This window comes from Spermophilus citellus, assembly GCF_964194105.1.
Source record: "Spermophilus citellus genome assembly, chromosome: 2".
Classification (NCBI taxonomy): domain Eukaryota; kingdom Metazoa; phylum Chordata; class Mammalia; order Rodentia; family Sciuridae; genus Spermophilus; species Spermophilus citellus.
Genome location: NC_138183.1, coordinates 499,121 through 638,103, shown reverse-complemented (window position 1 = coordinate 638,103; position 138,983 = coordinate 499,121). Strand labels below are relative to the sequence as shown.

Below are 138,983 nucleotides of genomic sequence, written 5' to 3'. Positions count from 1 at the left end.
GGAGGTGTCACAGTCAGGGAGGGAGTGAGACAGACCCACTGTGGGGAGGGACCTGTCACAGTCAGGGAGGGAGTGAGACAGACCCACTGTGGGGAGGGAGGTGTCACAGTCAGGGAGGGAGTGAGACTGACCCACTGTGGGGAGGGAGGTGTCACAGTCAGGGAGGGAGTGAGACTGACCCACTGTGGGGAGGGAGGTGTCACAGTCAGGGAGGGAGTGAGACAGACCCACTGTGGGGAGGGACCTGTCACAGTCAGGGAGGGAGTGAGACAGACCCACTGTGGGGAGGGAGGTGTACAGTCAGGGAGGGAGTGAGACTGACCCACTGTGGGGAGGGAGGTGTCACAGTCAGGGAGGGAGTGAGACAGACCCACTGTGGGGAGGGAGGTGTCACAGTCAGGGAGGGAGTGAGACAGACCCACTGTGGGGAGGGAGGTGCCACAGTCAGGGAGGGAGTGAGACTGACCCACTGTGGGGAGGGATCTGTCACAGTCAGGGAGGGAGTGAGACTGACCCACTGTGGGGAGGGAGGTGCCACAGTCAGGGAGGGAGTGAGACAGACCCACTGTGGGGAGGGAGGTGTCACAGTCAGGGAGGGAGTGAGACAGACCCACTGTGGGGAGGGACCTGTCACAGTCAGGGAGGGAGTGAGACAGACCCACTGTGGGGAGGGACCTGTCACAGTCAGGGAGGGAGTGAGACAGACCCACTGTGGGGAGGGAGGTGTCACAGTCAGGGAGGGAGTGAGACTGACCCACTGTGGGGAGGGAGGTGTCACAGTAAGGGAGGGAGTGAGACAGACCCACTGTGGGGAGGGAGGTGTCACAGTCAGGGAGGGAGTGAGACAGACCCACTGTGGGGAGGGAGGTGTCACAGTCAGGGAGGGAGTGAGACAGACCCACTGTGGGGAGGGAGGTGTCACAGTCAGGGAGGGAGTGAGACAGACCCACTGTGGGGAGGGAGGTGTCACAGTCAGGGAGGGAGTGAGACAGACCCACTGTGGGGAGGGACCTGTCACAGTCAGGGAGGGAGTGAGACAGACCCACTGTGGGGAGGGAGGTGTCACAGTCAGGGAGGGAGTGAGACAGACCCACTGTGGGGAGGGACCTGTCACAGTCAGGGAGGGAGTGAGACAGACCCACTGTGGGGAGGGAGGTGTCACAGTCAGGGAGGGAGTGAGACAGACCCACTGTGGGGAGGGAGGTGTCACAGTCAGGGAGGGAGTGAGACAGACCCACTGTGGGGAGGGACCTGTCACAGTCAGGGAGGGAGTGAGACAGACCCACTGTGGGGAGGGAGGTGTCACAGTCAGGGAGGGAGTGAGACAGACCCACTGTGGGGAGGGACCTGTCACAGTCAGGGAGGGAGTGAGACAGACCCACTGTGGGGAGGGAGGTGTCACAGTCAGGGAGGGAGTGAGACAGACCTACTGTGGGGAGGGAGGTGTCACAGTCAGGGAGGGAGTGAGACTGACCCACTGTGGGGAGGGAGGTGTCACAGTCAGGGAGGGAGTGAGACTGACCCACTGTGGGGAGGGACCTGTCACAGTCAGGGAGGGAGTGACACAGACCCACTGTGGGGAGGGAGGTGTCACAGTCAGGGAGGGAGTGAGACAGACCCACTGTGGGGAGGGAGGTGTCACAGTCAGGGAGGGAGTGAGACAGACCCACTGTGGGGAGGGACCTGTCACAGTCAGGGAGGGAGTGAGACAGACCCACTGTGGGGAGGGACCTGTCACAGTCAGGGAGGGAGTGAGACAGACCCACTGTGGGGAGGGACCTGTCACAGTCAGGGAGGGAGTGAGACAGACCCACTGTGGGGAGGGAGGTGTCACAGTCAGGGAGGGAGTGAGACAGACCCACTGTGGGGAGGGACCTGTCACAGTCAGGGAGGGAGTGAGACTGACCCACTGTGGGGAGGGACCTGTCACAGTCAGGGAGGGAGTGACACAGACCCACTGTGGGGAGGGAGGTGTCACAGTCAGGGAGGGAGTGAGACAGACCTACTGTGGGGAGGGAGGTGTCACAGTCAGGGAGGGAGTGAGACTGACCCACTGTGGGGAGGGAGGTGTCACAGTCAGGGAGGGAGTGAGACAGACCCACTGTGGGGAGGGAGGTGTCACAGCCAGGGAGGGAGTGAGACAGACCCACTGTGGGGAGGGAGGTGTCACAGTCAGGGAGGGAGTGAGACTGACCCACTGTGGGGAGGGAGGTGCCACAGTCAGGGAGGGAGTGAGACAGACCCACTGTGGGGAGGGAGGTGTCACAGTCAGGGAGGGAGTGAGACAGACCCACTGTGAGGAGGGACCTGTCACAGTCAGGGAGGGAGTGAGACTGACCCACTGTGGGGAGGGAGGTGTCACAGCCAGGGAGGGAGTGAGACTGACCCACTGTGGGGAGGGAGGTGTCACAGTCAGGGAGGGAGTGAGACAGACCCACTGTGGGGAGGGAGGTGTCACAGCCAGGGAGGGAGTGAGACAGACCCACTGTGGGGAGGGAGGTGTCACAGTCAGGGAGGGATTGAGACAGACCCACTGTGGGGAGGGAGGTGTCACAGTCAGGGAGGGAGTGAGACTGACCCACTGTGGGGAGGGAGGTGTCACAGTCAGGGAGGGAGTGAGACAGACCCACTGTGGGGAGGGAGGTGTCACAGTCAGGGAGGGAGTGACACAGACCCACTGTGGGGAGGGAGGTGTCACAGTCAGGGAGGGAGTGAGACAGACCCACTGTGGGGAGGGAGGTGTCACAGTCAGGGAGGGAGTGAGACAGACCCACTGTGGGGAGGGAGGTGTCACAGTCAGGGAGGGAGTGAGACTGACCCACTGTGGGGAGGGAGGTGTCACAGTCAGGGAGGGAGTGAGACTGACCCACTGTGGGGAGGGAGGTGTCACAGTCAGGGAGGGAGTGAGACTGACCCACTGTGGGGAGGGATCTGTCACAGTCAGGGAGGGAGTGAGACTGACCCACTGTGGGGAGGGAGGTGTCACAGTCAGGGAGGGAGTGAGACAGACCCACTGTGGGGAGGGAGGTGTCACAGTCAGGGAGGGAGTGAGACAGACCCACTGTGGGGAGGGAGGTGTCACAGTCAGGGAGGGAGTGAGACAGACCCACTGTGGGGAGGGAGGTGTCACAGTCAGGGAGGGAGTGAGACAGACCCACTGTGGGGAAGGAGGTGTCACAGTCAGGGAGGGAGTGAGACTGACCCACTGTGGGGAGGGAGGTGTCACAGTCAGGGAGGGAGTAAGACAGACCCACTGTGGGGAGGGAGGTGTCACAGTCAGGGAGGGAGTGAGACTGACCCACTGTGGGGAGGGAGGTGTCACAGTCAGGGAGGGAGTAAGACAGACCCACTGTGGGGAGGGACCTGTCACAGTCAGGGAGGGACTGAGACAGACCCACTGTGGGGAGGGACCTGTCACCATCAGGGAGGGAGTGAGACTGACCCACTGTGGGGAGGGAGGTGTCACAGTCAGGGAGGGAGTGAGACAGACCCACTGTGGGGAGGGAGGTGTCACAGTCAGGGAGGGAGTGAGACAGACCCACTGTGGGGAGGGACCTGTCACAGTCAGGGAGGGAGTGAGACAGACCCACTGTGGGGAGGGACCTGTCACAGTCAGGGAGGGAGTGAGACAGACCCACTGTGGGGAGGGAGGTGTCACAGTCAGGGAGGGAGTGAGACAGACCCACTGTGGGGAGGGAGGTGTCACAGCCAGGGAGGGAGTGAGACTGACCCACTGTGGGGAGGGAGGTGTCACAGTCAGGGAGGGAGTGAGACAGACCCACTGTGGGGAGGGAGGTGTCACAGCCAGGGAGGGAGTGAGACAGACCCACTGTGGGGAGGGACCTGTCACAGTCAGGGAGGGAGTGAGACAGACCCACTGTGGGGAGGGACCTGTCACAGTCAGGGAGGGAGTGAGACACACCTACTGTGGGGAGGGACCTGTCACAGTCAGGGAGGGAGTGAGACAGACCCACTGTGGGGAGGGAGGTGTCACAGTCAGGGAGGGAGTGAGACAGACCCACTGTGGGGAGGGACCTGTCACAGTCAGGGAGGGAGTGAGACAGACCCACTGTGGGGAGGGACCTGTCACAGTCAGGGAGGGAGTGAGACACACCCACTGTGGGGAGGGACCTGTCACAGTCAGGGAGGGAGTGAGACAGACCCACTGTGGGGAGGGAGGTGTCACAGTCAGGGAGGGAGTGAGACAGACCCACTGTGGGGAGGGAGGTGTCACAGCCAGGGAGGGAGTGAGACAGACCCACTGTGGGGAGGGACCTGTCACAGTCAGGGAGGGAGTGAGACAGACCCACTGTGGGGAGGGAGGTGTCACAGCCAGGGAGGGAGTGAGACTGACCCACTGTGGGGAGGGAGGTGTCACAGTCAGGGAGGGAGTGAGACAGACCCACTGTGGGGAGGGAGGTGTCACAGCCAGGGAGGGAGTGAGACAGACCCACTGTGGGGAGGGACCTGTCACAGTCAGGGAGGGAGTGAGACAGACCCACTGTGGGGAGGGAGGTGTCACAGCCAGGGAGGGAGTGAGACTGACCCACTGTGGGGAGGGAGGTGTCACAGTCAGGGAGGGAGTGAGACAGACCCACTGTGGGGAGGGACCTGTCACAGTCAGGGAGGGAGTGAGACAGACCCACTGTGGGGAGGGAGGTGTCACAGTCAGGGAGGGAGTGAGACAGACCCACTGTGGGGAGGGAGGTGTCACAGTCAGGGAGGGAGTGAGACAGACCCACTGTGGGGAGGTAGGTGCCACAGTCAGGGAGGGAGTGAGACTGACCCACTGTGGGGAGGGAGGTGTCACAGTCAGGGAGGGAGTGAGACAGACCCACTGTGGGGAGGGAGGTGTCACAGTCAGGGAGGGAGTGAGACAGACCCACTGTGGGGAGGGAGGTGTCACAGTCAGGGAGGGAGTGAGACAGACCCACTGTGGGGAGGGACCTGTCACAGTCAGGGAGGGAGTGAGACAGACCCACTGTGGGGAGGGACCTGTCACAGTCAGGGAGGGAGTGAGACAGACCCACTGTGGGGAGGGAGGTGTCACAGTCAGGGAGGGAGTGAGACAGACCCACTGTGGGGAGGGAGGTGTCACAGTCAGGGAGGGAGTGACACAGACCCACTGTGGGGAGGGAGGTGTCACAGTCAGGGAGGGAGTGAGACAGACCCACTGTGGGGAGGGAGGTGTCACAGTCAGGGAGGGAGTGAGACAGACCCACTGTGGGGAGGGAGGTGTCACAGTCAGGGAGGGAGTGACACAGACCCACTGTGGGGAGGGAGGTGTCACAGTCAGGGAGGGAGTGAGACAGACCCACTGTGGGGAGGGAGGTGTCACAGTCAGGGAGGGAGTGAGACAGACCCACTGTGGGGAGGGAGGTGTCACAGTCAGGGAGGGAGTGACACAGACCCACTGTGGGGAGGGACCTGTCACAGTCAGGGAGGGAGTGAGACTGACCCACTGTGGGGAGGGAGGTGTCACAGTCAGGGAGGGAGTGACACAGACCCACTGTGGGGAGGGAGGTGTCACAGTCAGGGAGGGAGTGAGACAGACCCACTGTGGGGAGGGAGGTGTCACAGTCAGGGAGGGAGTGAGACAGACCCACTGTGGGGAGGGAGGTGTCACAGTCAGGGAGGGAGTGACACAGACCCACTGTGGGGAGGGACCTGTCACAGTCAGGGAGGGAGTGAGACTGACCCACTGTGGGGAGGGAGGTGTCACAGTCAGGGAGGGAGTGACACAGACCCACTGTGGGGAGGGAGGTGCCACAGTCAGGGAGGGAGTGAGACTGACCCACTGTGGGGAGGGAGGTGTCACAGTCAGGGAGGGAGTGAGACAGACCCACTGTGGGGAGGGAGGTGTCACAGTCAGGGAGGGAGTGAGACAGACCCACTGTGGGGAGGGACCTGTCACAGTCAGGGAGGGAGTGAGACAGACCCACTGTGGGGAGGGACCTGTCACAGTCAGGGAGGGAGTGAGACAGACCCACTGTGGGGAGGGACCTGTCACAGTCAGGGAGGGAGTGAGACAGACCCACTGTGGGGAGGGAGGTGTCACAGTCAGGGAGGGAGTGAGACAGACCCACTGTGGGGAGGGAGGTGTCACAGCCAGGGAGGGAGTGAGACTGACCCACTGTGGGGAGGGAGGTGTCACAGTCAGGGAGGGAGTGAGACAGACCCACTGTGGGGAGGGAGGTGTCACAGCCAGGGAGGGAGTGAGACAGACCCACTGTGGGGAGGGACCTGTCACAGTCAGGGAGGGAGTGAGACAGACCCACTGTGGGGAGGGACCTGTCACAGTCAGGGAGGGAGTGAGACACACCTACTGTGGGGAGGGACCTGTCACAGTCAGGGAGGGAGTGAGACAGACCCACTGTGGGGAGGGAGGTGTCACAGTCAGGGAGGGAGTGAGACAGACCCACTGTGGGGAGGGACCTGTCACAGTCAGGGAGGGAGTGAGACAGACCCACTGTGGGGAGGGACCTGTCACAGTCAGGGAGGGAGTGAGACACACCCACTGTGGGGAGGGACCTGTCACAGTCAGGGAGGGAGTGAGACAGACCCACTGTGGGGAGGGAGGTGTCACAGTCAGGGAGGGAGTGAGACAGACCCACTGTGGGGAGGGAGGTGTCACAGCCAGGGAGGGAGTGAGACAGACCCACTGTGGGGAGGGACCTGTCACAGTCAGGGAGGGAGTGAGACAGACCCACTGTGGGGAGGGAGGTGTCACAGCCAGGGAGGGAGTGAGACTGACCCACTGTGGGGAGGGAGGTGTCACAGTCAGGGAGGGAGTGAGACAGACCCACTGTGGGGAGGGAGGTGTCACAGCCAGGGAGGGAGTGAGACAGACCCACTGTGGGGAGGGACCTGTCACAGTCAGGGAGGGAGTGAGACAGACCCACTGTGGGGAGGGAGGTGTCACAGCCAGGGAGGGAGTGAGACTGACCCACTGTGGGGAGGGAGGTGTCACAGTCAGGGAGGGAGTGAGACAGACCCACTGTGGGGAGGGACCTGTCACAGTCAGGGAGGGAGTGAGACAGACCCACTGTGGGGAGGGAGGTGTCACAGTCAGGGAGGGAGTGAGACAGACCCACTGTGGGGAGGGAGGTGTCACAGTCAGGGAGGGAGTGAGACAGACCCACTGTGGGGAGGTAGGTGCCACAGTCAGGGAGGGAGTGAGACTGACCCACTGTGGGGAGGGAGGTGTCACAGTCAGGGAGGGAGTGAGACAGACCCACTGTGGGGAGGGAGGTGTCACAGTCAGGGAGGGAGTGAGACAGACCCACTGTGGGGAGGGAGGTGTCACAGTCAGGGAGGGAGTGAGACAGACCCACTGTGGGGAGGGACCTGTCACAGTCAGGGAGGGAGTGAGACAGACCCACTGTGGGGAGGGACCTGTCACAGTCAGGGAGGGAGTGAGACAGACCCACTGTGGGGAGGGAGGTGTCACAGTCAGGGAGGGAGTGAGACAGACCCACTGTGGGGAGGGAGGTGTCACAGTCAGGGAGGGAGTGACACAGACCCACTGTGGGGAGGGAGGTGTCACAGTCAGGGAGGGAGTGAGACAGACCCACTGTGGGGAGGGAGGTGTCACAGTCAGGGAGGGAGTGAGACAGACCCACTGTGGGGAGGGAGGTGTCACAGTCAGGGAGGGAGTGACACAGACCCACTGTGGGGAGGGAGGTGTCACAGTCAGGGAGGGAGTGAGACAGACCCACTGTGGGGAGGGAGGTGTCACAGTCAGGGAGGGAGTGAGACAGACCCACTGTGGGGAGGGAGGTGTCACAGTCAGGGAGGGAGTGACACAGACCCACTGTGGGGAGGGACCTGTCACAGTCAGGGAGGGAGTGAGACTGACCCACTGTGGGGAGGGAGGTGTCACAGTCAGGGAGGGAGTGACACAGACCCACTGTGGGGAGGGAGGTGTCACAGTCAGGGAGGGAGTGAGACAGACCCACTGTGGGGAGGGAGGTGTCACAGTCAGGGAGGGAGTGAGACAGACCCACTGTGGGGAGGGAGGTGTCACAGTCAGGGAGGGAGTGACACAGACCCACTGTGGGGAGGGACCTGTCACAGTCAGGGAGGGAGTGAGACTGACCCACTGTGGGGAGGGAGGTGTCACAGTCAGGGAGGGAGTGACACAGACCCACTGTGGGGAGGGAGGTGCCACAGTCAGGGAGGGAGTGAGACTGACCCACTGTGGGGAGGGAGGTGTCACAGTCAGGGAGGGAGTGAGACAGACCCACTGTGGGGAGGGAGGTGTCACAGTCAGGGAGGGAGTGAGACAGACCCACTGTGGGGAGGGACCTGTCACAGTCAGGGAGGGAGTGAGACAGACCCACTGTGGGGAGGGACCTGTCACAGTCAGGGAGGGAGTGAGACAGACCCACTGTGGGGAGGGAGGTGTCACAGTCAGGGAGGGAGTGACACAGACCCACTGTGGGGAGGGAGGTGTCACAGTCAGGGAGGGAGTGAGACAGACCCACTGTGGGGAGGGAGGTGTCACAGTCAGGGAGGGAGTGAGACTGACCCACTGTGGGGAGGGAGGTGTCACAGTCAGGGAGGGAGTGAGACAGACCCACTGTGGGGAGGGAGGTGTCACAGTCAGGGAGGGAGTGAGACAGACCCACTGTGGGGAGGGAGGTGTCACAGTCAGGGAGGGAGTGAGACTGACCCACTGTGGGGAGGGAGGTGTCACAGTCAGGGAGGGAGTGAGACAGACCCACTGTGGGGAGGGAGGTGTCACAGTCAGGGAGGGAGTGAGACAGACCCACTGTGGGGAGGGAGGTGTCACAGTCAGGGAGGGAGTGAGACTGACCCACTGTGGGGAGGGAGGTGTCACAGACAGGGAGGGAGTGAGACTGACCCACTGTGGGGAGGGAGGTGTCACAGTCAGGGAGGGAGTGAGACAGACCCACTGTGGGGAGGGAGGTGTCACAGTCAGGGAGGGAGTGAGACAGACCCACTGTGGGGAGGGAGGTGTCACAGTCAGGGAGGGAGTGAGACAGACCCACTGTGGGGAGGGAGGTGTCACAGTCAGGGAGGGAGTGAGACTGACCCACTGTGGGGAGGGAGGTGTCACAGACAGGGAGGGAGTGAGACTGACCCACTGTGGGGAGGGAGGTGTCACAGTCAGGGAGGGAGTGAGACAGACCCACTGTGGGGAGGGAGGTGTCACATCAGGGAGGGAGTGAGACTGACCCACTGTGGGGAGGGAGGTGTCACAGTCAGGGAGGGAGTGAGACAGACCCACTGTGGGGAGGGAGGTGTCACAGCCAGGGAGGGAGTGAGACAGACCCACTGTGGGGAGGGACCTGTCACAGTCAGGGAGGGAGTGAGACAGACCCACTGTGGGGAGGGAGGTGCCACAGCCAGGGAGGGAGTGAGACAGACCCACTGTGGGGAGGGAGGTGTCACAGCCAGGGAGGGAGTGAGACTGACCCACTGTGGGGAGGGAGGTGCCACAGTCAGGGAGGGAGTGACACAGACCCACTGTGGGGAGGGAGGTGTCACAGTCAGGGAGGGAGTGACACTGACCCACTGTGGGGAGGGAGGTGTCACAGTCAGGGAGGGAGTGACACAGACCCTCTGTGGGGAGGGACCTGTCACAGCCAGGGAGGGAGTGAGACAGACCCACTGTGTGCATGGTCCTTGCACATCCAGACAGGCAGGGAGACAGACCTGTTTCTGGAAGCAGCTGATCCACCTGTGTGGGACTGCCCTGCATTGTGGGTGTCTTTTGTCACAGGAGATGCCAACACAAGTCAATACACAGAGAGGTGGAGGTGAGGAAGCACACTACGTGCCCTCTCTGTTGGCTCTGAGGATGGCGGCCATTCAACTACAGACCTGGTCTTAGATCTTGGGTGAGTTGGAGGCACCAGGTGACCGAGACCCAGAGATGTTGAAGCCACTGTGCTGACCACACAGTCCTGTGTCTCTCCCAATTCAGGATTCATGGAGTAGCAGGCTCCCTCTCAGCAGTGCCAGGTCACCGAATCCTTGTGAGTCACCTGGATGCAGTGAGCCAGGGTCACAAGCTCTTTTTTCTCTAACCCATGTCCCACATGACGCATCACACGGTCACCTGCCCATGGCTGTGTCTCCAGGCAGCAGGGTCCGCACACACCAGAAGGGCTCTTAGGGATGCAGCCTCAGCGGGGCCTTCAAGAATGGGGCTGGGTGTGGGGACAAGGTGAAGGCCATGGGGGTCACACAGGGCTTGCTCCTTCCCAGGCTCTTCTGGCCCCTGGTGGGAGCTGCCCCCGAACACACCACCCCGCCCCACAGAGGCATGGCACCCGCAGCACCCCAGCACCCACGGCCCATCCTGTAGGTTCTGTCTGGAGCTGGAGACCGTGCCTTCCCAAGTCCTGGGCTGGCTGTCCGGCAGAGCCAGATCTCCTGTGCTGACCGGGCCCCTCTCGGCCACTGGGCTCCACCTGCTCTGGCCAGGCCTTGCTTCCAGACACGGAGGAGGCTCCCTGCCATCCTCCTCACCCCCCAGGTCTGTGAGTCTCTTCAGCTGATTCTACAGGAGGGGACCTCAGGATGACCCCCGCCCCTGGACCCTCCTCACTGTACAGACTCCACCACAAGTCCTGAGTGCCAGTGCCTTCCTCAAACCCTTGCCCTTTCCAGCAGGGGTGAGAAGCTATGGCAGCCAGACCCAGAGGGGACGTCCAGAAAAGACCCCCCCCATGGAGTGTCCTGGAGCTGGGAGACCACTGCACGTACAGGTGGGCAGGCAGGGACTCCTCAGGCTAGGGCCAGGGCCCAGGAGCTGGAGGCTTCATAGCCAGCTCAGCTGAGGGCCATGAGGACAGGGCACTGGGTCTCTGGGGGCAGGATGGGGGAGGCACCAGCCCTCCCCTGAGGTGCAGGAGCTGGCCAGGCCTGGGGAGCAGCCCACTGCAGGGTGGCGGCAGGGGCCAGGGAGACACAGCTGCGTGGGGCGGGGGTGTCATTCCAGAAGGCCAGGCCAAGTTAGGAGGTGGAGCCCACCATGAACCCAGCCCCCAGGTGGTCGGGTAGACAGCCCGTGGCCTCGGGGCGGGCGGCACAGCAGCCCAGAGACCACTGCTGCTGGTGACACGGGGAGGAACTCTACCAGCCAGGGACAGAGGGCCCCTGGGCTGGATAAAGGGGCCTCCAGAAACCCTTAGCCAGGCAGAGCCCAAGGCCGGCAGACAGGAAAACCAGGCCTCCAGCTAGGAGGGAAAGGACCGACATCAAGAGTCACCGAGAGTGTGACCAAGAGGGGAAAGCTGAGAAGAACCAGGGCGGAGGGAGAATCGAGGCGTCCAGAGCAGGTGCTCGACCGAGGCCAGTCCTGAAAACCACCGTTCCCCACCACAACACAAGAGCAGAGCGGAAACCTTCACTTACACCAACAACACCCTCAGTGTGCTTGGGATAAACCCATGTGCCAGAACCATACAGCTTCCAAGTGGAGGAAGGCCAGACCACATGGCCCATGAAGTTGTCAACTCTGAGCGAGGGGACGGAGCCCTCATGGTTTCCGTCAGCAGGACCACAGCCATGTGAGCGTGTGCAGGTCTGTGTGCGTCTGGTAGGTGACTGAATGCAGACAGGAGGGCACACAGTCACACAGAGCCACAGTGGTGGGCGGGGGGCACAGGCTCCGCAGCAGAGCAGGACGTGCAGCCCAGGCCGCCCACCAGAGCCCCGGGCCTGACCTGGTGGTCTGCAGCACGTGGGGAACTGCATCCTTAGGAAACCTGGCTGCCCCCACCCTGCGCAGCTGCCAGGCGGACCATGATGGCCTTGCAGATAGACCCCTAGGACCAGAAAGAAGCTGCCACCAGGACCCTGGGCAAGGGTGGGCAGCCACAGGACCCAGGAGTGACCAAGGCCAGGGCACACTCTGCAGACTCAAGGCTGCAGGGCTGAGTCTGGTGAGTACGGGTGCCCGGCCCCCACGTGGGGGGCAGGGGCGAGACCGCAGGACCCTGTAGAGTGCCAGGCCCTCCCTGGACGAGGCTGTCCTGGCACAGCTCACGAGGGTGCTCAGAGGTGCCTGGTGGCCTGTGGGGGGACTGCCAAGTGGGCAGCCACCCTGGTGGGGGAGCGCATCGGAGGCACTCCTGACCACCCGTGGGAGGTGGCCTTCCGGTGTCCTGGAGGAGCTGGCAGTCTCTGCTCCCCCCACTCACCCTCCACCCACAGGCCCACCATGCTCTGCCCATCTGCCGTCCCTGCCTGTCCTCACCCAACCTTGGTCTCTGCAGCTCTCCCAGGGCCCACAGGAAACCCAGCAGCAAGGTCGTCCAGGTTAGCTCCCACGGCCCGGCCTCCAGAGTCAAAGCCAAGCCCACCACTGCCCAGCCACACCGTCCGTCACGGGCACCCCAGCTTCACGGGCTGAGGGCAGCCTCCCAAGCACGCTGACCAGGCACCTCCCTCACGGCGACCGCTCCCTGCCTGGCCACCAGTTTTGTCTCCCTCCCAGCCTTTCCCTGGGGGTCTCTCCTGCTGCTGTGAGCTCCTGGGGGGTGACCACCTGGCCATGATGTGTGACCACCAGTAGTCACTGGGCTCTGTGGACGTGATGGCAGAGACCCCAGGGACCTCCAGTCACCAAGGGCAAGGCTGGAGGGTGAGCAGCAGCAGGTGGCAGGGGTGGGCTCTGTGCTGGACACCACGAGGCACACCACTGCTGGCCATGTTGATGCACAGGGAAACGCTGCCTGGCTTCCTGCCTGCGACCGAGAGGCAGGACGCTGTGGCACCATCTGAACCAGAGAGATAAGCCTGCCACGCGGCAGAGCCCCAGGCTTGGCACAGGCTGGGGACGCCAAGGGACAGAGACATCATGCAGGAGGCCTCAGTGGAGGGGAGCAGGCAGACTGGCTTTGGGGGCTTTGTCCAGGCTCTGTTATGGCCGCTGGCCCTTTGCCTCCATCCGGGTGGGGGCCAGGCATGAATTCACAGCTAATGCTGCGAGGAAGCCAGATGGCAGGACTGGGAGAGCAAGACAGATGGCCTCTGGCCAGAGCCTGACCACTGACCACAGGCCCCACTCCCCAGGAGCTGCTGAGGAGAGGAGGGGCAGCGGCCATCCAGAGGACACGGAACTGAAGCTTGACAATGGGTCCGGGACTGCAGAACACCGTCCAAGGTTCCCTCGCCCATCCAGGGAGAACCCAGCACAGGGCCCCAGGACAGCTTCCCCAACATAGCTTAGAGGGGACCTGGGACTAGGGACGGCCCAGGGGCACCTGGGGTGGGCCTGCCACGGAGCTGCCCCAGCAGGACTCAGGCTTTACCAAAAGGCATCACAGAATGGGGAGGCATGGCACGATACTGAGATGGCCAGTGGACGACTTGGTCACAGGATGCTGGGCAGAACCGGGGAATCAGATATAGCCACACAGTGTGGCTGAGGCCTGCTGGACCAGGCACAGCATGTCCGGAGACTCCGCCCACTCCGGCTGCACTGCACCACACCTGCTCTCTGTGTGCCAACCGTCCTCGGGACAGACACCGCTCACGGCTGCCAGAAAGATGGCGGCCTGGCAGGGGGCACTGACGGCCCCTCAGGGGTCGGCACCCCAGGCGTCTGTGGACCCAGGGCTGTCCCTCGCCTCCTGTCCTCTCATCCTGGGCCTCTGTGGACCTGGCACTTCTATCTCTCCTGGGTCTCCCTGCTGTGGGCAGCCCTGCAGGCAGTGGACAGGCCTGAGGACGGTGTGCAGGAGTCTCTGAGCCCTCAGCTCCTTGGGCCACAGCAGGTCTCCTCCCTACGGGAGCCAGTTCTGTCCTGGCCTCGCCCAGCCTCCTCCCTGGGCAGGGGATGCTGGTTTCTCTGCAGGCCGGGGCTGCCCATCTGGTCCATGTGCTGTCCCATGTCCAACTTGCGCAGACCACAGGGCTCCGTCCTTCCTGTTCGGAGGTGGCAGAGCAGGGCAGAGGCAGGGGAAGGTGTCCATGACACCAAGTGCAGTGGGTAGCGCCCGTCCCTCCTGCGCTGGCCTGCGCTTGGCCCCTCTGCTGGCTCTTGCCCTGCTTGCTGACGGGCTTTGTCCCTTAGCCAAGCCTGTCAGGGCTGCCTGTGCCCGCTGAGCCTGCGCCAGCACCAGGGTTGGTGGGTGGCACCCTGCTCGCTGCACACACGGCTAAGGAAGGAAAAGGGGCATGGACGCCCGAGAGGAGGGTCGTTCCCTGAGAGACGCCGGAGTGGCTTGGTCCCACCCTACAGGGAACCCCTAGGAGGCCTGCAGAGCACCGAAGAGGGGGGGCTACAGAGGGCCTCAGAGAGGCCAGGTCCCTTCAGAGTGGCACACTCCACCAAGGTGACAGGCAACGTCCTCGTCTGCATCACTGTCACCAAAACACACTGTCCACTGATGACACTTGGGGTGGTGGTGTCCCCCATGAGAGGGGCTCAGGAACACTGAAGGCTGGACTGGCCACCTATAGGACACTGGCTGGTTTGGGCTCCTCCTGTCATGGTGCCTTGTCCCCAAGCAGTGGCCATAGGGAGAGGTAGGCGGGACCTCATGCCCTTTCTGGCCTTGGCCAGTACCTGCAGCATCCCTTGAAGGCACTGCCCATGAGAAGAGTAAGGAGGCCACGGAGCCCAGGCTCAGCTGCAAAGAGCCAAATCCAGGGAGGACGACGGAGGTCCCAGGGCCCTGCCACACTGGTTCTGTGCTCACTGGGGAGAAACCAGCCGAGACCAACGAGAGACAGTGAAGCATTCCAAGGTGCAGGTGCTGAGACGCCACAGGCCAGCCCGTAAAGCAGCGTGGTTCCGTGGACAGAGCCACAGGGCCAGCCTGTAAAGCATAGTGATCCTGTGGACAGAGCCACTGGGCACCCCGTAAAGCAGTGTGGTCCCGTGGACAGAGCTATAGTGCCAGCCTGTAAAGCAGCGTGGTTCCGTGGACAGAGCTACAGGGCCAGCCTGTAAAGCAGCGTGGTCCCGTGGACAGAGCCACAGGGCCAGCCCGTAAAGCATAGTGATCCTATGGACAGAGCCACTGGGCACCCCGTAAAGCAGTGTGGTCCCGTGGACAGAGCCACAGGGCCATCCCGTAAAGCAGCGTGGTCCCGTGGACAGAGCTATAGTGCTAGCCTTAAAGCAGCGTGGTCCTGTGGACAGAGCCACGAGGCCAGCCTGTAAAGCATAGTGATCCTGTGGACAGAGCCACAGGGCCAGCCCGTAAAGCATAGTGATCCTGTGGACAGAGCCACTGGGCACCCTGTAAAGCAGTGTGGTCCCGTGGACAGAGCTATAGTGCCAGCCTGTAAAGCAGCGTGGTCCTGTGGACAGAGCCACAGGGCCAGCCCGTAAAGCAGCGTGGTTCCGTGGACAGAGCCACAGGGCCAGCCTGTAAAGCAGCGTGGTCCCGTGGACAGAGCCACAGGGCCAGCCTGTAAAGCATAGTGATCCTGTGGACAGAGCCACTGGGCACCCCGTAAAGCAGTGTGGTCCCGTGGACAGAGCCACAGGGCCATCCCGTAAAGCAGTGTGGTCCCGTGGACAGAGCTATAGTGCCAGCCTGTAAAGCATAGTGATCCTGTGGACAGAGCCACGAGGCCAGCCTGTAAAGCATAGTGATCCTGTGGACAGAGCCACAGGGCCAGCCTGTAAAGCATAGTGATCCTGTGGACAGAGCCACTGGGCACCCCGTAAAGCAGTGTGGTCCCGTGGACAGAGCTATAGTGCCAGCCTGTAAAGCAGCATGGTCCTGTGGACAGAGCCACAGGGCCAGCCCGTAAAGCAGCGTGGTCCCGTGGACAGAGCCACAGGGCCAGCCTGTAAAGCAGCGTGGTCCCGTGGACAGAGCCACAGGGCCATCCCGTAAAGCAGTGTGATCCTGTGGACAGAGCCACTGGGCACCCCGTAAAGCAGTGTGGTCCCGTGGACAGAGCTATAGTGCCAGCCTGTAAAGCAGCGTGGTCCTGTGGACAGAGCCACAAGGCCAGCCTGTAAAGCAGCGTGGTCCCGTGGACAGAGCCACAGGGCCAGCCCGTAAAGCAGCGTGGTCCTGTGGACAGAGCCACTGGGCACCCCGTAAAGCAGTGTGGTCCCGTGGACAGAGCCACAGGGCCAGCCTGTAAAGCAGTGTGGTCCCATGGACAGAGCCACAGGGCCAGCCTTAAAGCAGCGTGGTCCTGTGGACAGACAGAGCCACCGGGACTTGCGGGGATGGAGAGTCTTGTGGCTCACTGGGACGCTGCATTTGTCCTCGAGGGGAAAAGCACCTGGACCCTCAGAGTGCAGAAGAATCCCATCTGCACTGCGGCTCAGGACAGCGCCGAGTGCTGGGCAGCTCTACACAGACGACTGTCCACTGCTCACAGAGACTCTGAGCCCAGTCCTGGTATAACAACCAGTGTCAGAGAGGTCAGGTCACCTGCCCTAGGCTACACAGCAGGCCCAGGAGCCCCCTTCCCTAGCAGGGCCGTGTGACTGGGTCAGAGTTTGATGAAGGCCCAACCCCCACCAGCAGGGCCTGGGCAGGAGCTGGCCAGGCAAACCTGGTCCTCACGTGTGACCACCAAAAGAGAGGGAGGCTGGGGAGCCCCGAGGTTAGCATGGGGCAGTGGAGTCCAGAGGAGCTGGGGTGCAGGGAGGGGTCCCGTCAGCACGGGGTGGGTCTGGAAGTGGCGCACCAGAAACTCCCGGAGGCACGGGTGTCCTCATTCCCTGGGACCCAAACCACCCCCCCTGGACAAACCGTCCCCAGGTTCCCAAGGCAGATCTGCCCCAACCTCCAGGATAAGTGGGGTGCAGGGTGCAGGACAGTGGGAGAAGGCAGGGCCCCGCAGACTGCTGCTCCTCCAACATCCCACACCTGTCCAGGGGCCTCCAGGAGGTGTCCAGGTACCCCTCGCCTGTGGCGCTCCCCAGCTTCCCGAGGAAGGTCCCCTGTGGCCTGGAGCCAGCGTGGGGGGCTCCGCCTGCCCCGGACGTCAGCCTCAGGCGCTCAGTGAAGGCCAAATTTTCAGGAGGAAAACCGTCCTGAGCCCTCCTGGCCTTGGGGGAAGGTCTGCTTGGCCGAGGGAGGGGAGGTCAGTCCTCGCTGCCCACTGCTGGTCCCTGGCTGCTCTCCTGCCAGGAGTGAAGACGCCTTTCCCGAGAGTCAGAGATGGCTGAGTGGACACTCCTTGGGGGCTGAGGAGACACTGCCTGGAAAGTCCAGCACATGCTGGCCTGGCATCAGGAGCAGGGTCCTGCTCAGTGACCAGGGGAAGCAGGCAGGTGTCCACCCCAGGCTGATTAGCAGAAGGGCTGGGGTGCATCAGGAAAGGACTGACCAGCCCCTGATATGGAGGTGCCCAATGGGGACGGTCGACTTGGCCTGGACCTCTCAGCTGGGCCAAACCCCACGTGCAAGGGTGGCAAGCCCACTGGCCAGGGTGGGCTTGGAGATGGGGGCTGAAGTGCCCTTGTCTTCCAGGAGCACCTCCCGGCCTCTCTGCCGCTGGGCCCTGGGTCTCCTTTCCTGTCTCTGGCCTAGCCTGATGGCCAGAGCCAGTTCCCCAAAAGCAGGGAGCGAGCCTAGAGGCCACCTTGGGAACATCTGGAGACCGTGGCTACCAGAAAAGAGGAGGCACACTGGGGTTCCCCGGCCAGTTCCCAAGGGGACACCAGAGAACAGCTCTCACACCCAGAGCGAAAGTGACCCCTGGCAGAGTCCTTTGGCTGGGGCAGGACCCAGGGCCAGGTGCAGTGCAAGGACAGGGGCACCGAGGGCAGGAGACAGCCCCTCGGGGCCTGGGCAGTCTTGTTTTCTGGGGAGAGGAGGGTACCGGGGATTGGACTCAGGGGCGCTCTCCCACGTCCCCAGCCTGTTTTGTACTTTATTTAGAGACAGGTCTCTCTGAGGTGCTTGGTGCCTTGCCGAAGCTGAGGTGGCTCTGAACTCGCCATCCTCCTGCCCCCGGCCACCGCGCCCAGCTGGGCAGTGTTGTTTTCAGACAGGCCCCATCCCTCCTCTCCCCTCCTTGCAGGACGACGGATTAAACAGGCTGCGTCTGCCCAGAGCCGCGGGAGGACACCTCCTGCCTCAGCCCCCTGAGTGCTACCCACCTGGCCTCCCGGGTTTGTCACGAGCCTTTCATTGAGCCCATCTTTTCTAGTGTCCGGCTCTCAGCCACAGCCAAGGGCCCCGTCCCTGAGGCCCTCAGCAGCCTCTCTGGGTGCCTCCTCCCCCTCCCCACGACCTCCAGCTGAGGCTGGCTGCATCAAGGCCACTCTCAGGAGCTCTTCTCAGTGTCTGGGGCCGCTGTCCTCACCTGAGAGGGCATAGGTCAGTGCTGGACCCCACACAGGACTTCCATGGGCAGTCCCCATGGGGACAGGGTGGCCCCATCCAGGAAGACCACTGTGTCCTTGCCACAGTGCAGCCAGGACCAGGCCACCTCCCCCCTCAGCCCCAGCCCCACTGTGCCCCGCCCATTGCCCAGGGTCCCCAGCAGGCTGGGGACTGCCCGGAGGCCTCCCAGCCTCCCTGCCTCCAGTTCGCCACCCATCCACACTGGACTGAAGCCGGGGTTCCTGCCACGTGGCCCCTTGCCTCCCAAAGCCCCCGAGGCCCGGCTCTGATCTCCAGGGACTGACCTCAGCTCTGCTCTGAGGCCAAGGCTCAGCCTCCTCCCATCTCTCCCCTGTGCTCTGGCCCCTCCCCCGTCTCCTCACAGGGCTTCAAGTAAGATGGGGTCCGTGGCCACGTGTGGCTGGGCAGGCCTGTCCCACCATCCTCAGTACTGAGGGTCCTCCCATCACCACCGGCCTAGACCCTCCACCAGGACATGGAGCGAGTGACAGACCTGCAGATGGCAGGTGTTCCTAAGGAGCACTTATGTCCCCACCCCATCCGTCCTGCCCGGTGAGCGGTGAGCCAGGGGTCTGCTCAGAGGCCCTCAGAGCCGCAGGTGGGCAGCTCACACCGCCCACTCCTTGAAGCCCTCTCCATGCGCCTGGTTCTGGCCTCCAATCAGGGCTCTCAAACTCATTGGCCCTGATGGCCTCTTTACATGCCCTCGCCTGGGGGGACAGGATCCAGCCATGTCAGACACTCACAGGACTTTCTCCTTCCTGGCAGAGGCTCCCACACCCTGTGGGCAGACCTGAGTGCCCCCGGGATCAGAGCTGGGCAAACACTGCCCATCACGGCAAGAGAGCGAGGGCGCGCAGCCAGCGACTGTTCTGGAGCTTTCCAAGACGCCACCGGCTCTCGCTCGCTTCTGGAGTAGTTCCTATCGACAAATGCAGCCGGGCCCCTGTGGCCCGGGGCCCCGCCGGCTCTGCCACCCACCTCTTGGCCTGTCCATCTCTCTGTGAGCTTGTGGTCCACCTCGCGCCTTCGCTGGCCCAGTGCTGGGGAGGGGTGTGTGCTCCCAGAGCCCCACTGAGCCTGCTGCACCCGCCACGCAGCACCTGCCCAGGGTCCAGCACCCAGGCCCGGCCAGCTTCTGCGGGGAGGCGGCAGGCACCTGGGTGAGGGGAAAAGCCAGAGACCCCTGAACTGCCTGCCGTGCTCCAGTGACTGCACCCATGAGGGCTGGCCCAGCGCCCCTGTTGCGAGCTCCCAGGATGCACCTTCCACCCCAGAACAGCCGCCTCAGGGCTGCTGAGGGGTGGGCGGACAGGAGGTGGTGAAGATCTGGGCAGGCAGCAGGGGGTGGCCAGGGCAGCCACCACCCCACAGCACTCCTGCTGCTGCCGGAAACTTCCCAGCTCCCCAGCCCCCCACGGCCTGCCCACCTGTCCACAAACCAGGCAGAGAGCACAGTCCCGCCAGCAGGATGGTGCCCATCGCGGGATGCACCGAGGCTGGGGGACACGGAGGCCCCCAGAGCCACCCCTGCCAGTGGCCCACAGCAGGCAGGCTCTGGGCTCACACCCACCAGGGCCTGGCCGCCAGGAGCTGGTCTCTGGGGCCCTCCGCTGGCCGAACCTGGCAGCACCCCCGGAGCTCAGCACCCTGCGAGGGTGGCACTTGTGGTCCAGGGGCTTGTCGGTCCGAAGGCTGCACTCCCACTGCCCGAGCAGGGGCCTGGTCCACCTGCCTGTCTGTCCAAAGGCCCCCCGGGGTCCCCTAGGCTGACCCCATGCTGAGGGCACGAGGGGCAGGTGTGACCCCATGGGGCCACCCCAGCTGTGCCCACCAGTGTCCCTGCCTTTCTCCAGGCCTGTGGCTGCAGGAGGGAGGTGAGTTCCTGGCAGGGAGGCCTCCCCCTTCCCTGGAGGGCGGGGTCCTCGCCAGGCAGCCAGGCAGGGAAGGGGGAGGCCTGTGGAGACCCCGCCCAGTCCTCCCCAGGGCCCTTGCTTCACTGCTGCTGGAGCTCCAGCTGGGGAAGGGTCCACACTACCCGGCCAGAGGCAGGGTGGGGACAGCCTCAAGTCCATGCCACCAACACTTGCTTTGCACACTGACCTCTGCCGGAAGCCAGGTGCCCACGCTCCTGCCCCCTGCCAGGGGGTGTCTACCAGCCACGGCCAGCACAGGCAGCATCACAGAGTTTCCTGACCGCCTTCGGCCTGGTGAGCCTCCACCCCACTAGGACCTCTGGCTCGGGAGGCACTTGGCCACACCTGGCCCCGCAGCGGGCCCCCTCGGCAACAGCAGCAGCCCCCAGGCCCTGGCCCCCCACAGCGGGCCCCCTCGGCAACAGCAGCAGCCCCCAGGCCCTGGCCCCCCACAGTGGGCCCCCTCGGCAACAGCAGCAGCCCCCAGGCCCTGGCCCCCCACAGCGGGCCCCCTCGGCAACAGCAGCAGCCCCCAGGCCCTGGCCCCCCACAGTGGGCAGGGCTGCACAGTGGGCCTACAGGGCTGCAGCTGTGCCCGGTGGCAGGGAGGGAGCCTGCAAAGGTGGTTGCAGGGCAGGGTAGGGGCCGCCTGCCCACCCTGGGCCTGTGGGGCCCCTACCTCTGAGGCCTTGCTCCTGGTCTTGAGTCTGTGCCAGGGTGGCCCTTGCTGCCCTCCGGTGGGTGCTGGGCATGGCCTGCTTGGGTCTACTTCAGGAGATTCTGGAGTGGGATCCTGGCCCCCAGCCAGTGTGTGGCCCTGGGCAGTGTCCAGCAACCTCAGGACAACCGAGGGGTGGGCAGCAGAGGTAGCTCTCAGGCACCTTTCCTGGCCACCTACCCTGCCAAGGTGGGAAACCTTGAGGGCTCCCTCCTTCATGGGAGGGAGCGTCAAGAAGCCACAGACCCCACACGCCGGGCCAGCTGGCTCAGGGGGCTGAGGGTGCCTCGGCACTGGCCTCTCAGACACCTGGCCCCAAACACAGAGGACCCTACTCCTGGCCTGAGCAGAGCAGCCTCCCCAGGGAGACTCCCAGGGCCCAGGATGTGGAAGCCTCCTGGAGTGTCTCCCTCAATCTGGGAGGATGCTAGCAAGCTCGGATGCCTCCTGACCCAGGGCCACCTTCAAATGACCCCCATCAGGTATTGCTTACAGGGCCTCCAAGAGACCAAGCACACTGCTGGCCAAGGGTCAGGAGTGGCCAGTGGCACCAGGTGCCAGCATCTGTCCTCCATCTGCACCTCCCAGGGCCAGCTCCCTGTGCTCCTGAGGCTGCACAGAGGACAGGCTGGGGATTCTCGAGGCCACAGGACACAGAGGCCCTGTTCTACGCTGCAGTGAACAGCCAAACGAAGACTCCCAAGCCCCTCCCAGGGGGAAGGGCCAGCGGACCTTCAGGTGCACCCTGCTCTCTGGGGGTGTCACCTGGAGGGGTGCAGGAGGCAGGGTGGAATGCCTCAGGACCCTTCAAGATGGCCCCCGAATTGGTAGGAGGGACAAAGGGCCAGAGTCTCCATTCCTGTTAGTATTTACGATTTTGTAGAGGGCCAGAGCCGGGGGCTGGGTGTGAGTGGAGCGGTTGGAGCCCGGCGTGGGCAGACCCAGGAGGTCCTGGGTGCTCTGTGCGTCTCAGTTGTTCAGAGATATTTCTCTCCTTACGCCCAAATTCCTATCTCAGCCCCAAGTCCCAAGCCAAGTGGGCAGACCTGCCAGAGACCCCATCCCTGGACCCCAGAGAGGCAGGTGCAGCCAGGAGAAGGGGGCAGGGGCCAGCCAGCACACTGCTGGGTCCTGGCAGGGACGCAGGCCCTGGACACAAGCCCTGACTCACACTCCTCGCACATGTGCGGCTGGCTGCCCAGAGAGCCCACGTGTGCCACCATTGCCACCGTCTAACCACAGAACCTCCCTGTCCCCCGTTAGGGTTTGGATGTGAGCCGTCCCCCAAAAGCTCATGTGAGAGACAGTGCAAGGACGTCCAGAGGAGAAACAGCAGCCTGCGGGAGCCCCGGCCTGTCAGGAGCTGCCCTTCTGCCGATGCCTTTAAGTCCTGATGCACTGGGGTTCTGAACAACGCCTGCCCCCCAGTAGCTTGGGCTTTACCTCCGCCTGGATGATGAGGCCTGCCAGGAGAGGGCGTCACCCGGTGGCTGGCCCTTTGCCCTTTGGGGGACAGGATGTCCATGGACAGCCTCCCCCAGTGAGGCCCCGGGCCGAGGCGCGCTCTTTCTTGCCGCCTGGCTTCCTTTGTGGGAGCTGGGACAAGGAGCCATCCAGAGCCCACTTCTCTGTCTCTGTGGGAGGACTTTGTGCAGCCCAGTTCCCCTAAGTGACCCTGACTGGTCTGGTCCTGCGTTCTGACACTGCCCTAATCAACCCGTCAGTCCACTTGAATGCACTGTGTGGTAGCCGTGTGCAGGTGGCCACGGGTCACCTGGGTGTGCCTTTGGGGTTTATTCTTTGTCCCTGGTGAGTCAAGCTTAGCGTCTGCTTCCTGGTGGCCATGTCCTGAGCTGCTTTCTCCTGGCATACCCTTGTGCCTTGATGTTCTGCCGCACCTGGGCCCGGAGCAACAGCGACCTCGGAAACATGAGCCAAATTAACCTTTCCTCCTCTAAAGTTGTCCTTGTCAGGTCTTTTGGTCACAGCGGCAAAAAATCTGACCAAAACATCACCCAAAAAGTGATGAGCCCCACTCCAAGCAGCAGTCGCTTATCCTTGATGCCAGACACTGGGGTTTTTTGAGCTGCCGAGGACGGAGGGAAATGAAGTCAGGGTGAGCACAGGCTAGGTGGATGTGTGGTGATGCCTTCAGGCACAGCTGGCTCAAGCGCATCCCTGTACTGAGGACAAGGCACATGGCCTGCAAAGAACACACGACCCTGAGCTGACCCTGGTTCGGGGGCAGCACACATCAAGCCCTGGGGCTGCTGTCCACTGTGAGCGGAGGCCAAGGGGTATTCTTGTCCTTTGTGGTGCTAGCCCCTGACTTACAAGGTGAGCACCCACGGAACATGGGCGAGGGAGGACTCCCTCCAGGAAGGGGAGGTGGCATGCAGTTCAGGTATACACCCACAGTTGGCATGATTTCCTTGAATTCTCCAAAGTCCATTTTGCAAGTGAAGACGCAGGCTCAGAGAGGTTAAGTAGCAGCCCTTAGGTCACACAAGTGGGAGTATCAGCCATAAATCTAAGTAAAGTGGCCTCAGATCACAGGTCCAATGGTCCCACAGGGCCCAGCCCAGCCCAGGAAGGAAGGCAGCCTGGCAGGAAGGTGAGTCAGCCTCTGTTACAACTAAATCTGGCTCCTTGAGTTGGGTGCTGTGATGGTTAATCTCATGTGTCACCTTGGCTAGGTCTGATGCCCAGAGATGTGGCCTGTCACATGTCTCAGTGAAGTTTTTTTTTTTTTTAATTGTTGATGGACACAATACTTTTATTTATTTTTATGTGGCGCTGAGGCTGGAACCCAGCATGGCACACGTGGCAGGCAGCCCCGGCCTCGACAGTGAAGGTCAATATTTCAATCAGTAGCTGTGCAGTAAAGCCAAAGATCCCCCACGTGGGTGGGTCTCATCCAATCTGTTGAAGCCCCCCCCCAAGAGAAAGGCAGAGGCGGGGACTGGGGTGGGATTCCACCTGCAGAGGCCCTGGGAGTCAAGTGCAGTCCTCCGCAAGTGCCCCTGTCGGCTGGCCTGCAGGGTGCACACTGGCCAGGCCCATGGCCTCATGCCGGCTCCTGAAAATCCTCCCCGGTCTGTAGGCACAGAGGCCTGTTGGGTCGGGAGAGGAAGCCCAGCCTCCTGGGCGCCACCCGCGGGCCTCACGGAAAGCACCCGCGGGCCGGAGGGGCGTGGCCGGGGCTGCGGGAGGGCGTGGCCGGGGCTGCGGGAGGGCGTGGCCGGGGCTGCGGGAGGGCGTGGCCGGGGCTGCGGGAGGGCGTGGCCGGGGCTGCGGGAGGGCGTGGCCGGGGCTGCGGGAGGGCGTGGCCGGGGCTGCGGGAGGGCGTGGCCGGGGCTGTGGACGGGCGTGGGGCGTGGTCAGGCCTCCCGGACTAGGAGACGGGCCCTGGTCAGACCCAGCCCAGTCACCGCAGAGCCCGACCCCACCAGCGCCGCGCGGCCAGCCCGGTGTCCTCGCCGCCATGCGTTCGCTTGGGGACCAGGTGCGCGACTGGCACCTGGGCGCACAGGCTGTGGCGCGCGGGGACTGGAGCAGTGCGCTGCGCCTCTTCTCGGGCATCTCAGAGCAGCCCGCTAGGATTCGCTTCAACGTGGGCTGCGTGCATCTGCTGGCCGGGGACCCCGAGGCCGCGCTGCGGGTGAGCGCCCCAGGACTGGTGACAGAGACCTGTCCCTGGGGAGGTCCAGGAGGGGTGGTCCCCTGGGGGTTCCCTACCCTTCCTCCCTGAGGCTAACAGGGGGTTCTCCCTCCCAGTGCTCCTCCTGAGGGAATGCCTAAGGCAGCAGGGAGCTGGGTGTTCCACGGACCGGTCAAGACCAGATGGGGTGCCTGTCCTGCCCCAGGCCAGCCACGGCAGTCATCCTGAAAAGCCAGGGCCAGCACTGGCTCCGGGCTCAGGCCCAGGGTGGGACGTGGGGACTGCCTGCCGCCCGTGGAGGGAACCCCGAGCTCAGGGTGTCATAGCTCACACCCGCCCCAGGAGGCTGCAGGCTCCCTGGCTCCTTCTACTTTGTAAATGCTTCATGTTGGTCACTGTCACAGTGGGGCCTGCTCTTGGATGTGTGACAAAGGCCAGCCGCACTCTGCCCACCACTCAGACGACAGGTTTCCACAGTTGTTGGGATGAGCAGTGGCACCTGCCTGGATGCACTGCAGGCAGGAAGCAGGAAGAACCAGACTGGGTGGGTGAGGGCGCCCACTGTCCCCACAGAGCACCTGCCCAGACGCAGGGCCAAGAGTAGAATCCCCGTTACTTCCTCCACCTGCATCTGCACTCCTGGCTGTCCCAGTAACAAACAGTCCCATTTCCAAGTGCCATTCAAGCAAGGGAATTTAGCCCTGGCTACTGGTGGGAGGGCCTCGAGTGAGGTTGGGCTAAGCCAGGCGTCCTTCATGAACAGGTGGAGGGCGTCAGGCTGTAAGTCCTCCACCGTGAGAGGACAGGGTCCTGTCTAAAGCCAGCAAAATAGGATGCAACAGCACAGGCATACTAGTTAGAGGTGTGAAAAAAAGTAGAAGGAGCCTCCACTGTGAGTAAAACCTTCTGGGAGGGGGATAGTTGACCAGGGTGTAGCTGAACTGCTGCCCGTTGGTGTGGAACTTGCACAATGTTTGCTTTGACTGCTGGGTGTGGTGGGATAGCAAACATGAGCAGCCACCCCACCTGCAAACCCAGGTCAAACCCAGTGAAACAACAGGCTCTTCTCTGGTACAGATTGCTGGAGTGAGAAACAACCCTTTTACTGCCTGTATTTAACTGATGGCTGCTGTCCCCTTGGGAACGTAGGGTTATTTCCCAGGCTGGTTTGAGGAAGAGCTGTGCTTCCCACATGATCAGCCTCTCATGCTGACACTTCATTGTTCTGACTGTGATTGATATCTAGTATGACCTTGTTTGTGAACTACCAAAAAAGCGTTTTAACAAGACAAGATTCTCATGCCCCCCCCCCACCCGAGGCAGCTGTTACTGGCACTGGAGCGTTCCTCCTAGCTTCTCTCTGTGCTCATGGTGGGCTTTCAACATACCTGGGGGGCCCTGCCCTGTCTCAGTCTGGTGTTGGGTGGCAGCAACCCTGAAGGCATGGGCAGGTGGGAGGGGCCTGCTGACGGCTCTGGGGCCAGTGGAATCCCACGTCCGTCGGAAGCACTGGGTTCTGGGCCTTGGCATTCTTGTACATTTTGATTCCAGGCATTTGACCAAGCAGTGACGAAGGACCCCTGCATGGCTGTTGGGTTTCTTCAGCGAGGAGTGGCCAACTTCCAGCTGGAGAGGTGAGCACAGGCCCCTTGAGTAAGCCAAGTCTGTTCTTCCTCCTCTGTCCCCTGGTCCCCCAGCCTGGGGAGGGACTCTGTGGTCTTGCGGAGATGCACAGCAGGCCCACACGGCCCTTCTCTGCCGTGACTCACAGGCACTTTCCCAACCCCTTTGGTTCTCTCCTCATCACATCTGTAGAAGCAGGACCTTCTGATTGTGCCCATTTCTCAGAGGTGGAAAATGAGGGCTTGATCCAGGATATTTGTGGCCACACGACTTTGTACCATGTCCTTCCTAGAGGAGAAACCAGGGAGGGCGGCCTTCAGGCTGCAGGCTCTGATCAGCCTGGAAAGCTGGCCGGGGGGAGGTGGGATGTCTGGTGGGGTTGGGGGATCTCCCAGCAGGAGCTGGAAATCCGAAATTTGGAGGGGGAAGGCCCCAGGGTGTATGCCTGGGCACTGTGCATGGTAGCGACCCACAGGCCTGCAGAAAGGTGAGCAGAGCCGGGCAGCAAAGTCAGGCTGCAGCCCCACCTCATCTGCCTGGCACCTTGGTGCACCCATCCCTTGAGCTGTTTGCCTGGCCCCGAGTGCCCAAGGCGTGAGGTCTTCCCAAGCCACAGCAGGGCCAGTGCCCCCAGACGTCCCTCACAGGCTTAACCTTGCAGCTGCTGAGGGGCCCTGCTCCCCCCAGGTTCCAGGGGGCCCTGTCCGACTTCCAGCTGGCCCTGGCACAGCTGAGGGGCAACACTGTCATCGACTACACACAGCTGGGCCTGCGCTTCAGGCTGCAGGCTTGGGAGGTGAGCAGGCACAGGGTTGTGTGGGGTGTGGCTGCCCAGGCTGCCATCTTGGGCTCTGCAGGTGCTGTCTGTGGGCCTGGGCTGCTGCGGGTGGTGCTCCTGTCTTGGTAGGCCGTGGACGGTGAGCCCCGAGGCCTAAGGCCCTGAGGAGGGCTGGTGGCGATGTGGACGGACCACTCCAGGCCTTGGGCACACACAGCAAGGCAGGGAAGGGCTGGGGACAGGCACAAGCTCGGAGGCCGGGTGTGAATTGGGGCAGGGTGTCCCAGAGCCAAGGCTCTGCTTGATCCTGCTCCTGGTTGCCAGGATCAGGGCTGGCACAGGGAAGGGCACTTAGCAGAGCCCCATGGTTCCTGGGAGTCCCTGCTTGGAGGTCTGTGGGGACAACGTGAGTCATGAAAAAGTCATCATGGGGCAGCCCAGCCGGTGTGGGTTCAGAAGCCAGGGTCCAAAGCCCAGAGCACTACGTGGTGCTGGGTGGTGGTCCTCCTGGGCCCAGAGGACAGACACCAGCTGCAGGAACTCAGGTTCTACCAGGCAGTCTTGGGGACAGAAGACCACTGGAAGGGCCAGTGGATTTCCCCGTTGAAGCAGCCAGGTTGACTAGGCACTCTGCTGTGGAGGCCAGGGGCAAAGGGCCCAGAGTACCACGGAACTTGGTGTGTCCCTGATGCTGTGGGCAGCCTGACCCAACCCATCCTGTCCATTGCAAAATGGGTTCTGAGAGTCCCCTTGGCCCCTGCAGGACCTTCGTCAGACTTGCAGGTACAGGGAACAGGGCATGGGAGGGTGTGCAGGCCGGGCACAGTCCAGGGAGAGAAGCTCTAATGTCCAAAGCAGAAGATGATGCCCCAGAGCAAAGTAGGGTATTGCCAGAGGCTGAGCTGGGTACAGGGCAGGGCCACCTGACTGCCCATGACTGGGCTGGGTGGCCACAGGCAGCCTAGTCCCTGGCCACAGTCCCCATGTCAGCTGGGCACCAGAAGCACCCTCAGCTGCTGTGGCTGGGGAGCCCATGTGGGGGAGTGGGTGGGCCAGAGGGTTCAGGGGTAGGATCTGGCCCCTGCCATCCCTCACCCTCACTCCTAGGTGTTGTTCAATGTGGCATCTGCACAGTGCCAACTAGGGCTGTGGACCCAGGCTGCTGACACCCTGGTGGAGGCCATCTCCAAGTGGCCAGAGAGGGCCCAGGACGGCCTGGACACTGCTTTGAACCAAGTGCAGGTGAGGAGGTCAGGTGTGGAAGACAGGTGAGGGTGCTGGTCCTGGACAGGCCACCTGTGGCCTACAGCTGGGGCTGGTGTTGACAGCTCAGCCCCTTGAGGGCCACTGTGTGACAAGAAGAAGCTCTTCAGGGAGGTGGCTGTGGGACAGGCAGGGTCTAAGTGGCTCCTGCCCCTGCTGCTGGCCAGCCACGGAGGTCTGCAATGACTCTATCCCAGAAACAGGCTACCCTACAGCCCCGGCAGGTTCCCAGGGGCGAGGTGTTCCGGCCCCCCCGGCGGCACCTGGAGCATCTGCAGCCAGTGGACTTCCTTGGCACGGCTAAGGTAGAGTGTGTGCAGGCCCCTCCCCAGCCCAAGCGTGGGCCAGGGCCCGCTGAGCTCTAGTGCGGCTGTGCTCCTGCACTGAGCCGCAGCTGTGTGCCTGGGGACACCTGGGGTCCAGCCAAGGCCACTGGAAGGCCCTCAAACTGACTTGAATGTTAGGGGATGGCATCCCCAGTGGGGCTGTGGGCCTGGAGGCAGGACCCAGGAAGCCCGCTGTGGAGGAGGCCGGCAGTGGCCACGCCTTGCCCCTGCCTCTCTCTGCCATACACAGGAGGGTAGGGTGGGACCCAGATGGCTGTCCTGGGCTGTACCGTACCCCCTCCCTGGGTCGGGGGCCAGCAGCGACTCCAGATCACAGAGTACTGGGAGAAGTTCCCCTTTGAAGGCAGGAAGAGGGATTTGGGGCAATGGCATTTCCCAGCATCACAAAGAAGAGCACCTTGCTTTTGCACTGGTGGCCCTTAGACTGGCAGTGTACCTGTGGTCACTTACAGCAGCACTCAGCCAGTACACTACTGTGCAGCTGCACATGGCATGTGCCACCCACAGACGTCCCTGGGGCAGGCCAGGGCAGGGAGAAGGGGCTGTGTCCAAGCAGCCATTTGCAGTCCTCCTCCCACAATACAAGACTGTCACCAGAAACAAAAAATATTTTGAAACTTGTACTAAAAATATTAAAATTATCAGCATGGATGCTGGACATGGTGGCACATGCCCGTAACCCCAGCACCATGGGAGGCTGAGGCAGGAGGATCATAAGTTCAAGGCCTTGGGGCTGGAGGGCATGGGCTCCTGCCCTCCCCTGGACAGGCATCACTCCGGCTTGCTCCCTGGCTCCCAGGCTCCCAGCCCCAGGCCTGGGTGGGGTGGGTGGAGGAAGGCACAGCAGCCGGAAGCCAGGAGCAAGGCCTTGGGGCTGGGATTGTGGCTCAGTGGCAGGGTGCTCACCTAGCACGTGCGAGGCCCTGGGTTCGATCCTCAGCACCACATAAAAATAAATAAAATAAAGATTGTGTCCAACCAAAACTAAAAACTAAATATAAAAAAAAATAAGTTCAAGGCCAGCCTCAGCAACTTAGCAAGACCCTATCTCAAAATAAAAAGAGCTGGGGTGTAGCTCAGTGGTAGAGCACCACTGGGTTCAATCCCCAGCACCATAAAGAAATCATCAGCACAGAAATGTCTCTTTTTTTCCCGCGGTAGTGGTCCAGCAGTCTAAAGCCAGGCCTGGGCAGTCCCCAGCCTGTGTATCAGAGGCTGGGAGGTGCTGGAGGTGCAGACCCACTGGGTCTGAGTGTGCCTCTGTCGCCCCCAGGTGGTAGTGTCTGCCATCCCCGGTGACCAGCACTCAGGTCTCCAGCCTCAGCAGGTGAGTGACCATCCAGCAGGCCAGGCCTGCATTTGCCTGGCTTTTGGTAAGGAGAGAACACTGCGGGACCACGGTTCTGCTCTGTCCCCCTGCCCGGGCCCCCAGCCTCCCCTAGTGGGAGGTGGGAGTGGCTGTCCCACTGGCATGAGAACCTGTAAGGACATGCAGTCTTGAGGTTTGGGGCAGAGGAGCCACCTGTTTGTCTCCCATTCTTGGCCAGGCCAGGTGAGGATGTCCCTTTGTGCCCACAGGGATGGAGAGCTGACAGCAAAGCTGGTCTGGAGACTGCACCATGGTAGGAAGGGGCTGGGTGTGGCCATTCCTGCCCAGGGACAGGACTGTCCCCACCTGTTTATAGATTGAAACTGGCTAGATGCCTGGGTGCCAGAAAAGGGGCCCTGGCCTCCCTCAGCCTACCCTGTCTCCTGCCACAAAACTCCCCCTTGGAGAGGTGGGCACATGGGGGGAGGCTGAGACTCACTGAGTCACTGTGACTCCAGGCGCAGCAAGGGAGGCGGGATGAGGGTCAGGACTGAGCTGTCCAGGGAGGGGACTCAGTGACATGACTTGCCTGGCGCAGGGCTTGTACTGCATTTGACAGAAGGGGCTGCTGAGATGATGACAGAAAGGTCCTGGGCTCTGGGAGGGCAGGGCTGTAAGCCCGCACCAGCTAGGCCTGAGTTGTGGCCCCCTGCCCAGGGCCCGAGGCTTAGACCACCAGAGAGCTGGCACCCACCGCAGTCCTGAGCCTGCAGAGACGGAGGTGGCTTTAGACCGGGCGCTGCAGGCTGAGCTCTTCGTTCCAGGCATCAGCCGCGAGCCAGCGCGTGAGCCCGGGGTGCGTGGGGCAGCCTCCTCACTGGCTGGGCCAGGGATGTGGTAGGAATCTCCCTGTGGGCCCCCAGGAGTGCAGCCTGGGCGCAGTCGGAGGCAGGCAGCCTGGAGGGCACGGGCTCCTGCCCTCCCCTGGACAGGCATCACTCCGGCTCGCTCCCTGGCTCCCAGGCTCCCAGCCCCAGGCCAGGTGGGGTGGGTGGAGGAAGGCACACACACCCAGAAGCCAGGAGCAGGGCCTTGTGGAGCCTGTGCCTGGGTGTCCTGAGAGCGGCCACCCTCGCTTTCTCGTCAGTGTCCTGTTCATTCAGCCTCGGCTCAGTGTCCCTCTTAACAGCTGCACTGAGCCGCTTCAGTGCTTAGAACTGCACCTAAGTTCACTCACTGGGCCTCATGCCCGATGCCCTGACCTGGCCCTTCCTAGTGGCTTGGTGGGTCTGAAGCCTCAGGAGGTCCCAGAGCTGGTGGTCAGTGCCCTGAATTCATCCCCGAGGGTTTGACTTGTGGCCTGCTGCCAGCAGCCCTGCTCTCAGGCCACACTGTCACACTGGCTGTCCAGGACAGAGCCCAGGGCCCTGACAAGCCCCAGGCAGGGAGAGCCACCTCAAGGCCAGGGCCCCCCAGCCCAGAACCCCAGCCTGTAACTTCCCTTGCAGGGGCACCAGGTGGAGCCAAGTGGCAAGAAGACACCTGCGCCCACAGGTAAGGGTCCTGAGTGCAAGGCGCTCAGTGGACAGAGCCGGGCCTGGCCTTTGTCCTGCAAGGCAAGCTGCCCACATGCCCACTAGCCAGTCCTCTACCCCAAGATGTCTCCATTGTGAATAGATGGCCACACGAGCCCTGCTTTATTCCACAGGGCCACCAGTATCTGGGGGGCCTGGTCCCAGCGCCTATGAGGACCCCTTGGGTGCTGGGGTAAGAGATAAAGCTGCCTGCCCCTCCCAGGCCTCACCCAGCCCCCAGTCTTTGCCCTCACCCTTGGGCCTGAAGGCCACCCTGGACAGGCCTGATGCCACTTCTCCTGGCCTCAGGGAGCAGATGCAGAAGGCCCCGAGTCCTCTGTGACTGTCACTGTGCAGTGTGCCTTCACAGTGGCCCTGAAGGCCCCAAGAGGAGCTGATCTGTCCCACCTGCGGGCACTGCTGGCTCAGGCCCTCCCGCACCAGGCCCAGCAGGGGCAGTTCAGGTCAGCCAGAAAGGCCCCATGATGCGAACTGGAAGGGACAGGATGGGTGTGGGGTGGGTCCTGAGCTGAGGAGTAGGTGGGGCACCCTCCGGTCAAGGCAGGGACCAAACTGGCTTCCCCAGTCCAGGTCTTGGGTCCTGGCAGGTAGAGAGGGAACTGGCCGCAGGGGTCAGCTCCCCAGGGCATATCTAGGCCCTGCCCAGGGTCACCCTCTTGGCCCACCCTGGGGACATTTTGCAGTTACCGAGCCCCCAACGATGCTGGACCCTGGACCCCCCTCCCTGGGGAAGAGCAGCTGCAGAGTGCCTGGAGGGATGCGGCCCTGGGGCCCCGAGGGCTGCAGCTCCAGTGCCGGGTGAGGCGGGGCAGAGTGTGGGTGGCCGCGGGCAGCATGGGGCACCCTCCTCCTTAGCCACCCCTAGCCCACTCTCCTGCCACAGGGGGCTGGGGGCCGTCCGGTCCTCCGCCAGGTGGTGGCCCAGCATGACTACCTGGCCCAGGGGCCAGAGGACCTGGACCTCCGTCGCGGGGATGTGGTGGACGTCCTGTGTGAAGGTAGTCGGGCACAGCCCTTCCCTGGCACTGTGGGGGCTGCCCAGGCACAGGGTGCTGCTGGGCTGAGTGTCACCCATGTGTCTCACAGTGGACAAGGCGTGGCTGGAGGGCCACCTGGACGGCCGCATTGGCATTTTCCCCAAGTGCTTTGTGGTTGCAGACAGCGCCTGTGAGGAGCCCCCACCCGGCACCGGACCCCAGGCCTAAGCCATCCAGGAAAGACTTTAATAAACTGTCCCTACCACGTGGTCTGTGTTTTGGATAGGCCAGCAGAGGGTGTGGGGGATGGGAACTGGCCCCTCTTTGGATCACAGTGGGCAGCCACAGCCCCCTCCCTCCCCAGGCAAATGGGGACCCAGGGAGTCCAGCCTCCCTCCCATGACCACTCCCACACAGCCTGGGTGCTGCCGGGCACCACCTGGCTCTATGCAGAGAGGCCCGCTGTCTGGGGAGCCACACACCGGCCAGCACAACTGGGTGACACGAGGTGGGGGACGGGAGGCCTGGCTTCCGGGAGGCAGTGGCTGTGCCGGACTTGGCCACCCAGTCCTGGGTGGAGTCGGGCTTGCTGTCCAAGGGACGGCTCCTGGACATCAAGGACCTGGCGACGGCTCCCAGCTGAGCCCCAAGGGCATCCTGTTGGACACCTGGCTCTCTGGGCCCCGCCTAGTCCTGCACCCAGAGGAGCTGCACTGCAGCAGCCCCGAGGATGGCTGTGAGGGTCAGCGCCACAAACACCACGCCGGCCACCCAGACGCCATAGCTCTGTGCCCGCCACTGGGCTGGCGCCTCGGCCGGGATCCTGCCCGTCAAGTTCAGCATGTAGCCCAGTGTCCAGCCGATGTCAGTGCCACCAGCCTGCAGGGTACAAGGCAGCTGAGGGCTGTGGGGCGGCCGAGTAGCTGCCCCAGAGTCCCCAATCCCTGGGGCAGATGGGCCGCAGCTGGGGGGTGGTCACCTGCTTCTGAAACTCGATGTTGGCCCAGGTCTCCTCACTGAACCCGAAGGCCTCCAGCAGCGTGAGGATGTACAGGCTGGAAGCACAGTAGTCCCGCAGCCAGCGCTCCTGCCCCGGGTAGCTGTCTTCCACCTGGGCCCAGGGCCAGGGGCTGTGAGGCCCAGGGCCTCCCATGCTCCCAGCCTGGGGGGCCAGCCCACCCAGCTGGGTGAGCCTCTGACCCTGGCAGGTCCTGCCAAAGCCCTTCCCTTGCCCCCTGGGCCATACACCTCGTAACAACCAGAGGCTTGTCACCCTGGGACCCCGGGCCCGGCCTCCACCAGGAGCAGGACGGCCCAGGGGCGCCCTCCCTTCCCACGCCCGCCAGCCTGCTGCCCGCTGCCCAGAGGGCTCCACTGACAGCTCCTGTCTGAAGGAGTTTCAGAGACCCTGAGGCCCTGCATGCCCACAGGCTCCTACCCACCAGCCTCCAGGGCCTCTGGCAGAACTCCCAGATGGTGGCGTTGGCGGTGCGGAGTGGCTGCCTGGAGGTGAGGTTCAGGAAGTGGAAGGTGTAGTAGAAGTTGGAGAAGGCCTGGGGGCAGAGGGAGAGGCCATGACCAGCCCGGCCGTCCCAGGGACCCACTCCCCAGAGCCAGCCATGGCTCTTTCTTCCCACTGCCCCCAGCCCAGGGTGCTCCTGTTCCTTCTGGGGCCAGGCAGCCTCCTGGGGCTCTGAGGGAGGCCATCCTGGGTGGGGGCAGCGAGCGGAACTCACGTAGAACTGGCCCTGCACAGGGGGCTGGTAGACCCCGTTGAAGGCACAGTCTCCTGGGCCCTCGCAGCTGGAGAAGTTGAAGAGCTCCCGGATGGCGGCCAGGCAGGCCCCAGGGTTGCCTGTGCCCTCAACAGTGAGGTTCTGGGTGAGGTCCAGCTGGGCTGCCATGTGGACACAGGGCGACTCATAGAGGGAGGCCAAGGGCAGTGTGGTCTGGAAACCGCTGAGGTAGCATGGGTGACGGAGGAGGGCCCCAGGGCTGCTCTGCAGGATCACAGGGGGCTTGAGCTGCAGCCTGCCTGGCCTCCCGCCCTCCCTGGGCCAGCCTGACCTGCACCAGCGCAGCCAGCAGCCTGTTCAGCATCTGGTCCCGCCCAAAGCAGAGGTAGCTGTGAGTGTAGATGCTGTAGTCCGTGCCGTACAGACGGAAGGTCGCCCGGGTGCTCTCGTCCAGGATGGGGCCGCGGGGCAGGAAGCTGATCTGGGTGGAAGCTCCCCCCATGTCCAGGGCACCCACCAGCGTCCCCTCTGCAGGCTGGATCCACTCTCCAGAGGAGTACTAGCCACAGACAGGGCCACTCAGCCCTGGCCAGCCACACCCCGCCCGGGCCCTGGCCAGCCAGCCCCACCCTTGGGCTGCCCACAGCACCTTGACCAGCCTGCCCAGGACATAGTTGATGGTGATCCAAGCCAAAGCACCTTCATCCTGGCCAGCCAGGACCTCAGCACCCCAGAAGTCCAGAGGAGACTGGCCCAGGACCCCAGACACCGCTGCAAGGATGTCCCCTGCCTGCGAGCTGTTCTTCTGGCTGGGCAGTGGAAACCAGGGGCCAGGTGGCAGGAAGCCTGGCCCAGCCCCTGCCCACCCTGCCCCAGGGCTCTGAGCCCTGGCTTCTGAGCCTGGTTTACCTAAGCAGCCTCATGCCAGCCGTGGCCCCCAGGAACAGGGGTGTTCCCCGGTACTGGTTCTCTGGGATTAGTACCAGCGCCTCCTCCAGGCAGCCCTTCAGGCTCTCGCCAGCCTGTGTGGGGTCAGAGGTGTAGGAGGAGATTCCAGGCCCTGAAACACAGCACCCCAAGACAAGCTGAAGCCCCGAAGGTGGGTGGGATGTGTGGTGGCCCCCAAGGTCTGACCACATGTGACAGAGCTGGAGCCCGTGGAGGCCCTTCTGAGGTTCTGAGTGACATGCCCTGAGCTTTCTGGCCTCTCACTTGGGGAAGTAGCTTTTCCCTTGCAGGGTCCTGGAGGGCAGGCCCCAGCTGGTGGCCGTGGTGACACTGGGAGCTCGAGAGGGCTAGAGCTGGAGAGTGGAGGCCGGGATGGGAGCCCCTTGCAGCATCTAGGCTGCGTCAGAACAGGCCCTGCTGGGCCGGCCAGGCTGGCATGGGGGGCGGGGCAGCAGGGCTGTGCGGGTCCCTCCCGTCCCACTGCCCATCTGTGGGACCTTGTGTCAGCCACTTCCTTTCTGAGTCCCTCTCCTCGGGCGGATCAGCTCAGGCCTGTGCCTCCCCCCAACTGAGAGTCCCAGCCAGTCAGCCCCAGCAAGTCCAACACCAGGTAGTGACCCCACCGACCTTCCACCTGGCAAGCCAGGGCCTGGCTGACCAAACCCGTGTCCTTCTCCTTGTCTGCTGGCCACTGGTACACAAAGAGAGAGGTGTGGGAAGAGCCGGCGTCGAACACAATCCCAAACTGCAGGCAAGACTCGGGTCAGCAGGGTGGGGCAGGCTGGTGGCCTTGCCCTCCAGCCTCCTCCTCCCCGCCCAGTCCAGGCACCTTTGTGTCTGCGGGCAGCAGGATGTTGGTGGCCTCCACCAGGATGAGGACCAGCACCGTGAGGCCCGAGGCTGTTGCGGTCCCCAGCAGGGCCATGAAAACTCGCTCCTTCCAGGACAGCGCCATGGCAGCTATGGGGCTGGCGTCTGCAGGGCAGGAGCATCAGTGGACACCTGGACTCTGCCTGCTGCCCTCACCCTGGCCTCCAGAGGCAGGGCCTTCACTCTCCCAATCTCCCTCCAGAGGCTGCCATCCTGGACTCTTCCTGAGCCTCAGATAGCCTACCTCGGCCGCAGCAGCGGCTGGGGCACCATGAGCAGGGCCACCGCCACGCACCGAGCCGGGGGAGGCCACCACTCAGAGGGCCTGTGGCCAGCAGCAGTTGGCTTTGTCTGATGGCACCCTCAGGGCCAAGGCAGGCGCTGTGGGCCCACAGATGGGACTGGCAGAGCCCCCTCCAGATCGGGCAGCCCACTCTTCCCACCTCAGGACCCTTGTCCCTTGTCACCACAGGAGGAGCCCAGCTCTGGACTAAACTCGGCCCCAGGCAGAGTCTCTCCTGGAACTGAGGTTAGGCCTGAGCAGGTGAGGGCTGGTGGCCCTGCTGACCCTGGTGAGGCCAGGTGTTATCCTGGGTGGCTTAACAGACATCTTTCTTTTTGGAAACCCAGCCTTGGAATGTGAATCTGAGACTTTTTGGTTGGCCCCAGAGGGCCTCTAGGCAACTGACCAAGAGTGACTATGAGGCCTGGACATTCACATCCCTCCTCTGCCCTCAGGGCAAATAGGGTCTCAGTCCCCAAGCTACACAATGCAACCCTGTGCACAGGGCTTACAGGCTGCCCTGGCCAGGCCTGCTTCTGGTGCCAGCAGCACAGTGGGCACCGCTGCCCTCGAACTAGCTACAGCCAGAAATGCACCTTGAGTCTTGGGTAGGTCAGGACCCGACACCCTGAAACCTATCCTGGTCCCTCGGGAAGACCAATGTCCCAGGTGCTTCATCAAGAGGAGTGGCAGGCAGGGCTGGCTGTGTGTTCTGACCCGAGGCAAGAGAGGACAGGTAACCAGTCCAGGTCCAGCGTCCAAAACCAGCACCCCCAGCCACCTCACAGGCCTAAAGAGGCCACAGGCAAGGGCCAAGGACACAGAGACTCCACCTCCAGAAATGTAGAAGCTTAGGTTCTAAGTCTGAGCCCAGTGAGGAGGAAGCAACGACGGTGCATGTTCCCACAGTCAGGACAGGACAGTCTCCCCTGGACGGCCCCTGCCCAAGCCAGCCCCTGCCCAGGATGGCCCCTGCCCAGGACACACCCCATAACCAGGACAGCCCCTGCCCAGGACAGCCCCCATAACCAGCACAGCCCCCATAACCAGCACAGCCCCCATAACCAGCACAGCCCCCATAACCAGCACAGCCCCCACCCAGGACAGCCCCCATAACCAGCACAGCCCCCACCCAGGACAGCCCATGGGAGCCTCACCTGGGCTGGCAGCCACCTTGCAGAAGCAGGTGAAGGAAGCAGTGTACCTGGGTGCAACTGGCCGTCCTCTTGCACACCTGCTGTCCTCCACCCCTTGTCTACACCGGCCTGGCCCTGGGGTGGTAATGGGGTGGGGCATGCAAAGAATGGACTGCAGCTAGGGGCCCTCCAGCTATGCTGGGCGCTGGCTGGCAGTGCCCACCTGGGCCTTGGGCCCAAGGGCAGGGAGGAAGGGCAACACCCCAGTCTTAGAAGGACTTGAGAGCTGCCCTAGGGACAGGTGGGAGGGCAGGTCTGGGGGAAAACCCCACGCCCCGAGGCAGTGGACTTTGCTCTCCGCCCCGCCTCTAGGGACCAGGCCAGGGCCGAGTCAGGTGACCAGGAGGCCAGAGGCAGGGAGCCCCAGAAGGCCTTCCCCTGGCCTGTGCTGGCTGTTTTCAGTCGCTCTTACAGTTGCCTCTTTCCTACAAGTGGAGCCTGGGGCACCCTCCAGCGTCTTCCCCTTCCCTATAGCCAGCCCCTGGCCTCTGGCCTGTGGACAAGGCCTAGAGGGGCTGGTGGATGGCCTTGGCCTGCACTTCCTGGCTGCCTGCCGCAGCTGCTCTTGCGGGACTCTCCCCTGCACACCCACCTGCGCCTCTTGGGTGAACACCAGGAAAGGGATTTGGGTATGTGAGGTGACGTGTGTCTGACCTGACACAAACTGCGACCCGTGTCCCCTGGGGGGTCTAAGCTGGCTGCACCCTAGCCAGTGCCTGGTGCCAGTTCTTACTTCTGGCCAGTGGGCTCCTCTGGCCTTGCTGCGGAGCATTCCCCAGGACCGAGGCTGCTGGCTGCCAGCCTGCATGTGCCCACAGCACCTGCTGGAGAGCCCTCAGCTGGGCACCTGCCCTGACATTCAGCTTAGTGGGCCCTTACGTAGCATACTGGCCAGGGCTGGAGGACAGCTTCTCCCCATCTGTTGCTCAGCTGCTCCTTGCTCTAACTGTGAGTTTCACAGCACACATTTTGAAGTTCCTGGCGAAATCTGATTTACCGTCTGTTATTTATCGATGTCCTTTCCACTTTGTGGCAGGCCTCTGCTTCCTGCAGGTCCTGATTTCTTTCCCGGGGGTTTGTGCTGTTGTGTTGCACTGTTGAATCTGTCTCTGGGAGGTCTGGACCACGTCCATCCCTCTGCCCTGGGCCACCTGCTCTGCCGCTCCTCCACAGACCCCTCAGCAGCCCTGCAGGAGATGGAGCATCCGGACTGTGTGGGTCTGTCTCCTCCACAGTCACGGCACAGTCCTCCGCCTCCATCCTGTGGATCACTTCTCTATTGCAGCTGCTGCCCTTCCGCCAGCCTGAGTGTCTGAAGAGCACGGTCCTGAGGGCTTTATGGTGCTGAGTAGATGCTCCCAAGGAGAACTGTCTTCCAATCATGGGCACAGTCTTTGTCTCTCTGCTCCTTCAGGGCTCAGGCCTTCAGCACTCTGCCCTCATCCTCCGGCTCTCAGCAGATCCAATGCACGTCCCCGTAGACGGACACCTGACCAGAGTGCTTCGCTTGGGGAAGACGCTGCAGCAGCCCTGCCCCTCACTCCGTGCTGGCTGCTCCTCAGAGGTGCACAGCAAGGCTGGTTTCTGTGCTGCCTGTACCCTGAGGCCTCCCTGAACTCACAACTAGTTCTAGGAGTCGGGTGTGTGGCCTGAGCTTCTGACATAGACACCACATTTTCTAGAAATAGGAAGGGCTCCTTTGCCCCTCTGTAACCTGCCTGCCTTGGTTTCTACCCCTGCTTCCTGCCCTGGTGAGGGCTCCTGGCACTCTGGGTGGACGCAGAAGGAATGGGCGTCTCTGCTACCTCGTGTCAGAGCAGTCTTTCAGGCCATCGCTGGGTGAGGCACTGGCCTCCGGGGGTGAAGTTCTGCTCCTGGTACGCCGAGGAGTAGCCATCCTGAGTCGGCTGTGTCTCTAACACACTTTTCATTCTTCAGTTGAAACAGTGGTCTCTTGTCGTGGTTTCTCTGGACTCTCAGCTGAAGGACTGATGGGTGCTGGGCCAGCCTACTTCCTGGATCTGAACTGTGCTGTCTCCTCGTGGTCTGACCCACATCCGTGGAGGCCTTCCAGCCCACACTTCAGTACCTTCTAGTCCCCCAGGGACTTGTCTAGAGCAGGAACGTCTGAGTGGCCAATGCGCATATTCCCAGTGCTCGCCATCCATCCCAATCTACTCAGACTCAGACGGGTGACCTTCTGGCCTGTGCAGGGTCTGTTTCACGTGTTGTGCTTCTTCTCGGTGACTGCCCTGTGTGCAACACCCAAGCCTCTGCCAGAAGTGAGGTCATGCCGTCCATGGAGGACAGGTGAGCTGGAGGACTTCACTGGCATGAGTTAGGTGCCGGGAGCTCAGGATCAGTCCACAGTGTGCTCTGACATGGATACACAGTGCAAGGTTTTGCACTGACCCCCGACAAGGCTCAGTGCCAGAGGTTTGCAGGCACCTACCTCGTGCCCTAGGTATTATGAGGCAAGGCTCAGAACTCCCTCCAAGGCGTGCCATGGAGACTCTAAATTGCCTGGCCTTCAGTGTAGGAGCTGGCTGTAAAGCACTTCTCCACCCTACTCTACCTGGCACTGGATCACATGGCCCTCACTCCAGAAGGATCCTGCCCCATGCCTGGAGGAAGGAGTGCTACACAGACGCTTGCTGGGTTCCCTCAGTCCACAGCAGCAAGCCTTTGGTGTCCAACCTGGTTGCCCATGCTCCAGTCACCTGTTCAATGAAGTCTCCATGAAAACCTAAGAAGATAAGCTTCACAAAGATGTGACCCAGGTGCAGTGGTGCATGCCTGTAATCCCAGAGGCCCAGTGGCTCAGAAGGCTGAGACAGGAGGATCACGAATTCAAAACCAGGTTTGGCAACTTAGCAAGGCCCTAAGCAACTCAGTGAGACCCTGACTCTAAATAAAACATTAAAAGAGCTGGGAATGTTGCTCAGTGGTTAAGCACCCCTGAGTTCAGTCCCTGAGAAAGAAAGAAAGAAAGAAAGAAAGAAAGAAAGAAAGAAAGAAAGAAAGAAAGGAAGCAAGCAAGCTCGCTCCTAGATGGCTGAGCATGTGGAAGCAGCCCCTGCCCACACTCACTCTGCAGCTCTTTATCTGCATCCTGTGTGAAAAGAACAGAAGATGCCAGTGATGGCCGGACTTCCCTGAGTCCTTGAAGCACTCCGTAACACCAACAACCCCAACCAGAGGTCGTGAGGACAGACTTACAGCTGGGGGGTCAGAGCACAGGTAGGTCAACCTGGGATTGTGCTGGTACCTGGGGCAGTTTTGGTGACGCCGTCCTCCACTTGCAGAGCTGCGCTGGAGCAGAGGCCCCCGCTGGTGTCGGCTGCAGCATCCCGTTGCTTCCTGGTGGGGAGCAACTCCTACCTCTGGGGCCACAGAGTCTGCTTGTGCTGTGAGTGTCTGAGCTGATGTTTCCTTCTGTATCTTCAGATTTGGGGTCAGGGAAGTGGGAGGTGTGGAGAACATGGCTCCCAGGACGTGTGGCACAGGAAGAGGAAGGATGATAGGCTAGGGGACAGGAACTTTGATTTGGAGCCTCATGGGCCGTGGTCACAGGCTTCAGTGAGCTACCAGTGGGCTCTAGAGCTGGTGAGCCTGGGGCTGCTCCACCAGGCACAAGGTACTGCAAGACGACGAGAAACAGGGAAGCACTGTCCCTCGGTTTCTGCCATCTGTGACACTAAAATGAGACAGGAGTGAGTTCTGGGTGGGGCTCTGGGGCTGGGCCAAACCCAATTGGTGGTGTGAACCAGCCACCAGCCTCGAGGCCACCCCAGAGGAGAGGCTACACCAGGAGGACAGACATTGCCTGAAGGGCAGGACTTGGTCACAGAAGACCTACCAGCTTCCGGAGCCTTGGCTGATATGGATGCAGAGTTGGGCTGGGTGGTGTGTTGGTGTCCACACAGCCCAGAGAAGCCTGATGGCTGAGCCCTGTCAGCACTGCAGGAGACTGCTCCCAGGAGCATCTGGGGAGATGATGAGTAGGAGCCACCACTAGGCCTGTTTGCCACCTACAGAGGCCATGAGCAGCACCCAGCAGACTCACCCCACGTTAGGAAAATTCCCATGCTTCCTAAATTTAATTACAAAGGCCAAAGGGCAAGGGAAAACCCTCTCAAATCCTGAGAAACAAACCTTTTTGCTAACCAGGTTCTGCTCAGACTAGACACCAACCTAGCCAGCCTCGGGGACAGTGGGACACGGCTGATGCTATGAAACATTACAGAACAGGGAAAAACCAGTTCCAGCCACAGAGGAGCCCCCTGGGCCACAGTTCACCTGGACTCGTGACCACCCTGTTGTAGTCCCTAGGGAAACCCTCACCTGCCGGTACCGTCTGGCCTGACCCATTCCAGCCCTGGCCACAACCAGCTCACATAAGACTTGAAGGAAGGTGGTCCTATCTTCAGGAGGGACCCAGCACTTCCTGGGAAGATCCCCGGTACTCCTCCTCCTCACTCACCAGAGCCCAGTTCTCCCCACCCCCAGGAGGACCCCCACCCGCTGTTCCCATGGGAAGCTGACCCGCCGTCATTTCTCCCAGCTTCTCCTCATTCTGGGGCCAAGAACAAACCCCCTCACTGCTCAGTCAGCTCTTGGTTTATAATTGGAATCCACAAACCCAGTTTGGGGTCAGAAATCGCTAATGGGGGACGAGGCAAGGGAAGTCAAGCCACCACCACCACCAACCCTGGAAGCCTCACCTCAGAGGCGGAGCAACAGCTCATAACAGCCCTCCTGTCCCCATCTACAGCCATGAGGGTGGCAGGTACACACCTCACATCTTCCTTCCCAAGTCTCCATCAGAGCACGCTTGGCCCAGGCCCAGCAGACCACCCGCTGCCACTGGGGACGTCGTGGGACCTTTTGGCCAGGCCTGGACTTCTCTGACCAATGGCAGCAGCAGCTGAATAAACACTTTAGTCCAGACTATTTGGCCTCAAAGTTTGGTCAACTGTGAGCAACTCTGTGGGCTGGCTTCCCATGACCAGGACCCAGGTCACAGGGAGCCCTTTGATTTACGGCTGCACCCTCAGGGACAGTTCCAGGAGCCATGTGGAACCTGGGCCTCAGGCAGCTCCTGGAGTTTGCAGATGCTGACAGAACATTAGGTCAGTAGCAAGAGAATGAGAAGGCGGGAGAGAGTGGGACTCGGAGGAGGAGGAGGAGGAGGGAATGTGCATGGTTGCTGAGAAACTGACTAAAGGAAACACAGGGTATCAGCAGGAGGGACCTGTAATCCCAGCGACTCACGAGTTCCAGGCCAACCTGGGCAGCCTGGCAATACCCTGTCCCAAAATAAAATGAAAAGGGCTGGGGACATAGCTCAGCAGTGGAGTGTTTGCCTGGCCTGCAGGAGGCCCTGGGTTCTACCTCCAGCACTACACCACAAAGAAGTCAGGTGCCTAAATGAACATCGATGGAGCAGAGTCCTAGCCAGGCCCTATCGGGAGGGTGGAGCTGGTGGAATCAAGGCAGAGCTTACAGCAGAGCTGGTGTACTTGAACCTGCTTCCCGTGGAGTGACTATCATGGCAGTTATCGAATCTCACTGGAGTGGAAAGTGGGAGGCATGTGGACCTACCCATCCAGCAATGTTCATGGGACTTCTAATAGAACCAGGGAGGTGATGGGAGACACAGGGCAGAGCATGAGCTGCAGTGCTGGCCTGGACAGGTCTCCACTGGACAGCCCTTGGTGGAGGGCCATTGGGGCTCCAGCCAAGGCTTGGGTGCATCTCCCGACAGACAGACGAGGAGGCTGGATTAGAGAACTCCCCACAAAGGCACCAGCTGCCCTGCTGTGGGGCATTGAAACTGCCTCAGAGAAGAAGGGCTAATCTTGCAACCTGAGGCACCACGGGGTCTTGGGGGACATCAGGGAAACACGTTAATGGGGCAGCACTGCACAGAAGAGCTCCATGATGAAGTGGAAATATTTTATACAGGATCCGCTGCCAGGACTCAGGAGCAGGGAGCCCCTTCCCTCTGGGACTGACTCTGGGGCAGTATGAGGCTGTGCGTTCTACCCACCTGGAAAGTGCACCATAAACAGCCCTCGACTGACCCACCTAGAATGCCGGGTTGTGGATGGTGTTCTGTGCACGTGGCGGGAGGCAACTCTCACTGAAGGTCTAAACACAACAGTGCAGGGAACAGGGTAAATGCCAGCTGAGCTTTTCAGACTCCTGGACCTGGTCGGGCAGACTCCTGGTGGGGCAGAAGGACCATGGAAGCTGGCCTAGAGAAGGGACGCCATGGGGAACCAGCCCCGAGGCAGGGAGGGGCACATGGTACAGAATCCACATATGCCTCTGAAGGGCTCCCTTTCAGGCTTGGGGGTGCCTGGTGTCCCCACCGTGCTCAGTTCAGGTGGCTATGTGGGTGATGGGGTGGGTGGGCATGGGAGACTGCACCAAGATGGCTGGGTCTAGACCTGCTCCTCCTGGCCCTCGCAGCACAGCTGTCTGCCTGTGGCAGAAACCCAGGCTGCAGAGAGCTGGGAGGCAGAGTCCCCAGGGGAAGGCCCTGCACAGAGCCAGCCAGTATGACAGAAGCTAGAGGCCCTGGGGACATGACTGCCTCATCTCCGGGCTTGGCTTGCCCATGGAAAATGAAGGTGCTTGCAGTGCTACAGAGAAGCCAGGCAGGAGCTACCACATGGATTCGGATGGTTGAGTGTCATTTGGACACACTTCCCCTGGAGAGGCTCAACGACAAGGAGCTGGCGGCACAGCCAACTGTGAGCCGGCCTGGGAGAAAAGCGAGGGTGCAGTTCCCGGTCTGTGAGCAGAGAAATCATTCATGGAGTCTCACTGGGGGAGAAGCGGACCTGGCATGGAAAGGGGAGGAGACTGACCGGGACAGAAGACAGAGGAACACGGAAGGGAGGGAAGAGGAACTTCCATGATTCAGAAGATCCATGCGCACCCTCTCCTTCTCTCCCAGGCCTGCTTTCCTTCAGGCCTGAATTCCTTGAAAGAGCAGGTATCAGACCTTTGTGAATCCAGGTGACCAAGGCCCAGGTATGCTGCTAGCATAGTGTGTTTTTTAGACTAAGAAAAGCCCAGGGGAACACACTCCAGAGACTGATGGTAGGGTTGTGTGCACTCCAGTGAAGAGCAGACCACAAGGGGCCAGTGAAAGGGTGGGGCTCACCAGCTGCTCTGCTCACCACCGGCAAAGTCCCTTTGAAAAGAACCGAAGCCTCCCAAGCGCTCATCACGCAAGACAGCCTACATGTACTCCTGAGCTTCTCTGCCACACAGGTGGAGCACCTGCCCAGCTGGAGGTCCTTCTTTCCTCTGGAAAGCGAGGCAAGTGCTTACCTTCCCACCAGGTTCTCCTGCTGGGTCTGGGGAGCTGCAAGGGAAGGTGCCCCATGGCCCTGCCACCTTGCAGGGCAGCAACACGCTGGAACTGTGCTAACACTCCCCTTCTTCCCCTTCTGCTGCAGCCATCTTGGAACCCAGGTCTTTGAGCTGAAAGTGGAGACAGACAGATGAGGTCTCCAACTTGCACAGCTCCCTCTGGACCCCTGGGGTGGGTGCCTGCACCACCCTCTGGCACCACAATGTGGCTGGAGCTGGAAACCCTGGCAGCAGACACAGCCTTGGGCTCTGCACCTGTGTGCCTCACCTGTTGGAGTGGGAATGGAAGAAGGGGGCACCTGCTAAACTAGCAGACCAGCACAGTAGCCAAACCTACCACCACCTTCAAGGTGGAAAAGTTTGCTATTTGTAGAGAGAATGATGATAGTTACTAGGAGTAAAGAAATGGGTAAACAAGTTATGAATGAAGGAAAGTCCAACACTACATTAGTACCTGGGAAGAGGCCCCAAGACAGATGCCATTGCTGCTTTGCTTAGTTATGCCAGATACCTGGAAGGGGTGTGGCTGTGTTTGCTGAGAACATTTGTGCTTTTAGACTTAGCAAGATCAAACGGAGGGCAGCAAACCCGAGAGGCCTCACCTGGGAGCATATTCATCCAGTATAATGATAGATGTGACTAATTATTAGTGAGTGATGGGATTCTAGTAATGCTTCAGTGTTTTGAATTGGATATCATGTTGCTGTGAGGAACCTGTGCTCAGAAGCCAGGGGTGCTCTATGATATTATGAGATATATATATATATATATATATATATATATATATATATATATATAATCTCACATCATTTTGCTTATGGTTCCTGGCTCATAACTTCCTCCCCAACTCAGGACATGGAAACTGGACTTTCTCCCTAAAACCCAAAGGACAGGATTCAGAAAGCTTAGGATAGCCAAACAGGTGGCAGCTCCTCAGGGGTAGGTGCCCAGAGAGGACCTGGATGCTGTGCACCCTTCCCCCACCGTACCTTCTGTCTTCTCTTTGTAAAGCCTTTATAATAAGGATATCATTGCCCTGGAGCACAAGTAAGAACTTCCCTGAGCTCTGTGCCTCCAGCAGGCTAACCAAACCTGAAAGGGACCGCAGGGCCCCTGATTTGTAGCTGACTGTCAAAGGCACAGGAAACTTATCTGGGCTTGAGGCTGGCGCCTGAAATTGAGGAGGACAGCCTTGGGAACCAGGCCCTCCACCTGTGGGCCAATGTGACAAGAGACCCTCTAAGGGGAAAAGAGGACACACACACAGGGATGGCCACAAGAAGACACAGGAGGAGAGAGGTCTTGGAGGAGCCAGCACAGGACTGTTCTGGGCAGGAAGGACTGCTTTCCCCAGCAGCCCTGCGGCTTCTCCTTTATCCTTGTCTTGGACAGCTCTGTGCTGGAGCGAGGGTTCACTTAGCGTCTTGAATCTGGAGGTTCATAGCATTCACTGAACTTGGGATATTTCAGTCTCATTTCTTCAAATACCATCCTCCTTACCCCACATCCCCACCTCCGTGCCCCGCCTCCTCACCTCCGTGCCCCGCCTCCCCACCTCCGTGCCCTGCCTCCTCACCTCCTTACCCCACATCCCCACCTCCGTGCCCCGCCTCCTCACCTCCGTGCCCCGCCTCCCCACCTCCGTGCCCTGCCTCCTCACCTCCGTGCCCCGCCTCCCCACCTCCGTGCCCCGCCTCCTCACCTCCGTGCCCCGCCTCCTCACCTCCGTGCCCCGCCTCCCCACCTCCGTGCCCCGCCTCCTCACCTCCTTACCCCACAACCCCACCTCCGTGCCCCGCCTCCTCACCTCCGTGCCCCGCCTCTCCACCTCCGTGCCCCGCCTCCTCACCTCCTTACTCCACATCCCCACCTCCGTGCCCCGCCTCCCCACCTCCGTGCCCCGCCTCCCCACCTCCGTGCCCCGCCTCTCCACCTCCGTGCCCCGCCTCCTCACCTCCGTGCCCCGCCTCCTCACCTCCTTACTCCACATCCCCACCTCCGTGCCCCGCCTCCCCACCTCCGTGCCCCGCCTCTCCACCTCCGTGCCCTGCCTCCTCACCTCCTTACTCCACATCCCCACCTCCGTGCCCCGCCTCCCCACCTCCGTGCCCCGCCTCTCCACCTCCGTGCCCCGCCTCCCCACCTCCGTGCCCCGCCTCTCCACCTCCGTGCCCTGCCTCCTCACCTCCTTACTCCACATCCCCACCTCCGTGCCCCGCCTCCCCACCTCCGTGCCCCGCCTCTCCACCTCCGTGCCCTGCCTCCTCACCTCCGTGCCCCGCCTCCCCACCTCCGTGCCCCGCCTCTCCACCTCCGTGCCCTGCCTCCTCACCTCCGTGCCCCGCCTCCTCACCTCCTTACTCCACATCCCCACCTCCGTGCCCCGCCTCCCCACCTCCGTGCCCCGCCTCTCCACCTCCGTGCCCCGCCTCCTCACCTCCGTGCCCCGCCTCCTCACCTCCTTACTCCACATCCCCACCTCCGTGCCCCGCCTCCCCACCTCCGTGCCCCGCCTCTCCACCTCCGTGCCCCGCCTCCTCACCTCCTTACTCCACATCCCCACCTCCGTGCCCCGCCTCCCCACCTCCGTGCCCCGCCTCTCCACCTCCGTGCCCTGCCTCCTCACCTCCGTGCCCCGCCTCCTCACCTCCTTACTCCACATGCCCACCTCCGTGCCCCGCCTCCCCACCTCCGTGCCCCGCCTCTCCACCTCCGTGCCCTGCCTCCTCACCTCCGTGCCCCGCCTCCTCACCTCCTTACTCCACATCCCCACCTCCGTGCCCCGCCTCCCCACCTCCGTGCCCCGCCTCTCCACCTCCGTGCCCCGCCTCCTCACCTCCGTGCCCCGCCTCCTCACCTCCTTACTCCACATCCCCACCTCCGTGCCCCGCCTCCCCACCTCCTTACCCCACATCCCCACCTCCGTGCCCCGTCTCCTCACCTCCGTGCCCCGCCTCTCCACCTCCGTGCCCTGCCTCCTCACCTCCGTGCCCCGCCTCCTCACCTCCTTACTCCACATCCCCACCTCCGTGCCCCGCCTCCTCACCTCCTTACACCACATCCCCACCTCCGTGCCCCGCCTCTCCACCTCCGTGCCCCGCCTCTCCACCTCCGTGCCCCGCCTCCTCACCTCCTTACTCCACATCCCCACCTCCGTGCCCCGCCTCCCCACCTCCGTGCCCCGCCTCTCCACCTCCGTGCCCCGCCTCCACCTCCGTGCCCCGCCTCCTCACCTCCTTACTCCACATCCCCACCTCCGTGCCCCGCCTCCTCACCTCCTTACTCCACATCCCCACCTCCGTGCCCCGCCTCTCCACCTCCGTGCCCCGCCTCCTCACCTCCTTACTCCACATCCCCACCTCCGTGCCCCGCCTCCCCACCTCCGTGCCCCGCCTCTCCACCTCCGTGCCCCGCCTCCACCTCCGTGCCCCGCCTCCCCACCTCCGTGCCCCGCCTCTCCACCTCCGTGCCCTGCCTCCTCACCTCCGTGCCCCGCCTCCTCACCTCCTTACTCCACATCCCCACCTCCGTGCCCCGCCTCCCCACCTCCTTACCCCACATCCCCACCTCCGTGCCCCGCCTCCTCACCTCCGTGCCCCACATCCCCACCTCCGTGCCCCGCCTCCACCTCCGTGCCCCGCCTCCCCACCTCCGTGCCCCGCCTCCCCACCTCCGTGCCCCGCCTCCCCACCTCCGTGCCCCGCCCCCCCACCTCCTTACCCCACATCCCCACCTCCGTGCCCCGCCTCCCCACCTCCGTGCCCCGCCTCCCCACCTCCGTGCCCCGCCCCCACCTCCGTGCCCCGCCCCCAACTCCGTGCCCCGCCTCCCCACCTCCGAGCCCCGCCTCCACCTCCGTGCCCCGCCTCCCCACCTCCGTGCCACGCCTCCTCACCTCCTTACTCCACATCCCCACCTCCGTGCCCCGCCCCCCCACCTCCGTGCCCCGCCTCCCCACCTCCGTGCCCCGCCTCCACCTCCGTGCCCCGCCTCCCCACCTCCTTACTCCACATCCCCACCTCCGTGCCCCGCCTCCCCACCTCCGTGCCCCGCCTCCACCTCCGTGCCCCGCCTCCACCTCCGTGCCCCGCCTCCCCACCTCCGTGCCACGCCTCCCCACCTCCGTGCCCCGCCTCCCCACCTCCGTGCCCCGCCTCCACCTCCGTGCCCCGCCTCCCCACCTCCTTACTCCACATCCCCACCTCCGTGCCCCGCCACTCCACCTCCGTGACCCGCCTCCCCACCTCCGTGCCCCGCCTCCCCACCTCCGTGCCCCGCCTCCACCTCCGTGCCCCGCCTCCCCACCTCCGTGCCCCGCCTCCCCACCTCCGTGCCACGCCTCCCCACCTCCGTGCCCCGCCTCCCCACCTCCGTGCCCCGCCTCCACCTCCGTGCCCCGCCTCCCCACCTCCTTACTCCACATCCCCACCTCCGTGCCCCGCCTCCTCACCTCCTTACTCCACATCCCCACCTCCGTGCCCCGCCTCCCCACCTCCGTGCCCCGCCTCTCCACCTCCGTGCCCTGCCTCCTCACCTCCTTACTCCACATCCCCACCTCCGTGCCCCGCCTCCCCACCTCCGTGCCCCGCCTCCCCACCTCCGTGCCCCGCCTCTCCACCTCCGTGCCCCGCCTCCTCACCTCCGTGCCCCGCCTCCTCACCTCCTTACTCCACATCCCCACCTCCGTGCCCCGCCTCCCCACCTCCGTGCCCCGCCTCTCCACCTCCGTGCCCCGCCTCCTCACCTCCGTGCCCCGCCTCCTCACCTCCTTACTCCACATCCCCACCTCCGTGCCCCGCCTCCCCACCTCCTTACCCCACATCCCCACCTCCGTGCCCCGTCTCCTCACCTCCGTGCCCCGCCTCTCCACCTCCGTGCCCCGCCTCCTCACCTCCGTGCCCCGCCTCCTCACCTCCTTACTCCACATCCCCACCTCCGTGCCCCGCCTCCACACCTCCGTGCCCCGCCTCTCCACCTCCGTGCCCCGCCTCCTCACCTCCGTGCCCCGCCTCCTCACCTCCTTACTCCACATCCCCACCTCCGTGCCCCGCCTCCCCACCTCCGTGCCCCGCCTCCCCACCTCCGTGCCCCGCCTCCTCACCTCCGTGCCCCGCCTCCTCACCTCCTTACTCCACATCCCCACCTCCGTGCCCCGCCTCCCCACCTCCGTGCCCCGCCTCCCCACCTCCGTGCCCCGCCTCCTCACCTCCGTGCCCCGCCTCCTCACCTCCTTACTCCACATCCCCACCTCCGTGCCCCGCCTCCCCACCTCCGTGCCCCGCCTCTCCACCTCCGTGCCCTGCCTCCTCACCTCCGTGCCCCGCCTCCTCACCTCCTTACTCCACATCCCCACCTCCGTGCCCCGCCTCCCCACCTCCTTACCCCACATCCCCACCTCCGTGCCCCGCCTCCTCACCTCCGTGCCCCACATCCCCACCTCCGTGCCCCGCCTCCACCTCCGTGCCCCGCCTCCCCACCTCCGTGCCCTGCCTCCTCACCTCCGTGCCCCGCCTCCTCACCTCCTTACTCCACATCCCCACCTCCGTGCCCCGCCTCCCCACCTCCGTGCCCCGCCTCTCCACCTCCGTGCCCCGCCTCCCCACCTCCGTGCCCCGCCCCCCCACCTCCTTACCCCACATCCCCACCTCCGTGCCCCGCCTCCCCACCTCCGTGCCCCGCCTCCCCACCTCCGTGCCCCGCCCCCACCTCCGTGCCCCGCCCCCACCTCCGTGCCCCGCCTCCCCACCTCCGTGCCACGCCTCCTCACCTCCTTACTCCACATCCCCACCTCCGTGCCCCGCCTCCCCACCTCCGTGCCCCGCCTCCCCACCTCCGTGCCCTGCCTCCTCACCTCCGTGCCCCGCCTCCTCACCTCCTTACTCCACATCCCCACCTCCGTGCCCCGCCTCCCCACCTCCGTGCCCTGCCTCCTCACCTCCGTGCCCCGCCTCCTCACCTCCTTACTCCACATCCCCACCTCCGTGCCCCGCCTCCCCACCTCCGTGCCCCGCCTCCCCACCTCCGTGCCCCGCCCCCACCTCCGTGCCCCGCCTCCCCACCTCCGTGCCACGCCTCCTCACCTCCTTACTCCACATCCCCACCTCCGTGCCCCGCCTCCCCACCTCCGTGCCCCGCCTCCCCACCTCCGTGCCCCGCCCCCACCTCCGTGCCCCGCCTCCCCACCTCCGTGCCCCGCCTCCCCACCTCCGTGCCCTGCCTCCTCACCTCCGTGCCCCGCCTCCTCACCTCCTTACTCCACATCCCCACCTCCGTGCCCCGCCTCCCCACCTCCGTGCCCTGCCTCCTCACCTCCGTGCCCCGCCTCCTCACCTCCTTACTCCACATCCCCACCTCCGTGCCCCGCCTCCCCACCTCCGTGCCCCGCCTCCCCACCTCCGTGCCCCGCCCCCACCTCCGTGCCCCGCCCCCACCTCCGTGCCCCGCCTCCCCACCTCCGTGCCCCGCCTCCACCTCCGTGCCCCGCCTCCCCACCTCCGTGCCACGCCTCCTCACCTCCTTACTCCACATCCCCACCTCCGTGCCCCGCCCCCCCACCTCCGTGCCCCGCCTCCCCACCTCCGTGCCCCGCCTCCACCTCCGTGCCCCGCCTCCCCACCTCCGTGCCCCGCCTCCCCACCTCCGTGCCCCGCCTCCACCTCCGTGCCCCGCCTCCCCACCTCCGTGCCCCGCCCCCCACCTCCGTGCCCCGCCTCCCCACCTCCGTGCCCCGCCTCCACCTCCGTGCCCCGCCTCCCCACCTCCGTGCCACGCCTCCTCACCTCCTTACTCCACATCCCCACCTCCGTGCCCCGCCCCCCCACCTCCGTGCCCCGCCTCCCCACCTCCGTGCCCCGCCTCTCCACCTCCGTGCCCCGCCTCCCCACCTCCGTGCCCCGCCTCCCCACCTCCGTGCCCCGCCTCTCCACCTCCGTGCCCCGCCTCTCCACCTCCGTGCCCCGCCTCCCCACCTCCGTGCCCCGCCTCTCCACCTCCGTGCCCCGCCTCCTCACCTCCTTACTCCACATCCCCACCTCCGTGCCCCGCCTCCCCACCTCCGTGCCCCGCCTCCCCACCTCCGTGCCCCGCCTCTCCACCTCCGTGCCCCGCCTCCCCACCTCCGTGCCCCGCCTCTCCACCTCCGTGCCCCGCCTCCTCACCTCCGTGCCCCGCCTCCCCACCTCCGTGCCCCGCCTCTCCACCTCCGTGCCCCGCCTCCCCACCTCCGTGCCCCGCCCCCCCACCTCCTTACCCCACATCCCCACCTCCGTGCCCCGCCTCCCCACCTCCGTGCCCCGCCTCCCCACCTCCGTGCCCCGCCCCCACCTCCGTGCCCCGCCCCCACCTCCGTGCCCCGCCTCCCCACCTCCGTGCCACGCCTCCTCACCTCCTTACTCCACATCCCCACCTCCGTGCCCCGCCTCCCCACCTCCGTGCCCCGCCTCCCCACCTCCGTGCCCCGCCTCCCCACCTCCGTGCCCTGCCTCCTCACCTCCGTGCCCCGCCTCCTCACCTCCTTACTCCACATCCCCACCTCCGTGCCCCGCCTCCCCACCTCCGTGCCCTGCCTCCTCACCTCCGTGCCCCGCCTCCTCACCTCCTTACTCCACATCCCCACCTCCGTGCCCCGCCTCCCCACCTCCGTGCCCCGCCTCCCCACCTCCGTGCCCCGCCCCCACCTCCGTGCCCCGCCCCCACCTCCGTGCCCCGCCTCCCCACCTCCGTGCCCCGCCTCCACCTCCGTGCCCCGCCTCCCCACCTCCGTGCCACGCCTCCTCACCTCCTTACTCCACATCCCCACCTCCGTGCCCCGCCCCCCCACCTCCGTGCCCCGCCTCCCCACCTCCGTGCCCCGCCTCCACCTCCGTGCCCCGCCTCCCCACCTCCGTGCCCCGCCTCCCCACCTCCGTGCCCCGCCTCCACCTCCGTGCCCCGCCTCCCCACCTCCGTGCCCCGCCCCCCACCTCCGTGCCCCGCCTCCCCACCTCCGTGCCCCGCCTCCACCTCCGTGCCCCGCCTCCCCACCTCCGTGCCACGCCTCCTCACCTCCTTACTCCACATCCCCACCTCCGTGCCCCGCCCCCCCACCTCCGTGCCCCGCCTCCCCACCTCCGTGCCCCGCCTCTCCACCTCCGTGCCCCGCCTCCCCACCTCCGTGCCCCGCCTCCCCACCTCCGTGCCCCGCCTCTCCACCTCCGTGCCCCGCCTCTCCACCTCCGTGCCCCGCCTCCCCACCTCCGTGCCCCGCCTCTCCACCTCCGTGCCCCGCCTCCTCACCTCCTTACTCCACATCCCCACCTCCGTGCCCCGCCTCCCCACCTCCGTGCCCCGCCTCCCCACCTCCGTGCCCCGCCTCTCCACCTCCGTGCCCCGCCTCCCCACCTCCGTGCCCCGCCTCTCCACCTCCGTGCCCCGCCTCCTCACCTCCTTACTCCACATCCCCACCTCCGTGCCCCGCCTCCCCACCTCCGTGCCCCGCCTCTCCACCTCCGTGCCCCGCCTCCTCACCTCCTTACTCCACATCCCCACCTCCGTGCCCCGCCTCCCCACCTCCGTGCCCCGCCTCTCCACCTCCGTGCCCTGCCTCCTCACCTCCTTACTCCACATCCCCACCTCCGTGCCCCGCCTCCACCTCCGTGCCCCGCCTCCACCTTTGTGCCCCGCCTCCCCACCTCCGTGCCACGCCTCCCCACCTCCGTGCCCCGCCTCCCCACCTCCGTGCCCCGCCTCCACCTCCGTGCCCCGCCTCCACCTCCGTGCCCCCGCCTCCACCTCCGTGCCCCGCCTCCTCACCTCCGTGCCCCGCCTCCCCACCTCCGTGCCCCGCCTCCACCTCCGTGCCCCGCCTCCACCTCCGTGCCCCGCCTCCACCTCCGTGCCCCGCCTCCTCACCTCCGTGCCCCGCCTCCTCACCTCCGTGCCCCGCCTCCCCACCTCCGTGCCCCGCCTCCCCACCTCCGTGCCACGCCTCCCCACCGCTTCGGGGGCTCCGGGGGCACTGTCGTCGCATCGCTGCCTTCACGATGTACTTGGTCTAGCTCTGGCTTCTCCCTCTCCACGGGCACCATCGAGACTGTCCAGTGAGGTTTTTGGTTTTGTTTGTTTTTTCAATTTTGGCTATTGTGCTTTTTAGTTCTGGAATTCTTGCTGGTACTTTCTAATGGCTCGTTTTGAGTTTTTTGTTTTAATTTTTCCCCTTTTGTGGTGCTGCGGATAAACCCAGTGACTGGTATTAAGGAGGCGGCCCAGGCCCCTTAGTCTCTCCCCTAGGTGTGCATGTGCATGGGTGTGTGTATTCCAGAGAGGGCTGCTTTATTTTTATTACTTTGTGGTGCTGGGGATGGAACCCAGGGCCTCATGCATGCTAGGCAAAGCCTCTGTTTTGAGTCAGGGTCTTGCTAAGTTGCCAAGGCTGACCTGGGATATGCCATCCTTTCTGCCTCAGTCTTTGATTGGCTGGGATTATAGGTGTGCACCACTGTGCCTGGAGGAAGGATTTTTTTTTTATTATTTTTGGCACTGGGGATTGAACCCAGAAAGTTGTACCACTGAGTTACACACATCCCCAGTCTTTATTTGTACTGGGGATTGAACCCCCAGGGGCACTTTATGACTGAGCTACATCCTCAGCCTTTTTCTTGTGAGACATGGTCTTAACTAGGGCTAAATTGCTGAGGCTGGCCTTGAACTTGCAATCCTCTTGCCTAAGCCTCCCAATTTGCTCTGATTCCAAGTGTGCATCACCACACCTGGCTCTTTTTTTTAAATTTATTTTTTAAGACAGAATCTGATAAGTTGCTGAGGCTGGCCTTGAATTTGCCATCCTCAGGTATGTTTCATGCCTGTCTTTTCACCCTTGGGGTCTGCAGTTGACTTTTCCCATCAGTCAAGATTTTCATGGTTCTTTAGGTGCCAAGCAATTCTGATCTGTAGTAGTATTCTGAATATTATGTAGGAGATTGGGTCTTCTATGCTGTGAGAGCACTGGTATCTCAGCTTTTCAGCCTCAGTGGTCATGTTCAGGGTCATGGGCTCAGGGTCAGTTCCTTTCCTTGTCTTTGGGGCACAGTGCTCTGGACACACGTGTACACCACAGGGTGGACCTGGGAATGGCTCAGACCCACTGCTCAGGCCAAGGTAGGCTGACACACACAAGCCTGTGGTGAATGGGTGCTCATACAGCTTTGTAGGTAGTCCTCTGGCACCTTGCAGTTTCTTCCCACTCCTCAAGTCAGGAAGTAGTGGTAGCAGAAAGCACAGTGGTGGGAGAGGAGCCCACCCACCTGCCAATAGCTGCTGGGATGGGACTGGGCCCCTAGGCCCTGCTGCCACATGCGGAAGCAGCTGTCACGCCTGCTCTTTGCCTCCAGCTGCTGGTGAGCTGGGGCAGCACCTCCACCATCTACCATCATCACATCCACAGGCTCTTCACTTATAGGACAGGAATCACGCTTCAGCAAGCCCTCGATGATCTAGCCACCAGCTGACCCCAGACCACCCAGGCTTGCCCTCTCCAGGGTGCATGCTCTGCTGGGGCACACATCAGGCCAAGGGGCCACCCAGGGGTTCCTCTGGGCTCATGCCTAAGCCTGGACATGCAGCCAGGGGGTCTGCACCCAGGAGTGATGCTTGCCTGGAGCAGCACTGTGCAGGGGAGGCAAGGTGGCCTCTACCCTGCTGTCCCAAGGAGACAGGCAGTTGGGAACAGTTCATTGGCTGTAGCCTGACCAAATGGCTTCAGACTGTGGCATCCAGGCTGCTGGCAGGCTCAACTGTGCTGAGTGATAGACCTTTTGGATGCCGTCTGGAGGACCTGGCCACAGAGCGAACAGCAGGGCTGTGGCTTCTCACAGAAGGGGACATGGGGAGGTTGTTGCTGGAGGGGACCTGAACCATCAGCTACGAACATGGGCAGCACTGTTGCCAGGTCATTCTCCAGAGGCACACCCAGCACAGCTAACGCCTTCTAAACATTTGCCAAACCAACAGGTGAGGACTGCTCCCTGCTGGTGGCTCCTTCTGGATTCCTAATGAGGCTGACTTTCTTCCTGTCTTTACTGGCCTCTGGTTTCCTCCTCTGCATTCTCTTCCCAGCTCGTCTCTTCTCAATCTATAAAAGCTCTTTACATATTAAAATAATTAGGAAATTATCCTTAATCTCATGTATGTTGCAAATGTTTCTTACCCAACTGTTTTTGGAGGCTGTTTGGACTCAGGCTGTGGGGTAAGGGATACTGGAGTGGCTGGGAACACCCTGGGCACTTGTCCTGTCTCGGCCGTCTCTCCTCCTGCACTTAGGTTCACGCTGATTTGTTCCTGAGTGCTTCTGGGCTTTGGTGTCTCTTCCTGTTGCACTTCTTGGTGGGCAGGAGAGGGAGGTGTGGGAACGAGAACCCTGAGAGCCCCGAGGATGATGGGTGGTAGCCCTGCTAAGACAGCCCAGGTCCTGCAGAGGGTCTGTCGAAGGCACAGGAGGTACTGGACGTGGCTGAGCTCAGGACTGCACAAGGCCATGACATGACACTGCCTGCTTTGGAGAGGATCACCCCCAGGGCTGCAAAGGCAGCATGGAGCTCGTTCCAGGAGGCAGGGACTCTGTGAGCTGCACAGCTGCAACCTGCTCACCTGCACTTCACCATGTGGCATGGGCAACTTAACAGGTGAAGGTATACAGACATCAGGCACTTTACCTATGCCTTTGGAAGCCTACACACTCAAGTTGGCCTAGGCCCTGACTGGACTGCTCTGGAGGCAATGCCCCCAGGAAGGGGCTATGCTGTAATAATTTAACTTCAAGCCTGCCAGACTTTGCCCATGCTGCCTACTCATCCCAGCTCCTGTGGGCCCTGCACAGGACCAGCTGGCACCAGCTGCTCTGGCCCCTGCCACTGAAAAGGACCTGTCTGGCTGCAGTGTGGACACTGGGGACATATGGCAACAACTGAGGTTGAGGGCATGGTCAGCAGGTCCTGCAGTCATTCCCTGGCTTCCTACTGTGGCCATATGCACAGGGTGGCCTGAGGGTATAAGCAACTTGGTGTCCAGAGGTGGGAACAGAGGTGGCTAGAGGTCACTCCTGACCCTGCATGGTCTTTACCAGGACCATGTTCTCCCAGAACCCCAAAGGTCTCCATTCCCTCCCTGTGCCTGATGCCTTGCCCCATGTATGTGCCCTCAAGGAGGTCAAATGGCCTCACCCCACCCGCCCAGTCAATATGTGCAAGCCACAGTAGCTGTGACCTCACCAGCACATGTACGGAGAGGAGGCTGATGGCGGCCGCAGCAAAGGGTCAGTTTTAATTGTCACTCCAAGGGATATCGCACATTATTTGGAAACCAACTCCCCCCTCCCTTGGCCAGGGACACAGCCAGGTGCCCTCAGACCCCAGGCTCTGCAAAAGGGGGGCCTGCCCCCAAGCTCTGACTATATACAAGAGGGCTCACGCTGCTGGGTGCTGGCAAGGCTGTGAGGGGAGTCAGGGAACCCCACAGTCCACCAGCTACCCTGCTCCTAGGCCCAGGGTGCTGGGTCCAATACCAACTGCAGAGCCCAGCAAGGATCTCGCCATTCAGGGCCCAGACTCAGCCAGGCCTCTGCTGCGACAGGGCCTCCAGACAGAGGCCAGCAAAAGCTGAACTCAACAGCAGCGAGAGCTGGGTAGGCTGGAGTGGGCAGGGCGGGAGCCAGCCCAGCGCCTCCTCCCAGAGGAGGGAAGGCTGGGTCCTTCCCTCGGGCTGCCCAGGCTGCCCTTGCAGGGCTCAGTGCTGGCTGAGGTCAGAGTGAGCAGGGGTAGTGAGGGGGTGAAAGCTGACAGACTGGGCCAGTGCAGACAGGGCAGGCTGGACAGCCTGGCAGCACCGGCCACCAACAGAGGGGCCACCCTGGTGCTGGTGATCAAATACGGCAGGGCTGAGGGCTGGGAGACAGTGGGTCCCAAACACACACTGGGCCAGGTTGTCTACGCTGTAACTAGTAGCATAGTGCTTAACTAGTTAACTAGTTATGATGCTTCCCTTCAGGTTGTTTCAGGGGTGTAGAAAATTGCACTTATTTCTATGAACCCTGCGGAAGGACTTCCCAACGCTGCAGCCTCCAGTCGAGGCATGGCAGGGCAGCGTCTAGCCACCAGGTGTCCACTTGCTGCGGGACAAGGCTTCTCCCAGGCCCTTAGGACCGTGGCCTCTGTGGCCCCACGGTGCAGTGAGGACCAGACCCCACAAGAACCTGAGCAAAGTCTGAAGGTCCCTGAAGTGACTCTGGGCAAGAGCAGGGCCACTCGATCCTGGGTGCACGAGGTAGCCCAGCCCGGGGTCTCCTGGGCCAGAGGAAGTGGCCTGGTGGTGCTGGGCAGGCCTGTGTCCTCACAGGACATCTTCGAAGTCCAGCAGCTTGGAGTGCTGGCGGCTCTTCCACAGGCGGTACAGCCGGAAGTCAAAGTAGGTCTCAATCATCTGCTTCCCTGGTGTGGTTGAGGAGGGGAGGGCAGGAGGCTCAGGCCTGGCAGGCTCCTGCACCCACCTGGGCCCTGTGCCCTCATTGACCCTGCCAGGCCAACTTACCTTGGGCAGATAGCTCCAGGGGCGACTCAAAGGTGACCCTGTAGGGAGTCATGAGGGTCCTGAGGTTCTGGAACAGCTGCAAGAAGGGGCAGGGCCATGAGTAGGGGGCCAGAGACAGGACCCCCAGGATTGACTTAGGCATGGGGTTCTCCAGGAAGGTCAAGGGGGAAGAGAGGGCAGTAAAAGACAGGTGAAGGGCACTGCCCCATATTTTCCTGGGTTTGGCCTCATACCTTCTCCCCATTGGGGTTCCCCAGAATGTAGCAGCCCATAATGTGCACGACGTTTGGCTCCGGGTTTACTTTGCTCATCAGGCGACTCAGTCGCTTCCAGAAGCTACAGAGGACAGCAGGGATGATGGTTATGGGTGCTGGACCAGGTTCCCAGGGCCCAGGACTGCCTCGAGCCCTCAACCCAGGCGCCCCCAATCCAGCTCTCTCACTGGATCATGTCCTCTTCCTTCTCCACTTTGGCAAAGGTGGCCACCTTGTTCTTGAGCAAATAGAGGTGTCCGGGGCCTCCCTGCAAGAGGCTGCGGTCAGGCCTTGGGGCCAGAGGGAGACTGGCGTGGCAGTGCTCTGTGCCTGCTCCACACATGCACCCACGCATGTGCAGGCTGGCAGCACCCCCAATGGCCCCTGCCTGACCACACAGGCCTTCTCTCTTGGCAGGAAGCGGGGCTGGGCCTACCTGGCAAAAAATCAGCATCTTCCAGATCTTGGCCCCCTTGTGGTAGATGTTCAGCTTCTTCTCTATCTCCTCTGGGGAGAGGGAGGTGTGAGCACTGCCCAGGCTGGCCAGGCCACCCTCCCCCACCAGTCACCAGAGATCACGTCATCAAAATGCGTACCTAGGATGTCCTCGAAGGTTGCATGCTCATGGTCCTGGGGACAGACAGGCCATATGTCAGAGTGCTGGGGAACCCCACTTCAGGCACATTGGTTGGACATGGCCCAGAATGGAGAGGGCAGGAGGACCAGCAGGGGGTGGGGAGATGGAGTGTCTGGGGGACAGAAGGCTGGGGCACTTACGTAGAGGATGGGGATGATGGAGGGGTCATCCCTGCGGATGATGGTGGGGATGTACTCAGCTTTGGGCACCTTGGAGGAGATGAGCTGAAGGAACAGGGGAACTGCTCAGCGCCCATCCCAGTGCTAAGGTACAGTGGGAGCCCCTGAGGTCCTCAGCCCAGGTGGACCCCCCATCAGTTCCCCAAGCAGCCCATGGAGGCTGGGCATGCTGAAGGCTCAGCAAGGGCTGGGTTCCACCCAGGGGGCACAGAGGTGCTGGGAGTGTGCCTCACCATGACCTTAGGTGGCAAGAAGCCCTCTGTATCACAGGCCACAGCCTCCAGGCCCTTCTCTGTCTCCCAGTCCAGGTCTTCACAGGCCTCGTCCAGTGTGCAGTGGGAGCTCTGCAGGTCACTGCCTGGGAGGCAGCAGGGGTCACCGGGACAGTGGCCCTGCCACCCAGAGTGACCACAAACTGTATCCTGGAGGGTCTTCAGGGTGGGTGGGAGGGCCTTGTGAGTCACTGCCAGTCCAGCAGGACTGAGCTAGCGGCAATAGTGGTCTAGGCAGTCTCATGGGGTAAGGGGAAACTCGGATCTGAGGCCCAGGAATGGTGTGCCTGTGTGAGCTGAGGCCAGTGAGTTGCAGCCAGGGCCCCCTGGAGTGGCAGTAAGCTCAGCCCTACACAGCCTGGCCCTGCAATGTTGGCACAAGTTAATCCCACCTAAGAGACTGGAGATGCTAGGCACCCCTACCTCACAGATGGGCAACCTGAGGCTCAGAGCAAAAGCGCAGAAGCCTAGCAGTGCGGGCACAGGACCCCTGGCGGGGTCTGGGGTCTAGGGGAGCCTCTGGGGAAGGTGGGCTGGCCTGTGCCAGGACACCTACTGTCTCGGGAGTCGTGGGAAGTGTCGGCTTTCATGGGGGTGGGGTCGCTCCAGGACCGGCTGAAGCTCCGCTCGCGCCGCTCAGCGAACGCTGCAGTGAGAGCAAAACCCCCATTAGCCAGCGGGGGTGGGGACAGAGAATACACAGGTCCTAGGATAGGAGGGCCAGGGGGACTGGGGAGAGGTAAAAAGTGACACATGGGTAGGGTCTGACATCGTACAAGGCAGACAGGCCTGGGGTAGGAGCATCCACCATGACTCAGGCTGGGAAAGAACCTGGGAAACACTAGGGTAGGGGTTGGCCAGGCCCTGCTACCAGACAGAGTGGGAACAGAGTGGGAACAGAGTGGGAATAGAGGACTATGGGGCGGGGCCTCAAGGGGCGGAGAGGACTACTGGGAGGGGCCTCAGGGGGCAGAGAGGACTTCTGGGGCGGGGCCTCAGGGGGCGGAGTCTGGAAGCGGAATACAGGAGTGGGGCCTGGGAAGCAAGCAACTGGAGTCTGAGGGCAGAGGTGGGAGTGGAGCCTGGGAGGGACAGAGCCCAGAAGGGATTCAGCTGCACGCAAAGCCCCAGCCAGCCAAGCGCAATGCTGCCCACTGCCCTAGCCCGGGATCTTACTCTGGGCCTTCACCCTCCGACTGCCGACCATGCGCAGGTGTTTGCGGAAATTCCTGGGGGAGATAAGGAAGCAGGGGGCGCTTAGGGCCATAAGTCGGGTGGGCAATGGCCCTGACCCACCCAGCCCTGAGGTCAGCCCACCCAGCTGAGTTCACTGGGACTCCACTTTTGCCCGGACCAAATGCCCTCCTTGCAGCCTTGAGCTCTCCCTGGTTCCAGCCTCTCACACAGACTGCTCATGCAAAGATAAATCCCACATGGCCTCCTCCTGAGACCTTCCTAGGGTACCCCTTTGCCCCAGAAGAAGGGTGCCTGCATCCGGAGCAAGCACCCACCTTTTTTTGTGCCAGTTCTGCTGGCTCCCAGGCTCCCCCTCTACTATTGACTATTCCTGACATCCTCTCCCTGGACCCATGCCCACCTGAACCCTACTAGGCTGCCTTTCCCAGGGGGTGGAGAGGCCTAGCCTCCTGCACAGCAACCAGGTGATCCTGTCTGTACCATCTCCAAGTCAGTCTGGGGTCTGCAGGTGCCCTCCCCGCTTGGAGGAGGGTGGTCCTCTCTTCCCCCAAACACAGTGTTCAGATGGACAGACAAGCTAACATCTCTGATGCTGGTTTAACAGGGGGTAGGCCTTGCCACTGGACCCTCGGTTCTGGCTTTGGAACCAGACAGATGGACGCAGGCCAACGGTCAATGTACCCTCAAAATGGAGATCCAGCGGCTGAAACACAACCCAGGCCCTGAGGCCCCTCCTGCCTGCCACGTTCCCAGAGCAGGGCCAGGCCAGTGGTCGCCACCACCCTTCCCCCATCAGGTCTGCCAGGGCGGGGAGGGCCCAGGCCAGGTCAGTGTGACCAGAGACAGACCCTGGTGGCGAGTGGCTGGCAGGCCCTACCTCTGGATTACAGACGCGGAATCATTCTCCCGTTTCCGGCGCTTCCTCTCCGCGTAGCCCCTGAACACCCTGGGAAACCACCGCGAGTCAGCACTGCCCTTGGCCAGAGGCAGGAGGGACACAGACGTGGGGACAGAGGCGCAAGCAGAGGGCCCAGCAGGGGCATCCAAGGCCCAGTTCCCAGTAGGCCCTGCGGTGGCCCTGGAGACCACTGGAAGCTGGGCCCACGGGGCTCAGCACTCTCACTGTCATGGCTCAGGTCCCTGGCCTGTACAAACCTACTTGAGGGTGGGAGGGTCCCCCCAGGACAACCAGTGTGCCCTTAGGTACAAGTTGTATGGGGGTACTTACGAGATGCTGAAGCCACAGCAGGAAGGGGCAGCATGAGAGAGAAGACACGGTGAGCCTGGACCTGGCTTCCCTCAGCCCCAGGGCCCCTGAAGTTTGTTCCCTTCCTGTCACCAATTGGGAAGGTCCCTCACAAGCACCAGCAGGATACCAGCTGGGCTGTGGGCCAGCCTGAAAAGGCAGTGGAAGCTGAGGCCACTGGGCCTACACCACCAGGCACTAAGCCCCAGTCAGGCTAGGTTGGGGGTGGGTCTTGCAGAGGACTGACGGTGCCCTGCCTTGGACAATAGCTGGAGGGTGGAGATGGGGTGGGGACCCCTGTAGCAAAGGGACCCATAGGAAGGGAAACCCAGATGTATGTCAGGTAAAGAAGAGCAGACCCCTGGGTGACAATCACCTGTGTCTCACTGGAGACAGAGGAGGCTGCCATCTGGGTGCGTGGGGGCCAAGAGAACCACCCCACCCACACCTGAGACTGCAGCAGCAGTGTAGCCCTGGGCCAGGTCCCAAGAGGACAGACTACAGGGTTGGTGGGGGGTCCTGAGGGAGTGGGGGCAAGGAATGGGCAGGGCGGGTGGGAGTTGGACATGAGCTATGGAGTTGGGGGAGCAGCCACCCTGCACCCTGGGCCAGGCTTGCTGGCAGACCTTGCACAGCATGGTGCAGCTGTTCAGTAGCAGCCCTCCAGCTGGGCCCAGAGGCTAGCAAAGGGGATCAGTATTTCCTGAGCACCAAGGAGAGGTGACCTGGCCCTCGACTCTTGCACCACACATACAACTCACGCTTGCATAGTTGTGGTTGCTGTCTGGAAGCTGAAAAGGTTTTCCTTGGGGAACCAGGTACGGATGGGGACATCATCTGGAAGAGGGAGAAGGAGCTGTGCTGGCACAAGCAGGCCTGCAGCCTGGCCCCACACTGGCCAACGGGCACCCAGCTCTCTCCCAGATGGGAATAATCCCCACACTAGGTTCTGCCCAGCTGTTCACACTCAGAAATTCAGTGGCTTGAGGCTTTCTCTGCGTACTCTCCTTCTGGCTGCCCCAGGTTTGAGAGGCATTCCTCTGAAAGCAGTCTGACTCCAACGGTGCTCAGAGAAAGAATCTCCCAGGGCCTTCTCGGATATCAATCTGGTCAGACTTGCCCCTTAGAGAGTGAGCAGGAGGCCCTTACAGCCCTTCCTTGAAGCCCAGGCATGTCCCACAGAGGCTACTCTGTGGTGTAGAGAGCTTCTACATGTAGTAAGCCTCTGGGGTTCCCCAGCCCCCACAAAGGTTGACAGTCCTGGGCACCAGACACTTTCCCAGGACTTCCTGAAGACAGCCTGACCTTGCAATTAAGTCATGCTTTCTGCCTGCTCATTCCTCAATCTCCTCATCCTCAATATCCTCCCGGGTGCCCTCCTCCAGGAAGCACTTCTTGACTGACCCAGTCCTGGGAGGGCAAAGTCTACCATGGGCCTAAAAGAGCTTTGCAGAGGAAGTGAGGCAGGCCACAGCCCACAGGGCATGCAGGTGGTGCCATGAGCCCAAGGGCTTCATTCTGAGTCTGCCTGCAGGATGTGACCCAGGCAGCCTCCACCTGTTACCAGCCTCACAGAGCATGCCATCTACATCTGCAGGTGCTGAGGAGCCCCTCACCAGATACTCGATCCACGCTGTACATCCTCTCCAGTTTCTTGCGACGGCCAGAAGCCTCAGGCAGAGGCGGCTGGTCTAGCCCAAAGGCTTGAGGGGAGGGCCCAGGGGCAGGTTGGGCACATCCAGGACACTCTTTGGAGCCCTGTCGGCTGCCTGCCCAGCTCTGGCAGGGCCTGCTGAGGTCCTCACGGCTGCTGCCAGGGCTGGCACGGAGGGGCTGGCTATGGTGGTGAGGGTGCCGCTGCCGCCGCCCCTTCACCACTGCCAGCTCGATGGCCTCGGCCTCAGGGCCAGGCAGCAGGGCTGGCTCCCCAGAGATGGTGTACACTCGGGGCTGGGGGCCCTCAACAGCTGGCTTCCCACCACCAGCATCATCTGAGAGGCTACCCTCAAAGCGGCCATTGGAGACCAGGGAGAGGCGGCGCTTGTTCTGGGGGGCTGGCTGCATCTCGGGGGATCCGTCGTGGCCAGAGTAGGCATCAGCCAGCAGGTGATCTAGGGGAGAGGCAACGAGTGAGCACGCAGCCTGCTCTAGTCTCCCGGCATGCCAAAGGCAAGGAACACCCAGCAGGCACCTGACCTGATGTAGGGGGCTCTGGCTGCTGGAACCTGGTCCCTGCTGCCTTCAGAATAGGTGTTTACAAGCCTCCCTCTCCTCCTATCTAGGTCTGAAGCTTTTGTGTGTGTGTGTGGGGGGGGGGGGGTGGTGGTGACAGGCCTTGCTACCTGTGCCTGATCCTGGGGGATAGGAACAAGCATCCCCCCCTCCTGCCTGCAGTAGTTTGCAGGGTGCCAACTTCTCCCCTCCCCCCCACCAGCTGGCCCCAGGAGACAGTGGTGCCAACCCTGGGGGTGCCAGGAGGCCTGTTGCCATGCCAACGGCCCAGGCTGGGTGGGTGTCATGGTGATGAGTGATCAGAGCTCCTCCTGGGGCTCTGGGCCAGGGAGGGCAGGGGATGTGAGGAAGCCAGCCCAGCAAGGCAACTGGGCCCCCTCACACTTCATCCAGTGGAGCAGGGCTTGGCCTAGGCAGGGGACCTCGGGCTCTCTGCTGGCACTGCCTCACACCCTACCTGCACCGTTGCGGTTCTCAGGGTGACTCTGGGACAGGTACTCTCCGAATGCTCGGGCTGCTCTGCAGGGTGGGCAGAGTGGGCAAGGTCAGTGCCCATAGGCCCATTCTCAACTCTGGCAGTTCGCAAGACCCTCTCAAGCAAACACGATGCTCCCACCCCCCCCACTTAGGCCCTCCATCGCCAAGGGGGCGGGCGCTCGGCTCCGCCACCGAGGGTCACTGCCACGCATCTGCATGCTGTCAGTCGTGAACCCGAGGCCCACCCGGAACCTGGGCGCACCGGCCCGCGCGGCCCAAGAGACCGCGTGGGAGGGGCTGAACCTCTGGGGACCGGCCTGGCCGGCGCACTCACCGCACTTTGGCCGCCACCGAGGACATGGCCTCGCTCCTCAGCGCCCTCCTCCTGGAGGCGGCGGCGCCCATGGTCGCGGCGGCGGCGCATCCCCCGGGCCTCAGAGCGCGCCCCGCGCCCGCCGCCTCCGCCGGGGGAGCCGCGCCGCGCCGGGGGTCGCGCTTGCGCCTGGGGTCGGGCTCAGGGTCGCACAGGCGCTTGGGCCCGGGCCCCGCATGGCCGCGCCGGACACTCCGCGCGTCCTGCCGACCCGGAGAGAGAGCTGCGGAATCGGGGCGGGGGCTCCGCCCAGTGACGTCAGGCGGGGCGGGACCAGGCCCGGCTCCGCCCCGATGCGTCACGAGACCTGGGCGGGGTCTTCGTAGCCTGGAAGCCAGGCGCCTGGAGTCCTACTCTGGTCCTCTGTAGGGCCTGGTGGTCCTCTCCCCGCCCCGACTTGGCCACCGTGTGTTCTAGGGGCGAACAAGGCCTAAAGGGCCTGAGGGACTTCACTTTCGTTTTGGGGGACCCCAGTTCCATTCAAACCCTGAGCGACCTGCCTGCCTGGCCAGCCTGGAAACTGCTGTCCTTTGACCACGGCTCATCCTCCCCTACCGCCCCCTCCTGATGGAATCAGGCCCATCTTGGTGTTTCTCTGCCACAGGGACTTTGGCACCTAGAGACAAATCCACACAATCAGATCTACCTTTATTAACATGCCAATCTGGGGTTCCCACACCTCACAGAGACTTCATGGGGGATGGCGGGAGGCTGGCTCATCTCCCCAGGGGTGCAGGGGTGCCAGTACAGAAAAGAGGCACAGAGGGTACAGAAAAGAGGCACAGAGGGTGCAGAAAAGAGGCACAGAGGGTGCAGAAAAGAGCCCAGGCTGGGGCTAAAGACTTGACACGCTGGCCAGCTGGCTGAGGCTTCTCTTGTCAGGTGGGTAAAGTGGCCTCCCAGGAGTGGGTGGAGCCTCAGTCTTGAGGTCAGGCTCCCAGGAGATGCTGGATTCTGGGGAGCATCAGAGCAGCGGCTTCTCTCCAGTCTGCCCAGGGAGCCAGGAAGATGAATTGTCCTGGGGTTGTTCTGGGGAAGCCAGGCCAGGGTGCGGATGCTGCAGCATGGGCTCTCCCTCCTGGAAGCAAACTACTCAGTCAGGGTGCAAACAGGCGGGCTGCCACCCAGGAGGGTTGATCCTGGGCCACATCACCTGTGTGGGCAGCAAACCCAGAGCCAGGACTCTAAGGCCGGCCCCTGCCTGGGGCCTTGAGAACAGGCCCAGCCAAAGGGGCACTAGAAGGACCCAGCCAGCCTCTCACCGAGTCAGAGCCCAGCTCTGCCTGGGTGCTCTGGAAGTCGGCGTATGTGTCCTTGGGGATTTCTAGCAGCTCCTCCTCATACTCAGTCTGGTAGTCAGATTCGTCTGGAGCAGAGAGGAGGGCCTCATTAGTCCCCTTCCTAAGGACAGGGGCTTTGTCTGCCACAGCTGAAACTCAGGCAGAATCTGGTCATACAACCTAGCCTTTACTCAGAGGCAAAGGTGCGCATGCAGACACCCACGGTACGTCTTCCAGAGGGAGCTGCTGCAGATCAGGCCCTGTGTATACACCTGGTTTTATTTTCAGCTCCAAGCCAACACTTGAAGGGTCTTCCACAAAGAGCTCTGATTCACCCACTGTCAACCCCGCAAGCTACTCATGAGAAGCCTGGGCCCTCGCTTAGCCTCATGAGCAGAGGCTTCAGCCAGAATACAGGCAGCTTAGAGCCCGGGGCTTTCTGATCCTCGTAGCCACAAGGGCCTCTCCGGTCCCCCTTCAAGATAAAGCATGCCATTCTGCTACAAGTAAAGCAGCTGGCCCCCAGCCTCTAGCCCTCAGCCTCCAGCCCCAAGTGCAGGGCCTAGACCGCAGCTTGGTGAATGCTGGGCCCACCCTCTGGCTTAGTGGCTCCACCCAGGCCAGCCCTCCCTGCTGAGGTACGGGGCAGGTGTGGGAGAGGCCTGGGAAGCCTGGCGGGGGGACCTGTCTCATTACTGTGGGGACCCTCTGCCAGCCAGAAGCTCTTGGAGTCTTAAGAGAATGGTGTGTGACTACGTGAGGGTAGGGGGGTGGAGACCTGTGGGGGTGCTGAGGCCCAGCCAGCCTTACTCTATCCCATACAGTGTCAGCAGGCCACCCTCTGTTGTGCAGGCCCACCGCCTGGGTGACCAACTCACCATCCACTGTGGCCATCTTGGCAGGCTCAATGCGGGACACGATCTCAGCAAGGTCCGTGAAGGAGGCATTGGGGCAAGTGGGGATCTGGAGTATAAGGCACAGGATAGCCACCTGCCTGGCATACATGCCTACCACACAGCTGCCCTGGAGGGACAGTGTGGGCCCGCCCCAGGCACTCTGCCAGCTCTTCCCTGCCAGACCCCCCCTTGCCCTCTTCCCATGGGGAGACCCCTGCCCTCTCACCGCACAGGCCTTCCTCTTGCTTGGCCCCTGCCTGTCCTGCAGCATCTTCTCTAGCACTCCACTTCGAGCCCAGAGGTCAAACACTGTCCGCCCGTGTTGGTAACCTACTTCCTGCACACACACACAGTGGACCCTGTTATGAGGTACAGGAGCCCCCACTTCCCGTGCTCTCAGGAGGCTGGGGAGGGAACAACCACCAGAGCTTGCCCCCACTGACACTCTGTTTCTGTGGCCAGTGACTGACACTTACACAGATCTCATCAAACTTGCCAAAGTCCAGGGTGCGATAGCTGTCGATGGGGGGCCGCAGGCACTCGCAATAGTCACTGTTCTTCACCATCTCCAGCTGCCGGACGCAGCAAACATAGGCCAGGCGCGTCTGAATCTCAGCCATGTTCAGCACCTGCAGAGTCATGCCCAAGACTCCTGCCCCGGTGCCTTCCTCCCAGTCCTTTCTGGCCCAGGCCCAGGCCAGGTCCTGAGCTGGCCTGGAAGTGTGTTCTGGCGGGCTTCCCCAGGATTGGCCCCAGGGCCTGGGCAGGGGTGGGAGTGACACAGGCCTGCAGGACTCAGCCTGGGAGGTATTCCACAGCCTGCTCATAGGTGGAGGGCATAGGCTTAGAAGCTACCTGGCACCACCCCACCTTGACTTTGGTGGCCAGGGGGTTCCACCGTTTCCACAGCAGCCACCACCCAGAGAGCGCATCGCCATAGTTGGTGAGGTCTGTCTCATCCCGGCTTCCCACGTCGATGGCGATCACCACCTTTGCCCCCATGGATCGGGCCACATCCGCTGGGGAAGAGGAGGCAACTATGGTCACCACCTGGGCCAGTGCACAAGGGGACACCCCAGAAACCAGTGGGACAGGGCCAGACCCCGCTTCACTAAGCCCTAAGGAAGTGCTGCTCACAACTAGGCCTGTGGAGACAGGAAGCCTGTGTGCCTCAACTTTGTGGCAGCCAAACTGTGTCGGGGGCCCTTCTGAGCACATGTCTAACAGGTGGCAGGTGCAGCCTTCCCAGCACAGTCAATACCTGAGGGCCATTAGTGCCTGGCTGTGGGTGCAGATGGGTCTTAATTGCTCTTGGTGTGTCTGCCTGGCCATTGTCCCGTGCACTGCTGAGCTACAGGCAGGTCCATATGCTGGGAACACACCGTGCATGCGTGTGCCTGTGCACAAGCTTGTGTGTTCTCAGGACTCTGATGCCAGCCTGACATTCTCCTTTGGCATACTCCAAGGAAAACGTGTGCCACCCCAGCCTTCCTGGCGTGGAGGCGGCCTTGGCAGACAGCCATGAGCAGAATGAGTGACCGAGTTGCTGAGTGCCAGCGGGCGGGAGCCCCAGCCCTCTGCAGTACCTGGGAGGTTGTTGATATAGCCTCCATCCATCAGCAGGTGTCCGTCCTTGGGGTCGCAGAGGGGCGGCATGTAACCTGACAGGGACATGCTGGCACGCACATACCGCCACAGAGAGCCTAGGGAGCCAAGAGGGTCTAGTGGGGGAGGGGCCAGGGAGGAGCCTTTTGCCACCCACTATGGGTTCCTGTCCTGGACTTCCCCTTGGATGGGCCACAAGCCCACAAGCCCCCATCTCCAGGGGTCAAGGGTCAGCAGATGGACCCCCTCATCCCTGAAGGGACTTGCAACAAAAAGGGTAGGCAGTGAGGGTCCAGGAGGATACAGAACTGAGGTCTTCCTCTGGGTCTCTGTGGATATATCACTCTGTCTGGCTCTCCCAATAGCTACTGGGCCCTAAGCTCCCTGTGCCCAAGTGTGACCATCCCTCACTCTTCCCTATAGAGCCCTTCTGTCACCTGGACACCCTGATTGCCACCTTCCCTGCCCCTCCTGTCCAAGGTGCCCTCCCTGTGCAGACCTGCCTGCGCCTCGTCTCCTTGGTGACCACACAGAGCTGCTGGCTCTCCTCTTGCCCATGCTCTCATGGCTGCCTGCTCCCCTGGGCCACTGACCCACTTGGGCTGGCCCTGCAACTCCCTGATCTAGAGATGGCACTCACCATCTGTGTGGACCCGCATGGCAGAGGCTGTGATGTCGGTGGTGACAGCGAAGTAGGGGAGCCACAGGTCCTGTGAGGAGTACAGGGCTCAGGGGACCTCAGGGATGCCCTACCCATGTTAGGAGGAAGAGGAGGGCACTGAGGGTGAACGACCAGTGCCAGCCAAGAGTGGCATGGCTCCCAGGTCATCCCTGGGGAAGCACCTCAATCTGCCGGTCCCTGAAGATGCTGCAGATGCTGCTGTTGAAGCCTGCTCCAGAGAACATGGATGTGATCGGGTAGGTCAGGTCCAGAATGGTTTTCACCACTGACGTCATGTCCTGGGAACATGAAGGTCTCTGCAGAGGGGCTCACGCCTAGGTCTGCAGGACCCTCTCTGGAGCAGGATATGGGCACACAGGTGTGCTTCCAGCAACAGAACATGGGTGTCCAGGCATGTCCTCAGACCCAGGCTGCCTGGATTCTTGGGGGAGCAATACTGTGGGCATGGAGTAGTAGAGAATCTGGGAACCAGCCCCACATCCTCTGGCCCTTCCTGGCCACAGGCAGGCTTTGCCAACCTGGCCCTTGGGGGCTTCACAGCACACTTGTTCCCTGGGCTCCAGGTCTGTCTGCAGTGTGGGAGCACCAGGTGAAATGGGCAATGGCAGGAAGAGCTCAGGCCCAACTGCTTATCTCACTGAGGTCCCCAGAAATGGCATATGACCAGTGAGATATGGGAGCTGATCCCGCCCTCGCCCTTGCTCTGCTGGTGGCTCTCTGGGTGGGGCCAAAGCACTGAGCACTACTGTGACTGGCCCCACTGGAGAGCACCTGGTCTCAAGGCCAGCCTTTGACCTAGGGCCAGGGAGGGAGTAAAAGGCCCTCCCTGCTGCTGTGTGCAGGGTGCCTGCTTCAGACGTGACAGGATGAGCCCAGGGCCTGACTAGCATGCAGAAGCCCCTGTGCTCACATCATCACATGAAGACTGTCCTTTAAGGCAAGCAAGAGAGCTGGAGCTCCTGGACAAGGACCTGGTCCGGGACTGCTTGGGACTGTGCCCAAGACCTGGGTCCACTCCTGAGGAAGTCCCACTGCCACCCCATCTCCTCATTATAGTGCAGGTGGGCACATGGCCCTATCCCACCCTGCCCAGAGACGGCTCCCTGTAGGGTGGCAGCCCTGGCAGGGTTCCACAGACCAGCATACCCTCAGGATGGTGGAAGAACCATTCCCATACCTGGTCTCCGGTACCAGACTTGCAGAGGGAGGTAATGGAAAGGATTTCCTGTGGGCTTGAGCCTGTCTCCCAGCCAAGGGACTAGACCCTTGCTAAGTTATCTTCTGCCCACTGCACACAATGTCCTATGGTCAGTGCTCTTGGAGCCATCCCTAGTAATCGTTGCTATCTCTTTTGAGTGGTGTTTGAGGAGTGACTGGGGAACTTATTTCAGGGAAGAACCATTTCTTGAATGAGGAGCCCCACAGCAGGGTCCTTGGGGGCCTGGTGGTGGGGACAGTGGCATCCCCAGGACTCGTGAACACAGCAGATGACCTAGTCCAAGAGCTTATGCCTGGAATATGGACAGTTTTCTTTCCTTCTAGAAAGAAGAGGACAAACAGTTTTGATCCCACACATGGCTTCAACAGGGCTTAACTGTCTTGAAAGAAGAGGCATAGCAGCAGAGAACCGCAGAGCCAACCCACTGCAGAGCTTGAGCTGGGGAGCCTATTCTGCTTCTTCTGACTCTACATTGGGTATTTTGATTCTGGTGCCCATTTAAAACAAGGCCAGACTCAAGGCTGGAGCTGCCTATGTCCCTCTGCTGGGCAGAGCTCATGCCTGGCCTCTCCTTCATCCGACTCACGCCAACTCCCCTGCCCTAAATCACCCAGATCCAGGTACTAAGCCCCCAGGGCCGCTGGAATGACCCCCTAATTGTCCTAAGCAGCTCACCTGCCTGTGCTATAGAAACCAGGCCTGGGCCACTTTGTTCCTTTCTGCTCCTGAGTGGCCCCAGTGCCCTCCTGCCCCACTCTGCCCTGTGTGGTGGGCTGTGCCTCTTTTCTTCAGGGACTGTGGGCAATACCCGCTCTCCCTCCAGTGGCAGAGGCCTTTCCTTGCTGTCCCTTTCCTTGCTGTCCCTTCCCACAGCAGCAGTGTCCTTTCCTACACTCTTCCTTTGTCCCTCAAACCTGTGGGGTTGTTTCCTAGAGACCTGGTTCGGGAAAGGTACCCACTTACCTCAGCCCACTGCTTGGCCCGAATCCTCATCTGGCTGTAGTTCCTCTCTTCAGAGTACAGGGCACCCATGAAGGCCCCAATGGATGTCCCTCCAACCATGTCCACGGGGATGCTGTACTCTGCCAGGGCCCTGAGGATGCCCACCTGGGCGCAGCCTCTTCACAGCCAGGAGCATAGAGAGGAAGTAAGTGCCATCACCAGTTCAGCCCCGCTATGTCCCAGAGAGGACCAGAGGTGGCTGCTTGCAACCCACCCACTCCTCCTTGTCCCTACTCTTGCACAGGTCATACAGATGGGCAATGATGCTAATGCAGAGAGGGAGGCTGGAGGTAATTTAAGACCCCCAAGGAGACGGTGGGGATGGGATGAGGGAGGACAGGTTACAGGAGAGCCGGTATGTGGCCTCTTCACCTGCAGACACTTGCCACGCCAGCAAGGAGGGCACTGCAGAGATGGTAAAGTGGAACAGGACTCTTGCCAGTCTCAGGGGTGAGGAAAGGTGGAGTTGAGGGCCCCCTGGAAATGAGAGGTCCTGAAAAGCACCCCCAGGGCCAACCCAGGAATCAGAGGAAGCTGGAAATGGACCAGCCCTCCCAGAGGCCAGGAAGCCAGCTTCTGATCACTTCCAGCCCTGGCTGGATTTGTCACCCAGAGCCTGCACTTGTCACTGCCATTTCCATGCAGGAAGTCTACTAGCCACATGAAGAGATAAACTACCTGGCCACAAACCATGAGGAAACACAAACAACAGAAATGGCCCAGAGGGAGCCCAGACAACCGAAGTATCAGGCACTGGGTTTTAGAATGATGGTGCTTGAAGCCCCCCCAGGAGCCAAAGATGGGAACTGCTACAGTGGAGAACAAAAGGCAGGAAGTGCATTTGTAGCATGTGAGCTGGTGCGGCTGGTGAGAAGGAGACCACAGGGACAAGGGGTGCATGCTGCCATGCACATGAGGGACCTGGAACAGGCAGCTGCATGGAGACGAACCAGGAGATGAGGGGAGAGGGCAACGGAAGCTGGCGCTTCTGGGCTGAGTCTGTTGGTGGGATAAAAGTGTTCTGGATGGTGCTGACAGCTGCACAGCCACATGAGTGTCCTTAAGTGTGCACTCAGAAAGGGCAAAAATGAACACATGTGAAAATTAAATACTCAAGTACAACTACAAAAAGAGTGTAGGATGGACATGACTGACAATTTGGACATAGAATCAGAAACTAAATCAAATGGTGGTTCTAGAAGTAGAAACTATAATAACTGAAATGAAGAACTCAGTGACTGAACAATAGCAGATTAGACACAGCTGAAGAGCGTGATGTGACAGTTAAGAGGAGCAGAAGAAAATGCCCACTGGCTCACAAAGCATCAAGAGGATGGGATGTGTAAACTATTCCTTCAAAAAACAGGCACAGGAGCTTCAGAAGCAAAGGATCTGGCACAAAGTTCTAATTTATGTGCAATTCAAGCCCAGAGAGCAAAGAAAGTGGGGACAGAGCAATATCTGAAGAGATGATGGTTGGGCAGTTTTAGAACTGATGGCTGCATCAAGACTCACATTCAGGGGCTGGGGCTGGGGCTCAGTGGTAGCGCACTTGCCTGGCATGTGTGAGGCACTGGTTTCAATTCTCAGCACCACATATAAGTAAATAAAATAAAGGTCTATCAACAACTGAAAAGATATTTAAAAAAAAAAAAAACTCACATTCAAAGAGCATCATAAACCCTAGGCTCAAATCCAAAGATAACTGTGCCTGCACTGTTGAAAACCCAAAGCAACAAAAACCATCTTCAAACCAGACTGAGGGGGAAAAATAAGACAAGGGTTCGGGATGTGGCTCCATGATGGAGCACTTGCCTAGCATGCACAAAGCCCTGGCTGCAATCCCCAGCATGGCAAAAGAAAAGGAAAGACACCTTGCCATCAGAGGTGCAGTAAAAAGAGCTCGCTCCTTCATACTTTTGTGATTATGACAAAGACCATACACTTACCATCTGTTCCTTTATGACAATGTCTGCTGGCCCATAAGGTAGGAAAAGAGAATAATTTAAATAAAAGAGTGAAATCAAATAAATAATACAGATAAGAGCAGAAATTAACCAAAATCCAAACACACAATAAAGATGTCAACAAAACCAGAAATGAGTGTTTAGAAAGGACAATCAGTGGGAGATGAGGGGGAAAGGGAGATGAGGGAGGGCAGCAATGCCGTCAGGAAGAGCAAAGGTGCATCCCACAGGTGCTGTGGTTGAGGAGAAGCGACTGGGCAGCTTCACAGTGGGAAAACTCAGATAAAGGGGGCCCGACCCAAGAAAAGCATCACCTACAAAACCCAAAAGTAAAACAGAGAATCTGAAAAGTAGTGTAAATACTAAAGAAATGGGATATTTAACTTGTAAATACCCACAGAGAAAATTTCATGTTCAGCAGGACACATGCCTGTAACCCCAGCAACTCAGGAGGCTAAGGCAGAGCATTGAAAGTTTGAGGCTAGTCTGGGAAACTTAGTGGGATCCTTTCTCAAATTAAAATCAAAAGGGCTGGGGTATAGCTCAGTGATAGAGTGCCCCTGGGTTCAATCCCTAGGACTACAATCAATCAAATAAATAAATTTCATATCTAAATGGTCATACTAGTAAATGTTACTATACATATAAGGAGGAAAGAATGCAAATTTTACATCAAACTTTTCAGAGAGCAGGAAAAGAGCCCTTCCTTCTGTGACCTGGGAAGGCAGCAAAGCATGTGGTACCGAGGGAAGTCTGCCCCTCCCAGCTGTGCAGATGCAGAGGGACTTGCCCTGCAGACTGAGCCTGGCACAGCCAGACCCACCCACTGCAGGGACTTGGGGTTGGCTTTTATTTGAAAAATAAGTGTGATTCATACTTTAATAGGATAGAGAGGAAGACACAATCACCTCACCAGACCCTGGGTGCCACCATTTGTGACAAAAACTGAGAGAAGAGGGGTTTCCTTGGATTCAGCAAGACCACCACGGTCTACAGCCAGGATCATGCCAAGTGACAACCAAGCACACCCCGAGGCTAGCACAGACGCTCCCACGTCCATCAGTCCTGCACTGGAGGCTCTGGCTAGGGCAGAAGGAAAGGGGAGGAATCTGAGCACGTGTACATAGCTGGAGAGGAGGAGGACCAGTGCTCATTCCCAGATAACAATTGCAGGCACAGAATCCAAAAACTTCCACAAAAAAGCTCCCAGAACAAGGGAGTCGAGCAGCTGTGAGGTGCAAGTCCAGCCGAGCTGCATCCTGTGTGCTGAAACGACCAGTCTGAAAGCAGAATCCAAAAAACACACTTAGAGTAGTTCTAAAGAAAAGTTAGAAGTGCACTTACCCAGTGACAGCCTGGCCTCCACACTGAGGCCTGGGTGAGGGAGACGTGCCTGCCAGCGGGAGTCCACCCTGCACAGCTGCCTTTCTCCCCAGAGTGACCCACAGACTGGGTGCATCCCTATCCAAACCAGTCAAAATTGACCATGAAGCCATCTCAATAAGACTGCAGTGCTGCCACTGAGGACGAAACAGGCTCTGCAACAGCGCAGCCCCCACACAGGGCCCAGCAGGTGCCCCTCAGCACCACAGGGAAGGGAGGTCCTAGCAGACAGCATGTAGTAGAGACCAACTCCTGCCTCACACCACACACAGAAATTAATTTGAGGTAGATCAAAGGCCTACACGGACAATCTGGAATTGCAAATCTTTTAAAAGGAAAAACAGAATTCCTTTATGACCCTAGGATAAGCAAAACCTCTCAGAATACCCAGAAGTAATAACCATACAAAAACTGGAAAAAAAATCACAATTTATAAAAAATTATAAGGGGGGGTGGGTAGGAAAGAATGAAGGAACTTTGGATTGTGCAAGATCAGGGGTGGGGATGGGAAGGACAGGTGAAATGAGATGGACATTATTACCCAATATACCTGTATGATTACACTACTGTGTAGCTCTGTACCATGTACAGCCAGCGGAAGGAGAAGTTATGCTCCATTTGTGTACAATGTGTCAAAATGCATTCTGTTGTTATGTATAACTAGTTAGAACAAAATTTTTAAATGAAATAGAAAAAAAAATTAGAAATAGTTCATTCGAAGATGTCATAAAGGAAATGAAAAGAAAGTCAAAAGCCAAGAGAAATATTAGCAATAAATATATCTGGTGACAGACTTGCAGTCAGAATATGTACACAACTCCTCCAACTCTATAATAAAGGAAGCCTGGTAGAACAGCCACAGAGCCTGGGCAAATACCTCACAAAATAGGATGCATGTGCTAGGCACGGGGGCCACACCTGTAGCCCCAGGACTCTGGAAGCTTTGGCAAGAGGGTTGCAAGTTCAAGGCCAGGCTTAGCCAAACCCTGTCTCAAAAAGAAAATAAAAGGGCTGAGGGCGTAGTTCAGTGGCAAAGCAAGCACCCCTAGGTTCAATCCCCAGAACCAAAAAATAAATAAAAAAGGACGCACACACATATGGCCAACCAGCACACCAGCTTACAAAACAGAAGCTCCACATCCTGCCATTGGGAGATGCAAATGAGAACCACACAGAGACCACCGCACACCCACTAGAGTGGCTACAACTGAAAGACTGACAATACCAATGGGTGACAAGAATGTGGAAAACTGAACTCTCACACATAACTGGTAAGTGTAAAATGGCACAACTACCCTGTGGCCAGGTAACTCCATTCCCAGGCCTTTGCCTAAGAGACAAGAAAACATGTGCCCATGTAAAGAGTGTTATTATCCTTTTGCTCCTAAAAAATCAAAAGCAAGAAACAACCTAAATGCCTACCAGAAGAAGGAGGGGTGAAAAAGGAGTGCTCGATGGAATAGTCCTTGGCTCACCACACCTGCAGCCGAGGACACAACCTTCACACAGCATGTCACGAGCACAGAGCTAGATATACCAGCTCATGGTGGGAGACGTAAACAGGCAAGCAGAGCCAGCGAGGAGCCTGCCATTGCTTGTCCCAGAGACAGCTGCACTAGGGAGTCAGGAAGACTAGGAAGAGAGATCACTCGGTGTTAGAGTTATTTTAGTGGAACAATTAATTGGAATATAAAGATGGACAACATGGGAAAGAAAAGGTAAGAGAATTAGAGGATCCATCTAGGATGCCAATACTCGACCAGTAGGAGCTCCAAGAAAATGAAAAAGAAAGAGGTAAACACTATTTTAAAAAATAAAACATAAAACACTTTCCAGAGTTTTTTCTTTTGGGGGGGGGGCAGGATAATGGGATTAAACCCAGAGGTGCTCTACCACTGAGCTATAATCCCAGACTGTCCCCTAATCTTTTTGAGACAGGGTCTCACTCAGTCTCTGAAGCTGGCCTTATACTTGCAATTCTGTTGCCTTAGTCTCCTGACTAGCTGGGCATGACACCTGGCTGAATTTCCAAGTTTGAAAGGACCCAATGGGCATCCAGTGTAATGGACAAAAAACAACCACATCAAGGCACATCCCATGTAGCTTCAGAATACCAAGGACCAAGAATGTCCTTCAGTGTTCCAGATTAAAACCCAGGCCTGTGAACAATAGCATGAAACCTCTCAACAGCAATATGCTACAAAGACAATGAAGCCCTGGAAAGTACTTACGGCCAAACCCTACCAAACTATCATGTGCAGGTATGAGTGTAGGATAAGGTGTCTTCTGAGAGGTAGAGTCTTAACATTTTTGCCTCCTATGCATTCTCTAAGAGATCACCAAAAACAGGAGCATATCAAGACAGAGGAAGAAAGCACAACACAGGAAATGAGCCAAAGGCAGTTCCTAGGGCGACATCCCAACAGCTAGAGAGCAGCCAGCAGAGATGAGGGTGGCGACCCTAAACTGTGCGAGCAGAGGTGGCCTGTTCTGTCTGAGCCTACTAGTGGGTGCCAATGCTTCCAGCAGTGCCTGCAGGTGCACAGCTCACACCAGAAGCTGAGCAGATGCAGGTGCAACAAGGAAAGAGGAGTGATCCCAGAGTGCCCCATGAGAGCCATTTCACAATGGAACAGAAAGTGCCGGCTGAGCCACTGCCGGCTACACGGGGACCCTAATGGGACGAAGGGAGCAGAGCAGACAGATGAGGAGGACGCAGAATAAGAGTGCGCAGGAGGGCCAGGAAGCCAGTCATCTACAACAGCAGAAAGCAGACCATCAGTCCAAAAGGAATGGAGACAAGCAGATGGTCACAGAGTGGGGTAAGTGGGTGTTTCTGGGAACTCTGGATTTGGTGCTGGAGAGGCTATAAGAAGATCATTTTTTTTTTTTTTTGTCCTGTGCCTTACAGAACCTTATGGCTTCTAAGTGCATTCTTTTTTTTTTAATTTTTATTTTTTAGTTGCACTTGGACACAATACCTTAATTTTATTTATTTATTTATATGTGGTGTTGAGAATCAAACCCAGGGCCTCACACGTGGTACGTGAGTGCTCTACCTCTGAGCCCCAGCCCCAGCCTCATAAGTGCATTCGTATCAAAATGCATTTTCATTGAGATGCTGCTGGCTTGACCTGCAAGCCAGGCATGAGTCTGGGCCCATCTGCTCCACATGCCTGTTGTCCAGCCCTACAGAAAGGATACTGGCCTCTCCTGGGCCTGACAGTCATGGGTAATCACTCCCCTCCTCTAGCCCAGTCTCCTTGTCACTGGAGTGAGAGTGGGACAAGGGGAAAAGTCACCCCAGGATCCCTGAGATACAATGAACAAAGCACTATCACTTTGCCACAAGGTCAAGTACTGCCAGGACTCAGTACACGGAGCTTGAGTAGGTGCCTCTGCTGAATTCCTGGCTCAGAACTGGAATTGCAGGAGGTAGGCGGGTCTCCCAGCAGAACAATCCAAGCCTCCACTGCCCCCCCGAGGGGGGGTAGGGGCAGCCAATGCCTGTGCAGTGCTTGCCTTCCTTGGGGCTGGGGGTTTGGCACAGTGTGGCACAGTGTGGCTCACTGTGCTCCTCCATGTTCCTTCTGGTTCACCAGAAGAAGGCACCAGCCTGGCCTCACCCCATGATGCCCTAGTTCTACTTCTCTCACTTCAGGAGAAGGTGATAAGGGTCCAATGACCCAGAGTAGGAATGATTTGGGCTAAAAGTCCTTTAAAGAACCTTCAGCCCAAGAACTAAGGAACACTTCACTAGTTCACACAAGGATCAGATCCTTACTCCACACTGTGTGTCAAGATAAAAATCAGCTCACCAGGAGCCTGAGGGGAAGCTGGGGGAAGAAGACAATAGTTTTTTGGAGGACAGGAGACTCAGGTGGCTAAAAGCAAGCAAAGGCTTCCAGGCAAAGACAATCAGAACAAGATACCACACTTCTCCTACTCTACCAGTAACAAGGAAATGGGCAGCTTTGCTGGGCCTGCTTGCAGGAGGTGCTTCATTGGGCAGGCCACACCCCTGCCGACCACCTGGGTATTCTCCTGAGGATGGCACAGGCCACCGTGGTCTGCATCTCTTATCAGTGGTGTGACACCACTGTCCTCCTGGGAGTCCAGCATAGCACCTGCAGGAATGATGGGCACCTGCATGCACAGGGGCAGCAGTACCTGGGCCAGGGACTCACCTCGCTCCCCCTCCTCCAAGCACCAAGGCAATAGCGTTGCCAGTCAGCACCCGTGCCAGGCGGGAGAAGTCCGAGTGCCGGTCTGGGGGTCGCTGGAAGACACGCTCGTACATCTCCATCTGAGAGGGTCAGCACAAGATAGGGGTTTGCGCTGGACGCCCACTCATGACCCCCACACCTGACTGGGCTGGGCAGACTTCCTTCATTCCTCACCCAAAGTCGTCTCCTTTCCAGGACATGGCCCCATCAGTACCTTGATGCCCAGGGGCCTCAGAGCCAGCCCAGGCTCACCCAGGGGTGAATGTTGGCAGAAGGCATATGGGTGATCATGTGGGCCCAGAATGGGCAGAGCTGGAGCTCCTTCAGGGGGATCTCCCACAGGCCCTTTTGGTAGACAGTGCTCTCGGGTCCTGGGCAGGGGTGCAGACATCAGAATGCTGTCCATTGAGCTACAGGGGCCGAGTAGGCTGTGGTATATGGACAGCCTCCATACTCCTTCCAAACTGGCCCCTGAGCCCATCAAGCTGAGGATGGCCTGAGGAAGAGGTGTCTCAGGGTTTGTTGTCTGCTTCTGCCCAGGGCTGGGCAGGGCTGACCAGACCTTCAAGACTTTTAGGAGCCTTGGCTGAATGTGAGACCCTCAGGTTCAGCCCTTGACTCTCTCAGGCCTAGCTTTTGGGTTAACTGGTACCCCCAGGCCCTTGATGGCCTCTCTGTGCTGTGCCTCCACCATGCTGGACTTCCCCATATCTGCACGGCACCATAAAATGGCCCAAGGATCCCAAGGTCAAGCAAACACCAACTCATAGCCAGAATCCAGGAGCAAAGGAGACAAACCTCCTAACAGAGCTCACAGCTCAGCCTCCAGACAGCATGGAGAGAAAGAGGGTCTAGACATTCAAGCACTGTGCAAACAGGAGGTCAGGGGAGACGGTGTGCAGGGGCTCAGGAACTTAATGGCAGCCCACCAGGCCTCACCAGCTTGGGCAAGCTCCTCCTAGAGAAGACGCGGCGTGGGCAGCAGAGGTGCAGGTGGCCGGAGCACCAGCTCCGCATGTTGAGCCACTCCACGGTGCGGGCTGGCCCTGGACCATCCTCCCTGTGCAGTAGGACCAGCTGCTTCTGGGCACGCACGGCTGTGCTTTCCAGCATCCGCTCCAGCTGGGGAGAGCAGGGCCCAGTCAGCCAACCCAGGCATGCCTGAGGACTGCGGGCAGGATGGAGCTGAGGGCGAGCACAGGGATGCCACCAACACCTGCACTGGAACCACCTGGCCGCTGTCCCACATAGGGCAGGAGGGCTTTAGGAAGGGTCCAAGAGTGGCTCCCTGACTCTGTAACACCTGGGCTGTGACATGGCCTGTCCTGGGGCTGCTGAAGCTCTGACCACAGGGCCTGCCTAACCATGCATACTGAGTGGTCAGTGTGGCTGTGAGGAGCTGGGGGTGCAAAAGCAGGTGCCTCTTCTTTACACTGCCCCACGAGTGCGAGTGCGCACGGCGCCCTCTGCAGTGATGTGTTTGGCAGCACTCACCCTTCCCAGCGAGCATCGCTCCCTGCAGAAAGGGAACAAACATCAGAGAGGAGGAATTTTTAGCTGTCCCAGGATTATACGGGCCAGGAAGAAGCTTGAGATGAGCACAGAGCAGTGGAGCAGAGGGAGGAGGTGGGGACCTAACTCCAGGGGTGGAGAGGCTCTGCTTCACAACACAGCTGGAGCAGATGAACAGGCTGACAGTGCCTAGCATTGGGAAGGACCTGGAGCCCTGAAGACATGCACAAGGGAGACCTATGAAAGCAACCAGGGCAATAGACCAGTGACATCTGGGAAACCTGAAGATGTTCTTTGTGGTTAGCAGCTTACAGGCACCCTGAAGCACCCTGCACATGGCTGGTGGCTGTGAAATGACTCCACTGCCCACAGGCTGAGAATACATGTACAGATGGTATGGTGCTCACCAACAAAAAATAAGAGCCATAAAAATGAGTGGAACAGGGGCTGGGGATGTGGCTCAAGCGGTAGCGCGCTCGCCTCGCATGCGTGCGGCCCGGGTTCGATCCTCAGCACCACATACAAACAAAGATGTTGTGTCCGCCGAAAACTAAATAATAAATATTAAAAATTCTCTCTCTCTCTCTCTCTCACTCTCTCTCCTCTCTCACTCTCTCTTTAAAAAAAAAAATGAGTGGAACAACAGGGAAAAAGCGGGCTGGGGCTCAGAGGCAGAACACTTGCCTAGCATGCGTGAAGCACTGGGTTCAATCCTCAGCATCACATAAAAATTAACAAATAAAATAAAGTCATTTTGTTCATCTACAACTACAAAAATAAAAAAATAAAAAAAAAAACAAGGAAAAAGCTCATGGATCCCAAGTATTGAGGAAAAGATATCTCAGAATTATCTGAAACAGGGTACTCCTCCTACCAGATCTTAAGCCTGTGGAGGAGGGTTTTATACACACAGTATTAAGAAAGTCAGGCTGACAGAGGATCCAACTCTGCCAAGGCCACTTGGTCAAGGCTTTGTGTTAAAACCCCCAGAGGATGTGAACACAGTAAAATGTTTCTAAAGCATGGGTTGCAGATAACTGGGTCCTTTCCTAAGTTCTTGAAATGTCTCATTCAAAGGAAAATAGAAGGAGAGTTCTGAGAAGGAACCCCCTAAGCGCTCACCTCACCCACGGTGGGCTCCTGCTCGCCCAGGCCCACAATGAGGATGCAGTCTGCCTGCCGGATGCAGCGCTGGGTCCAGGGTGTGAGCGTGCAGTCTGCCTGGTAGAGTACGATCCGGTGGATGTCCTCCTGCTGCCCCAGCCAGCTGGACAGCCGGTACTCGTGGAGGCTGAGCCAGAGGCAGGCACTTAGCCTCTGGGGACAGCTCCAGAGATCCTTGGCCCCTCTGTTGGCATGACCCCTCCCAAATGCAGAGCCAGCCCTCACGCCCCCTCCCTGCCCAGCATTCCCAGCCTGTCCCTTCTTGATGATAATGAGCTGAGCAGAGGCTGTAGCAGGGCAGTGAATGGGTGGGGTGCAGAACTGGCCATAGGATAAGGAAAGGCCTAGTCCCCTGGTAGGCCCAATGGTGCCCAGTAGTGTGGCTGTGCAGGGAAGACACTGGGGCATGGGGATGCAGGACACAGGAGTAGTAGGGTGCATGTCCAGATTGCCTGGATTGCTAAGAGGTGGAAGCAAAGGTCAGCAGCTGTCTCTATGTGGGCAAACAGATGCTGGGGGCTAGCGCACCTGTCTAGAGCAGCTGAGCCAAGGCGCTGTTTGATGTTGTCACTGGTCAGCAGCAATACTGGACCTAAGAATACAATCACCAATCACAGAAATCTGTCCTGGCAGCCACCTCTGAGGGGACTGGAGTGTTTGCTCCCTGAGGTCAGAGCTCCTGAAAGGCACCGCAGCCTCTCCCACCTCACTGTGAAGAAGTGCAGGTAGAAGCTGCCATTTCCTCTCACCCAGAGGAGACCAGGGGCAGGCTCCCAAGATGGGCAGTTCCTCCATCCCCTGCTGACACGTATGAGTCGAATCTCTGCATCCTTACAACTGTCCTTGCACACACACACATATGCTGGGCAGACACAGCATGCCAGAGCACAGTTCCAGATCAGCAGTGCTGCTCACTCACCCACATACAGACACCATCTTCTCACATCTGTGTCTCTCAAGGTAGCACACTCTGATTCAGGAGAAGAGCCCACAGAGCACACACTCACTCTGGAAGCTGACTCACTGCATTGTGGCAGTGACGAGGAGCACCCAGGCTAGGTGGAAAAGGACCCAGGAGCCTGATGCTGAGCAGGGAAAGCTGGAAGGACCTCATAGCATGTCCCTCTGATAGGGCACACTGAGCTATCATCATTCCAAACCAGCCTTCCTCCAAGTGAGCAAGCAAGATCTAAGTAGTGAGAGTGCTATGCATACATAAATATGCATCCACATGTTCTGAGACAGGCTAAGTTGCCCAGACGGCCCTGCAAGCGATCCTCCCACCTCAGCCTCTCCATAGCTAGGATGAGAGACATGTGTGCAGCACCTGGCAGCTCTTTCATATTTTAACCTGCATGTGTTTTTTTAGAGGAACACAGAGTAAGGTCCTTACAGCTGGGAGGGCCTCTGAGATATGGCTATCACTGCTCTGAGTTAACCTGTAGCAGTAGCCCCTCAGGTGGCTTAGGCAAGGGGCTATGGGTCCTAGAGGGGCCGCATGCCCTGGCTTTCAGGTTGGAGCCAGGAGCCCCAGTCAGGAGCCACAGTGGAACATCTCCTTGCCATCCCTACCAGGGTGCCAGAGTGCCATGGAGTGGTATTTTCTCAACCTGGATGGTAGTGCCAGGTAGGACCATACATCTTGGTGCCAGGAGGCCTCTCAGCACAAGACAGACAGGTTGTGTCTGGCTGCAGGGACAGAGGTGTAGTCCACAAGGACTCAGGCCAGGCCCCACTTGCCCTTGTGTATTTCCACTGTGGGTGGAGCCCCCACAGGCAGTGCTTTAGGCTCTCACAGCAGAGGCCTAAAGCACTGTGGCACCTGCTGACCTAGACTGTGCTGACTAACCCATTCCTGAGAGGGGCCGGTGACGCCCTGATGTGTTCAGATGGAGGCAGAGTTCTCTCTCCTGGAGAGCCAAGTGTGGCCGTGTCCCTGCAGGGGGAGGCAGGCCCTGGCCTCTTGGAGTTCAGTCTTCTGAAAAGCAGAGGCTTGCCAGCACCACGGTCTCCAGAGCAGTGCAGTGCCTGAAGCTGGAGCCGGCAGGCCTCTGCTCAAGTCTGCTCTGGCCTAGAGAGCACTGCCAGCTGGCTTACTTGCCAATCAGCCTCTTTCCCAAATTCTGGAAGCCAGAGGAAAGGAAATGACATCTCAGCACAAGAAGAAAACACCTCTCGGACTGAAGTTTTAAAGCAGGAACACCCAGGAAGCACGTGCCCCAAAGGTGGCCACACCACTTCAGTGAAAGGTGACACAGCCAGCAGGGCTGCGTGAGGGTTCCAATTCAGCCCAACACTGCAGGACAATTCTCCAAGTGGCCTGGACCTCACCAGTTCTCCTCTTCCTCACTTGGGTTCTCAAGAATTCAGAGGTCATGGTAGGGGGGCAGCATCCTAAGACAGCTAGGGACATGTTAGAACAGCTGGGCTGTTTCTGTCCCTATAAACAGGATGTCCTCCAACGATCTAGCCCAGTGAGTAGTCCTGTCTCCTGGGGTATGAGACCCAAGGTAGGTGGCTTTCCAGGGTCCCAAGCAGTTCTCAACCTTGGCACCAGCTCACAATGAATGCTAGACTTCTGTTATCCCTGCTTCTACCTGCAAGTATAAACCAGCATGTGTGAGGGTCCCACCTCAGCCAACTCAGACCAGCTCGCAACCAGGGTGCAGGCAGCCTCTTTGCCATTGTCCCTAATGGAAACAGGAGTCTTACTTCTGCCTAATGCATAACCAAAATGAACCCCAGGCATATCGTAAACTTAAAAATAAAGGCTAAACAATGGAGTTTTTGGAGTATCTCATTGATTTGAGGGCAGAATGACATTTCTTCAATAAAACACAAAAAGCAGTCACTATATAGGAAAAAATTGGTCTGAATTAGAATTAAGAATTTCTGTTTGGGGCTGGGATGTGGCTCAAGTGGTAGCGCGCTCGCCTGGCATGCGTGCGGCCCGGGTCAGCACCACATACAAACAAAGATGTTGTGTCCGCCAAAAACTAAAAAATAAATAAATAAATATTTTAAAAAAAGAATTTCTGTTTGTAGGGATTGGGGTTGTAGCTTAGTGGTACAGCGCTTGCCTGGCATGTGTGAGGCACTGGGTTCAATTCTCAGCATCACATATAAACAAATAAAATAAAGGTCCATTGACAACTAAGAAAAATAAAAATAAAAAATTTCTATTTATCAAAAGACACAATTGAAAGACTAAAAAGCAAGCCACACGTAGAAATAGACCCATGTAAATACAGTCAACAGATCTCTGACAAAATATCAAAGCCTGCACAGTGAGAACAGATGTGGTGCTGCAGCAGCAGCATGTGCAGGCACGGACCTCCCGCCCTTTCAGAAAGGAACGGAGGCAGACCACAGAGCCAACGTCCAACACAGCACTAAGGTATAACCCATGAAGTCAGTAACAACAGCTGCAATTCCATAATGTAAAACTTCTGCTCTGCAAGGGTCAGAAAAGAGAATGAAAAGGAAAGACACAGATGGAAGAAAACATCTGCAAAGACATATCTAATAAAGGACTGTTATCTAAATACACAAGGATATCTTACATCTCAATAATATGAAAATAGCTCTCTCACTCAAGATGGCCCCACATTCCCACATTACCCTTGAATGTGTATTCCTTGCTTTCCCAAGTAAAATTATGTGCCTCTACTAAGAAAGAAAACAACCAAATTAGCTAGGCGCAGTGGCACACACCTGTAATCCCATTGTCTTGGGAGGCTGAGACAGGAGGATCACAAGTACAAAGCCAGCCTCAGCAAAAGTGAGGTTCGAAGCAACTCAGTGAGACCCTGTCTCTAAATAAAATACAAAATAGGGCTGGGGATGTGGCTCAGTGGTTGAGTGCCCCGGAGTTCAATCCCCGGTACCAAAAGAAAACAACCAAATTAGAAAATGGGCCAGAGATGTGAAAGATACCTAACCTAGTGAATGTCAAAGTTTGGGTGTCCCCTAAAAGCTGCTGTGCTTATGCAGGAATGTTCACAGGTGAAATAACTGAGGCTGTGACAGCTGTAACCTCATCACCCCTCCTAGTGTGAGTGGATTGACTGGGTGGGGTCTGGGCCAATGGGGTGTGTCCTAGAAGGATGTAGCCTCCCTACGGCCCCCAGCCCCTGGCCCTTTCCCTCACCCACCCCCTGTAGCCTGGCTGCCACCAGCTGAACAGCTTTCCTTCACCACCACATCCTTCCAACAATAGATGCTATCTCACCCTGGGCCCAAAGCAGTGGAGTCAGCCATCTATGGACTGAGACCTCTGAAACATGAGTCAAAATAAACTTTTCCTCTTCTAACTCATTCTTGTTGGCTCTTTTGGTCACAATGAAGCAAAACCTGATAACACACCAGGTAGAACTACAGATGAAAAGTAAGCACATGAAAAACACCAATGTGGTGTGTCAGAGAGAAATGCTGGGACACAACCAGAGTGGCCCAGAACTAACCCTGGCACTCCACGTGCTGGCGCAGACCTGCACTCTCTGCAGGGGGGATGCAAAATAGCACAGCTACTCAGGAAAGACAGTTGGTTCTGCTTACAAAACAATGATCCAGCAGTCACACTCCTCAGTATTTACACCAAGGAGCTGAGAACATGCCCACACCAACCCTGTGCATGGGTGTCTATGGCAGCTTTATTCATAGTTGCGAAACCTAGAAGCAGCCGAGCTGCCCTTGAGAAGGTGAATGCATAAACAGGCAGTGGGACACCGATCACACCGAAGAGATGTGAACTATCAGGCCATCAAGACACAAGGCAACGTAAATGCATACCACTAGCCAAAAGGTGCCAAGAGGGTCACATGTGACCCACCTAAGAGGCGACACTGGGTGGACAGTGGAAAGACAAGTGGCTGCCAGGCTTTGGGGTAGGACGAATGAGTAGGCAAAGCACAGAGGGTGCATGGGGCAGTGAGCCCATCCCGAGGATATAGACACAACAATGGGGGCACACAGGATCCACCAAGTGCAAGCCCTGTGTGGGCCATGTGCTCCGGACAGTGGTCACGTGACAAGATCCAAGTCTATGGGGGTGCTTAAAGTGGGGCAGGCTGTGCCTTCCTCTTGATTTTGCTGTGAACCTAAAACTCATACAAAAACCAAACTCTATTTAAAAGGGATAGGAGTTCCATCCCCCATTCCACAGCCTCAATTACAAAATAAGCAAAAGGGACTGGGGTGCTGCTCAGTGGTAGTGTTTGCCTAACACAGCAGAGCCCTGGGCTCCACCCCTGGATCTGGGAAAGAAAGTAGAGAGAGGGAGGAAAGAGCAAGTAAGAAGAAAACATGAACAGACACCTCACCAGAGAGGACACAGAGACAGCAAATAAGCACATAGAAAGTACTTAGCATCACTACCTGCCAGGGAGAAGCCACGCGCCTGGGAGAAGGGCTAAGATGAACAGCAGGGGCAACCTCAAGGCTGGCAAAGATGCAGATTCCTATCCCTGCTGATGGGATGCAGGATGGCGCAGCCATCTGGGCACACAATGGAAAATACTCAGGGTACCCCTCACACTCCTGGGCATTTATCCCGGAGAAAGGAAAGCTCACCTGCACACGCAAGCTGTTAGCAAGTGGTCCCAGTAGCTTTATTCAAAATACCCCTGAACTGGACACATCACCACACAGCCTTCTGTGGAATGGCTAAAGAAACTGGAGCATCCACACAATGGACAGTTCTCACAAGAGAAAGAAAGCTGATCTCAAAGGCCACATGCTGAAGAGTTCCATTTTTATAACAAAACTTCAGAAAGGGAGGGCAGGGGAGGCCAGTGAGCAAGGTGACCAGAGAATTGGGGCAGCCCAAAGGGTCTCCTCAGTGACCAGCAGACTGGCACTGCTGCAGCACTCTGCAGAGACACAAATCCGACCATGGAGCTCATGAACGCCAGCCTCCCGGCCCTGGAGAGGCTCAGGTGCTGAGCTGAGGCCGTGAGCCGAGGTGGGGCCTCTGGGAGGCGAAGGGATCTCAAGGGCTCCAAGCCCACAGGAGATGAGCACCGTGATGGGCTCACACTCCATGAGCTTGGGGAAGAGCTTTGCTATAGCGTGAGCTCTCCTCTGCTTTCTGGCCACCACGGGGTGAGCGCTCTGCTCTCATGTGCTCCCTGACACGACCTTCTTTCTGCCTCACCACAGGCCCAGAAACAAAAGAGCCCAGTGATCACGCGCTGAGACCTCTATATCATGAACCAAAATAAATCTTTACTCTTTTAAGTTGATTTTATCAGGTATTTTTCTCAGAGCGACAGAAACCTAACTATGCCATTATGTATGGTGTTACCACTGGGGGACATTGGCAACAAGTATGTGGGATCTTACCGTACCATTTTGCCATTTCTTGTGAATCTATAATGATTGTAAAATAAAAGCTTTTTTAAAAAAGGAATGTGCTTTCCCGAAGCAACACATTCCATGTGCAACCTGAAGACAGTCTAGCTGCATTCTGAGCAACCTGACCAATCTACTGGAAATTTCAGGACTTCCTACACACATCCACAACCCTTGTGAGGCGGAAATCAACACTATAAGACAAGGCAGTTCTTGTTCATGTGTTTAAATTCTTCATTTTGAAAAAAATAAAAATAATTTTTAAAAGTTCACTTTGAGAATAACTTTTATATATTAGATATTTAAAGTGGCATCTTATAGATGTTTCTGCTGGCATTTACTTAATGTGTTCTATAATTAAAGTCTGTACCAGGCAGAGAGCATTTCTGCACAGTATTGAAATAGATACAATGTAGTCACAATATATTATTTTATGGTAATCAAACAATCCTGATGGGGTTTATTATTATATCTTCTTGCAGAGACAACCCTGTAACTTTCAGTTTAATCCCACCACAGATAATTGACTTCGTATCATTGTGGTCACCACGATCACATAAAAACTTAGAAGAAGCCAAGCATCATGGCCACTCCTGTAACCCCAGTGACCTGGGAGACACAGGCTCCAGGACTGCAAGCCTGAGGCCAGTGTCAGCAACTTAATTGAGTCCCTGTCTCAAAAAATAAAAAGGCTTGGGCACGGCTCCATGGTAGAAACTTGGCTAGCATGGCAAGGCCCTGGGTTCCATCCCCAGTACCAAAAACCAAACAAACAAAAAACAGTGCCAAGGAGAACACAACAACATGGAGTACCTTATAAATCTGGAAATTTCCAGGAGTTCTTGGAAATTTGCATTTTCCCTTTCTTGAGTCCCCAAATTCACCAGCTGTTAGGAATTTGCCTGTTTCTGAAGGACAATGGTCCCTGGATTCCATCCCAGGTATGACAGACCCCCAGTGCTGGCTGAAGAGTGGTAGATTTGTCCTGAGCAGCCAAGCTACCTGAGCCCAATCAAGGGCGTTTTCCACAGTCAGTCAGCTCCCTGCCACCCACCACAGTGTCTCCTCCCAGAGATGGGGGGTTGTGGGGGACAAGGAAGGCATCCTGGGGTCTGTGCTGAGGACTTCCATGGCATCCTACTGTCACATGCTCCTGTACCACTGTGCCTGCCCCGACCTGGGGAGCTGAGTCTTCAAAGAAGGTCCCCTTGAGGTAGAACCCTCCCCAGCTTGAGGTGGACCCCTCTCTCTGTATAAGCTTACCAATGGCACTGAGGGCATGCTGGAGCTCCAGTGCGAAGGTGGTAAGTGGCACGTCCTCAGACACGGGCATCGCAGCCACGGTGGACAGGTTGCCAGCTGGGCTACCTATGTCCCACTTGCTGCCTGTTGTGTGGAGCCCAAGCTGGTGGCCTGTGGAGCAGAGTGCAGCATGAGCCTAGGAGGCCGCAGCTGGGACAGCCTTAGTGTCTCCAAATGACACAAGCACCAGCCAGGACCAGGGTCTGCTCTGGGTCTTCCCAAGGACGATCAGCCCCTGGTTCAACACAAGGACTGATGTACTCCTGGCACTGGCTGAGGAAGGAGCCCACCCTGACCTCAAGGCTTGGAGATTCCGGGAGCAGTAGGCTTTGGAAAAGAATAAATTCAGGCAGGTGTCCTGTTCTGCCAGAACAGGGGATTCAGCCTTTAGATGGGCTCCTGCTGGAACGTTCCACCCCTCATTCTAGAAGCAGCATGAGCCTGGAAGGTTAGCAGGCATGTTACCTTTCATCTGCACATAATTTCCAGAGCCCCTACCTACCTGCTCTGTACCCTGTTATGCCCTCTTCCATGGCTCATCTCTCTCCTGACTCCACCAACACCTCCAGAATGTGCTCTTCTCTGACTGGCCCCTCAGCAGTACCACCCAGTTGGCCACAATGCTTTCCCACTGCATGAAGGAAGGGGTGCTGTGCAGACTGTGAAGGCTCAATCCTCTGCCTGTTTCTGCTGTGAGGCTGCAAAGCCCAGAGCCATGTTCCCAGCAGCTCACAGGTGGCACCCAGCTTCTGCCAAGGAGCCATGCTCAGCAATGCTCAAGGTATAGAGGGTCGTCCACTCTCAGGCCACAGGGAGAGATGAGCATTCCGGGGAGGGAGCCCAGTGCTGGGCAGTGTCAGCCACAGAGTTTGCTGGCCGCTGGGAAGAGACCTAAGCCCTGGAGCAGGCGTGTTAATCAGCTGTTCCAGCAGGGCATCCCCCCAGAGCACACACTAGAGGGCCCTGTAAGAAAGGATGGGAGACCCCAGCAGTGTGGGCTTCATCTGCTCCTCGCCTACAGGGCTCTGTCCTCAGACGGGTGTGTTATAAGCCTATACAACTTTAGTGATAAACTGTGCAACATTGGACAAGAAGGTGAAGCAAAGCAAGGCTTGTCACACGTTTTCCTCTTGGATCTGCTCCTCCCTGTGGACCCAGCCTCATCCACACCTGCCATCTGACCACAGAGCTCAGCCTGACTTCTCCATGTACCTACAGGTCCAGCTCCTACCACAAAAACCCAGGCCCGGGAGGCCCCTCTGTGCAGCAGGTCTCGGGTAACTGATGGTCTCCCTCTGAGGCCACACTCCCCACTGTGATGTCCCACCCTGTGAGGTTGTATCCTACCCACCTCCACCCCTCAGCTCGGTAGGCAGGTCCCCCAGACAGCTGGCCACGACACACAGCCCCCACAAGGAGGCACTGGGTACTGAGACTATCCTGGAGTCTACACTGATGCTTCCAAATGCCAAGTGGAAAGTCTGCCATCATCAGGATAAAAGAGATACCTGATAAGTGACTTTAAACATCCACTGAGCAGAAATGGAGAAGAGCCTCCACCCCAGGCTGGACCTTGCTCTCGGTCTGGTCTCACAGACTCAGTCAACATCAGCATTTCTCAGGGAAGCCCTTCCTTTCCTCCTTCCCAGGAACCTCAGATATCAGAACCCACCCCCATTTTTGTATAGAACTGAAGGGGGCTCCAACATTAGCTTTGTGTAGCAGTTTCTTAGTCTTTAAGCAAGGTACTTGTCAAGTTCTGGCTCTGGCCCAAAGGGAGGTAAAACAGGCACACACTACCTGGCTGTCACAAGTGACCTGGCCACCTCCTGAGAGACTGGTCAACACTCAGCACCAGCAAACATCTGGTCCCAGCGGCTCACCACAGCCACCCCTGCCCTGAACCAGAGGTGGGAAAGGTAGAGAGGAACTCTTCAGACTGGCGTGTATAGTTCTGGCCATGCAGGCACCAGCTGCAGTCCTCCAGAGACACTGAGAGCTTGGATGGTGCACATGGCTAGCAGCTTTTATGCTAGTTCTGTGAGCACAGGACAGGGCAGACAGAGCAGCACTGCAAGGCCTTGGGGTTGGCTAACATCAGACCACAGTCCAGAAAAGTGGGCCAGGACATGAGCTGCAGGTGCACAGTGTCGTCTGCTGAAATGCAAGGTTTAAATGGGAACAAAGCACTCAAAACCCAGCAGGGCATGGTCCAGATCACCAGGTGTACCAAGAGCAAGGAAAACCTGGACTAGAACAAGAAAAGTGCACGAGCAGACAAAATAGCCACGTGTCTCAGACGCTGGAATCATGTGACAGGAACAAGAAGGCAGCTAGACCAGTGATCACCAACACTCCACAAACAGACGGAAACCAGAGCCCTCCACACAGCCTCCAGCAGGGCAAGGAGACAGAGGAAAGAAGAAGGGACCCAGGGCAGACCAAAGGAAGATTCTGCCAGACATCAAAGAGAGAGATCCAGGGGGTAATGACAAAAGCTCTGGCCTGGAAGTCCTTATGCTTTCAGAAGAAGAGAAAGATTCAAGGTTGAAAGAAGATTTTAAGAAATAAAGGCTAAAACCTTCCTAAATTTAGCATAAGTAAAAACCTACTAACTTAAGATGTGATAACCCCAATAGGATACACCCAAAGATATTCACGCCTAGACAGTTCAAAATCCAATTTATAAAAATTAAAGGCAAAAAAAAAATTCTTGAACATGGATAGAAAGAATTAACACCTTACCTATTTGGGAACAATTTAAAGCCAGGTTGAGTGAAAACTAGAAAGTCTGGTGGTCCATTTTCAGAACACAGCATTTGGCTCAAATGTAAAATGGTTGGGGGGTGAAGGACAGGGGTGATGGGAGGGCAGGATGGACATTACAGGCAGGTAACATGGAGGGTAAAGATTCCCAGCCCCTTGACAGACAGCTGAGGGAGGGGCCCTGACCCACAGAGATAACTGCATACGTGCCAAAATGCACTCCACCCAAGGGGACTCCCCTGCCATAAGAGAACAGAGGGAGGTGGGGACATTTCTTTAAACAGCCCAATAGGAGATAGTAAAACCTAGGTGACAACACCAGGAAGAGCATGCACCCCACAGTACTTAGCCAATGAGGAACCAGGGGGGGAACTTGCACTCTCTGGGATAAAGTGCTGGTTTTAAGTGTGTACCTGCTCCCCAGATACCCGATCTCACAAGACCATCAGTAAAGCCTGGCCTTTTGCTGTTCCTGTGTTCTGGAGTCCATGGTTTGGGCTTGGACAGGTGACCATGTTTCTCACAGTGTGGCTTATTTACAATGTTGGGGTGAGAAGTGTTTTAGATCTGGGACTTATTCAGGTTTGGGGACATTTGATGGACTACTGGTCGAGCACCCCTGATCTGAAAGTCCAAAATATTCTAGAATTAGAGATCTTTTTAATGCTTCTTTAATTCTGAGTGTCATCACTCAAAGAGCATGAGACAAAGTTTTTAAAGTGCTGAGCCAGTCACAGGGACCATCAAATCAGAATGCTACATCTAGCTAAACACCCCTTGAGATGAAGGTGAGGTAAGACAGCTGCACATGGATGGAAACAAAGAAAAGTCCTGACCATTCACTTGCTCCAAAAGAACTGCTAAGAGAAGCCCTTCCACAGGGGGAACTGCCCCTACAGACCCTCACCAGGGTGCAGGAGAGTAGCCAAGTATTACACACGGTTCCCTTTAGATTCAAAATGAGGTGTAATGAGTGAAAGCAAAAGTGAGCACTGGTTGAAGGGCTCTCGACGATGTAGAGGTAGTAAGACAACACAGTGTAACAGGAAAGTTAACGTGATCCAGACAGGGACGAGGTGCTCTGATTACACTTGGTGGAACAAGGCTGGTAGTAATAGACAAGTCAACAGTGAGGTGAACATAGATACTGTGATGCCCAGAGTGACCACTGAAACTGTCACTGAAGAGCCAGGATGCTTAAAAGGGCCACGCTGGGTGTGATGGCACATGCCTGTGATCCTAGTGACTCAGGAGGCTAAAGCAGGAAACATGCCAGCTGAAGTCCAGCCTGGCAAATCAGTGAGATCATGTCTCAAAAAAAATTAATTAATCGAATTCAGTTAAACTAAAGGTGAGGTGTCAGCAGCTGCCACATAGGAAATGAGTGCCCATTAGCCCTGAGTGATGAGAGTGTGGAGATACGGCCAGCCAGCCCTGGGCTGTGTGGGTGTGAACTGTAGGCACTGAGTATACAGGGTAGACGGAACCGACATGGCCCTGTTTTGGGGAAGGCCTCTCTCTGGTCTCTTCACTCACCCTACCATGATCTCCACACAGCTCATGAGATGGGTGTGGCCTCCCTAGATGTCAGTCAACCTGCTGACAGCAGACATCAGGAAGCTAGACTCAACCCCCTTGAAACCTGACCTCTTGCCTCATTTGAATGGCTTCTTCCTAATAAAAGGGTACACGTGCTCTCTTTCTCTCTCTCTCTCTAAGGACCCCTATGGTCAGAGAGCCATCACAGGACCCATCTCTGTCTCTGTGTGATTATTTCGTGCAGCCCAGTTCACCTGGAATGACCCTGAGTGTTTTAGTCATGGAACGCAACGCAACAGTGAGGGATGGGGAGAATAGGAAAATTTACAAAATGGAAAAAATAAATACTGATAAAATAATTACATTAGCTATAAATGGTCAAAACACACAAACCAAAAGGTGAAGACCATAAGAAGGGATGACAAGAACGGGATCCAATGATGTGCTCCCTATGAGAAACTGACTTCAAACAGATTGGTCCCTCACCAGCTGAACATGCCTCATGCCTCCCACATTCAGTCCAATGGAACCTCGGAGTGTGACTTTATTGGAAACAGAGCTTTAGAGATGTGATCAGATGAGGGTGAGGTCAGCCTGAAGTGGACCACACCATCACTCTTGCTGCCTCTGTGCAATATACCTTTCCACTGGCTTATCCCTTTCACACACTCAGTACTGTGCACAAGCCACAGCAGTGGTTCAAGACATAATCTCTGCCATCATGTAGCTCATGGGACAGTGCAGACAGAGCCCATGGACAAGCCAGCTAGGAAAACTGGTGGAGAAGGAGGACTGAGAACAGCAGGCATTGATGGGGAGGTCAGGAGGTTGTGCTGAGCATTGGGCTCAGGAATGCAGAGGGGTGTGCTCCAGGCAGGGGGCAGGGAGGTGAGGGCAGGCAGTTGAGGACCATGTGCCTGGTGTGCACAGAAGAGGGAGAAGCCCTGAGGCAAGTCTGTTGACCAAAGAAGAGCCAAAGGGCAACACCCCAGTTCTCAATGTCTAGAGTCCAGGGAAAGGGAACAGCCTCAGAAACCAGAGCCAACAGTGGCTCCTCAAAAAAGCACATGCTCAGAGATAGGAGAGGAAAATAAGCTGGAGTCCTTTCACCATCTTTCCACGCTTGGCATAGGACTGATAGCAGCCTCCAACTAGGCCACTCCCTGGAGCTTCACCCTGTTTCCTTTTTTTAAGGGGCTAACAAAAATAGGAGGAAGGTACATCCCAATTCTTTCCACACACAGTGGAGCTTTCCTCACTGCTGCCCACATTGAAACATATTTCAGCAAAATTTTCTGTCACTGCCAAAGCCTAAGCACACTAACTCTACCCACCCTCTTCAGTCACACTGGTGGGAGCTCTGCAGCCTTCCTGGAGGTTTGGGCAGCCCTGCAGTCTGTGTGGTCCAGAGGCCTTCCACCCTCCAGGCAAGGGTCCAGTGTGGGACTGTGTTTGGTGAGTGGGCTCTGCAGGGGCCTAAGGCTGCACAGGGCTGGGCTCTGAGGCAGGGAGGGGCTGTGCCCAGAGTGGGTAGGGAACACTGGGTGGCTCTGAAGCAGGAAGGGCCCCTGAGGCAGGTCTCTAACACCACTGTGTGGGGCACACCCACCTGTCACAGATCCCTGCTGGAGGCTTCCCAGGATCTTCTCTCCCAAGAGATGAATCAACCGAGTCACCACCTAGGGGCACAGAAAGATGAGAAACCTCAAACAACATATTTTTAACAGTGAAAGCTGGCAACTAAAGACTGCACAGTGATGCTCGAATCAGGCCTCAGGCCCTTTCGAAAACTGCCACAGACTGGAAATCACCGTCAACCAGGGATGACCAGTGGCTCCCTTCTGCAGACCGTTATCCTTCTAGTTGCCAGAGAAGCAGTTCACTCTGAGCACAGCCCTGGGAGCCAGGGGCAGCAGGTGAAAGAGGCATATCTCCTGTGATCCCAAGCCGGCTCTAGAACAGGCAGACACCCCAAAGCAGCTGCCCTGATCTCAGGGCAGGATGAGGATCGACTGCCAGGGCCTCCTGAACTGCAGGCTCATCTTGGTCAGGTGCAATCTGCTCTTGCACGGACGTCCCATTCCAGGGGGACAGCTGGGGATGTGGACATATATATGATGATGCCCAGTAATTACTACATTTTAGACACAATAGTTATTTGGGGTTATATTAATATTAAAATTTTTAATGTTGTAGACTAATGTATTTAAGGACTAGATGTCAAAAAATATCTACAACTTTTCTGTTAAGAATTAATTTTAAATTGACAAATGAAAATTATCACAATATATCATTTATTTATTTATTTATTGGTGCTGGAGATGGAACCCACAAATACTCTACTGCTGAGTTACACCCCAGTCCTTTTTCTTTTGAGACAGAGTTTTGCTAAATTGCCAAGGCTGGGCTTGAATTTTCGATCCTTCTGCCTAGACCTCCAGAGCACTAGGATTACAGGATTCCTATTATGAAGACAGGGGCAAAGGTCAGGCAGTCTGTGTAGGTAGTGAATGATAGGGATCAAGAGGGGAGGACCATGTAAGTAATGAATGATGGGAGTCAAGAGGGTTATCAGAACAATGGGTTGCTCAGGGTTACCCTCCTTGACTGTGCTCCTCACCACTCTGGGCTGCTAACAATTAACCTCTGTGTTCCTGCTCCCCGTCATGTGTAGGGGAAGAAGAGAAGACAGTGATTAAAGGTGGGGGATTCTAGGGCCTATAAGAAAGGAAGTAGCACCCCCTCCAGACTCTCACTCTCCGGAGGAGTCCATCTCTAGTGTCTACCACTTTCTTAAATAAAACTTGCTCTCTATCCTGGTCTCTCCCCAATTCCAGCAGCCACACGAAACACACACTCCTGGATGGTTTGGAAGCCAGTCCCAAGCAAAGCATTTCATGATGCACAAACATTAATATCTGAATATGGTTCTCTAAAGCATAAGAGTCTTTAAAAACAACCATAAGTGTCACAATTAAAAATTGTCACAACAATAATTCAAAGTGAAAGCTGATTTTTAAAAAGATTATTTCTTTCTTTCTTTCTTTCTTTTTTTTTTTTTTTTTTTTTTTTTGGTGCTGGGGATTGATCCCAGGGACTTGTGCATACGAGGCAAGCACTCTGCCAACTGAGCTATATCCCCAGACCTTAAAAAAGATTATTTCTGTATCAGGTGACCAAGGCTCAAAACAGGCCAATAAGTGTGTGAACAGGTATCAGCATCTTCAGTTACTGGGAGATGCGAATCCATACCACAGTGAACACCCACTTTCCGCCCACATTGTGCTGGTGTGGCATGGACAGCAAGGCTCGGGCCCCACCACACAGGCTGCAAAGCACACAGCAGCAGTGGAGAGCTGTCTGCAGTTCCCCAACACACACCTCCACTGTGACCCAGCAGTTCCTCAAGAGAAAGGGAGCATTGTCCCCACTGACTCTCACCACCACTGTGTGGGGCTGGGCTTAGCTCAAACTGGAAACATCCAACACCTCAGTTGAAGAAGGGACCAGTGGGGTGCACAGTGGAGAAGCCATACAGAAGGCTGTGCTCTGTGCTAGGTCACATGCAGGAGATCCTGGGACGATTTCTGAGGGCGAGTGCAGGGGGCTGATGGAAGCACCTCACCAAGGGGCTTCCTGTGGTGGAAAGCTGAGGGCCCTTCCCCATGAACAAGACATAGCACAAGGGGAGAGCCCACCACTATGAATGGGATGCTGCTATAGACCAAGGAAGAGGCACTTGGGTTCTCAGGACTGCATGGACCCCTGCCAGCTGACACACTCTCAGGGGCTGCTGAGGCTCAGCTTGGCCACAGAAGACGAAGGCAACCTAGCAGTGTGCAGCCTAGGTGTGGGCAAGAGCTAAAAGGAGACAGCCATGGCCTACTGTGAGGAGCAGCAAGGCCAGAAGGCCAGAGACAAGGAGATGGGGAAGGCCATGGACCCACGGGAGTGGATGTGAGTATACTCAGGCCACCAGGGAGCAGTCACAGAGGAGTCAGCCAGTGGCCAAGGCAGCCTGCTGTCTCTGGCTTGGGACCCCAGTTGCGCATGGGGTACAATAGGGTTACATGGCCATGCTGACAGGAGCCACCATCCAGGATAGCAGTGACCACCCTCTTCCGTGGATGGGCCATCAGTTCATCCTGACTGGCCAATGCTTACTCATCCTTAAATGGACAACTATAGTATCCCTGGTCATGGTTGCTGCCTGAGGCCCCTGGGGATTCAAGTCCAGGTCACTCTATAAGCTACCATCTGGCAGGAGTACCAGTTGGGAATAGGGCAGACAGGACCCTCCGGTAAGCCCCAGGTGAGGGAGAGGCCCTGGTTTGGGCAGGTGGGGTGGCCTGGGGCGAGGCCCTGGGAAGTGGAGGGCCACACCCTCCCGGCCTTACCATTTGCTCTAGAATGGACAGACTGACTTGGCACATACTTCATAGCTGGTTGAAGATCACAGATCTGAATGTAGCTTCTCAGTGGCCAGGCACCTAGTACTCCCTTGCTACTGCCTCTGGTCAACTCTGAATCTGAGGTCAGGTTCTCTCCATGTCTGATATCCTCATGACTCACATATAGGGAAGACAACCAGAACAAGCAGCTATGACACCTCCCTGAGGTGCAGCGTAAGTGCCCTCACTATGCTGCAGGGCTGTGGGGCTGCAAACTCTACCTACCCTCTCCAAGCCCCACCCCACCTGCCCAAAGCTGCCTGGTGAGAGCCCCAGCCCCACAGACATGCTTTCCTATCACTTTCCTCATGCCATCCCACCTGCTGCTCCAGGTCAGATCTGTCTGCACTTGATTAAATAATCATCTGGCCTCAAGGCAAATGCAACAGGGGCCCTGTACCACCTGTACCTGTGGATATCTGCGCTTGATAGATGTCAGGGCTCCGGCAGGCAGCTTGGCCAGTTCTGAGTCCCGAACAGCATGCACCGTGGTTGCCCTGGCCTGATGGGTCAGCGTCTCCACCTGAGGAAGAGGAGCCAGGTACTGAAGCCACACTGCTCAGCCTACCTGGAGCCTAGCCCAGTGTAAGTGGTGCTCAGGTGGACAGCAGCCCATGGGAGAGACACATGTAGCCACAGGGTACTGGAACCAGGGAGGAGACAAAATGGCCTAACCAAGCCTCCAATGAGCTCTCACAGGTTCTTCTGCCAGAACCACAGGCATGTGCTGGAAGCCAGCAGCCCAAGGGCACTGGAACAGGTCTCAGGCACTAGCTGGGGTCATAGTCTGGCAAAGGGTAGTCAGCACACTCCCTCAGAAATGAACAGCTGTGGCTGTAGCTCAGTGGTGAGCTAGTGCTTGTCTAGCATATGTGAGGCACTGGGTTTAATCCTCAACACCACCTAAAAATAAATAAATAAGGGGCTAGGGATAAAGCTCAGTTGGTAGAGTGCTTGCCTTGCCTTGCATGCACAACGCCCTGGGTTCAATCCCCAGTGCCAATCAATCAATCAATAAAAGGTACTATGTCCATCTATAACCAAAAAAAGAAAGAAAGAAATGAACACCTTTGGAGAGGAACCATATCCCCAGGAGGAGGCCATAAGGTATGCCCCTTAGAGCGTATAGAGCCTGCTGCCAGGCATGGCAGTTCCTGTGCGGCATCTTGCCAGGCACACCCAACTTTCACCTGAGAAATGGCAGCTGGGCTGCATGAGGCACAGCCCCCTCAAGGCTAGCGTCAGCTGAGCGAGAGGAAGCCCTGGACTCTGATGTGGGAGATGTACTGCCCAGGCAGAGTTCGGAGAGGAGGCTAGGAGCTTCATGGGCACAGGGTTGCACAGCAGGAATCAAGGCATTGGCCCACATCCTCCAAGGCACCTTATGCCTTAAGACCCTGCAGCACATGCCTCTGGGCTTCCCTGACCACTGGTTTAAAAGTTAAAAAAAAACAGAAGCCCCAAGCTGTAAGAAGCCTGGCCTGGTCCACTCTCCTTCTAGAGACCCAGAAGCTCACTGCTGCAGCAGCCTAGGGCTGGCCAGCAGCAGTTCAGGATGAAGAGACCTGCCTGTGCCAGGTGGCCCTGAAAGGCTTGAATGAGTTCTTAGTCACTCTCGATAGAAACCTTTGGGAGGTGACTCAGAGGTCACAACTCACCCCCCAGGGCTCCAGTACCAGCTGGGAAGCAAGTGAGAACCCCAAACCAGGGGGCAGTACTCTGAGACACCCAGAAGGCAGAAGCATACCACAAATGTGATCCCAGAGAGCCAGGGCTCACAGCCAACCAGCTATGGGAAGCATTGCCCTCCTGTAGCCGCTTCAGGGGCTCCTCCTGCACAGGGTATCAACCAGGCCAATCCAGAGTCTCAAACGCAGGGGAGCCCAGCACCTACCACACCAATGAGGTCTCCACGGCCATACTCCCCTGCCAGGCGCTTTTTCCCATCATCCTTGCAGATCACAGAGCGCAGTCGACCACTCAGGACGATGTATGTGCAGTCAGACTTATCTCCCTGCCTGCAGAGACACAGAGGCCCTGGAGGTCCGCAGCCTGCCACTCTTAGCTGCTTCCAGGCCCAGCTTCCCAAAAGCCAAATAGACCCCAGGGTTGCAAAAAAATTAAATAACACAGTCTTCTCAGGAAAGATTTTTGTTTTGGAAAATATAGTTATTTTTTCATTAAAAAATATTTGTGTTAACACACGAATTCACTATTAGGTCTAAATATTTTTTGTTTCCTTACTTTACATTTTAAACCCCACAGAAGTTGAGAGCAATAACCCAGGTTTGTCTGAGACCAGGGCAAGTGGGAGGTTGTCTATGGTGGATTCCAGGGCAGCCTAGAGAGGCTCGCAGAGGACCCGAGAGCAGTCAGCCATGGCACCCTGAGCCACAGGCTGTGTGCAGTTTTAAAGAATATGGGCTCATGTATAGCCTGGAAAGTCATCCAGGAGGAATATGCTGTGCCTGGGGAGCCCAGGATGCCCGCCCGTGACGCACCTGTGAAAGGCACATCTGTGGGTACCTGGAGGGTGAGTACCTGCAGTGTGCAGTCTCCTCAGGAAGCAAGCTGGGGCTATCAGGCATCACTTCCAGTACAAACAAGAGGGACACCCATAGGAAAAGGAAGATGCCTGAGAACCTCCCTGTACACGGCACACCTTCAGGCCTCACCTGTATATGGCACGCCCAGCCTCTACCTCCATCCAGTCCAGCGCGAAATCAATCTGCCGCACGAAGGACGACATCCTCTTCACTACAGTGTGTGCCACGGCCAGGACAACTGACGGCTGCTTCCGCATGATCCTGCCAGGTAGCCATGGTCACTCCCTTACTCCCATTGCCCCACCTCTCTGTCCTACCCCATCCCACCAACTCCATCATTCACACAGTGCTTGAGAGAAGGCAGCCACAGCCCCATCCAACACCTAGGAGCCTGAGGCCCACTGGAGGTGGTAAGCCTCTGAGGATGGGGCAGGAGCTGGCCCTGTGCCACAACTGAGTAGGTATCTGCCAGAGCAACACACTGTGTGGGCTCAGCCACCTGCAGGGCAAGCGGCCCCTCCTAAGTGGGTGCAGGGTGGAAGGAGGCGCCAATATAGGAAGCATCATCTACTGGGTGGCTGTGTTGGGCAGATTAGGGAGGTCAGGGCAGCAGTAGGGGTGTCCTGGTGGCTCCAGAGAGTGGTGTTCAGCTCATGGGGCTACGGTTGCCTGCACTGAGAGGGGACATGCCTGGGCAGAGCTGTCGCTTGCCAAGACTCAGAACACGAACCTGCCTAGCACATCAGATGGCAGGAGTCCCTTCCACATCCCAGGGAGATTGCAAGACATTTGCATCTGCTCCCAGGGTTGGATGAAGCCCAGTGATGGGGCTTCCACCCTGCAGGGTGGGAGCTGACTGCATCAGGGGTTCTCGTTCCATGCAGACACGCACATACAAATACTCGGGCACACACACAAAGAAATACACAAAGGGCCACAGACAGACACACAGGCACAGCAGGGTCAGGCTGGGTCTCTGCCCAGGCCCTCGATTTCCTTCCCAAGCCTCTTCCCAAGGTAGACAGGCAGGGGACAGGGGCAGCAGGCTGGGAGTCTGCATGTCTAAGACAAACAAATATATACACTTCAGGAGGAAGCCACTGTGGGGAGTGTTCTGAATAACCCACATCTTCCAGTCCTGAAGCAGGGGTCTCTGACCAATTACTACATTTCATGATGACTTGGGCATTGTCCAGCTTGGATAGTAAAGGCAGGTCTTCAGGTGTAGGTGTCGTCCCTGGGTTTGAGTTACATTCACCTGTCCCTTGTAACCCTGCCCCTTCTGGCCTTTTTTGGATGGAACTTTCTAAAGAACAAGAGTCCCTCCAATAAAAGCCCACTTCTGAACGTGTTCACTCTCTCTCGCCAGCCTCTCGTGACTTTCTCTTGCTCTCCATTTTGGGGAGCCTGAGGCTGAGAGCAGAGGAGTTGTCCTGAAGCTTGTGTAAAGGTAACTTGTGTCTGTGTTTTATTTGGTGTCCCTGAAAATTCACATGAGCAATCTTAAATTCAACTGCCTGTGCAGATCGGGGGCAGCAAGCTACCCAATTGGCTGGCTAGAGGGACTTGTGCAGGTTTCTACCTCTCTAAGCCTCAATTTCCCTATCTGTAAAATGAAGACACAGCACCAGGGTCCCAGACCAGGGCGTGTAGGCCAGACCTGGGAACAAACTGCCCACCAACTGCTCAGGCAGGTGCTGACTTGCTTGGCCAAAGCCACCACCTCCGGCACAGTGGGGACCACTGCTGTGGAAACATACTTGGCTGAGACTTGGTTTTTAAGCTGCTGGGCTTCCATTGATCTTAGGACCCCTGACATCTCCTTTTCTGCCTGATCATCTGGCCAAAGAGATCTAGGATCATAGCAGGCATCTGCAGATGGGGAGACAGAAGTCTCCTAGAAGTGTACACAAGAAGGTAGCTGCTGATGGGCTGGGGTTGTGGCTCAGAGGTATAGCACTCACCTAGCATCTTTGAGGCACTGGGTTCCATCCTCAGCACCACATATAAATAAATAAAATTAAGGTATTGTATCTATCTACAACCAAAAAATATTAAAAAAAAAAAAAAAAAAAGGTCACTGCTGGTTAGAGACAATGGGTGTCATGGACCCCGAGGGACCAAAACCCCAGCAAGGCAGAAATGAAAAGTTATTTTTTTGTGTGTGTTTTTGGTTTATTTTTTGTTTTCAGTGCTGGGGATACAACACAGGGCCTTTAGCATGCTAGGCAAACACCCTACCAATAAGCTCCAGCCTTTTAAAACTTTTGATCTTGAGATGGTCTCATTAAGTTGCCTAGGCTGGCCTCAAACTTGCTATATCCTCCTGCCTCAGCCTCTTGAGTAGCTGGGATTATAGTTGTGTACCACCATATCCAGCAAGAAATATGGTGGGACCCCCAGAAGAAAGCGGCCTCCCTACCAGACAGCCCTTCTGATGACTTGGCTAGTAAGGGACATGATGCAGGACTCCCAGGCAGTCTGAGGACATCACTAGGTCTGGAGGACAGAATGCTGATCAGGTGGACAAGGTGTCCAGCCTGGTGCCTGCACAACATAACCCACTCTTTCCCTTGGCCCTCTCTCTGTAGCCAAAACTGGTCTAAGCATGAGCAGGCAAAAGCAGCAGCACAACCCTGGCCCTGAGCAGGGCCCTAGTGTGGGTGGGAGAAAGGCAGTGGGGTCAGCACCACAGGCAGAGAAGACAGCACACAGCAGTTTCCACAGGCTGGTAAGGTGCTATTGGCACCTGCACATGCAACCACCCAGCATGGCAGCAGCTCCAAGAACTCACGCAGGACAACCAGCGAGCCTGCCCTGCACGGTCCTCAGGGGCAGAGGGCCCAGAGGCAGATGAGTGAGCAGGAGGGAGGGGGAACGGTGGGGTGCGGGGATTACTCACTCATAGAAGTGGGCCTTGGAGATGGACAAGAAGCTGCAATCCCTGTTGGCCCTGATGGTGAACATAAGGGGCTCTCCTGTGAGCACTGCCAGCTGGCCCACCATCTCCCCAGGGTGCGTGAGGAACAGGCAGGTATCCTCCTGGCTGTCAATCTTCTGCTGGTACACGTGCAGCAGCCCCGAGACCACAAACAAGATGTTGACATCCTGGTAAAACCAGAGGGGACCAGAGCTTCAGAGAGATGCAGGGCAGGGTCTGGGAGGCCCAAGGACCCAGGGCCCAGGGCCCAGGGCCCAGGGGAGGCTCCTCTGGGGTTGGCCAGGCCCCAGGAAGCTGCATAAGGGTGCTTCTCTGTCTGGTGCTGCCTCTGCATCATCTGTGGACCAAGCTAGCCCTGGGCCCACGCCCCACGAGGAACCTCCAGCAGTGCTGATTTTATTGTTTAGATGGGTCACAGGAAACCTAGCTTTTGGGGTTGCAGATGCATGTACCTTCCCTCCTGTTGTCTTTCCACTTACTGCTCCACATGTGTCAGCCCAATTTTCTACAGAAGTGGAGATGCAACCTCTCCCTGTAAAACCTGAGGTGGGCAAGTACAGCCCTGCCTCAGTAGCCCGTGTGGGCCAACACCTGACCCCTCCCACCTCTGTCACAGGCACTTGTCACACCCATTTTGGTCCAACAAACCACTGAGATCTAATCCCAGCTCCTCTGCATCCAGCAAGGGGCTCTTCCCAAATGTGCTCTCCCTTCCCCCATCTGAGTAGGAGGTTGCCCCCGGGCTCTGGGCTACCCAAGGACAGCTGGTAGTGGTCCAGTGCTGGATACCGCCCAGTCCATGGTCCATCTAGTGCTGGGCAATCCTCACAACAAACCCCCTGGGCTCACCTGGTCTCCCTGTCTTGACACCACGGTGCCTGCAGGGACATGGAGAAACTCTACCCGGCCATCTAACAGGGATGGGTCCTAAAAAACACAACAGGTTTCAAGGGGCATGCAGAGGCTCTCAAGTGAAGGCACTAAGGATGGGGCCATGCAGTGCAGGCCAGAGGTAGCCATCCACTCGGCTACTCCAGACAAAACGCTCCTCCAAGACTGCACTAGCAGAAACCCAACAGACACGAGAGCATTTTGCAGAAACGATCAGAGGAAGACAGCAGAAAGTGAAGGAATGGAGACCAGCATTTTTGTAGATTTCTAGAGAGAGAATTTTATCTCAGTAAGAAAGTGCGATCAATTTCATAAAGATCACTGGCATAAAAGATAATGGAGGAGGTGTCCTTCCATACTTACTTCAAGCCCACCTCTGCAGTAAAAACCAGTAAACTGCCAGGTATGGTGGCACGCACTTGTAGCCCCAGCTACTCAGGAGGCTGAGATAGGAGGATCATTTGTACCCACAAATCCAGACCAGCCCCAGCAAAGTAAGACCCAAACTCAAAAACAAAATGCAAAAACAAACCAACAACTACAGAACATAATTAACTGAGTGAGGCCACTTCCCCATACCACCTGCAGAGGCTAACTCCCACAGAGGACATGTCGATCAGTGCCTAGAATCTCTATAGCCTCCAGGTGACGGGGAAGGGTCTAGAGTGCCCAGGAGCCCACAGGACAGGCCTTCAGCAATACAGGCAGAGATTGGGGAGGTCTGAAGACTCCATATCCACAGTCTCAGTGAACAAAAGTAAGAAGAAAGCTTATCGGTTGCCTTTAGGTAACAGGGGCTACATCATTAACCTCACCCTCCAGTGGGTGGGGGCTGCAGCTTGGCACTGGAGCATGTGCTCAGCATAGGCAAGTCTCAGGGTTTGATCCCAGCACCACAAAAAACCACAAATTTAAAAATCAAGCCTCCAAAGCCAGTGAAGGGTCCTTCCCTGTGCCTCAAAGACTGCTAACTTCCCCACAAAGAAAGATCCGACATCACAGGCCTCCTGAAGGAAAGCAGGACATCTGCTACATGACTTCCCCAAGGCCAGGAGGACAGGAGGAAAGGAACCTAAGCAGCCCAAGACCAGCCAGAAGGCCAGGCTGCAAGCCCCGGCTCAGATGCAGGCTTGGTGCCTGGAGCCTTCCCTGAACCTTGGAGTATACAGGAGGAGCAGTAGCCCTAAACTGAAGGCCAGACAGGGAGAGAGTCCACCATGACCAAGGGACAGGTCAGCCAGCCCGGGGACTCTACTGTCCTCATAGCATATACCAGACGGCTGGAAATCTGGACTCTGCCCAAGTGACTGAAGGTGTTAAGGATCATTGCTGTGTGTACAGGAGGGATAATGACGCTGTGGTTATGTGCAAAACAGCTTTGTCTTTCAGGACAATCCTTGAAGTCTTCAGAACCTGCTGGGCACATGGGAGGGGCACAGGCCAAAGAAGATGGCCACGCAGGGACAACAGGCCAGTCCCACAGCTCTATGTACCAAGTAGTCTCTAAAAGTGAGCCCAACAAGAAAGAGGGCCCCAAGCAAGGACTAGTGGGGACTGGAGAAAACAGAAGAGACTCGGAGAAAACAGAAGAGACTGACATACAGCGACATTACCCGACACAAAGCCAAATCTGAAATGCAGCGTGGGCTAGACTAAACACTATGATAGTGGAAGCAGACTTTTCTTAAATGTAGAAACTCTAGAACTACAGAAAATAATGAAATTTTAAAACTCAACGCATAGCTTTAAGATCACTTAGACACTGCAAGAAGAGAATTAGTGAACTTAAATGAATACATTTACATATTAAAAAGACTTTTTTAAAAATAGAAAATATAGAAGAGAGGCCAACTCAAAGGAGATGAAAGAGAAGAGAATATCTTCTCCAGGCTCCGCCAAGAGGAGTCTCTGTGGGCAGCTTTTCTTGCTTTCTTTCTTTTTTGCAGTGCTGGAGATGGAACCCAGGGCCTCAAGAGTTCTAGGCAGGTACTCTCCCATGGGCTGCCCCCCCCAGGCCGCTGACAGCTTTTGAAAGGGACTCAGACACAGACTGAAGAAACCCAACGAGGTTCACACAAGCTCCATAAAAAGAAATCAGACCAAGCTCTATCACAGTGAAACTGGGAAGACAAGGACAAAGAGATCATGGAGGGGAGGAGCAGATCATGGAATGCTTTGTCCCACTCTCTCCCCCTCTGAGCACAACCCCAGCAGGCCTTCAGGATTGATGCAAAGGGCATCTCACCACAGCCATGCCAAGCATGCTTCAGGCCTGAGTTCAATCCTTAGCACCAAAAGATGCAGGAGGCAACAGAGGAACCCTGAGCCCTCTCCCTCTGAGCAGAGCCCACCACCAGAGGATGCAGCAGCAAGCACCAGCAGACAGGGAGAGCTCCTGTTCTCTCCTCCCTCAGCTCCCAAGGTTGGCCCAAATGCAGAGCCAGAAGGGATGCCCTGTTGAACCATGGGTGCAGAGGGCAAAACTCAAGGAAAACCCCCACTCTGAGCAGACGACCAGGAAAGAGCCCAGAGGCACAGAGGGAGGAGGTTTCCCTCCCCTTTCTCCTGAAGACCAGCCCTGCAGAGCAAACCATACAGTGCAGGTGACAGGCGCAGGAGGAAGCAAAAGAGCAGGCTTTCACTGGCAGGCTCTAATCCTAGCCCTTCCTTGCATTGACATGAAAATTAACTCTACCACATTAAAACCTAGGAAGGTAAAACAAGTAAGTAAACCTTTTAGGCAACAATATAGAAAAGACTTTATGATGTCAGATGAGGAAGCGTTTCATAAAAAAGGCACAAAAAGCTAAAGCATAAAGGCCACAATGGAGGACTCCCACACTGCCCCACTGAGCAGCACACTAGAGCAGGCAGCCACTGGGGAACTGGAGCTGGGGAGGGGCAGGGCGGCAGCAGGGGCTGGCCCAGGCTGCTCAGAGCCAGCATGTCCATAAGGTGATTCTGTGGGTCCTTATGAAGGACACCCATAGGCATGACTCCTGCCCGGGGAGGGGAGTGCTACAGGCAAGAGGATCTGCAGCCCCCAATGCAGCCTGAGGGGCCTATATCCCAGGAGGGAGGCAGGAAGCAGGCGCTGTGTGGGCAAGGACTGGCCACCACCCTAAGCTGCACTCACGTCCAGCTTCATCAGGGTGAGCAGGTCCTCCTTGGCTGCTCGGAAGATAGCGTCCGTCTTCCCGCTGGAGCCATGTGGGTCCCAGCGACACTCCGAGTAGTGGAGGACAGAAGAGGGAACCTCTGCACCCATCGTGTTTTTCTTGGACTTAAGAAGAACAAAGAGATCAGCCATCAGAAGAGATGTGATGGGGATTAGCTTGAGGGATTAGCTTGGTGGCCTACCACAGAGTCTGGTGACACCAGAGAAAGGACACCTTGGAGAACCAGGATATGCGCCAGTGAGCAAGCCCCAGGCGAAGGGTGAGAAAGGAGAGGCAGGGACCTACCTTGCTGGCCATGGAGTTCCCAGGAACGTCTGAGTGCAGCCAGACCCTGGCACGGTCACATGCCATCCCCAGGTCTGAGGTCGCCCCATTGTGGCCCCCTATAAAGAGGGGAGATTCAGCTCACAGCTTACCCTTCCCCCATGTACAAACATGTTTTGGGAGGCAGAGGGCACCCTGAACATCTGCAGCACACACCTGGCAGCAAGTCTCAGACCTCTCAAGGGCAGGGTCACTTTGCCCATGGTCTTCTCATGACTGCCCTGGTCCATGTTGTGTTGCTGAAATAGAGCATCTGAGGCTGGTTCTTTATAAAACAAAGGAGCAGCTCACAGTTTTGGAAGCTGGGAGTCCAAGATCAGACAGCCCCATGTGCTCAGCCTCTAGTGAGGGCTCCCTTGCTGTGTGACAGCACAGCAGAGCAGCAGACAGCACCAAAGCTGTGGGTGGAAGGGACCAAGTGTGTGGGTGATCTTGCTCTACACTATCTATATTTTTTTTATTGTAGATGGACACATAACTTTGTGTGTGTGTGTGTTTGTGTGTGTGTGTGTGTGTGTGTACACGTGTACCAGGGAAGAACTCAGGGACACTCAATCACTGAACCTCATCCCTGTCCCTATTTTGTTATTTTATTTAGAGACAGAGTCTCACTGAGTTGCTTGTGAGACTCGCCATTGCTGAGGCTGGCTTTGCACTCACGCGATCTTCCTGCCTCAGCTTCCCAAGCTGCTGGGATTACAGGTGTGTGTCACTGCACATGGCAATACCTTTTTTTTTTTTTTTTTTGCAGTGCTGGGGATTGAACCCAGGGCCTTGTGCATGAGAGGCAAGCACTCTACCAACTGAGCTATGTCCCCAGCCCTCTTTGTTTTATTTATTAATTTTTATATGGTGCTAAGGATCAAACCCAGTGCCTCACATGTGCTAGGCAAGTGCTCTACTACTGAGCCACAACCACAGCCCCCCCAAGCCTGTTCCTCAAGACCCGAGCGACTCCCATCATACAGCTTTGATCTATTCATGAGCATGCAGCCCCTGCCCAAGCAGCTCCCAGCAGGCCCCATCTTCTTCTTTTCTTTTTTCAGTACTGGGGATCCATGGCCAGGTAAGCACTCTATCTAAGCTACATCCCTAGCCCTAAGGTTCCGCCTCTTAAAGCTTCTACCACCTCAACGCAGCCACACTGGAGATCAAGAATCCAGCACAAGGACCTCTGGGGGCCACACCACATTTGAAACACAGCAATGGTCCACAATCACCATTTAGACACTACTGCATACCCAGTCAGCAGACCTCCAGATCATATCTCTGGATTCTGTCAAAGCATGTGAGCTCTGGATCACACACACTTCTAGGTTTCAATCCGCCCACACCTGTGAGCTGTGCATGTATGTGACTTATATAGGCTACAGTGCCCTTGTCCAACAGCTAGAATTTACAATACCCACTCCTTGGGATTGTTTTAAGACTTGCACAATGCTGGGTGCAGTGGCACACGCCTATAATCCCGGCGACTTGGGAAGCTGAGGCAGGAGGATCGAAAGTTCAAAGCCAGCCTTGGCAACTTAAGGAGGCCCAAAGCAACTTAGTGAGACCTTGTCTCAAAATAAAAAACAAACAGGGCTAGGGAGGTGGCTCAGAGTTGAGTGCCCCTGGGTTCAATCCTCAGTGCCACAAACAAACAAGACTTGTACCTCATATGCCCAGCATCTCACGTGAGCAGGAGGATATAAACGAGGTTCAAATGCAGTGAGTCAGGGACAGGCAGCACAGGGACATCCACAACACATCTCCAGGGAAGGTACCAGGCACCTGAAGGCACCCTGCACCCCGTTCACAGGTGACTCTGGCAGCCAAACCAGAGTGTGGACTTGCACACTCCATGAGGAAAGCAGGCTGTGGGAAGTGGGTGGGTAGGCCTTTCTTGGCCCCATGATGGACACCATGTGTGGGGGCAAGTCAGTCAGAATCACAGAGCTGCACCCAAATTCCATGTGCCTCGGTGCGTGCTGCTCATGCCTAGTAAAGTGCTAACCTAAAACACAACCCCCAAACCCAGGTGTGCAGACAAGAGCCACTGTGCTGGCCAGGGGCACTGACTTTCTAGGAAGGTGAGAAGCACTTGGCTTCTTCACTGACGGGATCTAGCTGAGGGAGGTGGCCAGCCTCAGAAACTTAGCAAGACCCTCAGTAATTTAGTAATACCCAGTCTCAAAATTAAAACTAAAAAAGGACTTGGGATGTAACTCAATGGGAAAGTGGCCCTGGGTACAAACCCCAGCACCAAAACCAAACAAATACACACACACACACACACACACACACACATGCACACACGCAAATGTACATACACACAAAAATAAATAAAGTTAAACATACTCCAAGTGATAAAATATGTGAATACATTAGATTCATAAAACTAAAATACTGACTTCAACAGATATACTTATGGATTGGATAATTTGTATTCAAATTTCATTACATGGTAATTCAAATGTTTCTATCAGTCAAGCTCTTTAAAATGTGGTGGATCAACTAGAAAGCCATGCAGAAAAAGATGTACCTGCAGCTCTCCAAAGAACAAATTCAAGGTAGAAAGAGGCCCTCAGTGGACACTCTGCAAGTGCTGAAGTCTATCTAGAGCACAGGGGAGGTGGGAAGAGGCCCTCAGCCCACACCCTGTTATTGCTGAATGGCAGTTTACAGTGGCTGATGTTTCTTTATCTTGCTTCACAGGAGAGTTCAATTTGTGAAATTTCATTAAATTATCCACTTAGGATATTTACATTCTGTAAGTATATTATACAACCATAACAATCAATGAGAATTAAAAAATGACTTAGTGATAAAACTCTTAAGTGTACTAATAAATAGTACATAGTAGATAAGTTAGAAATAGATCCACACAATAACATATCCAGGTCAGGGAACTCAGAGTCAGGTCCAACAGCTGCCTGGGGCTGGGCAGTCAAAGGAAGTAGCTGCCAGAGAGGTCCTGGCTGGATGGTGGGAATGCCTGGGTAAGTAGCCAAAGGTAAGAATGGTGACCAAGGCACAGATTGTGAATATGCTGAAACCACTGGGCTGCCCACTCTTAAGGTGGGCTTTGTAGCATGTGAACTACATCTCAATAAAACTGTGACCTAAAAAAAATCCATGCAGATTCAGAAACCTAACTCCTAAAGTGAGGTTACCAAAACACCAGAGAGCATGAAAGATTGATTCTCTGGTGGTGTTGGGTGCATTGTGTGGGGTGAAGAAAGGAGCTTCCTCTATACACATGTGGCTCACATTCCAAGAGTGAACTACAGATGAAGAAGCACCTTGATGTGGAGCTGACAGAAGAAGAAATATATGACCAGGAAGCAGCAAGGAATAAGACCCTAAACACAAATCGCAAGGTGTCAAATGGCTGGTTTTCAGTATAGGAGATTCCTGGTGAGTAGAGGGCCCCATGGGTCAGTTTTCTGAGGGAGGGAGAGAGAAGGTCTTTGCAAACATCTAGAACCACAACATCCACACACCAGCTGCAGAGGCCAGGGGACAAAGGGCTCTGGAGCTCCAGCCATCAGCTCTTAAGAGGGAATCCTGACAGCCAGGAGGCCCCAAGGTTGCCAATTAACCACAAATGACCAACAGCAAATATGGAGGTGATGAAGTGAGTCTGTGGTGGGAGTGGGAGGGGCTGCATGCTAGGTGTGGGCTGGGTGGACTTGTGGCAGCAGAATGGGAAGTTGTGCACCTCCATGTGGGCATGTGCCAGCAGGCAGAGGCTCCAGCACAGGCTTCCATGGGGGATATGTGGCAGCAGGAGTGAAGAGTGAGAAGGGAGCACCTTGTGTCCATGCTGGCCATGGGGACAGTGAGGACTGCCCTGAGATCCAATAAGCCCAGCGAAGGAGAGACTGAGGTGAGAGGACAGGCAGCAGCAAGCTGCCTACAGGCTCTGTGCTGTAAAAAAACAAGAACCCAGGAAACACAGAGAGCATGTGGGTTTGTGGTGGGAACATCAGCAGAGCCTACTACCAAGGAAGGGGCCAGTAGGAGTGGCAGAAGAGGGAAGCAGGCAGATGCGGGGACCCCACTATGCAGGCACTGTGTTCAGGAGCTAGATGCCTAATCCTGCAGTGACAATGCCTAATCCTGCACAGGCCCCATGGGGCCATTAGGCTCTTGTCCATTTATAAACAGCACCAAGTTCAGGGTGCCCACCTCCTCAGGCTATACAGGAAAACACAAGGTGCAGGGCAGCATGGACGATCCCTCTGATACACAGAGCAATGCTGACAGCACAGTGGCAGGGTCCTTTACCTGGTGGGCCTGGAAGAGCAGAATCTCTTGCCTGGGACTGCCCAAGCTTTTCTGAGACCTCCTCATGGACAGAAGGCAAAGGAACAGAGTAACTCCTCTTCAGCAAATGCCCAGAGGCTGCTGGACAGCTGCCCCCTTGATCTGCAGGGGAGATAGATATAAGCCAACTGCAGTCTCCACATGCCCTAGTGTCCAGCTCTTGAAGGGCTCAGGGTGCAGGGTCCCTACTGCAGTGCATGGCCCAGGCATGGCCCTCCTCAGCACCCTGTGCACCTGCAGACAAACTTCCAGGCCACCTCACCATCTGCACCTGCCAGGGGAGTGACAAGAAAATGCTGGCCTCAGATTGGTCCTGCTGGCCTCCCCCAGTCCCATGTCCTTCCTTGCCAACCACTGTGAGGGTCTCCTGAACTGACTGTCCCTACTGCTGCCTGAGTTCCAATGGAGCTGCTGCTTTCCCTGTGGCCCCTGAGCACACCTGGGGTGAATCTTGGCTGCAGTGCTACAGCAAAGCTCCCAGCCTTGCAGTCTGCCTCAGCCTGTTTTGCAGAGGGCTATGACCGTCACCACCTTGGTCTCTGCAAAGGCCTCACTCAGGACTGCTACCCTGCACCAAGCACCTTCAGGAGGATGAGTCCCAGGGCTTTTGCTTCATAATGACCAACAGTACAGGAGAGATAAGTGCTACTCAGGAACAAAGACTTAACGAACACCTATTCCAAAACACATTTCTGGGGAAAGGTAAGTTGGCTGGAGCTAGGTCTTGGCCTTGCCCAAGGAAGATCAGCTGGTAGCAGGGCCAGGCCTTGACTTTCAGGGTCTCTGCAGCATATGAGAGGGAGCCTTTGCATTCCAGCCCACATTTACCCCAAATATGTTTTAATTCAACAGACTTTTGTTAGCTACTGGAAACCCTTTTGAGAATATGATGATTTATAAAAATACAAAGAGCATACCCCCTCACTGTCAAGGTGGCTCTATGGTAACACCATAGCATAGGTCACCTATAGATGTCCCACACAGTACAGGCCTCACTGGACAATTTAGTCCCCAGATTCAACCTACTCTTGAGCCAGAGCACAAGGCTGTGAACCTGCTCTGCATATAAAGCTTCCCCTGGGAAACTCCTTTACAGGGAAACCTAGAGGAACAATAAAGGAATGAGAGACGAGAGACCTGGGTGCAGGGCAGGAGACCTGGACCCAGGGCAGGAGAACTGGGTGCAGGGGAAGAGACCTGGGAATAGGCAAGGAGACCCAGGTGTAGGGCAGGAGACCTGGGTGCAGGGCAGGAGACCTGGGTGCAGGGCAGGAGACCTAGGTGCAGGGGAGGATACATGGGCACAGGGAAGGAGATCTGGGAACAGGGGAGAAGACCTGGGTGCAGGGGAAGAGACCTGGGTGCAGGGAAGGAGACCTGGGAATAGGGGAGTAGACCTGGGTGCAGAGGAGGAGGAGACCTGGGTATTCATGAGGTAACTGGGCACGTGAGAATTTAGGCAGTGGAAGAGAGAAACCCTTGGCCTTCAAGGTGAGAGCCCTCTCCCTGGATGGGGACCATACCTGAGGTGCAAGGATCTTGGGGCTGTGGAGGTTTCTCAAGACGCTCCTCTGTGCCACAAAACACCTGCCTTTTGGTCCGTCCAGAAGCCACACTGGCTACAGACACAAGAGGGATGGCCTGGCTCTCCTGGGGCATAAGAAGGAATATCAGCAGTACTCATTCCCCACAAGCATTCCACTGAAAGGACCCTGAAGGACATGTTGGCACATCCCAGTACTGGGTGGACTGTTACTTGGAGTCTAGACACGCCCAAAGGCTGGTTCTATAAGGCAGTGGCAGTTCAGGCTGCTCTCCTTTTAGGCTCTGCCTTTGACATAAGTCAAAATCATAGCCCAGAAACTGTAATGCTCTTCACGAAGAGGAAAAAATACAAAACCCAAAAGGGTATTCCCTAAAACACCAGTAACTGAAGATGACAAACCCTAAAAAATCATTGGGACTAGGGAGGACACCCAGATGACATGAGAATAGTAATAATGCACATATACTGAGCCCTTAATACCAGAAATTCTGGGGACTTCACAGTACCTTCTGAGTGTCCTTTGCCCTCTAGGTTCTGGTGTTGTTCTAACATTTGGGGAAAGAGCAAGGAATGCAGCTCACAAGAGCTCTACCAGGTGGAAACTAGTCTTGCCCCTTCTCACAGAATAAGTGTCTGACCAGGGTCACATGAGGATGTGGGCGAGCCTTGTGCTCCTAGCAATGCTTGGTTCCCTCCAAACCCATCCCAGCTAAGTATCAGTTAAGGGCAGGACACAGAGCCAGGGGCTAGCAAGAGTGGCCTGAGGGACAAGTGCAGAAGGAACAACAGCTCAGCAGATAGCCTCTGTGCCCTAGGCAGGTTTGCAGCTGTAGAAAGGGAGAGAGGAAAGCCTCTACCCAGGCTCAGTGCCAGGAGAGATGAGCTCCAGATCTGAGAAGGAGCCCAGCTGCACCCCAGGTCCTAATAAATGTTCCTGACTCCCAGGAATCAACCCGGTGCATTGCTACAGGCCTGAAGCAGAAAGGCAAGCCCAACACATCATCAGTCCCAAACTCCAAAGCTGAGGACCTGAACTGGCATGGCCACTGCTGTGCTGATGTGTCTTCTGCAGGCACTGTGTACTCACGGGATTGAACAGCTCTGTGGTCAGGCCCAGGTAGTTGTACAGAGCCAGGAATGTCACCCTCTGCAGCCTCACCATGATGATCTGCAGTGAGAGGGTGGGGGAGTGAGCAGCCACGGGCCGGAGGCTGGCCCAAGCTGACACACCTGACCTCCCAGGACCTGACCCCCTCCCCCAGCCAGCCCGCTGGTCATAGGAGGCTCTTATGGGAAATGGGGTGGAGGGGCACACAGGATTTGCATTGTTTTTGTAAGTTTTCTATAAATCTAAAATTACTCTAAAATGAGGTATTTAGGGTTGGGGATGTGGCTCAAGCGGTAGCGCGCTCGCCTGGCATGCGTGCGGCCCGGGTTCGATCCTCAGCACCACATACAAAAAAGGATGTTGTGTCTGCCGAGAACTAAGAAATAAATATTAAAAATTCTCTCTCTCTCTCCTCTCTCACTCTCTCTAAAAAAAAAAAAAAATAAAAAAATAAAATAAAATGAGGTATTTAATTTTTAATTAAAAGTATCTTTTGGGAGCTGGGGTGGTGGCTCAGTGGTAGAGTGCTCGCCTATCACGTGTAGGTCACTGGGTTCGATCCTCAGCACCATATAAGAATAAATAAAATAAAGGTATTGTCTCCATCTACAACTAAAAAATAAAAAATAAAAAAAACTTATGGAGGGAATAGGAAATCTGGAAAATCTAAAGACCTCTTCCCCTACCCCCAGTACTGAGAATTAAACCAGGGGTACTTTACCACTGAGCCATACTCCCAGCCCTTTTTATTTTTTACTCTGAGACAGGGACTCACAGCTGAGGCTGGCCTGGAACTTGCAAAATCATGAAAATTAATTAATTTTTATTGTACAATACACATTACAGGGGCTGGGGCTGGGGCTCAGTGGCAGAGCACTCATCTCACATGTGTGAGGCCCTGGGTTCAATCCTCAGCACCACTTAAATGAAAAGGTATTGTGTCCACCTACAATTAAAGAATATTTAAAAAAATATATATATATATATATATTACACATATACACACACATACACACACACACATACACACACACACACACACACATTACAAAAACAGCCTTAGTTATAGCTGGGCATGGTGCTGCACCCTTGTAATCCTAACCACTTGGGAGCCTAAGGCAGAAGGATCACAAGTTCCAGGCCTGCCTCAGCAACTTATCAAGGCCCTGTCTTGAAAAAAATAAAACAAAAAGGGCTGGGATTGTAACTCAGTGGCAGAGCAGTTGCCCAGAATGTATGAGGCTCTTGGTTTGATTCCCAGTACTGCAAAAAAACAAAAAATCACTAGGTCCTATGAATCCCACCATTTTCTGGATCTACCAACAACTCAGAACTGACTCCATAAACTGGGAATAGCCCTAATCAAACCTCATGGTAGTTCCCAAGCCCCATGTCTGAGATAGCCAAAAAGTGACTCACCTGTACCACCCTCACCAGTGTTTCAGGATATTTCTCAAAAACTCCTTGAAAAGCCACAGCTGGAAGCCGAAGGATGGTGGATGGGGCCGCTGCTCGGGCAGAGACTGTTTTGTAAGGTGCAGTGTGACCCTGTAACAACAGCTCAGTCAGTCCCACACCAGGAACACAGCACAGCTCCTGGGGAATTACCAAGACCCTTGTGGTCCTGCTCTGGCTCCCTTTTGCAGAACTCCAAGCTCCTCCCAGTCTGGGCCACAGACAGTGCTGTTTTGGGCACTAAACGCAGACATTTCTCTGTGTGTTGGCAGAAGATGGGGGAAGGGGAATACTGAGGATCAAACCCAGGGCCTCAAGCATGCTGGGCAAGTGCTCTACCACTGAGCATCATCCTCAGCCCCTTTTATTTTTATTTCAAGACAGGACCTTGCTAAGTTTCCCAGGCTGGCTTGAGCATGTGATCCTCCTGCCTCAGGCTCCCAAGTGGCTGCAATTACAGGCGTGCATCACCACGCTTAGCCTTTGTCTATTTTTGTTGTTTCTTATTATTTATTTTGAGAGGTTCTTGTGTATTCTGGATACAAGTCCTTATCAAATATGTTTGCAAATATTTTCTTCCAGTCTGAGGCCTGATTTTCTATCCTCTTCACTATGACTTGTAGAGTAGAGGATTTTAACTTTAGTAAAGATCAATTCTGATCTTTACTAAAATTTACTAATTTTAGTAAACTTACTAATTTTAGTAAAGATCAAATCATTCTGATGACCCTATCTAGTCTAGTCACTTCTCAAAGCCCACCTCTCAATACCACAGTGGGGCTATCTTCCCACCTCATAACATCACTGACGTGAGGCTTTGAAGATGAAATGCCCACATGAGCTCAGGGGGACATAGGAATTGCCTCTGAATGTCTGTCTCTACTTTGCCTGCCCACGCTACAGATCTCTGTTACATGAGCACACACCTAGTCTACTATGGTTTTATCACGGGTCTCAAAACATAAGCAGTGTGAACCTTAATTTCTGATTTCACTTTCCCTTTCTTTTTTTGCAGGGCCGGGGAGTGAACCCAGCTCATGTATGCTAGACAGATGTTCCACCAAAAAGCTGTACCCCCAAACCCCTATTCTTTAAGTTATTTTAGCTATTAGTTTCTTTGTCTTTCCATATAATTTTTTAATCAGTTTTTTTTTTCTTATTTGTGTTGGAGATGGAATCCAGGACCTCTTATATGCTAGACAAACATTCTACCACTGAGCTAAACCCCCAGCCCTTTTATGTATTTTTTAATTTTTTAGATAAGGTCTCACAACGAAGTCTCACTAGGTTGTTCAGAGTGGGCTCAAACTTATGATCCTTTTGCCCCCAGCTCCTGAGCAGCTGGGGTTATAGGTGTGCACACCATGCTCAGCTTTTTCAACAAAACACGCTGCCAAAATTTGGACAGAATTATGTTGGGTAATTTGGGAAGATTTGCCTTCTCAGTAATATCAAGTTTTTCAAACCATGAAAACAGTACATTTCTCTATTTCCTTCATAAAGTCAATTTTCAGCAATATTACCCTGCACATCTTTTAAGTATTTCATGTTTTTTAGTACTACCTATCACAAATGCTGTTTACTGCCAACTGCTCACTGCTGAGACACAGGCTGTAGCTGCTCTTGTGTGCTGAGGATATCACAGAACTCTCCATCAAGATGGTCTCCTTGCCTGTAAGGCAGTGGCTTGGCCTCCGCTCCAGCCCTTCTGCTTTTCCTTTTCCTCCTTGCCACCCTGGGGAGCCCTCCACCAGGATGCTCAGAGCAGTGAAGAGGACAGCTGCCTGGCCAGTCCCTGGCCTCCCACTGAGGCTGGCCTCAGGGTCAGGATGCTCCCTCCTCCCTGAGATGTTTCCACATCTCACATCATGAAGGGATTCTGGCTCTTGTCAAAGGCTTCTTTTGCATTTCCTAAGATGATCATTTTTTTCCTTGAGTCTGTTGTTGGGGTATTCCAAAATCTTGGCATTGGTAACGCCCACTCCATTATGATGCAGCACCCTTCCCCAGGTGCTGCTGGACTCAAGTTTCCAATTTTTGGTTGAGGATATTTGTGTCTCAGTTCAGGAGATACTGGTCTGCAATTTTCTTTTCTCGTAATGTCTGTTTTTGTATCAAGGCAATTCTGGCCTTAAAAGATGAGTTTGGAACCAGTCCCACCTCCTCACTTTTCTGTGAGTCTGTGTGAAATCAGCATTATTTCCGTAAATGTTATAAATGTCAGTGGAACTCTCCAGTGAAGCCATTCAGGTCTGGAATGTTCCTGATGACAAAGAGTTTAGCAAAAAAATCTGACTTTTTTTCATATATATGATATTCAGATATTCTCTGCTAGAGAGAGTCTGTCATTCAAGGAATTTGATTTCATTTAGTTGTTGACTTTGTGGGCATGAGATTCACATCTTCCCTTCCTTCAACCTATAGAACTGTCTCCTCTTCAGTTTTGGACGTCCCAGCTTCGGTCTTCTCTTTCTTCATTGATATGTGCATTTTAGAGCTGTTTTCCAGGAACCAATGCTGTTGACCATATTGTTTTCCGTTTTTAATCTCATTGAGTTCTGCTCTTCATTATTTCCTTTCTGTTTGATTTCAGTTTCATTTTCTCTTCTTTCCTAGATTCTTTTTTCCTTTTTGGGGGGTTGGAGGGCAGGGGTTTACTGGGGATTGAACCCAAGGGCACTCTACCACTGAGTCACATCCCCAGTCCTTTTTACTTTTTGAGACAGGGTCTTGTGATCCTCCTGCCTCAGCTTCCCAAGTTGCTGGGATTACAGGTGTGTACCACTGCATTGGGTTCTTACCTAGATTCTCTAGAGAGAAGCTCATATAATTAATCTGAGGTCTATTTTATTTTCTAATACAAGAATTTACAGTTATAAACTTTGATATGTTGTATTTTCATTTTCATTCAGTTAAAATATTTTCTGGTTTTCCCGATTTCTCTCCTTTTTTCTTTTTTTTGGTGGTACTGGAGATTGAACTCAGGGACACCTTACTCCTAAGCTACATCCCTAGCCCTTTTTATTTTTTGAGATAGTCTGGCTAAGTTACTGAGGCTGGCCTCAAATTTGCAATCCTGCTCCCTCAGATTCCTGAGTGGGGGGGATTATGGGTGGATGCCACTGTTCCCGGCTTGTTCTTTCTTCTAGATGGGAGATGTCCCTCTTCTCCTTGGTAGTATTCCTGGATGATATTCCCAGGCTGGACTCACACTTGCAATTCTTCTGTATCAGCATCCTAAGTATGAGATTATGAGTGTGCACCACCATACCTGGCTTAACTCTTTCTTTTTAATATATCTAAGTCTTTTTATATAAAGTGCACTTCTTATAGACAGTATACAGTTGGATTTTGGAATTTCCATTCAGATTCTCATTTGTATTCAGACTGCTTGTATGGGTGCCATCACCAATGGGACTGGGTTCAGGTGTGTGGGTGCCATCACCAATGTGGCTGAGCTCCAGTTATGTGGTAGAAGACTATTGGATTCGTTAGGTTCAGACCACAGTCCTGCGTGTAAGTAAGTAAATATACTCCCAACCTGTATATTTGTAAAGTCTGGGTTCTGATGCTTTGCTCTGCTCTGCACATGCCATGTGGGAATTCAGCTGAGATTCAGGGTAAGATGTGAATCAAATGCAACTTTCAGAGCCACTGCCCTGCTGTTTGAGGCCCGACCTGAGACTCATGTGTTCCCAAATAAGTGGATCCATGTGCCCAGTACTCACCGCCCTGACCCTCCCCAGGCCCTTTCTCTGGTTCTCTGAGACTCCCAACAATCTGTAGCCAGCACTGTGACTGCACTTCGTTCAGAGTGCAGCCATGAGGCAGAAGAAAAGCCCAGCCCCAGGAAGCCCCTCATGGGTGATCCCTAGGCTGGTCCTCAGTGTCGGCCTGCTTTGTTTCCAGAGGTCTCAGTGTTTGCTTTTGGCATTCTGTCTGGGTCCTAGCTGTGATGAGCAGGAGCTAGGCCCTGGTGGCATCACCCTGCCATAGCAGAACTAGGGTCCTCCTACTTCATTTATACTAATGCAAAAATTTTAATTTCCTTCTTTTTTAGAACTAGAAAGGCAAAGCCCAACCAACCTCATGGATAGAAGTCAAAAGCCATCACTTGCATAGGTGAGGCTGTGCAGCTACCATAATTGCTCAAGAGAACAGATTCAGTCTTAATATACAAGGAAGTCCCCGCAAACAAAGCAAAGCCTAGTGAATGTCAGGTCTCCTGGTGTTGCTCTACTCTGAAGAGACTGGGCAGTATCCACGTTGCCTGCCCAGCCCAAATGAGAGTACAACATTTGGTTCTCAAGCTCTAGTTGAGCTCTGAAAGTCAGCAATTTTTCTTGCATTTGGAATTCTGTCCATTTCCAAACCTTTATATAGATAAAGGTGAACCCTCAGAGACCCAAAACCTCATCAAAAGAAACACAAGCACCTTATGCACAGCAGAGCCACCTCCAGCTACAGATCACAGCCTCCTCCAGAAGTATTTCACTTACACTTCATGTGAGCTCCCTGTCTACAGGTAACTAAGACACAACCTCACCCTAACTCCCAGGTCCCAGTCACACCACCTGTGCAGCCAGCACATCTCCCAACTGCCAGTCAGCTGGGGAGCTGGGACATGTAAAGCAGATCTGGGAGCACAAGGAGATGTGCCCACATCAGGCCCAGAGACAGGCAAGTCTCAGTCCCTGCACTAGAACCATAGCCAAACATGCACATGTGTTTAGGGGAAGGAGGAAAAAGGGAATCCCAGCTTAACAGCTACTGTTAAACTGTTCCTGTGTGTTTTATTTTTTCAACTACTTATTCACTTAGTCAGAAAAGCATGCTCTCAAATTCACCTAAAGTCAGGAAAGTGAAAACCCCAGTGAAAGCTGTGTGCTGGACGTGGGCCAGGTATGCACACAACTCCTCTGTAGGCAAGAATCCTCCAGAAACATGCACAGACATCTTCCACGATATTGTGCGCAACATCCACCTGTAACCCGCCTGGGTGTTAACCAGCAATGGACAACAGTGGTATTACAGATGTCTGAACCAGAAGAGTGCCCACCCATTAACCGTCCAATGCACACAGAATTCTGCACAACTGCATCCAGCACGACGCCTCTTAAGAGGCCTAGAGATGAGCAAAAATAACCACAGGCTACACAGACACCAGAAAATGTTCAGAGCTATAGCTACCTCCAAGAGAGGAAGCATGGAACTAGAGTGGGTGTGGTGATGCACACGGTATCCATCCTTGATACTTCACCTGTTTGGTAAATCAGGTTACAGACAGTGTGCCTACAGACTTCATAAACATTTAATAAGGCCCATCTCCAATTAAAAATAGTGGGAAAAGATAAATGTTGATCTTTGTTCCCTCATCAAAATCAAAGGTGCTCTGGGCTGAGGACATGGCTCAAGCAGTAGCACGCTCGCCTGGCGTGCGTGCAGCCTGGGTTGGATCCTCAGCACCACATACAAATAAACATGTTGTGTCCACCGAAAACTAAAAAATAAATATTAAAAAAAAAATTTTCTCTCTCTCTCTCTCTTAAAAAAAAATCAAAGGTGCTCATCTCTGCTCTTTTAAAAAGACCTAAACTGCCAAGGATTAAGAAAAAAAAAAAAGCCAAGAGATTAAGAACAAAATCTGACAAGCTGCTGAAAGCGAATGACAGAGTCATGACCCAAGGAGCCATCCAGTAACAATGGAAAAGAACAAGATGAGGAAAGAAAATCCTCATGACAGGGCCTGCAGGAGGCTGGGAGGTAGAGGCAAGCACCCCATGTGCCTGACACACAGGCCAGCAGGGTCTCCCCCAGCCCCAAAAGCCCCTAGGACAGCAGACCACCAGGTCTGAGCACCAGATCGCCCAACATGGCTAAGTGCTGGAGAACCCTTCCAACTCAGGATAAGAACTGGCTCAGATCCCTGCTTGTAGCAGGTCAAGGACCCACAGCAAGCTGCTGGTCGACTTCCCTCTGGGAAGGTGTTTTAAAGAAAAGCCCTAAGGACACTGGCCCCTGCACTCCAAAGTCCTGAAAGAAGGAGCCGCCACTTCCAGTCAGTCTCCTGCACGGGTCCCTGTTGACCATATGCATGCAGGTTTTGCACCTAGCTCTCAAGGGGCTTGAGCTAGGTTTCTTTTTATGACTAACTCAGTAGCTACCATCCCCTAGAGGTAAAGAGCATTTCCAGTCATGGATCACCTTGTGCCTCCCTTCCCCTAGCCAACACCCAACCCAACCCCAGAGAAAACCAGGATCTGACCTTGACCATACAATCAGAGCACCCAGACTGGCCACACCCCTCACCACATCTTATGGTGGGCTTACTGGCACACAGCCATGCTTATTCACTTTCATACTCTGATGACCACTTCAACTGAGGAGCCGCAAAAGGGGCTGCCACAGAAACCATGTGGCCAAGAAGCTGGAGCATCTGCAGCGTGGCCTTGAGAGACAGGGCTGGCTGGCTCTGCCCTCCACCCTCCATGGGGCAGGGCCACAGTGTGTGCCCTCCATCCGGTGGAGCCAGCTCCACATCACACTGGAGATGCACCTTCATGGGTTTCTGTGCTTCACTTTCACATAATTGGATTTCAGAAGACAGGAAAGCCCTGATCTGAAACACGAAACCTGAAACATGCAGAAAAGAAAAACTACGAGGCCCGGACAACTGAGGGAGCAACAGCAAAGCTCATCCTACTTCACCCCGGCAGCAAGAACAAGATGTGGTTTTTAAAAAAGCAAGAGCTCTTAAAATAAAATTTAAAAAATATGATGACAGAAATTAAAAATTCAATGGAAGATTTAAAAACTAAAGTTGCCTAAGTCCCCTGCCACAAAAGAAAAGCTAAAGCTGGGCATGGTGGCTGTGGCTGTGATCCTAGCAACTCAGGAGGCTGAGGCAGAAGGCTCACAAGTTCAAGGACAGCCTGAGAAACTTAGACCCTGTCTTTAAATAAATAAAAAAGGCTGGGTGTGTAGCTCAGTGGTAGAGTACTTGCCTAGTATGTGTAAGACCCCGGGTTCCATCTCCAACAGTGCCCCCCCCACCCCGCCAACAAAAAAGTTGAGAAAGTTTCTTAGGAAGTACAATAAAAATACAAATGGGGGGGGGGGAGCTGGGGTTGTGGCTCAGTGGTAGAGCGCTCGCCTAGCATGTGCAAGACCCTGGGTTCGATCCTCAGCACCATATAAAAATAAATAAACAAAATAAAGGTGTTGTGTACAACTAAAAAATAAATATTTAAAAAAATACAAACATAATGTAGGGGGCTGGGGATGTAGTTCAGTTGGTAGAGTGCTTGCCTAGCATGCACAAGGCCCTGGGTTCAATCCCTAGCACCACCAAAAAAAACAAAAAACAAAAAACCCGAAGATGGTGCAAATAAAGTAAGTTTTCAAAAACACACCTCCCTTGCACCTTCATCAGAAAACTAGCAGAAGATCTACTCCAACAAACCAAAAAAGCATACCAGTAAGGAGGAGATAAAGCCTACTCAGCAGGGCACAGGGGTCCCAGATGGAAGGTTTGCCCAGAGAAAAGCACTCCTTGTGGAGCACAGGTTGGGCTATACATCTGTAATAAGAGCACACACAAAAATATCCTAAACGGCCAAAAAAATGAGACAATTGTTATTTTCAGGAAAATCAAAAGTTGACAAGAAAGGAAATTTAACCCCTAGAACACCACAAGGCTCAGCTTTCAATCTGATGTATAGTCTTAGTCATGCGTCAGGAGTGGAGGGAGGCACAGTGAAGCACACTAGGCACTCAGGAGAAAGCTGTCTTCCTTTTCCATACAAGAAGTCAATGGACCTAAGACGGAAGAATTATTAAACAAGAGAAGCAGTTGCTTAGAAGGAACCTAAGAGTTGGAAAGATCAGGAGTAGAAAAGACATAAGTGCATGGGGCTGGGAGTGTGGCTCAGTGGTAGAGCGCTCGCCTAGCACGGGTGGAACCCGGTTTGATCCTCAGTACCACATAAAAATAAAGGTATTGTGTTGTGTCCATCTACACCTAAAAAATAAATATTAAAAAAAGACATAAGTGCAGCTTAAGAACTCATGTCATTTTGTAAGATTTTAAATTTTTTAAAAAATGACAAATACAAATGTTTGGTGAGACAACAACAATATAAGTAAAGATTAATTGATCTCTAAATGATCAGTTACTCACCATGTAGGTATATTTTATCTCAAATAACAGCCCCTATTTTATTTTATTTTATTGGTACCAGGGATTGAACTTGGGTGTGCTTAATTACCGAGCCACATCCCCAGCCCTTTTTATTTTTTATTTTCAGATAGGGTCTCTTTGAGTTGCTTAGAGCCTTGCTAAAGTGCTGAGGCTAGCTTTGAACTTGCAATCCTCCTGCTTCAGCCTCTCAAGCTGCTGGGATTACAGGTGTGTACCGCCATGCCCAGTGCAGCCCCTGTTTTCTACTCCCACTGTCCCAGTGCTGCAGTCCCAGGGAGGCAGGCTATGTTGACACCAGCAGAGGTGGGATGGACCATAGCAGGTGAGGACACAGGAGGGATCTGCCCCTGGCCATAGCCTGCCACCCTCTTCCTGGCAAAGGGCATCCCAGTACTGGAAGAAAACCAAAAGATCTGGATAAGAAAGAACAGGAAATAACAGGGAAAGCCCCACCCCAGTTTACAGTGAACTATTTTTTACTTAAAGAAAAATAAATCAGGGGCTGGGGATGTGGCTCAAGCGGTAGCGCCTGGCATGCGTGCGGCCCGGGTTCGATCCTCAGCACCACATACCAACAAAGATATTGTGTCTGCCGAAAGCTAAAAAATAAATATTAAAAAGTTCTGTCTCTCTCTCTCTTTTAAAAAAAAAAGAAAAATAAATCAGCCACGTGTGATGGCCACACCTATAATCCCAGTGATTCAGGAAGCTAAGCTGGAGGATCACAGTTCCTAGCCAGACTGGGCAACTTAGAGAGGCCCTAAGCAACTCGGGCTTGGGATGTGGCTCAGTGGTAGAGCACCCCTGGGTTTAATCCCTGGGGATGGGGGGGAGAAAGAAATCAGCAAAGAGGGAAGGGTGCCAAGTAGCCAGCTGGTGTACCTCCATACGACTAAGGCTTCTAAGCCTGTCCTGGTGCTTCCAGTGTTCCTGACACATCCAGGAATCCCCGTGAAGTCAGCTAGGGTACTACAGAGATGGGCTTGGTCACCTGGATACCACTCGGGCCCAACCCCCACCCACGGTGGGTGGCTCCCTCAAAACTGAGTGCTGGCCTTTCAAAGTCTGGTCCAGGGCTAGGGCTTAGCTCAGTGGCAGAGTGCATGTCTAGCACATGTGAGGCACTGGGTTCCATCCTTAGTACCACTTAAAATAAACAAATAAATAAAGGCATGCTTTCCATCTACAATAACAAAGGGTATCCTTTTCCACCCCAGCCTAGGCCAAGAGTGTTGTGAAAACACACCAGTCCTGGGGGACACACCTCCAGACCCCTAAACAGTGCAAAGCATGCCTTAGCCAATCTGGCAGAGAGCAACATGGATACATGGGACACCCCAGCATCTGAATGGAGCCTGCTGCCTCCTGAACAAAGCTGAGGGTTGAATCAGAGAGTCTAACCCAGGCATCCCACAAGGTTCCCTAGGAAGCCTGTGAACTCCTGTGCAGTCTGCATGAACACACCCTGCCAAGCTTCTGTTTCACTGCTCCAGAGATGTGGCAACACAGTTGAGAGAGCTGAGGTCAAAGTTGCCCAACATGCCCAGGATGCTGCTGCAGTGCAGCTTCAGAGTCAGATGGAAACAAATGTGCTCCAAGCTGCAAATGCCACACCCAAGAACTGCTGCACTGCAGAAGAAAGGAGCAGAGGCTCTACCAGTGGTCAAGCACTTGACTAGCATGGGTTCAATCCCAGCACTGCCAAAGGGATTTAACAAGAAGACAGGAAGGGTATCATACTCTTGCCAACAGGAGAGACAGAGATGTGGGCTGAGGCTGGTCTGACTAGCTGCCTCTATGCCACATTAGGAACTGCTCATCACAGAAAGTAAAAAGCGAGAGGCTGGCTATTTGCTTAACTGTCAGACTAGGAAATGTCAACTCAGGCTACTCGCTATGCTGCGAGAGCGGGGAAAATGAGCAGCTGCACACATCTGGGAGGACCAAGCTCTGCAACTGTGGGGGACCAGCAATCACCTTTCAGTACTACAAATGTGCTCCCCAAGACCCAGCGAGTTCACCCTAAGAATTTCTCCTATAGCCTGGCCTTCAAATACAATGTGATATACACTGAAGACCAGAACTGCTGTTGGCTGCATGAGATGGGACAATGGAAAGGTGCCACATAGGATCTGTATGAAACTGGTGTCAGGTCCCTCCTGGGAAGGATCTAGGGCCTGAAGACAAAAGGAAACATTTTGCTCTACAACTTTTATGTCTTTTGAATATTGTAGCACAAGCATGTGTTAGAGTCTAACACTAGTCTCTTAAAATTAAGACAACTGAGGGCTGGGGATGTGGCTCAAGTGGTAGCACGCTCACCTAGCATGTGTGAGGCACTGGGTTCGATTCTCAGCACCACATAAAAAAATAAATTAAATAAAGATTTAAAAAAAAAAAAAGACAACTGAAGCCAGGCGCAGTGGCACACACCAATAATCTCAGAGGCTCAGGAGGCTAAGGCAGGAGGATCGCGAGTTCAAAGCCAGCCTCAGCAACTTAGCAAGGCCCTAAGAACTCAGGATGACCCTGTTTCTATAAATAAAATACAAAAAAGTGCTGGAGATGTGGTTCAGTGGTCGAGTGCCCCTGAGTTCAAACCCTGGTATTAGGAAAAAAAAGAGGCAATTAAAATCCTTTATCAAATGCCTGGCTATCTTAAACACACTACTGAAGCTGTTCCCATGGAGACCCCACCAGTTCATGTGGTCAGAATGAAGGTCCCTCCCATACTAGACCAGTCCTCTACCTCATGTCATTGTGGAGAACTGGCCTCTAACCACGAGCGACCTGTTTCCAGGCAGGACAGGAGGAGTGAGGCCTCAATGATAGACCCAAGGACCCTGGCACCTGCTGTGACGTAGACACTCACAGTGATGACATCCAGAATGCTGAGGAGGCTGTGGATGCTGTCTCCTGCCAACACCTCTTTGACTACCACCTCAGTGCCATCCTGTGCAGGAAGAGGAGAGAAAGTCTTGGTTCACAGGGTACCCACTAGGGCATTGAGAGGCCCAGCTAGGACCAGCAAGGCTTGCCTGGCCTCCATCTCCAAGTTGCATCAAAAAGTGGGCACCTTAGGGGCTGGGGTTGTGGCTCAGCCCTAGAGTGCTTGCCTAGCATAGGTGAGGCCCTGGGTTTGATCCTCAGCACCAGATAAAAATAAATAAATTTTAAAAAGCAAAGTGGGCATCTTAGATGAAAGGCATAGACTGGCTGGAGTCAGTGGAAGCAGAGGGTTCATAAGGTTGAAACAAGGAAAAAAAGAGGAGGGATGAAATGGATGAAGAAACTCTACTGAACCCAGCCACAGCTCAAGGTCATGACCTATCCTCACTGGGCATATTTGGGTGAAATTTCACAAACCTAAGCTGGTTTTCTGGACTAATTACAAGGGCTATGAGGAATAAATTTAGTTACTATCAGTAAAAACTATGGAATTCTAACATAATTTCTACTAGGCAAAATAACAACAACAACAAAAAAAAAAAAACATGCAACCTAGAGATTAAATATACAAAGCTCATCTCAGCTTGGCCCAGCAAAGTCCCTTCTGAAGTCGTCCACATCTGGCACTGGTCACCCACTCATGAGTCCCTCACATCCAGGTCAAGGGCCATAGAGAGGTGGCTCCAGTCCTTCTGGGAGGCCCCTAGCACATCAGACCAGGAGTCTGTTTATCAGCTGGGTGGCCAGGTGCCCTAGGATTTGCTGGCTCTGACCCCTGGAGACTGGAAAAACCCAAGCCCATCCTTTCTATCTAACCTATCAAGCCCAGCCATTGACTAACCTACAAACGTTAAGAATCAACAATCCTGACCAGAAAGGACAGTGCAGGAACTATCTTGGGACCACTGCCCACTCTCAGAACAAGGGCAGGTGGGAACCAATGGGACTACAGGTTCTGCACGGTCAGGGGCAGCCATTACATAAGGTCTAGGACTCCCTAAGCATTCTTTATACAGCGGCATGTGATGGGGAAGCCTAGGTCAGACAGCACCAGGAAAAAATACTGACACCACACTCTCAGAAAGCAACACAACAAAAAGAGCCAGGGAGAGTGCAACCAGCAATCCTGCCCCAGCAACTGCCCTCTGAAGGACAGACTGGGCACCAGCAAGGCACAAATATTTAGCTCCTAGGTGAAAAACACCTTAAATGGGAAAAGGGATCAAGTGATCATGACATATCAACATAATTATTTATCTATCAAATCATTAATAGAAGTGTTCTGAGGACCTGGAAGAAAGTATACCAATATTTTAACAGAAACAAAACCATTGCTAAGACCAGCTGAGAGACAAGTGCATTATGGGAAAGAACACACAGGGTCCACAGCAGCTGTTTGGTTATAGGGAGAAAGGTGTGCCTTCTCCCCAAAGAGTTACAGTTTAAATCTTTTTAAAAAATTTTTTTGTAGTTGTAGAAGAACAGAATGTCTTATTTGTTAATTTTTACATGGTGCTGAGGATCAAACCCAGCACCTCATGCATGCTAGGCAAGTGCTTTGCCACTGAGCTACAGCCCCAGCCCTACAGTTTAAATCTTATACTAACTTTCTGATGTGGAGCTGACAAACAGCTGGGTGGAGGCATAGTAGTCCCAGCCCTGTCCTGCAGGCCCCTGGCCCTGGACTCACAGCGTCCTGGATGCAGACTTCCAGCCGCCCATCCTGCACCACGTAGATGCTGGTGTCTGGCTCTCCTGGCCGAAAGATGTGCTCCCCCTCATGCAGCTGCACAAAGACCATGTGTTTGCACAGCTCCAGGAACAGTGGCTTCTCAAAGTGGCCTAGGACCCTGTAATGAGCAGAATGCACTGTGGACACCCACCCTGGGAAGGCGGCGTGAGGGATGTGCTTTGAAAGAGGCTCAAGAGGACACAGGCCATTGCCCCCACTTGCATGAGAGCTAGGGTTGCAGATCTATTGCTGACCCAGATCAACCTGCCCATGTTGTATGGCAGACTGGCATCACTGTCAAACAGAATTTTAAACTTCTGAGACTCCCATCAGCTCAAAGAACTTCTGGGGCTATGACTATGAATATGAGACAGACACAAAAACAACCAAAGGCCAAGGTGCCCTCTTGGGATGGGGTGCTGGTACCAGAAAGAGGAAAGGTGCTCAGGGTCATATGCTCAGATGTGCAGCTTTTGATCCCTCCACAAGCTTCTTGTGCTTACTCTGAGTTTACCACTGAAAATGGAGACACTAAGAACAGGTGAGGAGGCGAGGGGACCATGAGGCCCTGTACTGGAGCAGCCTGACCCAGCAACCGACCACTCCAGGGCACAGAGACCAGCAGTCCCAGGAAGAAGTCTGGCTTGCCAATACCTTCTGACACAACAAAGCCAAGACAGAGATGGCTGCAGGGAGAAGCATGTTGAGGGAATGCCCATGCTATGGCAAGTCCTCCTGCGCTCATCACTCTCTTACCGAACATTTTTCAGCATGTACAGAACTTCTGATGGCAGATGAGAATTCTTCACATCAAACTCTGTGAGATCAGCCTCCAACAGCGAAGGTGGGGGCTCCTTCGGCTGCAGGGTGGGGTATTCCTTCTTGAAACGTAGAATTCTAAGAAGCAGAGACACATTTACCTTGAGCAAGAACAGAAGAATTAAAAACCAATGCTCTCAGTGCTCCTCTGATGTGGAAGGAGCACAGCACTAGTGAGGATTCCAACAGGCTTGCAGTACCAAGTTCCCAGTACCTCTTGGCCAAAGATAGCACCTTAGTTCTCTTCCTGGCCCGCTGCCGGGGTGCTGCTGTGTTCCCCACAAGTGTGTGGGGGAGTGTGGTCACCTGTAGGACAAACAGATGTGTTACACACCCTGTTAACAGGCAGACCTGAGCAGTCAGGGGCCAGACCTCAGGAATTGCCCATGGGTGGCCTACCATACTGCTCTCAGCTTCCAGGGCCATCTGCAACAATCCCCCCCCCCAACCTCTTGGCTCCTTGAGGGAAGGGAATGCCAGACTCAGGGGACACACACAGCCCCACATATCCACAGGATGCCCTTGATGTCCTCAAGCAGCCAAACTGTCAGAGCTCCATGGCTCCACACCTGTTGGCTTCTGTAGAACTGCGACAGGGTGTGAGATGTGGCAGGATTAGCACAGGCAAACAAGGGTTCAACCTAGACTGCTTATCTCCAGGTTGGAGCTCCTTAACTACTAACTCCTATACCCCAACACAGGAGGAATACCCTGGGCGTGGCCCTGAGAGGGTTTATGGTGAAACTGCCTGAGCTAAAATAAAAGTGCAGCACTGGTCAGGGGCTGGAAATACAGGTGCTAGAAGATAAACTGTGTTCTTGCCTGTCCTGTCCCCCAGCCACCCCTCAGTACTTAGAAAGTTCCAGAACCACAAGAGACACTTTTCAGTGTTTTTCCATAGGCCATCAGGAAACTTGGCTCCCCAGCCCCAGAGGATTGGACCTTTGCTCAGCTTAACCTCCTGAGTCCTTGTAGAGACCACCCATCTGAGGGTAGGTGCATGGCCCTCTATGCCCCCTGACTTGCCCCTAGAAATATTCCTGGAAAGCAGCTATCTCTCCTCACTTTGCGCTGACAGAAACTTGCACTTCAGATGCCAAGGGCAGAGAGCCTCCTGTCCTTGCACTGGTCAAAGCAAGATAACTGCTTCAAATCAAACACCCACCCTACTCCAGCCCTCCAGACCAGGTGGTTTGAGGTCAACAAGGCCAGGGATATTTCCAATAAAATGTATTTGGTTTAGTTGGGAAAGAAGAAAACATTTAGCATGACTTATGACACCCCCCAAAATCCTGTGCCCAGCAGCAAGGGCCATGGAGCCCACAGCAGCATACTCCCAGAGTGCAGGAACCAGAAGCTTAAGGAACTTGGGGAGTAGTGGTCCCCACTCCCCAGGGTGCTTTTCAGGAAAGAGCCAAGGTACCACCCAGGGCTATGAGCAAATTACCTTCCTCATGATCTTCCGACCATAAAACATCACTTTGTCCCGCTTTCGGAACCTGTACTGAGGAGTGGGGTGCACTTGTCCTGCAAGGGGAGGGAAGGGACACTATGAAGTGGGAAAGCCCCCATCCTGGGCATGGCCCTGAGAGGGTTTATGGTGAAATTGCCTGAGCTAAAATAAAAGTACAGCACTGGCCAGGGGCTGGAAATACAGGTGCTAGAAGATAAACTGTGTTCTTGCCTGTCCTGTCCCCCAGCCACCCCTCAGACATCAGTGCCTGTCTCAGATCACAGAGGAATCTCATTTCTTCTCACTAGATCCTTGCTTGGGAAAGGGAGGCAGAAAAGGCTCTGCAAAGACTGGAAACCACAGCCTGAACCTGGATTCCAACAAAACCACACCCCTAGAGTCCAAATGCCCATAGGACATGGACACACACCCACACACATACGAGCCCTGTCCCTCCCCCTAGAGCCATAGTACAAACCAAGATACTTACGGAATCGGTTAACCCTTCTGTATACAAAAAAGACAGCAATACTGACAAAGGCTAGTGCCAGGAGGGCTCCAATTGCAATCCCGATCAGCTGGGTGGACAGGACAAAGTGCACCCATCAGCAAGGCTGACAACAGCCACCAGTTGGCCCAACCAGGTCCATCCCCAGGAAAGCCTGTGATTACCATGGTGGACTGTGAATGCTCCTCCATGAACTGCAGCCCCCAGGAATGCAGGGCAGTGCCTATACAGAAGCCAGCCTGGAGAGGAAAGCAGAACTCAGGTTGAACAGACAAATGGCCTGGATTCCCAGCCTGGGCCTGGTCAGGGAGCAAGAGTAGAGTTGGAAGGTAGGGAGGAAGTTAGCACCTCTGGATATTCCAGAGAGAAGTGACCTTGCCAGAGCTGCTGAGGTCCTCTGGGCCTGCCTCCAATGACAGATAGGGAGCAACCTGTCTTCCTCAGACACTGGGATACACAGGAAGGGTTGCTGACAGCAAATGCCCTGTACATCACTAACACACCTGAATCCTGGGCTCTCATCCTTGAGATGTAAGCACAGGAGAGCAAGCCTCAGCCACAGGGCAGGCCAAGATCATCTCTTGGTGCCCTATGGGAGCCAAATAACTGCTGTGCACAGAAACCCTGAGAAGGTGGGTGGTTGCTGAGGCCTGTATTCTGTTTAGTTCCAGCTGCTCAGAAGGCCAAAGAAGGAAGATCACTTGAGCCCAGGAGTTCAAGATCACCCTGGAAAGCATAAAAAGATGAAGGAAGGAAGGAAGGAAGGAAGGAAGGAAGGAAGGAAGGAAGGAAGGAAGGAAGGAAAGGGAAGGGGGGAGGGAGGGAAGGAAGGCAAGAGAGAGAGAGAGAGAGAGAGAGAGAGAGAGAGAGAGAAGGAAGAAACAAACTAATTAACTAAACTCAACTCTGAAGAGCCCTCTGGATTTGGGGGACATCTAGTATCAGTTCACATGCCAAAGAGGAAAGAGCAGAGACATCTCCCTGCTGTGTCTGAGAAGGGCACTGACAAGAACTTCAGAAATTCAGACAAGGTGAGTGAGCAACTAACAGAGAAGGCTGGCTGGCTCCCAAAGCCTAAGATGGGCCCAAGAAGCCAGCCAGACATGCAGCCACTCTCCATTCTCCTGCACCCACCCTGCTCTCAAGCAGCCAGGAGCTAGATGGGGAAGGGCAGGCCACCTACTAATCCTTTCCAGTTTCTACTCAAGTGCCATGGACCAAAGCCCCAACCTTCAGAGAAACAGGTCTCAGATACAACAGCCATGCCAGAAAAGCCAAGGAGGGCAGGAAGGCACCTGGCAAAGCATCTCTAAGGCAAAATTCTGCATCAAGACGAGAGTGAGAGATGCAGAAAGCTCATCCCTGTGCACTTGGTGCAGGAGGCAGGTTCAGTCATCAGTCTGAGTGAGGACACCCTCTGAGAAATGCACTGGCAGGTGTTCTCATCATTATGTGAATGTCACAGGGTGTGCACATACAAACTGGGAGAGCACTGAACTCACCAGGCAAAACAATTCTACTGCATACTGTCGTACGCATGGCCTTCTGTTGGCTGAAACACCCTTGTGCTGCATGTGACTGTGCGCACAGTGCACCTCTTGCTTTAGGATTGAGGTACCCAGCGTCTCTCCTTCTTTGTCCCCACTCAGTTCTCAGGAGCTTATTAGTTGGGGAGCATAAGGGCACCCCACCACTCCCTCCACTGATCTGAGTGTGCCCCTCTGAAGTCTGGGGCAGTCAGATTATCCAAGCAAAGGTCTAACCTACTTATATTGCCTGCAATGATGGAGTGTCTCTAGCTTTCTGCTGTTTAATGAATTTACTTTTCTGGCTCATGAACAAAAAAGCCTTTGGGATATGGCTGTAGTGCTGGACTGAAAAAAGACCCTAAGCAAAGCAAGCAGGCAAAGTCTCAAGCGAAACAGGACCTGAAGGGATGAAAAGATGGTCTCAAATGTCATCCAACAGCCACATGCAACTGTCCATACTGTGAAAGCCTGGCTATGTAGCAACCAGTGTGAGCTCTGGCAAGGCAACTGACCCCAGTCAGAGTCCTCAGGCTTCAGGAAGTCCAGGCAGAGGAGGGAGGCAGAGAACCCTTCTCTAGGTGGAGAAGTTCCTGAGTGGGGGTTCTAAGGAAAGGACTCTCACCAGATACCTGGTATACCAACCTCTGAGCAGACATCGTCCTCTTCCCGCATGACTGTAAGCAGAGCAAAGCGTGAGGAGACCGGTTGAGGAAACACTCTACTAGCGCCTTCCCCACTACTTTCAGAATCAAATCACATTCTCACTGGAAGGAAACACCTCTGCACCTTTGTTCTCCTGAAAAGAAGCTGTTTTTCAGAAGCATCTGCTGTCTCACTGCGGCTTCCTTCTCCTGTAAACAGCCCTCACGTGGCCCAAGGGGAACTCACAACAGCAGCCAAGCCACTGGCTCTACTCCCAGCACTCAGCGGAAGAGTCTGGACAGCACAGCCAGGGTCTGGAGAGGCCGTGTGGGGTAGGCTCAACACTGGCTGGGGACAGGGGTATTATGGGGTGGCTGTTCAAGGAGGGGTGAGTGTGTGGGGCACAGGGTATGGCTGGTATAAGTGTGGCTCTGGAGGAACTAGGATGATCCAGCGGGGGAGGGGCACGGCCGGGAGGGCACCAGACGGGTAAAGCAACTGCTGGGAAGGGGTGTGGCCGGAAAGGACAGCGGTGGGGAGGGTCATGGCCTGGGGATGCAACCGCCGGAAAAGGCAGTAGTCCTGGAGGGGACGTGACCCGGAAGGGCAGTGTCCGTGAAGGGGTCATCCGGCGCGGGGGATGCATCAAGAGGAGCAAATGACCAGGACACCTCGGGGCCGTCAGAGTAGGGGGGAGGCGACGGGGAAGCGGAGCTGGAGTAACAGGGTGGGTTTTCCGGGCCCCGAAGTGATGAACCTGGGGACCAAGAGGGCCTGACTCCCTCGGTCAGAGGAGAGAGGCGCAGGCGGCCCGTCACTGGACCGCCCCTCTGCTACAGGTCCGAGCTGCGGCCGCCGAGGGACGGAAGGGCCCGCGTTCCCCGACCCTCCGACGATTCCCGAGGAACAGCCCCTCCTTAACAGTAGTGTACATGTGCCCAGGACACCTCGGGCCCGTTCAGGACAACGTAGAGTCCTCAGGGACTACCTCGGGGTCCCGAGGAAAACGAAGGGTCAACAGGGGCCACTTCGGAGCCGCGCCGGTGGTTGTAGGCGCCGAGCTCGGCGCCTGCGCGCGCCCTACCCACCACAGGGGTGGGCCTGGACCCCCACTTCCGGGCGCGCCTGTTGACTCCCCGGGTCCCAAGCTCCCTCAGCCCCGCCTCTGGTCTCTCCACCCATTGGCCAAGTCCCTAAGGCTACGCCCCCCCTTGGGAAACTACGGCTGCGCGTTGGATACGGCAGCGGCCAATCGGGGCTGCTCTTGTTGCAGGGCGCTTGATCCGCCGTCGGTCGGAAGTACGGCGAGATCGCAGTCGGGTTGTGCAGCTCTGGTCCCCCAGCACTTGTTTTGGCTCAGGCCGGGGGCTAGTTGCCCGAACTGTCGCAGGCAGAGTGGGAGCGCGAGACCGAGCTCAAGAGCCGCCAGCTCAGGTCGGTCCGTCCGTTTCCAGGGCGTGCTGCGTCCTTTCCGCCCGCGGGGTCTGTTTCCGGTTCCTCTCCAGTCCCCGGGTATGGGGTCCGGGCCCTCTACGCCCGCGGGGACAGGGGTATTATGGGGTGGCTGTTCAAGGAGGATCCATCCTGGATCCTCTACCCCTCGGGGTTGAGTCCAGGTTTTTCACCACGGGGTCCGGGGTCTTCTCAGCCATCCTCGGTGCTGACCTTTCAAAGCTGTTTCCTGCAGGGAACGCCATGGGTTTCCTGACCGCAGTGACTCAAGGCTTGGTGCGGGGAGCAGACAGGATGAGCAAGTGGACCAGTAAACGAGGGCCGCGCACCTTTAACAAGGGACGGGGCGCCAAGGGCACAGGCATCCGTGCCTCAGGCTGGAAGTTTGTGCAAATAAAGGAAAAGGTCCCAGAATTTGTTGTCCCAGACTTGACTGGCTTCAAGCTCAAGCCCTATGTGAACTACCGAGCTCCTGCAGGCACAGACACACCACTGACTGCCAAAGCACTCTTCCTGGAAACAGTTGCACCTGCTATCCAAAAGGACTTTAAAGAAGGCACTTTCAGTCCTGACAACCTGGAAAAGTATGGCTTTGAGCCCACACAGGAGGGCAAGCTCTTCCAGCTATATCCCAAGAACTTCCCACGTTAGAAAGTAGATTGCCTTGGAACTAGAGGCTGCTCTGACCCAGCTTGGGATCTTGAGTTCCTGGAGGAGTATGGGGCAGTTTCTCCATCCCGTTTCTATCAAAAGCCTGCTACTTGGGCTGGGACTGAAGCTCAGTGGTAGAGCACTTGCCTAGCATGTGTGAGGCACTGGGTTTGGTCCTAGTACCATGTCAAAAAAAAAAAAAAAAAAAAAAAAAAAGTATTGTGTCTATCTACAACTTAAAAAAAAAAAAAAAAGAAGAAGTGTTACCCTGTGCAGTGTGTGGTTGGCATCAGGTGGTGGAATGTGTGCTGCATAACAGAGTCCATGCAACTTTAGAAGTCAGGTTTGCGCACATCACTCAGCCCATACCAGTAAAAATTTATAAGGCTGCATGAACCAGATAAAGCTGGTGAATTCACCCCCAAAATCAAAACTATCATGTTCCTTTTGGGATCCCAAGCAATTGGTCAGGTGAAAATAACTGCCTCCTTGGGGAAACCTAAAGATGAAGCCACATGCAAACTGGTGTCAAACTGGGCTCTGTTGACTAGTGTCTCAGCTGAGTTAGGCCTTCAGATCTGTTTCATTTAAGATTTAGCTGACCCATACATGTTCTAAAACTCGGGGAGGGATCGAACTCAGGGGAACTCAACCACTGAGCCACATCCCCAGCCCTATGTTGTATTTTGTTTAGAGACAGGGTCTCAGTTTTTTTAGTGCCTAGCTTTTGCTGAGGTCAGCTTTGAACTTGCAATCCTCTAGCCTCAATCTCCCAAGATGTTGGGATTACAGGCGTTCGTCACTGCACCAGGCACATGAAATCTCTTTACACAAACTCTAAATTGGCAGCAACTGGGTGTGGCTCACACCTGTAATCCCAGTGACTTGGGAGGCTTTGAGGCAGGAGAATCCTAAATTCAAGGCCCACCTTAGCAATTTAATGAGACTGTAAGCAACTAATACCCTGTCTCAAAATGAAAAATAAAATGGGCTAGAGACGTAATTCAATGGCAAAGTGCCCTTGGGTTCAGTCTGTGGTACCAAAAAAAAATACAATAAATGGGCCACCAACAGGGATTGTTCCTTTTAAGGTAGAAAATGTGCCATGACCACTTTGGTTTTTGCTGGCATATGGGGGTGTGCCACCAAAACATAAGGCCAGCTGGGCATAGTGGTACATGCTTGTAATCCCAGCAGCTTGGGAGGCTGAGGCTGGAGGACAGTGAGTTCAAAACTAATCTCGGCAAAAGTGAGGTCCTGGGGCTACAGTTGTGGCTCAGTGGTAGAATGCTTGCCTAGCTCAGATGAGGCACTGGGTTTGATCTTCAGCACCACATAAAAATAAAGGGATTGTGTCTACCTACAACTAAATATTAAAGGTGGGCGTGGTGGCATATGGCTGTAATCCCAGTGACTTGGGAGGCTGAGACAGGAGGATAGCAAGTTCAAAGCCAGCCTCAGCAACTGCAAGGTCCTATGCAACTCAGTGAGACTCTTGTCTCTAAATAAAATTCAAAATAGGGCTAGGGAGTGGCTCAGTGCCCTTGAGTTCAATCCCTGGTACCGCCCCCCCCCCAAAAAAAAAAAAAGTAGGAGATGACTGTTTAGGACATGGAAGCTGATCTGTTTATTGCCACTAAGAGGAAATTATTAGTGACACCCGATTGTCGCTTTATTTTTTTTTTTAATTTCTTTAGTTGGACACAATATCTTTATTTACTTATATGTGGTGCTGAGGATTGAACCCAGGGCCTCACATGTGGTGAGCACTCTACCACTGAGCCACAACCTCAGCCCCCATTGTCACTTTATGACCAACGTGGCTCAGAATGTACACACATTTTCTCCCCTCTTCACCTTTCATTCTACCATGTGATTGGAGGATTGTCCCCCCTCTGAGGTGCCAGGGATTGAGCCCAAGGGTACTCTACCACTAAGCCATTCTCCCAACTTTCTTTTTTCCCCCTTTTATATGAGGTCTCACGAAATTACTCAGGCTGGCTTTCAATTTGTGATCCTGAGTCATTGGGATTATAAGCATGTGCGTAGCCTTCTCGT

At 56.4% G+C, this 138,983-nt stretch overlaps 5 protein-coding genes across 13 annotated transcripts; 2 read left to right on the top strand and 3 right to left on the bottom strand.

Moving 5' to 3' along the window:
- The first annotated feature begins 24,400 nt into the window (after positions 1-24,400).
- Positions 24,401-32,733, top strand: NOXA1 (NADPH oxidase activator 1). Its single transcript, XM_081270185.1, has 14 exons — positions 24,401-24,606; positions 26,158-26,240; positions 26,917-27,025; positions 28,115-28,249; positions 28,468-28,575; positions 29,891-29,944; positions 30,196-30,239; positions 30,644-30,782; positions 31,435-31,480; positions 31,635-31,693; positions 31,810-31,964; positions 32,205-32,319; positions 32,405-32,519; positions 32,608-32,733. Exons 1-14 carry the CDS (start codon positions 24,430-24,432, stop codon positions 32,724-32,726), a joined length of 1,458 nt encoding a protein of 485 aa, XP_081126311.1. The 5' UTR covers positions 24,401-24,429; the 3' UTR covers positions 32,727-32,733.
- A 94-nt stretch (positions 32,734-32,827) lies between these two features.
- Positions 32,828-37,980, bottom strand: ENTPD8 (ectonucleoside triphosphate diphosphohydrolase 8). Its single transcript, XM_081270080.1, has 10 exons — positions 37,493-37,980; positions 36,012-36,157; positions 35,810-35,927; positions 35,144-35,294; positions 34,884-35,043; positions 34,566-34,793; positions 34,235-34,498; positions 33,941-34,051; positions 33,478-33,609; positions 32,828-33,377 (listed from the first exon to the last, which is right to left on the bottom strand). The coding sequence occupies exons 1-10, from the start codon at positions 37,629-37,631 to the stop codon at positions 33,186-33,188; spliced, it is 1,641 nt and encodes a 546-aa protein (XP_081126206.1). The 5' UTR covers positions 37,632-37,980; the 3' UTR covers positions 32,828-33,185.
- Positions 37,981-57,192: 19,212 nt separating this feature from the next.
- On the bottom strand, positions 57,193-65,551 carry NSMF (NMDA receptor synaptonuclear signaling and neuronal migration factor). 9 transcript variants are annotated; one of them, XM_081270090.1, is made up of 15 exons: positions 65,306-65,551; positions 64,952-65,013; positions 63,879-64,373; positions 63,024-63,099; positions 61,894-61,962; positions 60,996-61,048; positions 60,376-60,465; positions 59,781-59,905; positions 59,509-59,592; positions 59,328-59,361; positions 59,168-59,238; positions 58,920-58,999; positions 58,711-58,813; positions 58,478-58,553; positions 57,193-58,377 (listed from the first exon to the last, which is right to left on the bottom strand). In XM_081270090.1, exons 1-15 carry the CDS (start codon positions 65,374-65,376, stop codon positions 58,280-58,282), a joined length of 1,587 nt encoding a protein of 528 aa, XP_081126216.1. In that variant the 5' UTR covers positions 65,377-65,551; the 3' UTR covers positions 57,193-58,279. The 9 variants fall into 9 exon arrangements, 7 of the variants coding, with proteins under 7 accessions (XP_081126216.1, XP_081126218.1, XP_081126217.1 ...); XM_081270092.1 differs by lacking the exon at positions 60,376-60,465; XM_081270091.1 differs by lacking the exon at positions 61,894-61,962.
- A 424-nt stretch (positions 65,552-65,975) lies between these two features.
- PNPLA7 (patatin like domain 7, lysophospholipase) lies at positions 65,976-134,993 on the bottom strand. The gene is given in 37 exon segments (XM_081269834.1): positions 65,976-66,422; positions 66,607-66,710; positions 67,503-67,587; positions 67,747-67,857; positions 67,997-68,149; positions 68,391-68,539; positions 69,107-69,223; positions 69,766-69,835; positions 69,969-70,085; positions 71,990-72,146; positions 79,566-79,684; positions 80,544-80,726; positions 82,239-82,407; positions 82,809-82,872; positions 89,895-90,044; positions 95,848-95,917; positions 99,099-99,212; positions 100,584-100,707; positions 101,365-101,496; positions 104,138-104,343; positions 105,026-105,103; positions 108,204-108,350; positions 108,532-108,629; positions 112,843-112,983; positions 113,071-113,107; positions 113,109-113,152; positions 114,405-114,531; positions 115,515-115,595; positions 116,955-117,083; positions 128,063-128,143; positions 129,830-129,989; positions 130,628-130,768; positions 130,905-130,996; positions 132,138-132,217; positions 132,634-132,721; positions 132,816-132,890; positions 134,823-134,993. Coding segments are annotated over 37 exon segments (4,137 nt in total). The 5' UTR covers positions 134,853-134,993; the 3' UTR covers positions 65,976-66,308.
- Positions 134,994-134,995: 2 nt separating this feature from the next.
- MRPL41 (mitochondrial ribosomal protein L41) lies at positions 134,996-138,481 on the top strand. The gene is made up of 3 exons (XM_081270542.1): positions 134,996-135,154; positions 136,096-136,256; positions 136,510-138,481. Exon 3 carries the CDS (start codon positions 136,518-136,520, stop codon positions 136,923-136,925), a length of 408 nt encoding a protein of 135 aa, XP_081126668.1. The 5' UTR covers positions 134,996-135,154; positions 136,096-136,256; positions 136,510-136,517; the 3' UTR covers positions 136,926-138,481.
- The last annotated feature ends 502 nt before the right edge of the window (positions 138,482-138,983 follow it).

Coding starts and splice junctions, on each gene's coding strand:
- MRPL41 (XM_081270542.1), top strand. CDS start 136,518: ATGGGTTTCCTGACCGCAGTGACTCAAGGCTTGGTGCGGGGAGCAGAC.
- ENTPD8 (XM_081270080.1), bottom strand. CDS start 37,631: ATGCCCCACCCCATTACCACCCCAGGGCCAGGCCGGTGTAGACAAGGG. Junction 35,044..35,143: donor GCTGGCATGAGGCTGCTTAG/GTAAACCAGGCT, acceptor TCCACTGCCCAG/CCAGAAGAACAGCTCGCAGG. Junction 34,794..34,883: donor TCCTGGGCAGGCTGGTCAAG/GTGCTGTGGGCA, acceptor GTCTGTGGCTAG/TACTCCTCTGGAGAGTGGAT.
- NSMF (XM_081270090.1), bottom strand. CDS start 65,376: ATGGGCGCCGCCGCCTCCAGGAGGAGGGCGCTGAGGAGCGAGGCCATG. Junction 63,100..63,878: donor CAGCGTGGATCGAGTATCTG/GTGAGGGGCTCC, acceptor TCCCTCTTCCAG/ATGATGTCCCCATCCGTACC. Junction 60,466..60,995: donor TCGGAGGGTGAAGGCCCAGA/GTAAGATCCCGG, acceptor CTCTCACTGCAG/CGTTCGCTGAGCGGCGCGAG.
- NOXA1 (XM_081270185.1), top strand. CDS start 24,430: ATGCGTTCGCTTGGGGACCAGGTGCGCGACTGGCACCTGGGCGCACAG. Junction 26,241..26,916: donor GCCAACTTCCAGCTGGAGAG/GTGAGCACAGGC, acceptor TGCTCCCCCCAG/GTTCCAGGGGGCCCTGTCCG. Junction 31,965..32,204: donor GCCCAGCAGGGGCAGTTCAG/GTCAGCCAGAAA, acceptor GACATTTTGCAG/TTACCGAGCCCCCAACGATG.